The sequence below is a fragment of the Gallinula chloropus genome, assembly GCF_964237585.1.
Source record: "Gallinula chloropus genome assembly, chromosome: 9".
Classification (NCBI taxonomy): domain Eukaryota; kingdom Metazoa; phylum Chordata; class Aves; order Gruiformes; family Rallidae; genus Gallinula; species Gallinula chloropus.
The window spans coordinates 6,324,118-6,467,236 of record NC_140094.1 but is presented as its reverse complement, the minus strand read 5'-3'; the positions used below and the strand labels follow the sequence as shown (position 1 = coordinate 6,467,236).

Sequence of the window (143,119 nt, the reverse complement as noted above, 5' to 3'; positions counted from 1 at the left end):
CAGAAGCCACCGCTGCAGCTCCCCTCCACCATGAAAATCTTACCACACAAATGCACAACGTGCATATAACCTAGGAGTCCATCCTGAGTTTGTGCAGTCCTTTCCTTTTGTAGAATATTGTTCTTACTGGCATTGTACTTCGTCCATTTTCCAGACCATTTAACAAGTTTTCTACTACTTATATTCCCTCTCAGTTTGAGATTGCTTGTGGGTCTAATAAGTGTACTCCTTAGTCTGTGACCAAGGTGATTAAAGAAAATAGTGAACAGAACAGGTATAGCATGCTGATGTTTGGACCCTTACTCAAACATACTTGTTTTGACATAGAACTGATGATGATTACTTTCTGGGGGTGGATATTCAACAGGTTTTTTAATTACTGAAGTTCTGTCACAGTTATGCTTCTCTTGTTTGCTTATGAGAACCCCATGGAGAGACTGCTAAAAGTCTTTACTGTAGTAACTTGTTACTCTGCTGCTTCTGTCCATAAGGCCTGTGGTCTGACATGAGAATAAATCAGATGTATATTATGTGCCTTGTCTTCACAGATCTGTGCTGGCTGCTAACACACCTCCTTACCGTCTAGGTACAAACTGGTAATTTGGTTGATGATTTTTTACCAAAGTTTTGAAGGATTTTAGGGGATTTTTGAGAGTGGCACATCTGACAATTCTACTCTTGAGATACCTCATTATCCTCCACGAGTTTTGAAAGGTAACTGTTTGCAGTTCTAAGACAAGATTTTTTGGAAAGAAGTCTAGACTCAGCAGTTCATAGAACCTCTGGCTCAGATAAACATGTTAACCTGTCAGCCATGTTTCAAGGCTGAAATCTTGCCATTTGTTGTTAACTGAGCTAGATGCCATTTTCTGTTCAAACTGAAGAGTTGCAAATGCTTCTGCCTTCTTGACATTAGCCACTTAGTAGTGTCCCCCCAGAACAGCAGACCCACGGTTTTTAAGGTTGCTATTTTCTTGCTAGTATGTCTGTCAGTAATTTTATCATTAGTCTTCATATCTCTGGCCTTTTTAATCTTTGTCTTTCTGTGCTTCTGCCATTCGTTTTTACTGATCATACCTGAGTCAAATTGCCTCCTCCAATTACATTTCTCTTTCTTTCTTTGCATTAAGGTAGTTTGTACTTGTGCCTTTAGTAAAGAAACTGATGTCTCGTTGTAACTCTTGTGCTGTTAAGATCTTACTTGGCATCTGCTTATTGATGTCTGCTTCTCAAAACCCATGGTTTGTTTTTCTGCTGTCTTACTTTCTTCCCAAAGATAGATTATGTGTGGCTACTGTCTGCCCACTTGGATGTACTTCTCATTTTGTTACAAACACAATCATTTAGTCTCCTCTCATCTCTCCCTCCCCACCCCCTGCCTGTTAATTCTTAACTGTATCTGTTTGTCCTGGTTTTGGTCAGGATGGAGTGAATTTCATTTGTAGCAGCGGATGGAATGCTGTGTTTGGGAGTTAAAATGGGAGTAGTGCTGATAACACCCTGATGTTTCTAGTTGCTGTCAGACAGTCAAGGACTTTCTCAGCTCTTCAGGAGAAAGGAGGGGCGAAGCCAGGACAGGTGGCCGAGCTGACCAAAGAGAGTATCCCACGCCAGTTACGTCCTGCCCAGGATATCGGGGGGGCTGACGGGAGGAAGGCCGAGGGCGGCTCCGGGACACGCGGTTCTTGGGGGACGGTCGGGTTCTGGGACGGCTCTGGGCGGCACGGACTGAGTTGTGTGGTTTGGTGAGAAACTGCATTGGGTATCAACAGCTTCATATATTTTTGCTTTGAAGTCCTGTTAGTATTGTTACATTGTATCTTTCTGTTATCTTAGTAAACTATCCTTATCCCAACCCACGGGCCTCTTAATTTCTTGATTTGGGGGTTATTTGCCCCTTCCTCTTCCTTTTTCCCTGCCCTTACTTCTCACCCCCCCACACACACACACTTCCCTTTAACCTGCTCTTTTCCTTTAAGGAGCAGGCAGCTGCGTGGATCTTGGCCCTCAGCCGGGGTGAAACCACGACACTGTTGTAGAAGCACTTCAGGTGGAAATCTGAAGTTTGAAGGACTTGGCTCAGGTAGGCTTTTAAAATGCATTAATTCTACAAGCAAAGCTGATAAAGAAGAGGGGCTGGCAGGATAGAAGTGTAAAAGAATGATGTGAAGAAAGATCCAGTCATTTAATGTTCTGTCAATAAGAAAAAGAGCTTATTCTTACAAGAAAAAGAGCTTATTCCTAGATACTAAAGGGGAAGACAATAGCAAGCTTGGAAACCCACTAGTAAATCCAACAATGATCAATTGAGGAGTAAGATAAACTTGCTCAAAACCCCAGGAACTTTATAGTTTAGTTTGAGACTAAGCAAAAAGCAAGCCCATTCGAAACGCTTTCATTCTGAGGGAGGCAGAATGCTGTTTGAAGGGAACTGCAAACTGCAAAAGCCCATTTGAAAACTTGTGAAACACTGGATCACAGACTGCCAACTGTCCCCTCGTGGTCCCAGTCTCCTTTTTCAGTTCCCTGGGATAAAATATTCTGTGAAGAGGAAACCTGGCTGCTTCAGAGGGCTAACAGAAGCCTGTGAACAGGCACTATCTGAAGTTGTGCATGTTTTTTATGCTGGTGTACCAGAACACCACAGCTTAACGTGCTGAAACAGCATCTTCTGGGATGCTGGAGACCAACCACCCTTCCCTGTAGGAACCATAAATATTGATAACCTGTGTAACGTTCTTAACGCGCACGTGAACCCGCGTTGCACAGGCCACAGGCGCTGACACAACCCGTGCTCACGGCGTTTACTGCCTACAGCCCTCAGCCTGCAGCGCAGCAGCGGGTTCTGCCGGCCCAAGCGCGGCCCGGCTCTGCGGGAGGTTTCTAGTGCAACGCGTCGAGCCCGCCTCGCCTACGGGCGCGGAGCCGGGACTGGCAGCGCGGGTCCTGGGGCGCTCCAGCGACCGCAGCCCGAGGCCTGGCGCCGGTACCGGTAGCGCCTGCGGTGCCCCGCGGCGGCCGCACCGCCCAGTCGGACGGATGTCGCTCCCCTGCCATAGGCACAGCCGCACCGGCTGCGGTGGCCGGGAAAGGCGGAGCTCTGTCCCGAGCCGGGCCTGCGCCCACCTCGGCCCGACGCCCCGCGGGCCGCCTCGCTGGCCGCCGCCCAGCCCCGTGGACAGGGCCCGTTTCCTCGGTCCCCGCGGAGCAGCCCGTAGGTCGCGACCGAGCGCGGCCCGGCTCGTTCCCGCTCCTTGGGCCGCGAGTCCCGCCAGGCGGCGCCCGGGCCGGCGTCTCCTTGGTAACGGCGCGCAGGGTGGGCCGGTCGCGCGCCGCCAATCGGCGCGCGGCAAGATGGCGGCCGCGGGAATCGCGGCTCGGCGTGGCGGCTCGGCAGGGCCGGGCTGCGGGCGGGGGGCCTAGGGCTGTGGCTGCGCTCTGCCGGGCGTTCCGCTGCATGGAGCGCAGCGGCAGCCAGCTGGACCCCGGCTTCTCGCAGCAGGGCACGCCCCGCCTGATCGTGGAGGACTCGCAGCCCGAGAGCGCGGAGCAGGAGGACGCGGAGCAGGCCTGCCTCGGCGTCCTGGCCCGCCGGCTGCCGGCCCGGCGGAGCCTGAGCCCTGTGCTGGTGAGAGCCGGGCGCGGGGCGGCCCAGCCCGGCCTGGCCTGGCCCGGCTCTGACGCGGCCCGTGTGTGTGTCTTGCAGGAGGTCGTCCGCAGTCTTGCCGGCAGCCGGGCACCCGCGGGTGGCCGGACGGCCCGGGTGCGACTCACAGGTAAGAGAGCTCGGAGCGGCGCCGCGGGGTGCCCGGGGGGCCGCAGCCGCACTAATGGCGCCGTGCTTACAGAGCCGATGGAGAGCCCTGCTCGCTCGGATGCTGCCGGCGCGCAGGACGGCGTTGCTGATGAGGTGCCACCGCCCGGCGAGGAGAGCAGGTGCGTGCGCTGGGCCCGGCCGCGGAGGCCGCCATCCCCTGGCGCGGCGCGCCGACCTGGGCCGCCGCCTCCCGGGCCTCGCTCGCCCCGAAGAGCGCTGGCGTGCGCGGGGGACGGGCTGGCAGCAGCGCCCGGGACTGGCTGCGACCGTGCCCGTCCCGTCGCAACGCACTCCCCCCCCCCCCCCCCCCCCCCCCCGCACCCCGCACCCGCCTTCGGGGCGCCGGAGCCCGGCCTGGTCCCGCCTCGCGTTGGAGGCCCGGCTGGCGCCAGGGCGCGGGCTTTGGGGGGCTCGGGGCGGTAGGTCGGGCGGAACATCCGCGGAACATCAGTGGGCTGTGTGAAGGGGTTGGGGGAGACGCCGAAGCGATGTCAGTTTTTCTGTTGCAGTGCCCTTGGAAAGGCTGGAGGAGGTGAAGGTGATGTTGAGGACTGTGCTGCTTCGCAATACGTAGAAGGTAACTTCTCCGTTCCTGGTCACTTCTTGGGGTTGTGAACCTGATAGGCCATCTGCGAGGCTTTTGAATTTGGCTGCCTCTCTCATCTCCCTAGGGGCAGTTGTTCTGGTAATAATAGGTCAGAAATCAGTGTCTTTGTTCTGGAACCTGTGTACTACAGTGCTTGGAGAAGGGATAGGTAGTGAGGATCTTGGAGACAGGAAAAGCAACAGAGGCATAGATGCCTTGTTACTGTTAGGAGATGGAACCTTTTACAGCGCAGTTTCTTTGACATACTGGTTGTTGTCATCAAAGGGCTTTCAGGCAAAGGCAGTGTATTGTCAGGGTTATTTTCTCATCACGGAATCCAAAGCTGCTGCAGCACCTGAGGGTGTTATGTAAGACCATGATGATTAACAGTGGTTTCTGATTTAATGGTGACTGTCCCTGTTCTGTTACCACTGTGTCTTTAATTAGTACAACTGGGATTAGAATTACAGTGGTAGCCTAAATGCTTTTGTTAGATGATGTATCTTTTGTCCTTGTAAAGTGATAGGTGACTCTCTGATTTATTTTTTAAAAATACGTATTATTTGTGGATGTTTGGTGTTTGTTAGATACAGGCATGTCACAGCTGCAGTTTGGAGCTCTAGAGCTTTCACAGAGCCAGGATTTTGAGAGTGACTTTGTGCCTGGTGAAGGAGATGCGAGGCATCAGTTTTGCCTTGGAGCTGCTGCGCCTTCTTCCAGACCTGTGAAGGGTAATACTGAAGAGGGTATGTGAAAATGATTTTAGATGCCCTTTTGTTGTTCTGTCAAGTACCTCTGCTCTCTTTAACTTAAAGACATTGTATTTCTTTGACAGGAGCTACAGTATTAGCAATTTTCAAAAAGGAGTTCACAGCTGTTTGGTAGTTGAAAAGAATTTTGTCTTCTCTTTCCTTTGGGCTAGTTTATCGGTTTTCTTGTAGCTCTGTCATTTATTATTGTACCTCTTTTTCCTCATTTGTTGCCAGAATATCCAGACAATCTGCTATTGAATTTCCACACTGGTTTAAAAAAAAAAATCACACCAAAAAATAAAACCACCACCACCAAACAAAAAACCCCACCCCAAAACCCCCAAACCAAAGCAAAAACCAGCAAAACTCATCCTGTCTTTTTGGTGGTGGTTGTTGTTGCTGTCATTGATAGTTCAAGACTATTTTTTGTTTTCTTAATGTAAAGCTTGTCTTGATATTTGTGTCACTTACCAAACTGCACTTTGATCTCTTTGCATATTAATCCACATGACCCAAGTTACAATTACTTTTTCTGTTTCTAGAGCTGTGTGAGGACAGCATGGAAACCGTCATCAGCACAGAAACACATTCTGCTTTGGAGGGCCAACCGGAGGAGTCTGAAAGGTAAAACAGCCCATGTTCTTTGTAGGTCTCTTGCTGACATTCTGGAAGTTAATTTGTGTCTTTTTAACTGGATTTTTGTATATAAGGGGGTTCAGGCTTCAAGGCAATATACACAAAATCATACCTGTTATGTGTGATGATAAATTTTCTTCATAGTTTGAATTTCTCAGGTGAGTGTCTGTGCCTTGCTTTTCCAGAACTCTGCACAAAACTGAAGAACATACCAGTAAACAGGTGCCTGTCTGTGACCCCACTGAGACCCAGAAATCCCTTGATTCTGATCCCGAGGAGATGGATATCGTGTCAACTCAGGAAGAGATGTTTCCTGAGAATAATGCAACAGGTAACAATGGAAAAGTAGAGCCAAAATGTCCATTCCAGAGATCACCGTAATAGTCATCATCCCTTCTTGATCTTTCCAGGCACACAGTGTGTTAGAGTGCAGAGTGCTTTGAGTCTTTTTCCACATAGTTCCTGCTGAAACTGAGAGCACTTTAAAAAACAAGGACCATGACCTACTTTGCTATACTATGGAGCAGTGGCTAAATGTCACTCTGTGTTGCGCTGCCTCATTAAATACATCTGAATTCCTTTTTACTGTGCTCCTTGAAGAACAAAAGTAAATAAAACCCTTTTACCCTCTCCTGAAACTGGCAATAATAATTCTCACCCTTTGTAGTGACATACCATCTAAAGTGTGGATCAGTAATGTCAGTAAATACTGTAGACTTTCTTATGCTGGGTAACTTTGGCAAAACATTCTACCTTAATCCACTGAACTGGCCCTCCTGTTTGGGAGAGGGCAGAATTTCTGCAATCAAAACCTTCGTACCACAATTTTGTTCAGTCTTATTTGTCACAGGAAAGGAACGTTAATCTAGCTAAAAGAAGAGATTACATGAAATAGGATTTGGAGAGAGAGGTCATCTCTGTATGTCTTGCTAGGAGGATGTCTCCCTCTGGTTTTTGTGTCCACAACTGAGAGGCTAATAAAGAAATAGTGAAGTTCTTAACAGTCTTAACAGTGAAAGGCATAGAAAATGAAAGGCAGCTTTATCACAGTTTATAAAACATAAGCTAAATGAAGTTTCACTTTATGCTTTTTGTTTAGTTTTAATTTGTACACGACTGTGTCTATAGCACTGTGATCTTGTGCATCAACACTGTTTCCAAAAGATTCAGTAGCAACTTCCTACTCACACTGAGTCAGTGGTCAATGCAAAACGTGTCTTTTCTTGTAAGAACCTTGCCTGCAATTCTGTTCTAGTACTGGGTCAGATGTACTGATTATTGAGACATTGGGGATTTTTCTTTTCAAATTCCCAAGTAGGATGACTTTTACAGTCTTGCCTAATAAAATTCTATTCTGTAGGTACAAGCTTATCTTCTTCATCTTAACTGTATTATGCTCACTTTTCACATATTGAACTTTGACATGCAGTCCTTCTCCAACTCTCTGTGAAAATCAACTTGTCCTTAACTACCTGAGAAGTAGCTGTGCCATAGTGTGAATATCAGTCCTCAGTCCTGATCAGCTTGGTTATCAGCCAGATTTCTAATCTTGCTTTTGTTCAAAACTGCTGCAGGGAGTGGCTGTCCAATAACCAGGGAGGAAGAGAGAAGTACTCTGGCATGCACCCCTGCCCGCAGTCTGCAACTCCTGCAGCTTTCTGGTCAGGGATCCCTGGTACAGGAGAGTCATTCCACGTAAGCAAAAAAACAACCCCACCCCAAACTGTTGCAGTAGCTTAATTGCCACAGTGCATTCCCACCACTGTTCAGGGACGTGTGCTTGATTTGAAGCAGTCGATGTTTTCATTTCGCACTGTGGGAGGAGCATGACTGTCTTGTGATGCCTGTGTGTTCAAGGCTGTTTCTTAAGTCTCTTGCTAGTGAACACTTGACACTGCTTTTATGAGAAGATTCTTGTTGTGGCAAGGTAGAGCTACATTTGAGAAGTTAACGTGTTTTCTAGTGATGTATGGTCATCTTTTCCATGTGCCCTTTTCTTGGTCTGCAGTGTCTCTTCAGGCTTAGTTATTCCTCCTCCTGTTGCCTTTGGATCCAGTGGTCTTGTCCCCAGCAGTCCTACTGACCACGACCAAGCAAAAGGTAAAATTTTCTGGATCCAAGTCAGAGGTTGTGTCTCTGTGCTTTGTGGTTTAGCCTGAGCATGCAGCCTTTTCAAAACCTGCTAAAATTGTATTTAAAAAGTAAAGCAGGATTGAGGACATTGAAAGGGACACATGGGGGTCTGTGTTTGTGATTCGGGTGGCAGTGTGCTGTTGGTATTTCCAGCACAGCTATGATAATAACATTAGTATGGTCAGCTAACTCCCCTTCACTTAAAAGTTGGAAAATACTTTGTGTAGCATACAGATCTCTGCTTGCCGTTGCCATCCATTCTTAGGGACAAGGCATTCTTGCTACAGACAGGTATCTGTATTAAGTATGTACTGTTAGGGCAGTAGAAAGGAGAGAGGAACACTGCATCGTTACCAGTTACTTTACCTTGACTCACATGACTTGCACAATATTTTAAAAAGCTTTTGTATGTTACATGGGGGTATTCTAGAAGGATTGTTCCCCATGAGACCTTGGTTCTTTTAACACTTTAGCTAAGCATCCGTTCACGGTCAGGGATAAGGTATCTGTCCACTCAGACTTTTTTGGTATGATCCAGAATCACCACTCCTTCCCATGAGGTTCTTGTCACACACTGTGAATAGATACTTTTTTAGCTGGGGTCTGAATTTGGTTGCATTCTATAAGTATAGCAAAAGGGGGAAAAAAAACCCCTTAGAGTCTCAGAGAAATGCTTTTTATGAATTTCAGATAGCTGTTTCTAATTGTAGAAGTTCTAGACCTGTAATAATACAGTTGCATGGATTCTAAACAAAACACTTTTCCCCCCACCTTAAATGTAAGGATATGGATGGTTTTGTTGATTTCTGCTTCTTCTCCCCCTCATAATTTACCTGGAGAAAAGGTTTTAGATTCACCCACTGATGTGTGAGAAAGTTGCCTATATTAGTGAAGATAAGTCTTTTGATAGAATGTTGGAAACTAGACATGAAACAAGAATTGGCTAGGAATGTATTTTTTTTCTCTCCCAAACCAGATGAACCAATGGATGTATCTATCCCTGCAGAAGAAAGAGAGCTGAAGCAGCAGCAGGGAGGAGACATGCTCGTGGAGACGACCATCCCATGTGTCCCACCAGAACCCCTTGCCCTGCCACAGGCTTCAACTCCAGTGTCCCAGAATGCTCCAACCTTCTCTCCTGGTTCTTTACCTATACCGTCACAGCCAGAGTTCTCTCACGTAAGGGTTTGTGTACATATCTTTGCTGAGGTTTTTATATGGCTGTTGCAGAAGGTGCATGCTGGAGTCAGCCTCTGTATCTGCTAAGCTGGTTTTACAAGCCTCCCCATTCTCACCAGTTGCAGTTATATATTTATCATACTGTGTGGCAGTTTATCCCACAGTGAAAATGCAGAACAGCATAAGAGGGCATAGTGAGTTACTGAACACAGAATGTGTTGTCTTCTAATCTATGTTAGAAACCTTATTTTTGGTGGGTTTTGGGTTGTATTTTTTTTTTCCTCTCTGAAGTGCTGCTGGTTTCTGATACTGAACTGGGCATCCTGCATCTTAAACTGTGTCACAAATTAGACTTTTATCAGGATAGACCTTAACATCATTTGTCACAGAGAAAGTGAAGCTGTTTTGTAAGAAAGCGTTTCTGTTCTCCTACAAGGCTAGAATTTATTTACTACATTTTTTCATTATTATTATTACTATGTTTCCTTTGTGCTTCTTTATTCTGGAATTTAATACTGTTCAAATGTTTTTAACAGATGGTGACTTTATAGCTTAATATTACGAATTCAATCAATTTAAGGCAGAAAATAAAGGTTGTACTAGGAACCTTAGTAGTCGAAGCAGGGCTTCTTAGCTGAAAGCAGCTTTCATGCTAACAGAACAGATTCCTCCAGTTTTTCAAGAACCCTTGGTTGTTTGATGAAGAATAGCTACTAATTTGCCACACTTGATCTGTGCTTCATGACTTGGCAGTGAGAGGGGTGTACCAGGCATCATGTCTGACTTTGATACAGAGATCCTAGAAAGTAACGAGTGGTGATCATTTTTCTCAGTAAGAATGGGGCGATTATGACTCTTAAAATTGTGTAGATTTTTTTTTAAATCTGTAGTTTTGCACTGAGCTTGCTCTGCTCTGTAACCCAGTGTTATGTTATAGGAATAACAGATGTTCCTACTCAGGATGCCCTCATGCTTGATGGCCCACTTTTTTCATTTTAGGATATCTTTGTTCCAACTCCGAGCCTAGAGAAGCAGCATGAAGAAGGAGAAGCAAAAGTTGCTGCTTCAACTCATTTACGTTTACCAGGGGACCTCTCTGGACCCACAGATGCTTCATTAAAGATGTCTACAGGTGGCTCTGTGTCACAGCCTTCTGAGTCCTGTAAGCTTATGCTTTCCACAAGTGAGTGTAGCCAGCCTACAAATACAGTGGTCAGTTCAGGCTCTCCAGAGATGGGCCAAGATAGTGAAACCACTCAGGTAGAGACAATTTCTGAATGCAAGGCCTCAGACTTGAGACTCTGTTCTGTGGAGAATGACAGCATAAAGCTGAGGCTGGATGGGGGTGATCGAGCCCTCTCTGAAAACTGTGAAAAAGCAAAAAAGGAAGATTCCCAAACGGAAGGAAAGCCTTTAATGCAGTCAGTTAGTGCAGATGCAGCAGGAGATGGGTTGTTACCCCTTACAGCTTCTCAGGATATCAAGTGTATTTCTGGAAGTCAGTCTGGTGTGACTGAGGTTGTGTCACATACTCAGGGCAGAGAAGCACAGCCTAAGCATTATCCATTGGAAGAGACTTCTGAACCTGAGGCAGTTCCTGAGACTCAATGTGAAGAACAAGAAGAAAAACTGCACTTAAAAGAGGAGGAAATAAATGAAGATGAGTCCCTTGGTAATACAACACTTTCTCAGAGGTTTATTCTTGAAAGGGAAGTACAGAGTTGTGAAGGTAGGGAAGTGGAATTTCCTGATGGTTCGTGTGAAAATAGCAAAAAATTGTCTGATCAGTCCCAAGAACTAGAAGAAATTAGACCAGAAAGCTGGGAAAAAGAAACTTCAAAAGGTTGTACTTCTGGCACCGGAGAGGTGAAGAACATGGATAGGCTGTCCTTAAAGTCCGCTTCAGAAAATGTGCCAAAGCTCAGTAAAGTTTTCCCTAAGCCTTCTACAGGGGAGTTACTGGAACAGCACAGCAGTTTGTCCCCGAAGGTGAAGAGTGAGGATCCATCAGAAGTGGAGCTGCATGCCAAAAATCATCCAGGTAGTTCAGAATTAGGACACAGAACAGGGAATCGGCCACCACTTGAAGAGAGTGGGGTTGACATGCTGGTGACTCAGCAGGAGAACCAGGTGCCAGAGGACACGGGGGAAACTGTTACCACAAGGGAGCTGGAGCAAGAAGAGCAGAGGCAGCCACAGGAGAAGGCAACTGCTAAATCCCCCAGTCCTTCCAGCGGTAAGTGGATTGAGGTTGGTAGTTCACAGGTTTTGAATCACAGTGTCAAGGACAGCTGCACACTGTCCTCAGCGTTCTGAGGGACCACTGCCCTTGGACACATGTTGAACAGTGTCTCAAGCACTACAAGTGATGCTGTTAACAGGCATAACATACTTCCATTTCCCCACCCCCCGTTGTCACACTTGGAGGCAAGAATATAAGGTACTTCTTGTTCCTAACACTCTTGTGCTGTTCTGTGGCAGAAGCGTAGAGCCACTTGGAAAACTCAGGATGCTGTGACTTTGGCAGTGCTCAGGGATTTTTATTACTCCACCCCATCTCCACTCTTACCCTCAAAGGAAATGCATACATGGTAGTCTCTCATCTGTCTGTGCTTTCCCTCTTGTACATCTCCTTGTTATTTTTTTCTTTCTTTTTTCATTCTTAGCAGAGAATTTTCTTTGTGGGGGTGTATAGGGCTGCTTTGAGATTAAAATAATCTCAAGATAAAATTGCTGTATTAATTTCTAAGTAGAATGGCTTTTCACTTGCACATAAGATGTGGCTTGGCAGGTATTGTCAAAATGCATTGAAATCCCTTTGACACACTGTTGTGTACTTGTGTAGGAGATGTGGGATGCTGTACCAGGGTTTTGTGGAGCTTTTGCCTCTTGGTTGACTTAATTTTAAACATAGAGTTCTGTACTCATCAAATGAGAAAGTAATAGAAAGCAAAGGTTTACTAGAGATTTGTCTTGATTGTAGACATTTTTGAGATGTAAGTAATCTTTCATTAAACTGCAGGGTCAGGGAGTAAGGGACTTTTCCTTGTCTTAGATTGACAGAAGGTGACTTCCAGCCTCTTGAAAGTTGGTGATTATGAAAGCTGAGGGTCTGAAAATGTTAGTTGTCGATAGGTGATGGCTGTCTTTACATCTTCTGAACAGAGCAGTATCTTGGTAGGGGGTTTTCCTTGTAGCTAATGCTCTGTGAGTAATCAGAGTCTGTTAGAGTGCAATGGAAGATGAATCTGCTGGCCTTCTGTGGTGGCATGACTGGATGGGCAGATGAGGGGACAGCCGGGGATGTTGTCTACCTTGACTTCAGTGAGGCTTTTGATAAGGGGCCTGGAGCATCTCTGGTGTGAGGTGAGGCTTAGAGAGCTGGGACTGCTTGGCCTGGAGGAGATTGAGAGGGGATCTCATGAATACCTAGAACTATCTGAAAAAGGGTGGGTGATGAGAGGAAGGGGCTAGGCTCTCTTTGAGTGGTGACCAGTGACAGGACAAGGGGCAACTGGCACAAACTGGGACACAGAAACTTCCATCTCAGTCTGAGGAAAAGCTCCTCCCCTTTGAGGGTGGCAGAGCACTGGGACTGGCTGCCCAGAGAGGTTGTGGAGCCGAGACTCTGGAGAGATTGGAACCCCACTGCAGCACAATCCACTGCAGCCTGCTTGAGGTGAACCTGCCTTTGGGAGGTTGGCCCAGATGACCTCCAGAGATCCCCTTCAAACCCCTACCAATCTGTGATTCTGTATTTCCTCATCTAAAATATACAGCAGCGTCTCAAGAATTGCCAGGCAGTTCCTGTCATGTACAAACTGGTTCTGAGCTCTCCTGTTACAGAATCCTGCCAATTTCTGTACAGTTCTCAAGGATTGCTGGCACGGTGTGTTTTGGTTTATGAGCTAATGAGCCTCATTCTCCACTAACAAGAAATCCAAATAATCAGTTTTGCTTCTCTGAAGGAAAATTTTGCCTCTGCACTTGGACCTTTTTATTTCTACATTCACTCTTGTCAAAAGTGGGCCAGAGACAGGCACAATATTTGATGCTGAAAAAGGGAATGTTCCAGGATGACAGTCCTAAGGACGTAAGAAAACTTTGTAGAGAGAATTAACCTTTGTAACCATTGTTACAAGAGTTGATGCAGTTCTGTGAAAGTGATTGAGCTTTCAGGCTGTCCTGGTTTTGGTCAGGATGGAGTTAACTTCTTTTGTAGCAGCGGCTGGAATGCTGTGTTTGAGAGTTAAAATGCAAGCAGTGCTGGTAACACCCTGATGGGTTTAGTTGCTGTCAGACAGTCAAGGACTTGCTCAGCTCTTCATACTTCCCTATTCATGAGAAAGGAGGGGTGAAGCCAGGACGGGTGACCCGGACTGGCCAAGGAGAGTATTCCATGCCAATTGCATCCTGCCCAGTACAACGGGGGGCTGATGGGAGGAGGAGCAGGGGGCGGCTCCGGGGCACATGGTTCTTGGGGGACGGTCGGGTTCCGGGACGGCTCTGGGTGGCACGGCCTGAGCTGTGGGTTTGGTGAGAAGCTGCATTGTCTAGCAACAGCTTCAGCTTTGCTCTAAAGTCCTGTTAGCATTGTTATATTTTATCTTCCTGTTATCTTAGTAAACTATCCTTATCCCAACCCACAGGTCTTTTAGTTTCTTGGTTTTGGGGTTATTTGCCTCTTCCTTTCCCCTTCCCTTGCCTCTCACCCCCCTTTCCCCCTTCCCCTGCTGTTTTCCTTTAAGGAGCAGACAGCTGCGTGGATCTCGGCTCTCAGCCAGGGTAAAACCACGACACAGGAATACGTGTTTTTTCTAGGTCTTGTGAGTCTGAAAGTTTTTCTCTAATGGTATCTGTTGGTTCATTAACATGCAGGCTGATCAGTTCGTAAATAGTTTTGGTTGGTGGTTGTTGGGCTGTCAAATGTGGGTTTGTAAGCTAGAAGGGCTTGTGGTAGATAAATCGGTGATAATTCAGTGGATTTCCTTTTCTAAATAAAACACCTTCTAAATGGAGATCTGCTATAGGTGATGATGTGAGAGGCATTCATAAACTGTTTGTGAGGAATGGTGTACCCACAGGTGTGAGTACCATTGCACTATGCAATACCTACCCACTGTGGAAATACACCAGTCTCCTTAGGTTGATCTCAGGGACGTTGCAGTTGCTGACCCATACCTTTAAAACTTGTGACAGCAGGGCAAGCAATGATTTCCAAAGTCTTCAAATGGACAGCAGATGGCTTTTCACTGTTGGGATTTTTTCTAGGAAGGGGTTATGTCTTTATCAGGTATCTATGGCTTCATTTGCCACAAGGTAGTTGTGTAAATTTTATGTTCTTGTGTAACTGCAGGATGAAGCACTGAATCTGGCTATAACTAAAAGCTGTGTCTGAGTATCTGGTGCTAGCTCTTGAATCTTAAGTAATATGAATTTGTATTCTTGTGGCCTTAACAGTTTATTGTTCCAATACTGTTTAGTTTTGGGTTTGTTTTGATTTTTTAAATACATGCTTCTTAGCATTCAGGAGCTATGTAACTTGTGACTTGTATTATTCAAGTAGTGTCTTGAATGAAATCCGAAGAAGAAATAAACTTTAGAAAAAGGAAGGATGGTGACAACGACTATGAAAACCTATTTTGACCTCAGTGTGGGGAAGAAATGGTTATTCAGTTAGTTTTGCTAAATACTTCTATGCAATTTGGGAAGAATGCATCCTGCAAATTACTGATAGATGGTGTTGAAGGTTTGTAAATAACTAGCAAAAGGAGGAAGTGATTTGCTAGTTGTTTATTTTCCCTGCTACATTCTGCAAGATCTGCACATGGTTCATTCCCTGAGGAGTGGGTTCCCTGGTGGGATAGGCTGCCTCAGCTGAGAGACCCTGCAGACCCCAGGGGAGTTCTAGGTGATTTCCGAGGTCACTTCCAGCCCAGACCACTCTGTGATTCTATGAAGTATTGCATAGGACAGGAGGTTGGGGCCAGCTCTTCTGGTGGCAGCCTGCAGCTAGTTATAAAACTGCAGTATCTGTTACTTCTCTTAAAGCTTCCTTTCCAGGCAAGCTTCTGGTGTCATCATCTAACCCTTAATTGTCTGTTACTAATTGTTTGGGCTCATAGGTGGCTATCTGAAGCCTGTCTGCTGACCTTTCATCCCAAGGCTGTTTGATGATAAAGCATCATTCTGTGTAAGTTTCAGGTCATTAACTCAGACAACGCATAGCTCTGTCAATTCACTTCTGTCCTAACCTTCATTTCTGTTTCTGGCCTAATTTCTCTTTTCTGTGGAAAATCCTGAGCATTTCTGAAGCAAAACTGTGTAAAAAGCTGTTCATGTCAGGGTATTTACTCTTACTTTTCCCTAGCACCTGGGGACAGCTGCATCAAGCTGGCCAGGTTTTCACAGAAAGCGTGAGGAGGTTAGAGCAGCTGTCCTGAAGCCAGTAACTCTTCAGGGAGGCTTCATCATTCATAGAGGACAGTGCTGGGGTTATACTTTTCCCCATTTCCACAGCACAGTGAACCTGTGCTGTTGGGTTTTGAACCCAAGTACCCCCCTCAAATTGCTTACCCTGGTGCGCTGTCTTCTAGGAACCCCGTTTGATTTCACCTTGCCGAAGGAGGGTGACATTCAGCCCTTGACCAGCATAACACCACCTCTGATTGGCCAGCTTAAAATGGGACCCAGAAGACACAGCACACCAATTGGTAAGTTTGACCTGAATGGTTCTGTTCTGCAGTGAAAGCCTGCTTGGAAGCTTTTGGTCCTTGATGCAGGATCCGATGGGATAGCTCAAACCTACCCAGCTGTTCTATGAGGAAGGCTTATCACTTCTTCACCCTTCCCTTGTTACGTTCTCTAGTGAAGATGTTTTCTCCCTGAGCATGGGGTGGTATGGAACATGTCTTGCCTACACTCATTGTGTTCCTGCATAGAACTACTTTAAAGCATTCGAAAGACCCTTCTGAGTAGTGAGAGAGCTGAACTAATAGAAAATTGTTCCCGGTATCCATCATCTTCTAGCAGAACCTCCTCTGCTAGGTTCACAATACTACACCATGCATTTGCTGGTTGAAAGGAAGTGTGTATTTCTGCTTGTGTAATAGTAAAGTATTCCCTTGCAAGCTAAGGATGATACCTGTGCTACAGAACTTTCATGCTTCAGAACTCTAGATAGAAATTTCCACTATTGTGTAGTTGCTAATAACACGTGCAGTGAAGCATCTTCAAAATGGAGTTGGGACTGGAAGCCTGGCACTGTGAAGGACAGGAGCTACTGCTTGCTTTACTTTTTGTTTTGTTTTTGTATTTTCAGTGGATGATAGTTGCCCAGACAGCACTATAACAACTAGTGATGTTACAGCAGAGGGCACGATGGAGACCAACAATGTCACTGTGGAGAGTGCAGTGGTTTCAGCAGACATGTCACAAGTGTCTGAGAAAGGAGATTCTGGTGTGGTTCCTGAGGCTGATGCAAAACTCTCTCTGCGAATGAACCTTGTTACCCCGGTGAATGACGGGAGCCAGGAGTCCCTGCCATTCAGCTTGGAAAGTAAGGCAATGAAACCTCAAAACATACAGGTCCTACTGGGTCTTAGCCCTAACTCAGAAACTCCTTGTGGCATTTCCTGAGACAGTCTCTGTAATTTTAAAATTTTTCTTTTTGGGCAGCATCACTAAAGTTTGTTTCTCTGTTTCTGCAAGGCTTTAAGAAAGGATGGAGTGAGACGAGAGGTCTCTGTTGTGAGGAAAGCTATTTCCAGCAGACTAAAAATTGTGATGTATAGTGGCAACATCACAGAACAGGAGCTGGAGTTTGGTTATATTGGGAGGGAAGAGACTTTAAAAGTATAATCTGGACAAAAAAGTTCTGACACCATTTTAATCTGAACAGTGACATTCATTCTAATTGTCAAAACCTCATAGAAACTCCAGTCTGTGATAGATGAGTTGGGCAGGATGGCCTGAGCACCCTCTGTCCAGCCTTACTCATCCCTTTGCTGAGTGGCAGGGGCTGGGAAGGGACAGGAGAGTCTGTTCAAGTGACACCAAAATCATCCTTCCCTTCTTTCTTGTTTCAGAGCCTATAGCCAGTGACAGGAAAGATGGATCTTCTGCTGGTGCCGGGGCTGCTGCCAGGTAACTGAGCTTGTTGCTGCACAGAGTGAATAACAAGGTCTGGGTAGTTCCTTTTCGCCACTCCTTACCAGCAGCAGGGAAAAAAGAAATTAAAATGAGACACAGAAGAAGGGAACACTTTTAGCAGTAGCCATGACATTAAAACCTGCTGCAAGACCTAAAGAGTTAAGTGCATAGGCAAGGTGGGTGTCCCACCTATTCATTCACTACAAGGTTTGTGCTTCCTTCTAATGTCAGCATTTCGCCAGCATCTGACTGTAGTCAAAGCAGAAGTTCATGTCTTGTGCAGCCTGGAATGTAATTCTGCCCTATAAACCTTCTAAATTTCAAATACATGTTTATCAGCTTTATTTCCTTGTGGTACAACTTTCTGCAAAGAATCTCTTGAGTTCTGAAAGAGCACTGTCTTCTTGATGTGAAGCTGATAGAAACATAACCAGGTTGCTGATGTACTGAAATCCTGGTTTAACATGTTGACCAAAACTTAAGTTATTTCCTTGGTCCTTTGATTTGTGTTTATCTGTTTTACCTCTTATCTAATGCCCGGCATTGCTTGATTTTGGCTTTTGTGGAGTATGGTTTGTAAGTACTATTAAGAATCTGAGTCAGAAGAGAGTGACCTGTGATCATCTGAGTGAAGTATAATGGTTTGAAGAGAGAGAAACTCAGTCTCTCTTGTCACAGGACTGCATGCTGGCTGTAATCATGCCTTAGGGCTGAGTGTGAGCAGCAGTCATTCCACTCCTGCAGAGCATGGGTTGCCTTTGCAGGTATATCTGCTTGACCTTTCAGGATCTGCTTTATGACTCTCATTACCTGTATTTTTGTGTTGTCATGAAAATGACGGTGGTAAGCCTTAAATGGTCTGTCACCTGGTGGGTGCCAGGGGTGTATGGTGAAGCTCCTGATGGTGCAGCAGTTTCTGTACTGCCTTTTCTGGAATCTTTACGCTGCTCTCTGCTGTTAAGTTGTCTGCAGAAATGACAGAATGCTTGTGCAGTTGGAGCTTGTTTCTTGACTTTTGAGACTGATGATATCTCACTCGTTCTGTGGCTGTATAGGTCAGCAAGCTTAGTACTAAGTGTTGCTTTCCCAAGGGGCTAGAGAACTCTTGTTGCTGTGTAAGAGATTTTCTCACTCCCTGATACTTTTTTGTTTGTTTGTTTGTTTCAAATCTGCACTGCTAGCTCCCAGAAAGCATCATCTGTGTTTAGTCGTGTCTGTGAAGTTCGTCGAGAGGATGAGGCCAGAGGTCATGGTCTTTCCACTTCTCCATTTAGGTAACTCCTCACAGTCTTTGCCTGCCAGTCCTGGTTGGATTTATATGCACATGTGCATTTTCTACATCACAGAAATTGCACAAAGTCATTGTCTTTGGGTGACTTAGAAGGTTGGGGACGACAGGGTAAGTATAATAAGTACTGTATGTTTGTAGCTCACATGGTAATCAGACTTACCTTTTGACTGAGCAGTGATGTGATTCCAGCTGCCTAATACACTCTGGTAAAACCTGGGACTTGAAAGAACTGAGATCATACTTGTGGGTATTTAGATACCTTCTCTTCTGTTCCAAGATCTTCTGACCTATAGTGTTTGTTACTGTTCCTCCTATTGTCTCCTTTCCAAGTCCATCAATTGTTGCTGTCTGTGGTTGCTTTGAAAAAGACTACAGCTGCATATCTTACGGTGATAAGGTTGCTGGCTGGAGGACCAGAGGTAGAAATCTGCTTCTTCAGTGCTTTCTGTTCTGTCTTTTGATAGGGAAGTAAGCTCTTGGTCTACAGAGAAAGAGTAACCTGTATTTCAAGAGCATTTTACTAAAGACTATAATGAACAGGGCATTCCAGTGCTGGGCCACGTACAGACAGTGTGGAAGTCAGTCACTCCTCAAAGTCCTCAAGGACATGAGGGAAGCCAAATGTATACTTAGAGTAAGGCTCAGTATACAGTCCCATATACCACCTGTAACACACTTGACAGGGCAGACAAATTCTAACGAAAACATGAGGCAGCATTTGTGTTTATGCTGCTGCCTCTTCTTGCCAGGGGTGACTGCCTGTTTCAAGCCCATGAAGTGCTGAAGCAGCCTGCAGCAGCTTAAAGGTCGCAAGACTTCCAGGGGCATGTTGCACAGTTGGTGCCTGACGTGTGGGGTGCAGGTTGCTTTGTTAGTGTTTGGAAGAGCAGCTAGTGCTCTACAGGGGTCAGCCATTCTTCTTGCTACCACGTGAATCACTTGGGAGATGTTGAAAGGTTGTTTGATAATTTGAGAGTCACTGAGTTCCCTGCCATCTTAAGAAGCAATTTAATGACTGCCAGGGTTTTTGTGTGTGTGTTTTTTTTAATAGTGAGTGCTTTCACTTAAGTGGCAACATACTGGTTGTCCTTTTTAATCAGTAATTTTGATCTGTATATAACTGGTTTGCAGGGAAGATCTGTTCAGTTTTCCTGGCGCACAAGAAGATGCTGAATTACATAAAAATCCCGGTGGTGGACAGATCCTAATTCCTCAGAGGATGCAGCAGGACTGCCATCAAGAACCTTCAGATGCACAGGATGGGGCACCAGTGGATGGGGCATCAGTGGAGGCTGGTATTGTAAGCACTCAGGCAGAAGAAGGGAGAAGCATACAGAAGAAACGAAGTAAGGCTGGTAAAATTGATGAAAGCCAAGAAAGGTGGCCAAACACCAAGAATAAAGGGATTCAAACTACAGCAGACTGTCTTGGTACCCCAACAACCGTTACAACAGCAACACAAACGTCAGAAGAAATCTGTAGCCGGGTGGAAGTGGGAACTAGTACATCAGGGCAAAGACCTGGGCGACAGGATGCCAGCGTCCAGACCGAGGAGAGTGGGGAAAAGCTTGTGAATGCCACTGGAGAGCACATGGACGGTCTGCACAGTCAGGTGGGATGAAGGCTGCCTGTATTTAATTTTACTGCTTTAGAACAGTGAAGTATCCCCTCAGCCAGTAGATTCTCAAAGCCAAAATACCACTTTAAAACATCAATGGCACAAGCCTTCCTGTATCAACTGTACACAACTGCTGCAGTAGCAGTACTCTCTGGGCAGGCAGCACATATCCTGGGTGCTTATTTTCTGGTAAAATATGACAAGTTTTGCCTGGTTGGTTTTGTGTGTCCAGATGTAGTTAACACTGTAAGAAAAATTCTGTGATTGTGGGGTGAAGATGGGAGTTGCATGAAATTTTGCATGAAGGATGTGATGTCTTCTGTTTTGTACCAACTGACTTCTGTCAGCCGCTTCTGCCGTTTCATTCGGTGCCAGTGGATAGACAGGTGAGGGGAGAGCTCCTCCAGAGAAACATTCTAACAGGATGAGTAACTTGGAGTTAGTATTTCAGAAAGCATTGTGGACTCAAGAACAATCACTGCTTTGTGGTTGCTGCTTGTTTATTTTGTTGTGAACACAAAGACTAGAAAATATTTTTTTCTGAACATGCCTTAAGAATGATGAGTCGTCTGGGAAATGGGAGATTGTTGGGGCCATAGATACGCTGGGTAACACTGATGTGGTATGTCTCAGAGTGCACTGAAGGAAGGAGTATCAGAAGCCATGCTAAGCAAGTTTGCTGTTGGACTGCTTCGATTTCCCTTCCTCTACCCATCAGCAAGTCAGCAAAATGTGTTCAGTTCTCCTTTCTCTGGGTCCTTTGTGGGGTTGCATCTCATTTGTAACAAGAAGCTGAAAGGTTCCCTATCCCAGAACTTTAATGCGGTACGAAGAGACTGTAGTACAGAGAGAGCTCTCCCCAGAAATCATTTGCTTTTCATTGTGGTCTGTTCTAGTTCTAATTTGTCCTGTTTATTCCAGGGAGAGGAAGAGTTTAACCTCCTTCACCCACCCAAAGGCCGAGCTCAGCACCGCCACGTGCGGACGGTTCGGGAGGTGCGCACGGTAGTCACGCGGGTCACAACAGATGTGTACTATGTAAATGGTGCAGAGGTGGAACGAAAGGTGGTTGAGGTGAGTTCTTGTTTTCAGGACTAAATGTAATGATGTGTTGGCTGAAAAATGAAATGAGAACGTGTTGTGGCTGCAGAACGTGAGCTGTGTGAACAAGTCAGCATGCTGTGGTGGCAAACTTCTCGTCATGAGAAGATGCAGAGCATTTAGCAGTGCATGGGGAAAGCTCTGTGTTTCCGGCTAGGGTATTTCACACCCATTACTGTGTTTTGAAGACATGGTTTTTTTCCTTCTTAAAAAGCTGAGCAAAAGACTTTACTGTGTGTGTCCAACTGTTGTAAAATTATTAGGGATTTGTCAGAGTAGAGGTATTTCAGAATAGGCAGAAATTCTGTTACCAAGAAAAAAATCACTTCTGCTTGTAAAATTGCATTATGTAAGGTAGAACAGCCAGTTTTACACTGTCACTTTTAACTGCACTCTTCTGAGTCATGTGGACCTGATTCTATAAGAATACAGAATTCTGTAAGATTAAAGCCTATTGTTAGTACATTTGTGTTGACTGGAAAATCTTTAGGGAAACTCAAAACATAGCTGACAAATGCTGATTAAATGTGCACAGTAATCATGTAAACCTGCAGGTTACTGCTGTGAATGTACAGAAGAGCCTTGTGCTGTGTTGTTACAATGAGTAATGATGCAAAAGCGTTAATGAGTTCAGTGCAAAGTTTATACTTTACACCTGAGGCTACACACAAAATTGCTTATTGTAACATTATTATAGAGAATTAAGTTTCCTAAAGTGTACTTAATTAGGTTGTGTAATCACAGTCATATAACCACTACTAGTTTACCTACCAACATTTAATACCAGTTTCATAACTAGAGTTTTTTATATCCATTAAACTTTAATGGTTCCAAATGACCGGCTGTCTGAAACTGTAACCAAATTAGTAACCAAAGGCTGCTAGTGTCTCATGTATTCCTTGCACTCTTGTGCTCTTGAAGGGAGGGAATTGGAATTACTCAAATACTAATTTGATACCAACTAAGCTCTGTCCTGTTGACTGATTTCTTAATGTGGCTTCTTTATATAGAGCATCCACAGGTGTGTAGTGAGAGATGATTCCCTGTTGACTGTTTGTCAGCCCGGGCTCAAATCTGCATGGCTATCATCAGCCTCAGGAATGTGGTCTCAACTTGTCTGTGCTTTTAGCCTGGAGATTGTAGAGCTCCCATCTAGCCAGTGCGTTACCTTTGACAACCCTTTTTCTTTCTTTTTACTTATTTTTTTATTTTCCCCTCTTAAGGAAAATGAGGAGCCTGTAGTGGAGTGCCAGGAGTGTGAGACCGACACATCCTCCTCTAGAACTGCAGTGGGCTCATCGCTGACCTCAGGGGACCTTGGTGATGTCAGCTCCTTCTCATCTAAGGCCTCAAGCCTCCACCGTACATCCAGTGGAGCCATCAGTGGTCACTCTGCCACGCACAGCAGCAGCAGCAGCTCAGGGCGAGGAACTGGAGCTGTTAAAGGAAAAGAAGCCGCAGACTTTGCTTTACCAGTTGGCAGAGGTGTCTTAGGAAAATTAAGGTACATGCAGAGCCTTGGGAAAGGGAGAACAGATATTTTGTGGAGGTGAACAGCTTGCTTGGGTGGAGTGTGAAGCAGGGTAGACTGTAAAGCAGGAACTTCATGGGAAGGATGTGGCTTGAACAGAAACGAGGAGGGAGTCTTTGCTTTCACTTCTGTTCTTCCTCAAGGAGTAGTTTCTTTCCTTGTGAGGCATTGGTTTCCCTAAGTTCTTGCCAGTTTAGAAGCAATGAGGCAAACTCCTTGAGTAGTTGTACCACAGAGAAAATGAGGGGCGAGGAGAATCCTAATGAGCTGGTTTCTCTTTTCAAAACAGTTAACTCATAAATTTTCTAGCCCTAGGAAAGGAGCTGGTCAGCCAGCATCTCCACTCAGACTTAGCCAGACAGGAGCACTGCCTTGTGAGGAAGAGGAGGACTCTGTGCCAGGCACTCGTCAGGGTGGCCGAGCTCCTGTGACACCTCGTGGGCGAGGAAGAAGAGGCCGTCCACCATCTCGAACAGCAGGAACAAGGTACCCTGGAAGAAGGAGACTAACTTAAATGTATTGCCAAGGAAGAGAGTGGGGAGCTGCTGTCTTATGTGATAGAGAAAAAGGAGCACTGAATGTTTCAGGAGCTAGATTTTGGTGGTAGCATGTAGCAGCTGCAAGCATCTTGCCCCCCAAGTATTCTTTGCTTAGTAACTGGTTTTCCTGATCCTTCTGGGACTGGTTTTCTCTTTACTACAGAGATTCAGCTGGACTGCCGGGGGTGGAAGATCTCTCAACTACAGCATCACCTGAGGAGAAATCGTTTACTCATTCAGTTCACCTGCCAGATGGAGGGGAGAAATCTGATACTTCTCGCTTCTGTGGATTGCGTCGAAGCGATTCTCCAGAGATCCCATTACAAGTGGTGACTGGTCCTTCAGACTGTGTAGACTCATCCTCTGGGAGCAGCTTTGTGGGCCTCAGAGTTGTAGCAAAGTGGTCCTCAAATGGGTACTTCTATTCTGGGATGATTACCCAAGATGTTGGGGCAGGAAAGTACAAGCTGCTCTTTGATGATGGATATGAATGTGATGTGCTAGGAAAAGATATTTTACTCTGTGATCCTATCCCACTGGAGACTGAGGTGACTGCACTCTCAGAGGATGAGTACTTTAGTGCAGGTAAGAGCAGTGCTTGATTGAGCTCCATCCATGGGTTTTCAGAGTTGCTGATTGCAATAGGAGATGATGCTTGTGCAGAAAGATGAGAAGCCTGGGTATGGTGGGTTAACGGTGTTATTTGATGTCTTGTCAGGTGTAGTGAAGGGACACCGGAAGGAGTCTGGAGAGCTGTACTATTGCATTGAAAAGGAAGGCCAGAGGAAGTGGTACAAACGAATGGCCGTTATCCTGTCTATGGAACAAGGAAATAAGCTTCGGGAGCAGTTTGGGCTGGGGCCTTATGAACCTGTCACCCCTCTGACCAAAGCAGCTGACATCAGTCTTGGTAAGAGGATGTACTCCTGAGCTGTTGGCCACACTGTTCTGTCTCTTGTGCCTTTGAGATCCTTCTGGCTCCTGTTCTGAATTACCCATGTTTAAATCTTTCTGGGTATTCAACAATGCTTTTGGTACTTTATTTATCAAACCAACACAGTCCCCTCCCATCTCCCTGGGTGCCCCCCCCCCCCAACCCCGCCACCTCATTAGCAGCGCAGTATAAACAACTGAAAAGTCCTTGACTTCTTGGCAACAACTAAAAACATCTGTGTGTTATCAGCGTTGGTCTCATCCCAACTCCCAAACACAGCACTGCACCGCCTGCCAGAAATGAAGTCAACTCTATCCTAGCTGAAACCAGGACATGGAGTTAGGTGACAGCCAGTGACTGAGCTCTGCACCTGGAAAGGGGCAACCCTGGCTAGATGTCCAGAGCAGGGGATCAGGTGCTGGAAGCCAGCCGTGCTGAGAGGGATTTGGGGGTCTTGGTGAACAGCACATGAGCGGGCAATGTGCCCAGGCAGCCAGGAGGGCTGACTGTATCCTGGGGTGTCCTGCTTTACACTGCACTGGGGCGGCCTTGCCTCAAGTACTGGGTGCAGTTTGGGGTGTCACAGAACAAGAGGGACATAAAAATACTGGAGAGTGTCCAGAGGAGGGTAACAAGGATGGGGAAAGATCTGAAGGGGATGTCTTAGGAGGAGATGCTGAAGTCCCTTGGTTTGTTTAGCCTGGAGGAGTCTGACGGGAGATCTCATCGTGGTCTGAGGCTTCCTGATGAGGGGGAACAAAGGGGAGGCACCGATCTCTTTTTGGTGACCAGGGATAGGACCCGAGGGAGCAGTATGAATCTGCAATGTGGGAGGTTTAGGCTGGATGTTAGGAAGAGGTTCTGTACTGAGGGAGAGGGGGGGCTCTGGAAATAGATTCCATGGGAAGTAGTGACAGCACCGAGCACTCAGTCCCTTGCTCTGACCTGTCTGGAGCCAGGAACTGCACTAGGTGATCCTTGTAGGCCCCTTCCAACTCAGGGTATTCTATGATTCTATTTCATAGATAATCTTGTAGAGGGAAAGCGGAGGCGACGTGGTAACCTTGGTTCTCCTAGCACTTCCAGCAGCAGCACAACTCCCACTCGTAAAGGGCAGGAGAGTCCCCGTGTGCCTGCAGGCACGCTGTCTGGGAAGAGGAAACTCATTGCTTCTGAAGATGAGAGATCCCCAGCTAAACGTGGCCGCAAATCCACAACGATAAAGCCTGGTGAGAACCTTACTATCTGCTCTTGACCTTTCATTTGGCTATTATTTTTTTTCCCTCCCTGGGATTCTGTAATTGATCTTTCCACTTCCCATAAGCAAAAAGTAGATGAGTTTTCTGGCTTGCCATGCAGGATTTGAGAGTTACTCTCCCTGGATGCATTCAACAGCCAGAGATATTTTTAGTGTAGTCGGAGTACTTAACTGCCATCTTTTCTCCATTCTAGAAATGTTCTGACCTTAATGTCATGATTTGCCTTTCTCCTTTCTTCTGTCTGTCTTCATACCTGTTTAGTCAGTCCTGAAATGCCTAGCTGTTGACAGTAAGTGTTGTTCTGGGTATTGATAGACCAGGGAATATTGTCCCATGAGTCATTCAGATTCTAATATGCAGATTCTTTGCAACCAGAAGGGTAGAAAAATCCCCACTTATCTTACTGTAGTCCTAACCCTGTCCTGCCTCCTCCTGTCTCTCTCAGTAGAACAACTGAAGTTGAACATATCCCAGATCTTGCTCAGGGTCTATGTGCTGAACATGACTTTTGAGACTCATGGTCCTTCTGTCTCTCTGCAGGGGCTGTGAGAGCCGGGGAGTTTGCAAGCGTCTGTGAAGGTGTAGATGCTGTAGATCCCCCAGTACTGGAGGACCATCACAGTCCCTTGCCCTACAATAAGACCCTCTTCTTGGGCTATGCCTTTCTGCTCACCATGGCAACACCCAGTGACAAATCTATCAATCACCAGAAGCCATCAGATGGTCCCACAGGAAGTAGCGAGGAGGAAGAAGGTGAGGCAGATCTTACCCCCTGCATTTCCAAGTGGAGTGCTATGGCTGTAGGATAAACATGGGGTGCTGCCTGATCAGGCATTTGTGAATGCTTGTTTTACCCTGTTGCTCTTCAATCCTTTCCAGAAAGCACCTAAGTGTCTAAGGAGAATTTGTAACCTGAAATGTGGCAAGCATCAATGGTGATCATAGGGCTGTTCAGCAGGTTAAGAAAGGTGGGAAAATTAGTGAGATCAGCAGTCTCAGAATAGTATAATATAAAAAAGAAGGTTTCAAGAGGTAAGACATAGTGCTAGGAAAAACAGGACTTGAACGTGTGAGTGTGTTGCTCCAGTTTCCCTTTCCTAGGGTCATGTTTCATGCAGTGAAATAAGTGAAAAGGTGCTCAAACTGACCAGCTTGGCCAGTGCTGTGCTTCTCCTTCTGCTACACACACCCCCTTCCTTTTTGTTTTCTTTTTTGACTCTTCCAAGGGTTTTCTTTAGATATTGTTGGGAGAAAGGCTGGCATCCTTTACTGGAGTGGATGAGGGCTCTGTACAGCAAGGAGCACATGACTGTAAGCAGATGTAGCTAAAAATGGAACTTTCTGTTTCTGCTGTAGAATTTTTAGAGATGACTCCATATGACAAACATTACATCGCGCAGCAGCTGCGAGCAGGAGCTGGCTATATCCTTGAAGACTTCAATGAAACCCAGGTAAGGGCTTGCTTACTAATCCAGAAGCATAGTCACAGAATAGTACAAACTGTAAGGAATTTCTGTAGCTCATCTTGTCCAACCCCCCTGCTGAAAGCAGGATAAAATAGAGTGGATTGTTTATGTTCTTGCCCAGTTGGGTTTTGAATATCTTTAAGGATGGAGACTTCACAGCCTCTTTAGGCAACTTTATGCTGTGTTTGACCACTCCCAATTTCTTAAAAAAGAAATTCCTGTATTTAAATTTCTAGTTGTTGCTTCTTGTCCTTTTAGTGGATAACACCAAGAGTCATGAATATGTATTGATGAGACTACCCAGGCGTTCCCTTCTTGAGCTTAAACAGACATCTCTCTCAGGTTTTGTTTTGTTGGGTTTGTTTTTAAAAATCTCAGATGCTCCAGTATCTAGATATCTTAGTGGCCTTTGGCTGGGCCTGCTCCAGAATGTCTTGTGGTTTTGTTGTACTGTGGAATGTGGGAATGGCTGCAGCACTCCAGATGTGGTCTCTCAGCTCTGTGCCTCTGACCACTTTGAGGTAGAGCTCTTCACTCTTGTTTATCAGATCTACTTGGAGAACTAATTTCACTTAGTGTCACTTAAATTTGGATTTTCAATAGAGAGTGTAAATTGTTCTGGGAGGATCTTGCTTGAGGATGCAGAGTCTTCTCTAGTGACTTAGTGAGTCTCAAACTAAAAGATGAAACTTTGGCTGAACAGAAGAGGTCGTTATGGCACACAAACTGCTAGGCAGAGTTTGTGCCTGTGAGCTGCAGAGGTTGGAATAGGTGGTTGTTGTAAGTACTCTTGATTCAAAACTCTGTTTATCTAATTCACCTTTCACATAATATGGTTGTGAAAATCAGGGCTTCAGTTGTTTTCTTCTTTAAAGTGTTTAGCAGCAGAGTAACTTCTGGGTGTTTTTGCAAGCATCATCCCCTGTTCATGTGTGTGTGTCTCTCCCCTGCAGTGTAACGCAGCGTATCAGTGTCTTCTGATCGCGGATCAGCATTGCCAGACTCGGAAGTACTTGCTGTGCCTTGCCAGAGGGATCCCTTGTGTGTCTCATATCTGGGTCCATGACAGCTGTCATGCTAACCAGCTTCAGAATTACCGGAATTACCTTTTGCCAGCTGGTTATAGCCTCCAGGAGCAAAAACTGCTGGAGTGGTAAGTGATAAATAACCATGATCTGAGTCCACAGCCTGAGGATTTAATCAGAGAATTGTTGGGAAGCTCTTGAATCCCACAGGTACTGAAGGTGTCCCTGGTACTGCTCCCCATGCTTTCCCTTCCATTTAGGAACAGCACTTCCATCTCTTTCCTTGGATTTACAGTGACCTCTAATGCCAAGGTACATTTGGGTGCCATATACACAAAAAAGTCTTCTGGGAAGTAAAAGATGTCAGTCTCCTCATGAGGAAGATGGAATTCAGGCAAGGCTTCCCACACACTTGGCTGACTTCTCTAATTGCTCATCAGTGGATAAAGGAGAGCAATACTACTACAGTTTCCTTTTCCTTTGGTACGTTTTGAAGCCAGCTTCTGATTTTCTATGGAGTCTAATCCAGTAGATCTGTTCCAAGAGAACAATTGTCAGGTCAGACTCCTCAGGCAAGGTGAGGGTCAGGCAAAAGCAGTTTGAAAACCTGTGTGGGCTTTTGGCCAGGAGACTGATGCTTGCTCAGCCCTATCAAAGCAGAGACATTCTGGATATGCACAGAAAAGGTGGTTCAGGATTAAGGAGTAGTTTAGCCTAATTTTGGATTTAAGCTGCTGTACACGTTGTCTGGCTCTGTTTTACTAACTATAAGCAGACAGTAACTGTTCCAAGTACTTCAGGAGGGCTGGTAAGAGAGCAGGTTGTTGTATGCAAGATATTCAGAGAACCAATGTGGAAGCAAATAAGGTGACTAGAAGTAGGTAACAGTCCTCAAAATCTGAGACTATTGTATGTTCTTAGCAGTCTGTCTCTCTTCTTTACTCTACAGGCACCCACGACAAAACCCCTTTCATAACCTCAAGGTTCTCCTGGTATCAGACCAGCAGCAGAACTTCCTGGATTTGTGGTCTGAAATCCTCATGACTGGGGGAGCAGCGTCTGTTAAACAGCATTACTCAAATGCTCACAACAAAGGTACGACTTGGCCAGTTTCCCAGGCCCAGTGGGAATCCAGTGCCACTGTGATCTCTCTAGTATGGTTTAAAACTATTTAGGATGGCTCCTGACGTGGTCTGTAAGCATAAAGGAAGGCGAAGTGCAGACATTAGCTCTCTCCTCAAATGCAAATCTAGAAGATTACACCTGTAAGACCCACCTTCCAGAGGAGATGTTGCAGAAATTCAGAGGAAAGGTTCCAGCCTGTGTTGAAAAGGGGAAATAGGCAGGAGTTGCTCCTTGTGTAGGCCACTAAAATTGTGCAGCTTCCTCCTTCTCAACTCCCTCTCCATACTGGACAAAAGACAAAGGCCCTAGGACTCACAGCCTGAGGTCAGGACTTGGGGCTATCTAGTTGTGCCTGTTGGGTACTGTTTTTCTGTTCATTTCTGTCTCAGCTACTTGCAAGGCACAGTATTGTTGTAGAGCATTACAAAGAGAATTCACTGGCTAGTAATGAGAGGACATGGAAGAGAGATTCATAGTGGTAAAACACACCAATCTTCTGCTGCAGAGAAGGAAGGTGCTTTTTCGTTTTTCAAACTGACAGCTGCCTGTCTTTCTTCCTGTGCAGATATTCCTTTGGGTGTTTATGATGTGGTGGTGACTGATTGCTCCTGCCCAGCCGGTATCTTGAAGTGCGCAGAAGCTTTACGGCTGCCTGTTGTCTCACAGGAGTGGGTGATCCAGAGCCTTATTGCTGGGGAAAGAGTAGGCTACAAGCAGCATCCGAAATACAAACATGACTATGTCCCTCACTGAAACTTTGTCCTGCTGTCCCACTATTGTTCAGACTGTGTTTTAATCAGGTTTTAAATGTTTGTGTAATTGGACAGTGTGCATGGATTACTGTATATAGTTTTATCTGCTGGACTTTTATGATGAAATAAATGTTCAATCTCTTGTGGTAGCTGCTGGGACTCCTCACTTAGCCCAAGGCCATCCCTCCGAAGAAGGAAGGCAGAGAACTTAAAGATTTCTCTGAGCTGAATAGCACTAATTTCTATTTCAGTAAAGGCTGACATCAACATGGAGTCAATAATAAAGGAAGGGAAAAGTGTTCTGGAGCAGTAGCCTGTATTTCCAGAAGTGAATACCCCAGGACCAAGTTCAGGGCAGCAGCAGTAGCACTTGAGCATGTTGTGTACTCCTCCAGCTTGCTGTTGTTATCTACTATTAATTTCATCTAGAAGTTGCTGATGCGACTGGTAAGAATTTCGAAGACAAAGTGCCATTTGGTTCTGGCTGGTGGGTTGTTTTTCCTCCCTGTTGTGACTATATGGGTATTGACCTGTCTCAGTCTGCCTGTCTGCACTCCCTCAGTGGAGAGGGAGACACAAGGACTTAGGCCAAGATTCTGGGTTCTCTTCAGACTGAACAAACTGAACTACTGGGAGGTGCAAAGAGCATCCAAGTGCTGTGTATCTTTGTATAAATGGTAATGGGTAAATCATCTGCTCTTGAGCTCCTGCATTCACAGCCAGGCACTTTTATCTGCACACTGAACTGAACTGTGAACACTGTGTAGTGCATTGAAGCTGCCAGGCCTTAGACTTGATGTCTGATGTCACTGTGTCTTTCTGAGTGAGAAGACAGGATTCCTTCATCCCTCAGCATCCCCTGCCATGTCTTGAGAAGCAAAGCTTCAGCTAGTGTGAGCATACCACCCTGTGAAGGGGAAAGCTGGTTGCCTGACAGCATTTGTGTTCAAACAGGAAAACCTGATGCTGCACACTAGTCATGGACGCAGAGGGCTCTCTCCTGCCACTCATTCAAATGGACTAAGGCAAGATAAACATGTTATCCCCAGGGTAGGCAGCCTCAGGTTGCAGTATGATGCTGTGCCACCATTTGGGTGCAGACACTGACAACCTAGTACATAATTGCATGACAAGATGGTTTTTATTTTGGTTCAAGAGAATAGTTATTTCTACCATTCTAAATAGTCTTGAATGAAAACAGTACATTTAGAGCTGGCATCCTACTTAAGTGTCTTCTGAGGTTTAGCTGTAGCACACTTCTCTACCAGCAGAGGAAGCTTTACACTTGCACTAGGGCAAAGCTTCTACCTGTCTTAACGTGCATAACTTCAGCACACAAAATGTATGAAGCTTTATTGAGAGAGCATGTGACATCACTAGTGGCTCTTTTACCTATACAAACACGCTAGAACAGTGCCCAGTATATGAGATTCTTAAAATCCATTCCTTCCTCCCTCCTGCTTCACCTCAAACGGCTCTTGCAGTTGTTTCATTTCCCTGGAGATACGTATTTGATTAGCTGACACTCTGCACAGTAAAGCAGTTCACTGCACAAGTGGAAATCCTGAACACAGCCGAAACTACATTCATATGCAAGAACGTAGACTACCTCCTCCGTACTCCAACTTGCAAGGATCATAGTCCAGCCAAAGAGTCAGGACACTGTAGTTCTTGTTGCTTTTTCAGTTTCTGAAGAGGGGCAGGCTGCCTCCCCAGAAGCATTTATAGATACACACGGGGCTGCAGGAAGCATGCTTCACTGGGTCAGAAGAAAATGGAGCATCTTTCTGCAGTCACTAGGCAGCCTCACATCAGCAGCACTTCCTGCCCCTTCCTTCTGAAACAGCAGTTCACCAGGCAACAGCCAAATTCAGTTGAGTGCAAACTCCTGAGACCACCACTCTCCCCTGGTTCCACGGGTCACAGCATGAAGAGAAGGTCTTGGTTCTTAAACCCCAAAACTGCAAGAGAAGGGTACACTGTTAACTATGTGTTGACAGGAACTGCCTTTATTGACCCACATCAGCATTTTTCAGCTCACATGAACTAGCAACTGGTTTCACTTCACACTAAAACAGACTTGGAGGAGAGAAGGCAACTCATGCTCGTTAGTTACTTTCCTGTTACAGCACTAGCAACACTTTGCCTCTAATTATTTTGGCTTACATAATAAAAATACTTATCTTTTAGGTAACTTTATGCTTCAAGCACCTCAGGTTATATAACGCTACAAGCAACCCTGAAGATATTCCTACCTGCCCAAGGTTCCTCCAGCCTGGGTGTAGTATTTGTTATAGTCCAAGCGTAACAGCAGCTGAGCCAAGTCAGAGTTTATCTGGTGGTTGCGAACACTAGAGAGAATCTTGAAGAGAAGTGATGACTGACGACTGAATCCCTGCAAATCAGAAGTTGGTCAGTTCTGTGCATGACAGGAAGGAAGGGAACAAAGGAAGAAAGGCAAAGCAGAAAGGCTTTCACCTCTGTTTCTGCCTAAACAATCAACTTTAACAGCCTAAAGAATCTGCAAGAGAAGTGAGGCTTATGGTCCAGTATAAATAAGTTGTCAGCAGCAAGAATTATTAGGTATCCAAAAGGAGGAGTAGAGGCACAGGCTGATATCCACCTCCTTTCACTTCCAATAGGAATCTCTGCATATCTGCCCCCATTCCTCCTCTCTGCACACAGAATTTTTGACTTGCAAACTCTGATTAATTAGAATCACTGCAAGCACTCACACAGAAAGTCTCAGCTTAAGTTCACTCCTGTTGTGCAGCTGTTAAAGCCAGGGTGACTGCTTAGGCACATGTTTGCAAGAGAGAAGAGCAGATCCACACAAACACAGATTCACCTTCACCAAAATGCTGAGTTGCGCAGCTCCCCGTTCATCTAATGGGCCCAGGTTCTGACTGACCAGAGAACAGAAACTATGACAAAGATCCAGAATTTCATTTAAGCAGTGGAAAACCTGCATAGAATAAAGTACAAGATATACACAGAGTTCACACCCAGAGAAAGTTGTTCTTAGTATCTCAAGTTTGCAGCATTCACAATCAAGGTGTTGCTGATAACGTTTTTCAATCAGTGAGGGAGATGTTGAACCTCTTGTTGCATTTTTGTAAGGTTTCCTACAGAAACTGCAATGTTATGCTGTTTTTCTATCCCCACCCCAGCCTTTGCAGACATTACTGGGAAAACAGAGATTGGCATGATCCATCCAGAGGCACAGAAGGTACCACTGACTTCCCTCTTCAAACGGGGGCATCACTGTGCCTTCAGGATTGAGAAGGAAGGATGAAGAACAGTAAGAGCTGTGGTTCAAAGCCTTGAGGTATCACTGTTTCATTGACACTAACCTCTGGGAGTAAGGCTACATATTTTATAGAAATACTGGCACCACTGTCACCTATTTTTTTATGTAACAATAAAATAGACCCTTAAAGTCCACTCAGGAAGGCCTCACCTATTTTTATTCTCTAAAGTATGAGAGAGGGACTTGTTCCTAATCTAATGCGTTTCAGAATGAGTCTCTCATGAATACAGTTCCCAGCACTATGTTAATTAGTGCTTCTTTAATAACACTTAAAAAATAAGCCTTAGTAACTGAAATTTTGTTGCCCAACTGAATACTGGAATAATCTTGATTTAAAATAGCCAGGAATGCAGCATCCACACTCCCCAACTGTAAATTTAACTGATCTTATTTAAATTATCTGTTCTGGTTTATACCTGCTACCATTCTCCCTAGAATGGCAGTCTGTGCTCTGGAGGAGATTATCACTGATCTGTTTTAAAAGAGATAGTTTGTCATATCTGTTCACAAGATGCCTTTCTTAGGGCACTGGAGAATTTTAGAAAAAGATGAAAACTACCTACTTACAGGTTTTAGGAGAATGAAAGACTGAGCCAACAGGTTACTTAGGAAATGATCATGAGCCAAACGTATACTCTCAAAGTCTCGCGTGGCATTGATCTGTTGCAGAAGCTGAGAGAACTGAGACTCCAGCACATCCACCTGAGGGGTATGTAAAGACATCTCGTTAGTATCTTGAGGAATGGGAGTACTTCAGACCAGCCAGAAGTTGTGTGTAAGAAACTTATTTTCCTTATTGCTACTCTAGCCTTAGAGGCTGAAGGAGTACATCATCTCTGCTTCCTGAATGGGGGGGATCATACACAACAGTAGTACATAGCTGGGGGGAACGATTTTTGATGCTTAAGTTTTATCTCAGAAAGGGAAATGGACACTTTCTCTAAAACCAACCACTGAAAATGTAGCTAGTGTATAAACAAAGATGTTTGGTTATAGTTATCTCTGAAATTTACACTGGGAAATACTACCTGGAATCTCAGAGTAAAGGCTACGATGCAAAAGATCAGCCAGATCTCTTGAGAATCTGGAAAGCCAGAGTCCCTCAGTTCAGCTGTTATGGCTGTTAACAGGAGGGCCTGTAATGCTCACAAAATCAGCCTACTAGTAGATGGTGTTTACACTTGAAAAGTCTCTTTTTACTTGAAATGGTCAGAATATGGCTTATTTCAATTCTTAAATCCAAACAAAGACAAACAAACAAACCCCAAACCAACTTGTCACAAACTAGAGTTCACTTAAAGGGGCAAGGGAAGAAGCCAGGATGATATTTTAATGCTGCTTCTCACAAACACCTGATAGCACTACAGAGGCAAAACTGCATTTCCAGTAGCACTCACTGATTCACAGGTCCAAAAACTTTGTAATTGTAGCACCAAGTCTGGGAACTCAGAGAAAGTTCTAGACTTGTTCCAGAGGAAATCCCAAATTCCTTACAGTACAAAGAATCTGAACCCTGGAAGACAGGACTTCAGTGTTCCTCTCCAATAATTTCTGCCAGTTCTTGATTAACTGGTAAGAGTTTACCTTTCTCTGTAATCCTGACCTGCAGATAATACTGAAGGTTGTCCACAAGAAAAGCCATGTGATCCCTGAGACGCCACTTGATGGCATCAGTTCTGTTAGATTTCAGGTGTTTGCGCTGCATCTGGAGAGCCCAGCAGTGCTGTAGCTCAGCCTGGACTCGTCGCACGCTCAGCAGGTATTTGAACACAACATTGTACCTAGTGTCAAAAAATACAAAATCATTTAAGGTCAAAGCCCTCCCTGGGTGCAGGTTCTGGAGAACACAACAACACAAGACTGGAAAAGGAACCAGAAGTTGGGGGGAGCATCTCAGGATAACAGATTTCTGCTTGAACTGGTTACTGACCTAAAAGTTACAAGGTTAATCTCATGTAAGAAGGGAAGAGCTGACAGTGTTTGGTCAAAGTAGCCCTGTAGGTAAAAACAGAGCAAACAGAGTCATACAGTGGTTTGGGTTGGAAGGGACCTTGAAGGTCACTGTTGTGGTTGGGTCCCAGCCAGCAGCTGAGCACCACACAGCTGCTCTTCTCCAGGTGCGTGGGGGAAGAAAACCAAAAGCAAACCGTGAGGGCTGTGATAAGGATAGTTTACTGGGACAGCAGAGAAACAATATATACACAATAGGGCTTTATAGCAAAATATAGAGAACTGGTGACACACAATGCAGTTTCTCACCAAACCACACAACTCAGGCCATACAGCTCAGAGCCATCCCAAAACCCTCCACTAGACCAGGGTGCCCAGAGCCCCATCCAGCTTGGCCTCAAAGACTTCCAGGGAGGGGGCATCCACAACTTCTCTGGACAACCTGTTCCAGTGCCTCATCACCCTCATAGGAGTAATTTTTTCTCTCATTAATCTAAATCTAACTTCCTTCAGCTTAAACCCATTACCCCATGTGCTATCACTGCACTCCCTGATAAAAGAGTCCCTCTCCATCTTTCCTGTAGCCCCTCTGGGTACAGAAAGGCTACTCTAAGGTCTCCCTGGAGCCTTCTCTTCCCCAGGCTGAACAAGCCCACCTCTCTCAGCCTTCCTAGGAGACGTGTTCCAGCCCCCAATCATCTCTGCAGATCTTACTTTCATTACCAGTACTCTCAATATAAGTAAGTGGAAGGAGTCATTCTAAGGTTTAAGGAGCAAGATTAAGTATTTCTACCTTTCTCTCCCCAGAAGGAAAAAAACCCCAACACATTAGAAAGTGCCTGTGATCAAGGAACCTATAGATGAACATAGAAAGACCATACCTAGTACTTACTTCTCCAGAACAGCAGGAGTAAAGAGAATGTGCAGTGGCCACTGAACTTTGTAAGAAAGGCCCAGAGCTGCCCATCCAGATGTGGGGGCTTCACGTGGAGATAGCTCCCGGGAAGGCCCTTCACGAGCCTGAGAAGTATCTGAAAACGAACGAGGTGCCAAATTAAATCATCTTCTCAGACAAGACAACCATGGAAAGGAATTAAAAAAGGGAGAGAACAGACTAAGAAGAGCCAAAGCAGGCTAGGTCATCACATTAGACCTGAAAAAGGAATCAACTTAATATTTCTTTACCTTCTGAGAAGGGTAAGTAATAGGACTTGAAAACAAGGTCATCATTGCCCCTCTTAACACACAAGTAGGTATACCTTTATGTTCTTTTCCATGATACTCAATGGTTAAGTGAAGCAGAGGAAGAAGGTTGTCGTCATCCAAGAGTACCTTATGGGCAGACTGCTGAAATGCAACATTGACATCTGACAAGGAGAGAGCAGATATCAGCACCAGATGCATCACTGCTTGTTAATTTTGCACCCATGATTATTTATGCTCAGCCATAAAGACAACACTGACACACTATTTCCACTATTTTCATTTAATACCAGCCTCAAATATGGAGAGAAACCTGTCACCTGAAAGTTTCCAAGATACTATTTTCACCCACTCTGTGAGACATTCTAATTCACAAGTGCTGTTCTTTCAAAACTAACAACATCTAGAGGATAAGGTAGAGTTCTGCTGTGCTGGATGTGGCTGAGCCTTTCCTGCTACATGACAGGGAGGGCAGTTTGGCAAGTGAACAAGCAGCACTCACCATGTTCAGTTACAGCTGTAGGTGGTGTTTTTAACATGTGCTGTGCAGTGTCAATGAAGGCCTGAAACAGTTCACCTCTTCCCAAAAGGTAAAAGTCTTTTATAATCTGTGGAGATAAGTATTTTGTATATAAGCATATCAAAAACTGAGCAATTTTAACCATCCTAGCTGACAGCATCCATTTTTATTACTGCTTGGACAACTTCTGCTGTTTCAAAACACAGCTGGAGAGTTGTGAATTTCATCCAGTGACCAGAAAGTCTACGCTGCCTTTGCTTCAAGATGAAAAGCACAAAACCACATACACATACCCCTCTAACTCTGTCTCTGACCAAGTTCTATCACTCTGTGCTCACTCTTGAGACCTGGAAAATGAAAACAGCTTTACCTAAAAGGAGAAAGTGGAGAATCTAAGACAGTAAAGTATTTAATGAGAAAGAATCATAAAAAGACAGAAAGACTGAAAGAATAAATTAAGCTGCTCTAGCAAAAACGAGCAGTTATATTTACCTTCAGTTGTCCTAGTAAATCTGATTCCTCCACCATCAGTTTCCAAAGATGCTAGTGAGGAAAAATAACAAAAAGAAAAACTTCCCTCAGGTTTGTCTAAACACGTTCAGTGAGAACAGTAGCTGTCTCAGAACACTCGTGATGCAACCAAAAAAAGCACCTCCATAAAATGCTATATAAAGCACAGGAGAACACACAAAGAATCCTGAATGTAGGCAGCTCGTGCTACTGTGTAGAACACTATTCTAATACACCAGCAAGAAACTCTGCCCAAGAAACAGGAAGACTCATGACAAAAAAAAAAATAAGCAAATTCTTAGGAAATGAGTTCCACCTTAGCTTGCTTCTCAATTCTTTAACCTCCCTTTCTCCTCAGGTTTGTTCCCCTCCCCAACCTCAACTGAAAAAAATACTAAAAGTTGCCAAAGCAAAGGATTTGTCCAGTGAGACACCATCTATTTTGCTGAAAGTGTGATGAAAAGTTGTGAAGTCACTGCAAGTGAAATTAAAAAATCAAAAAATTAAATATCCCTTCTTTCCCCCCTGAAAAGTGAATAGTATTTGTTAATGTCATTTTATCATTGGAAGTTGGGGTAACACGAAGCTCTGAGCAACCCCCTGCCCAAAAAAAAGCTATCTGCAGCATTCATACCCTTGTTCAATCCCTGGTTCTGAAGAGCCCCCTTGTACTCCCAGCAACAGAAAGCTGAAAGGCTCCTCAGCCTGTATCACAGTCACCTTTCCTAGGATCCTCACCTCAGCAACGGTGCTCCGTATCCAGTCGACCACCGACTCGAAGTCCACCAAACTGAAGAGCGGTTGCTGCTTGAGGCGATGCAGCTCTGCTGCAAACGTGTCCTCCTGGTTTTTTAGGATGGAACCTGCAAAGAGAAAAGTGTTTTGGACTACAAAAAAGGGAATACAATTTGGAGAATTGCAGACCCCTTCCAGCAGAGTGGGGCAGAAGGACGGTCCAGGCTTAGGGATATGGTTTATCAGAGGACAGGTACAGTTGGGCTTGATCATCTCAAAGGTCTTTTCCAACCCGATGATTCTGTGATCTCAGGTCTGGTGAGGAATGTGAAGTTGAGGAGGCCTCAAGGTACAAATACCAAAGAACAAGATGACTATTGCAAGTACAGTTGCAGTATAGACACTTGACCTGGCAGGGCTGGGACATCAGTAAAAACCCAATATATTTTCTATGTAAATGATTACCACCAACAGCCCTTTTCCTAGGACTAAGCTTGATCTTTGAATCCACAACTTTTCTGACACATTAACCTGTTGGTTTGGTTCCCTACCTACCCTTGCCTGTTTCAGATTTACTCTACTGCTTGAGCTTGGGAATTTATTTATTCTTAACCAACTAAGCTGGAAGACCTCTTTCTTTTCACCTCGTTCCTCCTAAGGGAAGAAAACAGTCCAATTTAACTGTTCCTTTCTTCTCTGCAGTGTCACTTGAGTCATTTGAATACTTTTCTACAGACAGGCTCTAGAGCTTACACAGAAGTCCTCCCCATTTGGTGTAGGAATGCATTTCCAAAACTATCTCCAATGTAAACTTAGCAGGCTCTCAGATAGAACCTGGAATTGTCCCTTTCTTGCTCTCTTAAATGCTCCATCTTATTCATCTTCCACAGCAATTTTTGGGACCACCCTGTAATGAATTTCTTATGTTTGTGAGTGCATTTTAATCCTAAGACACTGTGCAGCAACATACACATTCACAGTAGGATGTGCCCTTGTGTCTTGTCTGCACCTTTGACAGACACGTGCAAACTGAAAACATGACCTTTGCAATCACTTTATTTATGCAAATCCCATGGTGACTCGTTGCTGGAAACTTGGAGACTACATTTGGAAAATGTTATTATTTACTCATCCTGTTCTTGAGTTGTGTCAGGGCTGGAAGGGCTGGGGCGGCCTAATCCTAAACCCTGAGTTCAAGCCCCGAGTTGGGCACTGGGACAAGGACTGTTGTCCTGGAGCTGCACCCAGTCACCTTGCCAACCAGCCCCTTTTATGGGGAAATGATGTCAGGTGGTGTGGAAACAGCCCAGCTTAACTCAGTGCGTCTGTGCTGGCTGCTTGGGGCAGTTGGCTCTGGCCTGGCCAGAACCAGGACAGTGTGGCAAGGTTCTGGTGTATCACTGCCTTGGAATCAATGAGAAGCAGGAGACTGGGAACACTGCTCTGTCCTGGCACAAGCATCCACGTGTTCTGAAGAGTATCAGCCAATACTAAGTGACTACTGAGGAATTTGTTAATACGGCATTTTGGTAGTCAGTCACACAAAACTGGGCAAAGGCAGCAAGAAAGATGTTCCTTACCTTTTCTGGTCAGGTTCACATTTTGATTCTCAAACATCTGTACAGATTCTCCCACAAAGAGGATTTTCTCAGCAACCCGCACAGGGATGTAAGAAGGCAGCATTTCTACTCGTAGAGAAAACTGTTTCAGAGAGGGAGCTAACATGTTCTCCTCCTCAATCAAGCGCTGTCAGGGACAAAAAAGAAACCAAGCAAAAAAAAAAAGTGAGAAAACGAGACACAAACAGTGTAAAAAGGGAGGTTGTGTGTGCAAGAAGGCAAATCTAAGTACACTGGAATGAAGCAAAAAGGCAGCAAACCTCATCTGCATCGTTAAAGTAAGTCTGCAAACTTTTTATACTTCTGGTATGGTAGCAGATCTCCCTAGAGAAGATGTTGTTTTCATCAGAGAGGGAACAGAGCATGAAAAGATCCTAAACCTTTGTGGAATAGCAGCAAATTGGCTTTTTCAAGTGTAAATGATACATCAGCAAAGGGAATTTTTGTTGCAACTGCATTACTTTAGTTTCTTTGCAGCTGTAATGTTAATTAGCATTGCAAAAAAATCCTCCCTTACCCCCATTCCTCTATGTTTTAACACACCTGAAGACTTGGGGTACAGGCAAAGCATAAGCACCTCCACTAGTGAGCAAGCAGGTTAGAGATCTATAGGTCTGCTAGCATAAATTGAGCCATTTTCTCAGCTCCTGAGAAAGGTGTTTACAACAGTGCAGTAAGTTATTAACTTTCTTCTGAATGTAGAAATAAAAAGGTCCAAGTACAGAGGCAAGATTTTCCTTCAGAGTGCAAATAAAGTCAGTGCCCAAGCTCCCCACAGCCTTTCACACTACCACCAATGCCAGTGTTGAGCAGATCACAGTGTTGACCGTAAGGAACCAGGTGAGAGTCAAGAGCAGCCCAGATACAGCAGTTCCAATTACTCCAACATTTCTTCTTTCCTTCCCTAAGGACCAGAGGATGACAAGCTATGACTTACAGTCTTACCAGGTCCTGCAGTTCTCGTAGCTGTTTTCCTGTAAGTCCCCCAATTCCCAGGTCATCATCATCTTCCTCAGGTTGGCTGGGGACATTCCCAGAAGAGGGGCCCTGTTTGATAAAGAACTCTTCATGTTGGTCTAGTAACAATCCATGCAGCATCCAGGCAGAGAGCTGCTTGTACATGACTCCATGACACACAGCCAGAATCCTGAGGTCAAGAGAAGCAGAATGTGGGGCTTTGTAAACAGTAATCAAAACCTCACTGCACATCATCCTGGCAAGTTCAGTCAACCAGGCAACACAGCAAGTGCTAAATGGCTAATGTGGAATTTAGTTAGTTATTTTAAACAGAGAAAGGTGGACCAGTCACTTGCAAAACTAAACTAAGATATCCTTTGAATATGTGGCTTCTCCACTGCTCGTATCTAGAAGTGTAAGTAAGCTTTCAGTGCTTTCCCAGTCCTGCTTTTTCTACTAAATTACCATTTAATCATGAACACAGATTATCTTTTAGTAGTAAAACTTTATCCCCAAGGACACACAAACCTAGCAACTCACCCAATCAGAGTTATCCTTTTGAAGGATCAAAAAACACTTAATGGGTCTACCATATGCAAAACAGTTCATGCAGACCTCAGAAGAAGAAAGGAGCATAGAGAGTCTGAACTTTTCTCAGCCCAAAGTATGGAGAAAACCATAATTCCTGTCACAAACCTGCTTTAGATAAATAATGGGAACTGTGATGGTTTTCCTTGCATGTTACTTCTACTTCTATATCCTGCAAACCTGTTTCACACATACTCCTTTCACAAGATGAACACTTTGACACTAACTCCAGTTACTACAGAAGAATGAAATAATAGCTTTGCTGTATCTACATACTTTTCAAGAGCACTGCGAACAGGAGGTAACCCCCCACAGCTATGCTTGTGCACTGTCTCCAATATCTGACATCCATGAATCTGCAGAAAGAAAACATGGTTAGTTTAGCTCTGCTGTTTGGATACATACTCACCTTTTCAGACATTTAAACACTACACTTTTGACTAATGAGAAAATGCCCTATCCAGCTGCACAAGTCTTACAGAAAGAAAGATGTTAACATATTCCAGCAGCGAAGACAGAGACCTTCTATATGTGGCCCTACACTCAAGCTTCTCAAAAACTGTACAAAGGTTAGCTTCTGCCTTTTTTTTTTTAGCTAACAGTGGGAGAAAACAGACTCAGAAAAGAAGAAATTCCAAACAGCAGCATCTTGTACTGTGAAATGTATTGTTATTATCAAATGCAAGTCATCAAAGATTGTACTGGAAAGGGAAATGGCAAATACAGCGTAAATGAACTGGCAAACCAGTACCTGCAGAGGCATTAGGAACAGTGCACCCATTACTGAAACCACACTCATTGACTGGGGGCAGAAAGAATTTTATCAGCTGAAGAAGAAACTTTTTAAGATAAACTGGCTACATTTTTACTGTACCTTCTGAGTCTTGATCTGCTCCACCATGACCATCACAGAGGGGAAGAGTAACTGAAACTGAAGAACCAGGAGTAAAATACTGAATTAGGCTCTACACATTTAGAGAGAAGCTATATACTTCAGTGTGGACAGCAGGTGACTGCAATAATTTAATGCTTTTCCCACAAATTAGAAACAAGACTCAAAAATCTCTAGGAATAATGCCCTCCCTCCACTAGACCAAGATGCATGAAGTTACCATGTTCCAGCCAGAGTGCAGGCTAAACACAGGCAGTGAGGAATACACGAGGGTCAAGGTGGAGGACCCAAGCTTTGCATCAAAATGCAAGTGATCCTCTGAACGTGATTAAGGGACTTCAAATGCAAAGGTATCAAAAAGAAATGGAACAACATGACAGACTAACCCTTACACCATCCACTTTCTTATTAGTCTCAAAAATTGATAAGAGTAACCAAAGAGCACTCTTGTCTTTATTAACAGGACATACCTGGTCTAAGGAGTAATTAACATGTGAGATGGAAAGATGTGGGTCAGCCAGAAACTGTAAGATCAACAAAGCAATTAATGAAAATTAAAATAAGCTGTGGACAAAGGAAAAACAATGGCTCTACATACCAAAACTTTAGTTCCCACAGCTTTCCCCCCTCCACAGTTTTTGGGCTGTGTCCCATTTTAAGCTATAACAATCACTGGATGGTGACAGTACCCAATGTATGACAACTGCTAATCTAGCAAAGATTAATCAAAACCTTTACAACTGAAAAGTCATGATAATCTGAGACAGCCCTGAGGCAGATGAGGCACTTACTGAATTGAAGGTAGAAAGGGAGTTAGTATTTATTAGAATGAAGAGTCATTTTCAACGTCACTTCACAGCATAATCTGAAAGACATCCCTGACCCAGAAAGGAAAATACCTTGTCTCCTCTTTAGCTACTTCTACTTATCACATAGATTGTATAAATGACAGCTTCCCACCACCTGTCAGCAGCAGACAGACTTGTTTCAAGTGTCTCCTTTACCTCTTGTTCTAGGTCAAGCAGTGCCTGTCGATAAGGCTGCAGCACTGAATCCAGGCCTGTGCAGAAGGCTCGCAAGTAAATGCCATGTAACCCACCCTGGTTTTGCTGACATGGATGATGATCCTGAAACCAAACAATGAAATCTGCATCAGCTCCCCAGTGCAGGTGTAAGGGATACTGGAGTTTCTGTGCAGCGCCAGCAGCCAGTGGCCCAAACATGCTGCGATGTACCTTAGCCCATGGCAAAGTACCCAGGAACACAAAACAAAGCAGAAGTTTGTCACAAGGACAATTTCTTGTAGCTCTTCTGTAGACATCTGCAAGTGCTGGGAAGCGCTTTAACTTCAGTGCTTCTTTGTACTTATGCAGGGCTGTTGGACCTCAAAGCTCTTCACAAACCGTGCCCAGGGCTCGCTGCCACATGAGGATGCGCATCCCGCACCCTTCAGAACCCCCGGCTGCTCTGCAGCCACGGGAAATCACCACAGAACGCTCCCCCAGGGAGGAAGTTTTCCGTTTGTTCTGCCCGTCACAGCCCCGCACTCTCCCCCACCCGCACCGCGCGGCTCTCCGGAGCTCCGCCCGGGAAGGCGCCTTCGCGCCCTGCACAGCACCCCTGCCCCGGGCAGCGCGGCCGGACAGGCCGAGGCAAGGCAGCGGGGCTGCGGCGGGGCCCCACCTGCTGCTGTACGTGTCCCGTGTACTGCTCCACGAACTCGGCGAAGCGGATGTAGTCGGTGCCGAGGCGGCAGAGCCGGTTCAGGACGCTGGTCTCGCTGGGGTGCAGGAACGGCAGCTCCTGAGACACCTGAGGGAGGAAAGGGCGGTGAGGGCGGGGGGCGGGGCCGGGCGGCTGGCTCGTACCGCGGGCCGGCCGTACCTGCAGCCCGCCGCGCTTGCTCCAAGTGAAGGCGGCCCCCGGGTACCCGCTCAGCGCCAGCAGCAGCTCGTGGATCATCCTGCCGCGCGGCGCTGCGGGAAGGCGCGCGCGAGCCGCCGGGAAAGCTGGGACCGCGCGGCGGCTTCCGTGAGGCCCGGGCGCGGCAGCTCCCCCTGGAGGAGCGGCGGTCGCGGTGGCCGGGGAGGGGCTGGCGGGTCGGGCTGCTGGGAGAGCGGCTGGGAGGGCCCGGAGCGGACTGCGAGTGGCGGCCGGGCCCCCGCCCGGGCCCCCGCCCAGGCCCCGTGCCGTTTGCTGCCGGCAGCCCGAGTAAGCTACGTGGCTGTGCCGGCCCAGGCGCTGCCAGCAGCCCTCGGGGCTGGCTCTTGGTCTGGGTGCTCCTTGCCAGGTTTCGTTACCAGTTTCTCGTTTGTCAGTCGCTTACCAAGGCCAGTTCTACCTTTCTCCAAGTGCTACGCGCTTTCCCTTCACTTTCACTTGCAACCGCCGGCTTTCAACGTCCTTATCGAATAAACTGCATCTCAGCTGTCTCCGTTTCATTCTCCTCGCTGCTTTTGGCAGTGTTCTTCTACTCTTTATTTGCCAGAAGCTTGTGTTCAGCACCATGTACCACGCCTGTTACACGTCCATTGCAGCGTGTGTTTGGCTCATGTCACAATGAGGCCTGAAATGTAGGAAGAAAACTTCTGTTACCTTCCTACAGCGACGAGTTGGTACATTGCATCGTTTGCTAAAGACTCTCTGACGTGTGCATTTGCTTTCTACAGCCATCCTTACACGCAACTTGAGAGCCCCAGCAGCATCTTTCTATCCTGTATCAACACAACAAAAACTATCCTCTTTATATTGACAAAGCTTCTACTGCCTGAAAAACGACTGAGGAATTTGACATGGGCCTGTTGGATTGAGCCCGGAGAGGCCATGAAGATGCTCAGTAATGTTAACCTAATGCTTTTATTAGCAGAAATACCTGCTACATAGTTGACATACTAGGGGAGTCTTGAACTTAAGCTCAGTCATCTTCTGCAGCCCAGAAACTGAGCTTACTGCAGCAGCCCTTCACAGAAAGTGGGAAATGCCAGGAGCCTTCCTTGAGAACAGGGTGCACATTTATCATGCAACTTCCCTTTATCAAAGGTGGGGGCCGTGGGGGGAGCTAATTTTTGTGAAAGGCAGTGAACTGTTGGAAGTGAATCTTACCAGGGATAGGATTATAATTAACCACAAAGCAATTTAAATGCAGATGCAGTGGGGTTTTTTCATCACCATCATAGTCCTTCTTTGATGGTGAAAATGATGGGTTTGGTGCAGAGTGTTTGGTATGTGGCCAGTGTTGCAGGATGTGTCAGACTAGCTGTCTTACTGTGTCTTGGCTTTACAATCTAAATCTGGCTCATCCCCAGTCACTTGCTTCCAGCTAAATATTGTGGTCTGCTCCAGACTTAAATTACTTTATTGGTTCCACGAGTGTCTTTTTAGGTAGCCTACATGAGATCAAATAGAGAGGAAACAAAACAGCATTACAAAGTGGATAAAAAGACACAGGGCTTGTGCCACAGAGAAAACTAATAAATAAATTTTCCTTTTTATTTATTTTTTTTTTTTTTCCTGTCCTGTATTTCCAGGTATCTGTAGGGCTTCCTTCAACAGAAACTGTTCAGGTGTGGGGACAAGTGCACAGTTCCCCAGTTCAAGAAGCCTTTTTGCCAGTAGAGAGCTTGCCTATGTTGCACTGTCATGAGGGAGGAAGGAGAGGATTTTATCATGGGCACTGAGTGGGGATATCACTAACTTGCCTTCAGAGAGTAATGATTCCTCTGCTATTCCAGTGGCCTGTAGCTGTGTCCTAGCATCATGTCATGACCATCAGCAGACCTCGGCAGGATTTGGGCTCGGTGCTTTTCTGTCACTTGCTTTCAGACTTCCACAGGGAGTCTGGTACATAGTGTTTGTACAGGGCTGAATCCCAGGCAGCTGCTGGGCCATCTGAAGTGAGGTCAGAATGCAAAAGCAGAGTCTGGAAGTAAAGGGGATTGGAGAGACCCATTTTGAAAGCCAGTCTTCCCTTTTCCTTCTTGGCTTGTCCGGTGTGCAGCTGCTTTCCTTGCAGTTTCTCCAGAGCTTCATGCAAAGTTCTCTGCTGCAAACAGAGGTGGATCAGGGCTGTGGGAGTTATCTGGGCTAGCACTGAGAGTGCAGTTGTGAACTGGAACAGGGGGTTGTGTGTGTGATGTTTGTAGGTATATCTGTGCCCGTGTCTGTTTCTTTCTTTTAAGACCAGGTCAGTAACTTGTCACATTTGGCCACTATGATTTTGATCTCATACTGGGAGCCAAAAAGCAACTTTTTCTGTTGGTAATCCATACCCTCCACATATACAAAAGAATATCATCAAATATATGGGTTAGGACTACATAAAACACACATGCACACACATTTATATATATATATGTAAAGTATATATACTTTATTGAGGCAGCTCCATCTGTATTCTCACAGGGCATTCTGACCCTGTAGGTACAGAACATGTAGCTAAAATGTGTAATTAGAGATGAGAGTGAAAATGAATAGTGATCTAAGCCTTATTACAGACATAGAGAATAAAAGTTAAACCTTTCTGAGATAAATGAGGTCAAAAGGGAAAGGTCATGATTGGCCACACACGATTAAAGTACAAAAATAAGAAAAAAACCTATTAATGAGGATGAGGTGGAGTGTCAAATTGAAGGATGCTGAGATATAGAGTGGCAATAGACAAATGTTCCAACTGTCTGAGAGTTTTGTGTATGCTTTGAAAAGAATTAGCAACAGCTTGGAATTCTTAATGCTAAATGGTATCTAGAGCAGATCCTACTCCATCTTCATGCTTTATTTTGCCAGAAATGAGGATACACATGAACAGTTATTCAGTGGAAGGTTGTTTGAATATGCTGTTAATTTACAATCTTGTTTTGGACCAGAAGACCATACCAAAAGAAATGCCTGAAAAGGCAGGTGTAGTAACTGTTTATCCTATCCTGTTTGAAGGAGGACTTGAAGAGATTAGAGACTGCTTATGTTTCAGTGGTAGCCTGTGGTTAGGTTATCTTTAAGTTGCTATAGAATCAGCTTCAGAGTTTTCAGGTGTTCTAAACATATTTTTTTCAGCCCCATTCACAGAAATAACCTTTCTCATAAAGGAAGTGACCAGCAAATAGCTGCAAAAGAAAAGGTAACAGTAGTTTAAACAATGGACTGGATTTTTGATCTCCTGTTTCCCCTAGGAAGCCTAGTGATGAGACATTAAGGCCAAATACTTTTTTTTTTTAATGGAATTGATCACTTAAGTTTTGAAACTAAAGAAAAAGAGATCCCTCTGTAATGCTCCTTGTAATGCTCTCTGAGTAGTGCCTACTCAACATTGAAAAAAAAAAAAAGACAAGACAAGAAACAGGAGCAGCAATAAATTACACACATAATACACAAACCCTAACAAACAAGTTAGCAGAGACAGTAATACAGACCAGGAATTGTAAATCAGAGCAGCTATTACAGGAACCACTGAAATATAACCTTGAAAAGGTTCAGCCAGATTCTTTGGCGGTGTGTAATTATTGGGGTTTATTTTTCTTATCAGAATGGTTCCTATAGGAAAGTAAGTTTATGAGGGTTTTTTTTGAGGAAGGATTGTGGGACTGTGCAAGAAATATTACAGGATTTTTAGGGGGGACAAAATGAGTTCACTGAACAATCTACATATAAACATTATTTTAAATGTCCTCCCATTGCTAACTGCAAAGTGGCCACATGTCAAGCAATGCAAATAAATGTTAATAATTAGAACTAGAACTGTTCATTATAAAATTGTTCTGTGATTTATATCATAGCATTCACCTAGGTAGTTACTTCCATAACTGTTGAACTGTGACGTGTAACCCTCATAATCAACAAAACCAACTTTCACTTAGTCTCCCATTCATACACACCCTTTAAGAAACTTACCTAACTATACTTTTTCATGGACTTGCAGAATCATTGAGGTTGGAAGGGACCTCTGCACATCTCTAGTCCAACCTTGCTTCCTCAGCGTAGGGTCAACTAGAGTGTCTATGACTGTGGCCACTTAGGTTTGAAGGATCTTCAAGGAGGGAGACTTCCTAACCTGTCTGCACAACTTGTTCTAGTGTTTGACCACCCTCAGAGTAAAAATGTTTCTTCTTACGCTTAACTGGACTTTTATGAATTTCGTGGCGTTTCCAGTTGCATCTTGTCCTGTCCTCTCTCAGCCTCTCCTCATATGTCCAGTGTTTCAAGCCCTTAGCCAACTGCTCAGTGTGTCACTGAACATGTTCCATTATGTCCATTTTTTCCTTGTACTGGGGAAGCCAGAACTGCACCAGATGTGTTTTCACCAGGACTGGTAAAAGAGGAAGATCACCACCTTTACCTGTTGATGATGCCCTTCCTGACAGATGCTATTTGTGTTCTGAATGACTTAATTTGTGCTTAAGTAGTAAGCTTATGCCTAAGTTAAATGGACACATAGCAGCATCTTCAGTATCCTGGCTCTTGAGGGATAGCTAGATAAAGCAACACATGAGCTTAACACGTACTGAGGGGAAGGGAACTTTCAGGGCATGACTATCCCTGTGGCAGTGCTGCTGACCGTGTCCTGTTGCCACATGCTGACATTTTGGGCCACCCTGCTTCTTTTCCTGTGAGTTACCGAGGTGCGGTCACCAGAGCTGTTTAGGTAGAAGGGCACAACTATGCCCAGCAAAGCCTGATTTGACTATGCAGGAGCGGCTGGGGAGCCTGGCCTAGCCAGGTACCTGGAAGGGTGTCCGACTGTCAAGGCAGATCTGATCTGGCTGCACTGTACACACAGGTACTGTCATGGTTGGGGCTGTGTGTGTGTAAGGAGGATGGGAGGGTGTATGTAGGGTCGTGACTGGGTTGACCTGGGCTGTGTCACGCGTGGCAGGGCTCAGGTCAGGGCTCAGCTGGCTGCTATGGACGGGGCTGACAGGAAAGCTCAGGGCTTCGGGCAGAAAGGGGCCTGGCCGGGGCCCTGTGAGGGGCTCCCCGGGGAGGGACACAGGGACCTGTACGGGGCAGGCCGGCGGGGCGAAGGGTTGTGCAACGGAGACGAGCTAAGCCGGGCACCGAGCACGGTCGGCGCCGCCGCGCTGTCCTGGACGAAGGTGGCGGGGGCGCTCAGGGCGCGGCCGAGGCGGGGAGAGGGAGCGAGCGCGGAGCACCGGCTCCTCCCCCGCCACTCCCGGTGCAGCAGGAAGAGGAACAGCCGCGCCCGTGCTCAGCTCCTGGCCGGTCCCGGCCCAGCGGAGCGCCATGGCGGCGGAGGAGGTGGACGGGTTGGCAATGTCCCGGCCCCACTATGGCTGTGAGTACTGGGGCGCTCGGGGACCCGCGCGGCCTTCGAGCAACGACCTGCCCGGCCCGCGCTGTCCGCCCCCAGGGGCTGATGGAGGAGCGGAGGCTGGGGCGCCGCGGGCGTGGGGGAAGGCGCAGGGCCTCGGTTCTGGGACTGGCCCGCGGGCGCGGTGGATCCCCGCCTGCTCCCCGCGAAGATTCCGGGGCGCGGCGCGGCCCGCCGTGCCTCCCGCGGGGCGGGCGCCGTGCGGGGCGGGAGCTCGCCCGACCTCGGCGGCCGCGCCCAGGCACTGGGAGAAGGGAGTGGACGGGCAGCGCAGGGGCATCCTCTGCCTCTCCCGCCGTCGCCTCCCGCGGGCGGGCGCCCTGCCTCGCCCAAGATGTCCGCCGCGGGCGGGGCGGGGGCGCCCCTAGTGGGAGGGGGCGCGGCGGCCGCCCGCTAGAGGGGCCGCCTCGGCGGGACACAGGCGCGGGTCGCGGGTCGCCGCGGTGGCGGCGGTTCCAGCCATCTTCCTTCCCGCGTTGCAGCGGCGACGCTCGGTTCACGCGCCGTCTGATCCGCTCCCCCCGCTTCCCTGTCGTGCGTTCGCGGCGCGGAGGGCGGCTCTAGTTCGGGGCGGCCGGGACAGCCGCGCGTTTGTGCCGCGCACACGGCAAAAATGAGCGAAGCCGGGAGAAGCCGCGGCGCTGCGGGCGGGAGGGAGGTGTCGCAAGCCCCGGTCGGTCGGGACGTGCGGTGCCGCCCGGGGCCGGCGCGGGGGCAGCGGGTGGAGCGCTGGCAGGAAGGTTCGGCTCCCTAGGGAGGGAAGGAGTGAGCTGGGGAGGCGAGGTGGGAGAGGGTTTTCCCTGCTGACAGGCGTTACCCTGCCGTTTGGGACCGTTTTCAGTCTTGCCAGTGTGGGCGGGGTTGGTGCAGCCCGAGGGATGCTTTTGCGGTACATCCAGGCGAGCTTCTGAGAGACCCTGTGCGGGCTGGGCCGAGGCCCCGATCCGGAGTGCTGTGGCTGGTACCTCATGTGTCCCTTGAAGGCGTTTGAGATGTAGCCTGACCTGTGATTAGTGATGGTACGAGGCATTTCCCATTGTTCAGCCTGGGACATAAAACTGAAGTAATGGGGATTTTGTGGGTTTTTTTCTGTGGCTTGTGTGACGTGACAGCATGGATGGGGTATGTGCCTGTGAGAGCTGAAAGGTAGGCTCTGTCACACAGCATCGGCAAGGTGCAAGCATGTACCCCTCTCCTCAGCTCGGTCGGAAGGTGACACACGGGTTGTGGAGCTGAATGGTTTTCGTCCAGGCAGGGGCTGGTTGTAGCATTTCCACCTTTTGAAGAGGTGGGCTGTAACGGTGCGGAATGGATTACATGATGGGAATGTATATTGGTGTTCTTCCCTAATCTTTGACTACCAAAATCAGAGGATGGGTGGGGGGACATGTGGTTGCTGATGTGCTTTGAGGAAGAGAAAGGCAAAGTTAGAAGAAAATAAGAAAATGAAGGACCATTTGTAAGAAATTGGAAGATGGAAAACGTTTGATCACAGTCAAGTTGAGAAATCAGAGAGCGGGAAGGTGGCAAGTTTATGTGACAAGGAAGGATAAGAAAACAGGGTCTGTTCTGTTGCTTATAAAGAATTTGAACCTTCGTTTTTCTGAACCAAATAAAACCTGTGATGAGTTTCTGTGGGAAAAGTTGGATCTGATTTTTGGTGTGCTTGTTCAGTTACATCAAATCTTAATTCTCCCTTGAATGTGTTTTCACTCTTTGCAGCTGTCTTGGATAATGAGAGATTGACAGCAGAGGAAATGGATGAAAGACGACGCCAGAATGTAGCCTATGAATACCTTTGTCACCTGGAGGAAGCAAAGAGGTAAGAATAAATGGCTTTTAAACCAATGGTGCTTTAAAAGAAGTACTGATACATGGTAAGGGAAGTCATTTGGATGTAGCTTATCTTTTTTTTCTGTGTTTCTTAGTGGGTATAAAGATTTATTTAAAAAAACAAATAAAAACCAAGCAACAATAAAACTGACCCCTGATGTGCTGATCTAACATGTTCTTAAAGACTTCTGGTGGGAAGGACTCTGTAGATCCAGTGCTGCAGTATTCCTGTCACTGGATGGCTTCTCCCTGTTATCTAACTTGTATACGTCTTGTTGCAGTTTTACCTTGCTTTTTATCAGTGGACATGAAGAACAGGCTATTCTCTTCCTCCTACACCACTGCAACTTAGATTTGTAAAATGTTTAGTTATTTCCCTTGAGCTTCTTGCTGATGATACAAAGCTGGGAGGAGTGGCTGACACGCAGGACACTGCGCTGCCATCCAGGGAGACCAGGACAGGCTGGAGAGCTGGGCAGGGAGAAACCTGATGGGGTTTAATAAAAGCAAGTGTAGAGTCTTGCACCTGGGAAGGAATAACTGCTGGAATCAGTACAGGCTGGGGGTGACCTGCTGGAGAGGAGCTCTATGGAGAAGGACCTGGGGGTCCCGGTGAATGACAGGGTGGCCATGAGCCAGCAGCGTGCCCTGGGGGCTGAGAGAGGCAATGTGATCCTGGGGGGCATCAGAAGGAACGTTGCCAGCAGGTCAAATGGGGAGGATCCCCTCCTTTGACCTGATGTAGCCAATGTGCATGCCACAGAAAAGAATTTGTAGAGCAGTAGAAAAGTATGGAGCACACATGAAAACACGTTCTGAATAGTCAGTAGCATGTTTTGTCGTGGCTCACTGCGTACTTGAGCTTGTCTTTGCCCTTCAAAAGATGACATGGATCAAGAGCCAGAAACTTTTTTCTTTCATTTGCTGGGTGATGAATCTTGAGTTAAATCTGTGTCTTCCCCAGCAAGACAGATACCTTCTGCTGTAGGGATTTTACTGGGGAGGAAATTCTGACTTTGTACAGGTTCAGCACTGGCAGAGTGTAAAGGACAAAAGACTTTATTCTAGAATTTTAATAGTTTACACTGCCTTACCAAGAATGTATAGTATATTTTTGAAGGGGTGTGGAGCACTCAGTTTATGCTGTAGTCTTTTAGGTGCTTCACAGCAATTGTCAGTACTGTAGAGTCATGGAGACTGTTTAGTTACTATCTGATAGTCATTTTCTGAGGTTTGAAGTAATTAGAAAGATAGGCTGTTTGTCAAAATAACTCCTACCCTTTCAATCCAAAATCTTTAGGATCAAATACTGGGCAACAGGGAGAGCTGAGTTGTACTGTAGTCACTGTCTGTGCTTGAAGGAGCCCTGGATCCATCACTTTTGGACTGTTTGTCACTGGCCTGAGAGTAAACCCTTTCTGAGGTTCTGGTTGCTGTATTGATTACAGTGCTTCCATGGGTATGGATAGGAGGGTTTGTAATCTTTCCTCATCAGAAATTTTCTTTCTGTTCGAAGAAGAGGACAGTATCTCATGCTGTGTTACTCTCAGAAGCTGAAAAGGTGAATGTTGTAAAGCTGATAGTGTCTGAGGCAGGGTAGGAGGTGGCTGAAGAACAATTCTTGGTGTGCCCCTCCTCCCCCCCCTGGTCTCCAGTAATAGTATTATCATGTTACATTTAATATTGCATTCAGACACAAGGTTATATTCAGTTTTTCTGCTTTTCAGAGGCTTTCTGTCCCTTTCACTGAGAAACAAATACAGAATTTAGGAATAGAAGTGGTTTTTTTTTAATTGATAAAATAAGATCATAAAATGAAAATTTGTTAACACCTAATTTCATACTGAAATGAAAAATCTAGAGAAATCTGGATTTCTGAATTGTCTAGTGTAACTACACATGTGCAGTAGCTTTGAGTATTTAATGAAGTTTCTTGGAATACGTGTCTGCTAAGGAGCATGCATCAGAGGCACATTATGAGAGAAGTATTCATAACTTGTGCTTCTTTAATGGTGTATCCAGCCTGTTGTGTTTTTTCTTGAGCTGTCACTGTTGCACTGTTGTTCAGTTGCTATTTAGCAGTTTTTGAGTTCAGCTACTAATGTGCAACAGTCTTGTGAAACAGGCATTACTCTTGCTAGTTGGAGAAAGAGAGGAAGACTGTGCAACTGAGTTGCTCAAGATTGTGAAAGACATTGAATTGAAAATTTGAGCTAAAATGGAGATTGTGAAGAGGGATTCCTGTACTAGGCTTTTCCCAGATACTTCTTTTTTGAATAAAAATGGCTTTATGAATAAGCATTGTCTAATACTTCATGTTTGGTGGTTTATGTTGTTGGGGTTTTTTTGTGTGATGGCTTTTTTCCTATCTCCAAATCATATTAGTCTGGACAGTAAAGCTGTGGCAGTGCAGATAAAACTGTCATAAATACTCTGTTCTGTTGTGACATGGCAGCTTGTGCTCATGGAAGGGTAAGCATATTCATATCTGGAATAGAGGCAACCTGAGAGAACTTCTTTTTGTGGTTGTTATCTAGAATTGTGCAGTATAATAGTCTTTATCTGCGTTGTGATAGCCTTTTTTCCTACATGGGTTACTTGTTGGGGTATTGTGGCATTTCCCTGGTGAAATTGACAGTTTGGCAAAGGCTTTTTCAAGCTTTGTCTTTAACTGTGGAATATTTTATGACCTCCAAGTTGGAAACTGTAATGTTGTTGGTTCTCATTTCCTTACCTGGCTTGCTGGGTGATGGTACCAAGCGTTTCTGCTGGATATTTTCATTCTGGGTTAATGCCTTAGCATGGTGTAAACATTTTAGTGCCCAGATTATGTGGCTTCCAATAACTATATAACTTCACTATTTCTGAGCAGTGTTTCTTCTGTGCATCAGAATAGAATTTGACCATGTGTATTTTTTCCTCTTTTTGGGGTTTCTTGTAGAAGATGTTCATTATTAAGCAAGAAAAGGATGCTGCTTGCTCTTTATTGCTGATTTAGTCTGCTCAGGATTGAAGTATAGTGCCTGTGATTTTGTGGTAATCCCCTTTCTGACAATTTGGTAGATGGCTTAATATAAATTGATGATACTTTGAGATAAATGAACCTTTCCTGCCTGGTAGTTTGAAGTGTCGTTCCCCGTGATTGCTTTTCTGTAAGAATTACTCTCTCCTCTCCCTCCTGGATGTGTGGGTGCATTCTCTCTCTCTCTTCAAAGTGAAGAGCCTTTTTTTTTTTCACTGGCATGTGTTGTAGCTTTGCATGGCTGGGTTCTGGTGGAGAAGGGGGGGCTGCAGGGATGGCTTCTGCAAGAAGCAGCCAGAAGCTCTCTGCAGCCCTGAGAGGGAGTCAGCACCATCCGACTCCAGGCTGGAGCCCTCGTTGACCAAGGCTGAGCCCATCAGTGATGGTCACAGCGCCTCTGGGAATCACATTTAGGAGAAAAAACCTCGGAAGCAGGTGGTTTTTGCCACCAGAGGAGGGAGTGAGAAGTTGTAAGAAACTCTGCAGGCACCGAGGCCACGGAAGAGAGGAGAAGGAGGTGCCCCAGGAGCCAGAGAGAAAGATGTCCCTGCAGCCCCTGGAGAAGCCCATGGTGGAGCGGGTGTCTCCCCAAAGACCTAGACCCCACCTGCAGCCCATGGAGAGGCCCAATGCTGGAGCAGGGAGAGACAGACAGGAGATACTGTGACCCATGTTGGAGCAAAGCCTCTGACAGTGCTGGCAGCCCATGGAGAGAGACAGACACAGAGATGAGCGGGGGAGAGATTCGTGCTGGAGCAGGTTTGCTGGGGGGAGGCTGGTGACCCTGTGGAGGACTGGGACTGAGAGACACTGTGATTTATGACTGTACCCCATAGCAGTGACCCATGCTGGGGCAACTGGGAAGAGCTGAAGCCCTGTGGGAAAGGACTCACGCTGGAGAGGGTCCTGGAGGACTGTCTGCCGTGGGTGGGACCCCCTGGTGCAGCAGGAGAAGGGGGTGAGGCATGTCCCCCCAGCTAAGGAGGAGAACATCTTGTGAGGAAATGACCAAAGCCCCCATTTCCCCATTCCCTGCCCCTCCCTATGCCACACTGTGGGGAAGAAGGGAGCAAAATCTTGACTGAAGGGAAGTCTGCTAAGAAGGGGAGGGGTGGGGGGGAAGGTGCTTTAAGATCTGGTTGCACTTCTCATTATCTGACTCCGGTGTCACCGGGGGTGCAGTGTAATAAATGAGATAGTTTTCTTTCCTTTATTCCCTGTTGAGTCTGTTTTGCCCATGACTGATAGTGGAATGATCTCTCCCTGTCCTTATCTCAATTCCTAAGCCTCTCAGTATCTATTTTTTCCTCTGTCCAGCTGAAAAGGGGAGTGATAGAGCAACTTTGGTGAGTGTCTGTCCTCCAGCCAGGGCCAAACCACCACAGATGACTTCTTTGTGTCTTTAAGTAAAAAAGCTAAGCCTGGATTGTTTGCCAGGTGACTCAGTTAAATATTGTTTCCTAGGAAAAATCTAATGCTTAAATAAAACAATCTGGTCTTCATCTTCTTGAGTTTCCCACTTTTAGTTTTGAAACTGTTTGGGTGAATATCATCTCTTGGAGTTTGGTGTAGTCATCCAAGATCTGCTTGATCAGGTTTATTTATCTTCAGAGGTGTAGGGTGCCCATATGAATGAAGAGGAAGATTTATAGGGGACACCACTTTCTGGGCAGTTCGGACACATGTGGAGTTAGTGCTATATGGGAAGCTCTATAAACTCTGTGAGTAACTTTGTAAAGCTGGTTCTTCAGTGTCTGTGAAGGTGTCAGTAGCAGTTGTTGAAGGAGCTCTTGTTTGAACATAATTTTTAAAATTGTACACTATAACTTCAATGTGTTTGGAAAGAAAATGTGGTAGCTGCTCTTCTGCACAGAATTAATCTCAAGAGGATTCTTCTTTCCAAAACATAGATCCTTCAGAAAGGCAATAAATTGCATTGGTCCCATTCTTTTCTAACTTGAACTTGGAAAACCTGAAGTAGTGCAGTTAAAGTATGTATCCTGTGAGCCTCTGTTAAGAATGGGGCTGCTGTGATACCAGTAAGGTAGGTTGAGAAAGGAGGGATTTGGGCTTTCTCAGTTTGTACAGTTCTCTGTGTGCCTCAGATAAGATGTTCTGCACATGACTTGCTTATTTAAATCCTCCTTAAATTAATCAGCAAATTATATACAGACCAGTTTCCTGTGCTTTTTGAAGCTGTAGAGTTAGCACAGTACCTCTTGGAGAGTTCTGAGGACGAAGTGTTAATAGCAGGCTGTGGAGTACAGCCTGGAGTGCCATGGCTCTTCTCAGGTGAGGCAGAGTGGCAGCTGAGGAATTAGTTTTTGTTGTTGTTTTGTACCTCTCAAGACAGCAAGAGTTGTAACTCTGGGGTCCCTCAAGTAAAAATAAAGGTTTGGTTTGGGTCTGTCTCTGAGCTCATTCTTTTTCCCTTTTCCCTTTTCCCTTTTCCCTTTTCCCTTTTCCCTTTTCCCTTTTCCCTTTTCCCTTTTCCCTTTTCCCTTTTCCCTTTTCCCTTTTCCCTTTTCCCTTTTCCCTTTTCCCTTTTCCCTTTTCCCTTTTCCCTTTTCCCTTTTCCCTTTTACCTTTCCCTTTTTTTTTTCCTTTGGTTTTTCCTTTTTTTTTCCCCTCCAGACATGTAGGATGGGGTTTCTTTTAGCTTTTAAAGATATTTCTATTTTGTGTTCTTATTCTGTTGTCCAGAGTGTATGCAGCCAACCACAGTTTAGTATCCTTTAGTGACTTGGAGCAACTAATTATATTACCTCAGAGGCACAGGGCGTTATTGCAACCTTGCTAATAACAGAAGAGAAGGTAACACAGTGGATCTTCCACTGTTCACGGACTAGATACCACAACTACAAAATATGTTTTCTATGTGAAAGCTATTTTGCCTTATGCAGGTCAGCCTACATCTGTAGTTAATCCATCGGATGATGTTGTTCCCCTCTTTAATAATTGCTGGTCAGGATTGCATGCTGGAAAGGATCAGAAGACGGAACTGGCTACGTTTACAAAAGGTCTGCAGTAATTTAGTCAGTAGCCTGTAGTGTAGGACTTAAGAAAGTGTTCCTCTTTTTGATGAGGTCTTCAGACTTAGGTGGGAGGCAATCTGAGCCTTCTGAATGATGTCTGTCTGGTTTGTCCACGTTTTATTTCAAATGCATCACTCCATTTTGGAGATACTTTGTTTTTATTTTCTAACTTTAGAATGAGGTTTGGGTTTTTTTTAAGTAATATTGAAGTATGATTGGATTTTTACAGTTGCAGAGTCAGGAGAAATAAGGTCAATCAATGTGGTTTTAGATATGGAGTCATAGAATATACTGAGTTGGATGGGACCCATAAAGAACATCGAGTCCAACTCCTGGCTTCACGCAGGACCAGCCATGTCAGTGCATATATATTTATATGTGAGGAGTCCTGATGTCTTCATGTATATAATGCAAGTCACAAGACTACAGGAACTGGCATTTGGCTGAAAGTGACTTAGATAATGCCCACCAAAAGGGACTCTCTAGATCAGGTGAGGGGGTCAGCTAATTGTCACCACAGAACTTAGGTGGCATAAATAGGGTTTCTCTTTTATTCCAGGCTAATCAAGACTATTTTCTTTATTTTCTTCTATTTCCATTTTAGTTCCACTTTTAAATTAGGTCAGGTACTGCTTTTTGTGTTGGTGTTTGGGGTTTTCTCTGTGTATAGTGTTGTGGGGGCTTTTTATATTCCGTTTTCTGCTGTCAGATATGATGCAAGTCATGTGTTAGATTGTAACCACGGGTATTCATAGATAATATTCTGTTACCAACACTTGTAAGTTGAAGTAACTTCTGCTTAGCTCGCACCACTTCATCTGGGGCTTCTTGTAAGCTCCTGTTTGGACTTGAAGCATTTTTGTACAGTTCCTGTACTGTTTCATTGATGACCTCATGCAGCTGCCAGGGTGGGGCTGTGTCTGGACTAGCAGTGTCTTGGAATGCATGTTCAGAACTATATTTTTCTGCAAAGTGGGTGGAGAGAGGTGGGGGGGAAGACAGTGGTGGTGTACCACCATATATGCCTCACTCTGAGTGCTTTTTTAATGAGTCACTGGAAATAGTAATAAAAGGCTGGCCAGGAGGAGAAAAACCAGCTGTTTGCACAGAATCTGATTTGCAGACCAGGTTTTTGCTGTTTGGATGGTGGTTTCTGATGGAATATTGAGTGTAATGCAAGAAGAGGGCAGCCCAAAATAGTCAAAGTGAGCAGTTGTCACACAGACATTCTCAACTACAGGGTACTGTGGAGTGCTGCTTTCACCCCTTACAAAAAATCAGCTTAGTTTTGAGGTGTGATAACTTTAGTTATGCTATACTTTCCAAGCATTTAAACATATTTAAATCCTAATTTTAAGTGAACAAGGCGATTAGTTTTGGCAGTAGAATGAATGTATCTTGAAAAAGGTTTATGCATATGTGATAACTGAGTTCTTCATGACCACGTGTGTGGTGCTCATCTCCAAGCTCTTCAGGACTCATCTTTTTGGCAAACGTGGCAAAAGTGATAGGATCCCCATCAGCAAGAGCAGCTAAGGTAAGTTTTACTCCTTGTTGGCAGTGTTTGCAGTGGAACAAAGAGGAACATGTTTGGGGAAAGGGAGGAGCATTTAAATGCCAGAATATTAATATGGTCTTTGGTTCAGCCTCATGTTGCCAAGAAGGATGCATCAACCATTGAGAAAAATGTGATCTATGTTACTCACTAATACTTTGCATTTTGGGGTCTTTGAACTGAAAATATCCCTATGGGTACCAAGAATATTCTGGGGCCTTTTAGGTGTGGGGAACACTTTTTTTTTTCCTGGATCTTTGTTTGAGAGGCTGTGTCTTTTCCTGCACAAACTGTACAGAAACATGTCTGGAGTTCCGCTGGCTTATCTAGAAGAGGGCACTCCTGGTGTGATAAACTCCTTTTACTTTGTTGTTGTTTACTCTCTCAGAGATCTTTTGTGTTCTGGGTGATTCTTTGATTTATTCAGAGTTGGTACACTGAGGTGTTTCAGAAAGCAATCTTTGGTTTGGTTTTTTGCCTGATGCCCTGGCTCAGGGGAACTGGATGAAGAGCTGAGGCTGTCTGCAGATTTTGTCCTCTGAAGCTCTGTGAGAATGTGTGCCATGTCTGTGACTGTAACTGAACTAAAAATGATTGAGATTCATATACAGAGGCAGTAATCTGCTAGAATTTGAGAGCCCTCTTCTTTCAGTAAAATGAATAGTAGGATTTATCCAAAACCAATGCCTTACCCGTGGTGTTTGCAATAATGAGCGGTGTAAAAGCCTTTAAGCTGTAGCTTGGTATGTCCTTTCAGACAGCTTATGCAGATGCTGTTGGGGGGCATGTGGGGTGAGGGCTGCCCTTTTTGCTCCAGCCACATTTTCCTGTGTCGTGATGCGGTTGTGATCATGTGTGTCTTCCTTGGCACACCTGTGGGGAACTGCAATAGAAAGGCTAAATGGAACTGTAGCATCTATGTCTGGAGGCACCATGTGCACCAGGGGAACGGCTGTTGGAATGACCTGTGTTTAAAAATGCCTGGATTAGCAGTTAGTCATCAGGAGCCCAGCATGTCTGTGTTCAGTTTCATGACATGCCTTTTCGAGGTGGAGCACAAGGAGTGAATCCTGATGAGCTGTGGAGGTGGCACAGGACAGAGACAGTCTTCAGTCAGCTCAAAGAAGACCTGTCTGTAACGTGGAAAATCTGCACGTAGTTACCTACTGAGAACGAGCCCAGGAGATGTGAGGAGAACTTGACAATTGGTGTCCACTGCCCTCCATGTCAGGGCAACAGATCCTGGACCTCCTAATGCCTGATGGGCCAGGTATAATGGCCTGCTGCTGGGTGCACTAGTTCCCTGATCAATGGACGAACTTCTCGGGTACTAAATGGTTTCTGGTGCTTGTGATTGAGCAAAACCTGTTTTGTTTACCATTTTTATGTCAAATACTATCAGCTCCCCCTTTCTGGAAGGGTCTGGTGTATTTTGCTGTGTTGCTGGTACAAAGGTGTAACTATTTCAGAGACTCACAGAATGATCAGGGTTGGTAGGGACCTCTGGAGATCAGCCAGTCCAACCCCCTGCCAGAGCAAGATCACCTTGAGCAGCACAGCATCCAGGCAGGTTCTGAATATCTCTAGAGATGGACACTCCCCAACTACTCTGGGCAGCCTTTCCCAGGGTTCTGCCACCCTCTCAGTAAAGAAACTCCTCCTCATGGTTAGGTGGAGCTTCCTATATTCCAGTTTATGCCCATTGTCTCCTGTTACTGGGCTTCACTGAACAAATACTGACCCCATCCTCCTGTCCTCCAGCCCTCAAGTATTTATCAGCAGTGATGCGTTCTCCCACCTCAGTTTTCCCTTCTCTAGGCTGAAAAGTCCCAAGTTCTAGTCCTCTCAGCATCTCTGTAGCACTCAGCATCTCGGTAGCTCACTGTCCTCCTTGATCCAGGGATTCCAGAACTGCACACAATATTCCAGTTTTCCTACTTGTCTGCCACCTTGCAGGTTCATCAGGCACTGGCTTTAGAGCAAAGTTGAATACAAATGTTTTTTCTTTTCTGGGGTAGGTGACAAAGATTTAAGTTTATATTTCAGCTTGTTAGATTTCTCAAAACGATGTGAGTTGAAATTAAGAATGCTGCTTTTGATAGAGAACTGGAGAAGATAGTTATAAACCAACAGGCAGTAAAAATCTGCTTGATGAAAAAGATCTTGTTCAGTAGAATATTTCAAATTACAATTCTGATCGTTTTGTGGTAATTATTGGTGTAACTTTAATAGTTGTCAAAGTATCCAACTTAACATATCATAGGGATTTGAGCAAAGTGTTTAGAGGTTTGATTTCGGATTTACCTGCTTTGGAAGACTTTAAGGGACTGATCTTGAACACTGCATCTCTTGATTATGATCTTGTTTCCCAGGATGCCAACATCACTGTGGAAGCCAGCTTGCCCACCCCTTCCTCCGAGCATTTGAGTATGTTCTTTGAAGGGTGGAATTCTCATGATAAATATTGTTGATGCCTTGCTTTAGCTTGGACACCTGCTGTCTGGAACGCGCCCCTGTCCCTTAGTCTGCTTCTGGAAACCTTGTTTCTGTAGGATGAGTTGACAGGGAGAGATTCTGTGAGTCTGGGCAGGGTACTGGATGCCGTGTGGGAAAGCCATGGAGGTGTTGTGCAGACATTGACCCTGCGGGTGAGCCTGTACTGGGCATTGGTGAGGCTGCACCTCCAATGCTGGGTCCAGTTCTGGGCTCCCCACCATAAAAAGGACATTGAGGTCCTGGAGCGAGTGCAGAGAAGGGCAACCAGGCTGGGGAAGGGGCTGGAGGGCAAATCCTGTGAGGAACGGCTGAGGGAGCTGGGGATGTTCAGCCTGGAGATGAGGAGGCTGAGGGGAGACCTTCTCCCCACCTACAACTGCCTGAAGGGAGGTTGTAGAGACGTGGGCGATGGTCTCTTCAGCCAGGGGACAGGAGATGGAACAAGGGGCAACGGCCTCAAGCTGCCCCAGGGCAGGTTTAGATTGGATATTAGAAAAAAATTTTTTACTGAAAGAGTTGTCAGGGCCTGGAACAGGCTGCCCAGGGAGAGGGGGCTGAGTCACCTTCCCTGGATGTGTTTAAAAAAAGGGTTGATGAGGTACTTAGGGATCTGGTTTAGCATAGGATGGGAATGGTTGGACTTGATGATCTTCAAAGGTCTCTTCCAACCTTGTGATTCTGTGATTTGAAACCTGGTGGGCAGTTAGGGAAGGGGAGACAGGGTTTTTTTGTTGAGGTTTTGTTCTGAGTGGAATGCTTGTTATTGCACAAGTCTGTGTGATGTAATTTGTCGCTGTGTAGTATGAATTGAATGGCTGGTTATCCTTGATCACCTGCTCATTTGCAGCTTTTAATTGGCTGTGATCACTGAAACTCAGTTTGACAGTGGGTTCTGCCCTTTTCTTCTTGCAGTCTTTCTACTTGCCAAGTTTTCCTGTTATAGCAGCCACGTGAATAAGATGCTATTGCATTGGCAGATGCTACCTAAAAATACAAAGACAGAAGTAAGCATAGAGGGGTTGCCATGGGGAATCACAGGTGATCCTACAGCTATCTGGGAGGCTTGATCTTTCTACAGGTATTTGTCCCCATTCCTTCCTAGCATTAGCTTGATTTGCTTTCACCTCTATTTCGTAACTTCAGTGGTGCACTTGGGAATGTGGTGTGACTGGGGGAGAAATAAGGAGGTATTTCCCTGCCAGCTCCAAACTTCTTCATGAGCAGGAAAATGTTAAGCTGTAGTAAGTGCTTGGGTATGTCACCTGACTGCCTTGCTAGTTTGTCAGGGTGAGAAGAGCAGGGAGCCAAACAGTGAAGTCTTACTTGTTACATGGTGGTAGCTGTACTGTTTGGATGAAGTTAAACTTTAGTAATCTTTACTAGCTAACTTGGAGGTGTAAGCAATAAACTCTAGCAGGAACCTTTTCCTTTAAGAGTAGGAAGCAAAAAGATTTCTTATTCTGATAAAGTGGGAGAATGCAGTGCTGTAGGTCTAATGCAGAGCTTGGAATTACAGGGGGTTATTTTAAGACATGATGTACTGTAATAGTTTATAGAATCCTAGAATGGTTTAGGTTGGAAGGGACCTCAAAGATCATCTAGTTCCAACCCCTCTGCCATGGGCAGGGACACCCTCTGCTAGCCATGTTGCCCAGAGCCCCCTCCAGCCTGGCCTTGAAGACTTCGAGGGATGGGGCATCCATAACTTCCCTGGGCAACTTGTGCCAGTGCTTCACTGCCCTCATAGTGAAGATTTTTTTTTCTAATGTCTAGTCTAAGTCTACCCTTAGATTACCCATTACCCTGTGTGCTATCACTGCTCTACCTCACAAAGAGCCCCACTCCATCTTTCCTGTAGGCCCCTTTAGGTACCGCAAGGCTGCTGTAAGGTCTCCCATGAGCCTTCTCTTCTCCAGGCTGAACAAGCCCAAATCTCTCAGCCTGTCTTTGTAGGAGTGGTATTCCAGCCTTCTGATCATCTTTGTGGCCCTCCTCTGGATTTGCTCCCTATTTGAGGGATGGATTTCCCATTCTGTAGATGACTCTGTTTAAAGAACTGTGCTAGTCCCCTGTTAGGTAACAGTATCCCCAGCGAGCTCAGTTTTGTTCTGGGATTAGCTGACTTAACCCCATCACTTGAAGGCCTGCTCTTGCAAGAGCTCCTGTAGAATCCCACTGTGCAGCATTAGGTGAAAGGATCCAAGTGTTTGTGTATCACAGTTCCATGTCTGTCCTGGTGACTTGCCTCTGCAAGATGGTTATTGCCCTAGGAAACGTGTTGGGCAGTCCCTTAGCTGAGGGGACAGATGATACAACGTAAGGCTCATGGGCCTAAATAAGGGCAGGGAGAGATCACTCACCAATTACTATCTAGGGCAAAATGACTAAACTTGGGAAAACTTCACTTCATTTATTACTAATCAAATCAGAGTAATGAGAAATAAACCCAAATCTTGAAAGCACCTTCTTCCTGGTATCCAGGTACCTCTCAGAGATCCCTTTGTAGGCTGAACAATGCTGCTGGGAGTTTCCTGTGTTTTAAATGTTGGGGGGTGTACATTCAGAAGGGGAATCAAATGGATTTGTTCACAGTATTTTCAGTGCATCCATTAATATGGAACCTTTTCCATTTAATTTTGGATGTTGTGAGATTGAAGAAACTGAGAGCGTAAGATGCGCTTTTTGTCTGTATATAGCAACAGGCAGTGGGCGAATGTCCCATTGATGCGCTGGCAATGGGATTACATTGACAATGCAAAAAGACAACCTCATTTCAAGAATTTGTGCCAACTGTGTGACTGTGCACACAGCAAATCAAATTTTGAAGACATGCTTAAGAACTCCATTTTGGGCAAATAGCCTGCCTGTTTCATGGTTACAAGAAGGAGATACGTAAGACAGTGTAACTGTGTTTAGTAGAGCACAGGTTTAGGCAGGCTTATTTTGCTAATTAAAATATGTTGGTATAAGATTACACACAGTGTTACAAAGACTGGAGGATATCATATGTGCCCAGAAAGAGAATCAAGCTCTGTCCCTCTCCAGTCCACCTCTAGACCTTCTTCAGGAGGAAATAAGACATACTCAGCCTTCCTGAAGGAGGAGGCAACACCCTTCTGAAAAGTCTGAGGTAGGGGATCACTGGAAGCAGGCAGAGTGTGCTATGGCACTGCCATACTAACAAAGAGAAGACTCCTGTTGTTCTGACCCCTGATCAAGAACTGTGTGGCCAGTGCTTACAGATGGGAGGCTCAGAAGTTTGCCTTTTTCCTGCTAATGAAATCAGTGAGGTGTGCAGTGAGCAGAATGTGATGTGATCCTGTGGACAACTGAACTGCAGCCAACACTTGGCATTGATACCAGGCTCTGATACGAGTGGTACTGTTTATCCTTTAGCATGACGTGCTAGTGCTACATGCTCTATCATCTTACAGTGTTTAATGACTGTGAGTACTGAAGTGATGCTCGTGAGGCCAGCACCAGCTGCAGCCCCAGACAGGGTGTTGGGCCGCAGTCCGGTCTCAGGGTTGAAAAGCATCACTGGCAAGGTCTGTGTACGAAGGAAAAGCTATTGTCTTCAAATGAAGTCTGGAAAAAGTTATTCTGACCTCTGTAAATAATGACTTTTACCTTGAAATTACTGGTCCTTAGTGATGGCCAAGAAGTGAGCTTTCCTGATTGGTTGATAAAAATCACGTTTTTGGATTGTTAATGCTTTCTGTGTTTTATGAGCTATATTCTCTTCTCTTCTTCTGCTGGAACATAACATTGTCCTATAACATAGTCCTGTCATGAAATGACATGTGTTCCTTACTGATTTTGTCTGCTTTGTGGTGTTTTGTTTGTTAATAATGTCTGCCCTACTGATTTTTTTATTCAATGGGATATTTTGGCAGCAATTTCTGGAGAGATGGGTTGCTAGATTGCTAGTTCTTCTCAGGCTTATCTGTAATCAGTCCAAGAGGAAAAGAGTGACTTTTCTGTCACCTTCATCTGTCTGATGGAGGGAGGGGGGGTGGCATAGTGGAAACTGCTGAAGTAGCAAAAAAAAAAATATTCTGTGGAGAGCTTACTGGAAGCACATTCTCATGCAGAAAGTGGGTAGAGGTTCCTGTCCATCAGTGCTTCCCCCTGCCTTCCTCCCATGTGCTGTGAGACCTGAGAAATGCTTTCTTCTTGTTCATGCTTATTTCTGCCTTTTAAGGAAGGTAGGTCTTAAATTTGTGCATGTAAGCTTTTAAATATGCAATATACTGTGCAATGCTTTCTGCATTCACTTTGTCCTCTAGCCTAACAAATGGTTAAGCAATGCTGCACCAAGTGAAGTATTATTGTATGCAAATTGCCCTAGTTTTGTAGTTACATTAACACCCACTTAGGAGCCTGTTGAAACAGGTATGAGTACATTGAGATAGCTTGTGTTCTAATTATGGGCTATTTATCTTTAAACAGAACTCACTGCCCAGTACCAGGTCCCTTCTGCTTTCATTTTAGGTGGTAGACTGAACATAGTGGGTGGGGTTTTTTTTACTGCCTCAGTAGAGGTTTTGGGGGAGGATACTATGAAGAGTCTTGCTCGCATTTTCGCACTTCCAAGTGTTTGAGTAACTCTGCACTCTCCGCAGAGTCTTTGGTTATAGTGATCTACTACATGCAAGTGAGAGAAAGCTCTTGCCCCACTCAGGAGGAATGAAGAGGAGGGGCAGGGAAGAGTTGCACTAGATCTTAAGAGATCCCTTCCAGCCTCAGAGATTCTGTGAAGGTTGGGTTGAAGCAGCATGTGGAATAGGGGAAGAGCAATAATGTTTGATGTGTTTCACAGCATCTTTTGGATAAGGAACGGTGCAGAATTTTTAAACTTGTAATGTTTTATCTGTTACTCATTCAGTTGCTATCTGCATTTTTCTAGAACTTCAACCAGAAACGCGTTTTTTGAAAGGAAAGCAGCAAACCCCAGGCAAATAGTAGCTTGCAGAAGAACGAGTTTCTTTTTGTAGCCCATGTACAGAAGTTGGCCAGCTGTTTCCAGAAACCTTTTTTTTCCTGGTAAACACTACTCTCTGTTGTTTTCCATGCTCCCCATCCTGCTTTGGGTTGCAAGCTCCCCTTTTCTTGGGCTCATACTGCATTCCACTTGTCTTATTTGGGATTTAAAGTACTCTCCAAGTTTAATTTTCTATAATACACAAGTTTTCAATTGCAGTAGAGGGTTCTTTGCGTCCTGCTCAAGAAGCTGTAGCAACCAGCTTGATTTTTAATCCCTTTAGGAGAGTGTTTGCATTCCTATTTATAAAATTAACCTGAGGAAATATGACTCTCTAAGTCACAAAGCACTATATTTATGTTGCATTATGAAGGAAAATGTGGTACTACGTCTATTACTATTAAGTTGAGAAGCTTTCAGGAAACCTAGTGCCTTCCAGGCTAAGCTTGGCTCAAATTAGCAACTTCCTATATATACTTTTTCCACTTCAAAAATGGTACTTACTGTTTAAATTCACTATATCTGAGGCTCTTAATATAGGGCCCTGAGGTTATTAATACTGTCTTCACTTGACTAGAGGGACTGAGCATCCTTTGGCTTATGGAAGCTAATACAGGGTGTTTTGATTTCTAGTTTACTTGGAACCCTGCAGTCTGTGACTTGTCTGTGTCCTGAGTTGTTGGCTTCTGTACTCCCATCCCTTTGCTGCATAAAATTTGTAAGCTATTCACATTGAATACTGAACTCCTGTCAAAACTTGTTGAACAGGTTTGCTCTCTGTAACTTGTACTTTGACTCAGCTCCTTACTCCCATAACATGTCCTTCGGGTTGTATTTGTTTTCTGTACCTTACAGGCTTTGCATAAACAGTCTTCCAATTGTATTTCTGACTTAGATGGCAAGGAGCTCCAAGACAAGATGGGAGAGAACATGGCTGCACATCATCTGGTGTTTAGTGGCGAACTGGTGACTTTCTCATGTGTGAATAGAGTGTGCAAAGCAGGGCCATGATGATGATTAAACTGCTGAAGAACCTGCCCTGTGAGGAAACACTGTGAGGGAGTCAGGTCTTTTGACCTTGCAGAAGAGAAGGCTTATCATGGTTTTCCAGTTGCAGAGAGGATGTAGGCTTTCTCTTTGTAAGGAGCCATACAGAGGGGACGAGGGGCAATAGGTGCAAGTTGCACTAGGAGAGGTTTGTTCTTGATACTCTTTTTTTTTGCAGTGAGAACAAACAACCACTGAAACAGCATTCCCAGGGATGTGATAAAGTCCCATCACTAGAGGTTTTCAAGATGTGACTGGACAGGGTGCTAGATAATCTCATCTAGGCCCCCTTTCCCAAGGGGAGGGTTGGAGCAGATGATCTTTTGAAGTCAGTGCCAACTTGGGTGATTCTGTGAATAAACCAGGCTGTGAGACTAATTAACAGGTACTATCAAAGGGCATATAAATCATCCCTGACTTCTCACAGCTTTTCAGGAGGGCAAGGACAACCAAGAAAGAGTGACACCTGAGGCTTGGAAATGTCATTTTTATATACCTTTCCAACAGTTTCAGGTGCTTCTCCAGAATATGAAAGGATACTTGCAAATTTCCACGGAGTATGCACTCTTTTGAGATGAGGGACAGGTTCTTCTCCCTCTACCCTCCTACCACCATTTCCCAATGCCATGTTGCAGTATCCTGTTTCAAGTAATGCTTTCTTCAGCAGTGCTTGGCCCCAGTCATGTGTAAAGCATGTCTCAGCCATTCCAAACAGCTGAACTTTTAAGTCAGCATCCAGGCATTTGTGGATTGAAAGTTTCTGCACATGGAGCCTTTAGAATCTTGCTGTTCAGAGCAGCGATTACAATTGTTGACTTGGGCATTTCATTAAGAGTTTTGCAATACTTTTACTAGGAAATTTATTTTAGTTTTCTGGGCTGGGAAGGACAAGAAGAGAGGGAGACAGCTGCAGAAGGTGGAAGAATCTGGTGTGTCCAGTTTCCTCCAGAAAACCACTCCCTTTTGTGGGAGGGCTGTGAGGAGGAACAGAACTGTTTCTTGCTGTTGTTTTTGAGAGTGATAGCTCCTCAGAAATGTGTAGTTTCCTTTCTCTATAGCTCCTCTTTCCAGGCTCTCCAGAAATCTCTGCAGCTGTGTCTGTTGGAGACATTTGGTTGCTAACCTGTTTTTCTGATAGGTTACAGTGGCAGCCTCACTGAAAAGCTTAATGGTACCTTTTTCTTGCTTGTGTTAGCTTTTCAGAGGTGTCACCTCTGCTTGGAGCTGTAAGGAAGCCAGGTGTGAGGAGCAGGCTTTCCAGGGCAAAAGGACTTAGAATGGAGTAGTTGTTTGCATTCAGGAGAAAGAGTTGGTAGAACTGCGGTTTGGTGCCTGTAGTAGTGGCTGATAGTAGGTCCTGTGTGATGAGCAGCTGTGGAATGTTGTTGAGGTTTGTTTTTTTTTTTTTCTTTTGAAATAACTTCACATTTTTCTATGTCATCTGGGGAGGAATGAATAACCAAAGAAGCAGTGGTGAAATCAAGCTGTTTGTAAAACCTCTATTGATTCTCGAGTATTTTTTTGACAATCAGGCTTTAAGCATAACTGCTACAGAACCTACAGCATCAGGGATTAGATCTTTAAAAAAATCCCTCAAGCAGAATTGCGAGGCATGAATTAAAAAATGGAGGACTTCATACAGCATTTGCTTTACAGTCAGTTGTTAGATGCACTTGGGTGTAGGTATCTGAGTTCCTTGTGTGACTAGAAAAGGCTGTCTGGTGATTAGTGGCAGCAGAACTAAATATACCTGCTTGAGTTGTACATTTAAGCAAATACAGAATGAGAGCAAAGAACAGAGCACTAGTGTTAAACCTTTTTTGTTGCTGTTTTGTTTATCTTAGAAGGCATATGGCTACTTAATGTACTATGAGACTGCATGGCATGCTAACTTGTCAAGTGGAGAGAGATGGAGAAGTAATAGATTGAGACCTAAGAACTTGACTGGCATTCCTCTTGAATTTGAGTAGTGAAGATGTATGTTTTAGTTGGCATTCTGTTCATGCTAACAGGCATGAAAATGGAGGAATTGTAGAGTAACAGACTATCTCCTGTTGTGGCTTAAAAAAATACAGGCCAGAATAAGAAGTTTTCCAAGACTGCATATCTGCACACCTCAAGGTATCTTTCCTTTCACTGTTAAAGTATTGCAGCCTGTGAGATACTTAATTTTCGCTAACACCTACCTGTCTTCTATAATTAGAAATGCAGTTTGCTGCCTTCCCAGTAAAGATGAAAAACTGACTGTGGTGAATTTGAATGCATCTCATCTCTGTCATGTACTGCTACAGTGTTCTGTGTTTGAGATCAAGAGTAAACTGTGCAAAAATACTGCTAAAATGAAAATCAAATTTGATGTTTATAATGCTGCTTTAATAAATTACTACAAAGAAATCATGCATTTTCTGTTTAAGGTCAGAATGTTAAGTTACTTTATTCTGTCATCTTCTCAGATACTGCAGGTTAAATAATGTTTAGCTCTTTCCAGTGAGCCTTGCATGCTGGGCTGAAAACTGGTGTTTCAGGGGTTGATTTATGTCTTGTTCATGTGCTGCTACCTTAGATTTGGTGCTGTTTATTAGAAAAGGTGGAGCAGGCTCATGTCAGTGATTGTAGTTTCAGTCATCTGATCTCAGCCTTCTACCAAAAGACTGTCAAGAGCACCAAGCCACCTTTCAGTCTTTACTTCACCAAACAAAATGCACTGTGTTGTTCAGGCTTCTTGCTCTGAAGTATTATTTTAGGCAATAACAGAGATTGTCTGTCTTCTTCCTGCTTCTCAGCTTGAAAATCTGCAAACTACAGTGGCAAGGTTACTCACAGGTGTTGTGTAAAAAAGAACAGTGTAGTGCCTGACTTCACTGCTCCCTGTTGGATACACCCCACGGTAACATTAGGTCTTGGAGCACTAAACTTCAAATTCATGATGTCTACTGTACTGTTGTCTTTTAGGATGTAATCTCCAGTTCTGTAGATACTCCAGATCAGTGAGCTAATACTTAACTGCATCTTAAGCTTAGGTTATTTGAACGGTCCAGTTCTTGCTCAAGCTGTGACCACCTGTGTGCTAATTATAGGTTACAGTTATGCTAGTAGTGATGTTTGTCCTCTAATTCTCTAATTTTGTCAGCCTCAATTTTTGTGTTTGCAAGCAGGACAGCATGCATCTATGGCAAAATGCATTAGAAACTGCACCCTTCAGTGAATCCCCGTGAAAACACAGCTTGGAGATGTCTGCTAGCTCTTGCTATAGAAGAGCTATTTTTGTATATATGTACAATCTGTATATATGTACAATTGGAACATTAATAGGCATGAAGCCTTGTACCTCACAGATGTGAAATGTCTGCAGGTTTAGTTGGTTACAGGGTCACGTAGGTGGTTTTACAGGACTGATATCTGAGAGTATTAAAGCTCTTGGAGTATTAGAATTTCTGTTCAAGCAGGATTTTCGACTTGACTGTCTTTAAGATCAGACCCAGTAGTGTGGACTCCTCATCCTTGTGTGCCAAATTGTTAACCTTGCTTACCTTATGCTGTCAGCTCTGTTTTATAATATGAGCCACTGTTGTCTTGAAAGTCACTTTTCTGTGATCTTTTTTGATTGAAAGCTCGTCTGTCCTGGAAGAGCCTTAGAGTTTTGCTGCAAGTGATTCAGTAAGGAAAACACTTTGCCTGTGGGCCACCAAAGTGGCCAATGGTGCTCCAGCTCCCTTTTCAGAGGGAAAAAAGAACAGCCAGGGATCATGTTGTCTTCGGAAGAAACTGAGCTTGGTGTATATGACCGCTGGTAGCTCTGTGGAGAAGAAATAGCAGGGTGTATCTCTGTTTTGAGAGAAGTGACTTTATATCACCACCTACAACTACCTGACAGGAGGGTGCAGAGAGGTGGGCGATGGTCTCTTCAGCAGGGTGACAGGAGACAGGACAAGGGGAAATGGCACTAGGCTGTGCCAGGGCAGGGTCAGATCAGATGTTAGGGAAAATTTTTTTTACTGAAAGACTTGTTGGGGCCTGGAACAGGCTGCCCAGGGAGGGGGTTGCGTCACCTTCCCTGGATGTGTTTAAAAAAAGGGTTGATTTGGTACTTAGGGATATGGTTTAGCATAGGATGGGAATGGTTGGACTTGATGATCTTAAAGGTCTCTTCCAACCTTGTGATTCTGTGATTTGCTGTTGTTATCTTTGTTTTTGTCATGAGATGGAAGGAAACAAGATGAGTTGTTAGAAGGGGTACCTGTTCCAGTTTTTGCCCTCTGTGTTTGAAATGTATGGCAGGGTGGGAGAAAATATATAGGTCAGGCAGGTAGGCTTGATGACAACGTTGTAGGGTCTCTCTCTGTGATCACCTAGAGGAACTTGGTAAAAGTCATGAACTACTCTAGTCTCTCTGAGTGTTTACTAGTTAAGAAATGCTCATGAGATAAGCCTGTACGCAAGAGGAAGATTTACGTCAGTTAAAAGGACAGGTTGACCACTACGTCTATGCCAGTACTGGCTAAATCATGGGCTGAAGGAGAAACATGGTAGTGAATTGGTATCTTAGTTACTTAATGAAACCCTTCCTAATGGGCTGTAGGTAATATTTTGTCTGAAGTGTTAATGACTACCATTTTAATGACAGATTCTGTGTTAGTGCTGTACACATTTTCAACCACTAATTGTAAGTGAATAGTGTGATAGAGCAAGACAGCAGCATGAAACTTATTCAGGGTTGCATTCACAAATTGGAAATACAGTCGTCTGACCAACTCTGTTCTTGCATTTCCAGATGGATGGAGGCGTGTCTGAATGAGGAGCTGCCTCCCACAACAGAGCTGGAAGAAGGATTGAGAAATGGAGTCTACCTGGCCAAACTTGGAAACTTCTTCTCCCCTAAAGTGGTTTCTGTGAAGAAAATCTATGACAGGGAACAGACTAGATACAAGGTGAGAGCTGTTGGCTATAGATACTGCTTTAGGTAGACATCTAACATAGGAAAATGTGCCTGTGGAGATACTGTGAGCAAAAAAGCAGAAAGCCAGTTAATGTTAGCATTACCTGAGAAACTCCACCGTCACTCTAAAACACTAGTTAAGTGAGGGTGGATAGATTCTTAGCTTTACAGAATCAGAGAGTTATATAATGGTTTGGGATGGAAGGGACCTCGAAGATCATCTAGTTCCAGCAGGGGTACCTGTCACGAGACCAGATTGCCAAAATCCCCATCCAGCGTGGCCTTGAACACTGCCAGGAATAAGCATACATATCTGAGCTTGCACTCACATGAAATAACTTGTAATAAACAGCCAATATAATGCTATATACAAGAACTCTGACTCCTTTTCTGAAGAATTGTTTTCACGATCTGTCTTAATGAACCTCCCTGCTGTTCTTGGCAGATCTATTTTGTTTCTTACTGCCCTCCCCCTTGTTCCTGCCTATTTTTATTTCAGGCAACTGGTCTCCACTTCCGGCACACAGATAACGTGATCCAGTGGCTGAATGCTATGGCTGAGATTGGTCTCCCCAAGGTAATGTCTATGTTGTACATGCAGATAAATAAGTGGTCTCAGAAAAGCTTTACATTCTGTGGAAGCATTTACTGTTGTGCAAAAATCAGTAGACTTAATTTAGTTAATTCTTCATTTTCTGGATTTGCATCTCTCTAGAAATTCTCTCCTAAAACTTGCTGAAAGATTTCATTCTGTTACATGTGTGAGAGTGACTTGGAGCGAATTCCTCCTGTACCATATCCTTAATATCACTAATTTTGCATAACATCTGCATTACATTGTTCTTGCCCTGAAATCTTTTGAGCAATATCTGAGTTCCAGTTTGACTCTGGGAGGTTTGGTTTTGTATTTTGGGTTGTTTTTTTTCTAGAAATCTATGCTAAAAGCTGCAACTCCACATGAAATACTATGCTCACCATTTCCCTACAAAATTTTTACATCGAGATAAAATATACCTAGTGTAGCTTAATCACATATAAATTATTGGCTTCTGTAGGGGAATGGCCAGATAAACTCCTCTGAGCCAATAAACAGTGTTGTCTGAATATACGTGGAACTGTGGTAGTGTTGTGCTGATAGTCAAGCTGTACACATGAATATTAAGTCACTTTTTTTTAATGTGGTTTTACTTTTTCTTGTAAGCCATGTTATGCTTAGTCTCACTAAAACTGGTGTTGTGTGCTTTAGTCTGATGTATGTTTTCTTTGCATCCATGCTTGCAAATCAAACACCTTATTTTTGGCAAAATTTTTCAAATGACTTGTTGAGATGTACTAGCTGAGTGCTGCTGGTATTTATCATGGTCTTACAGTACCAGATCTGAGACTGGGAAATAATGAAATGTGCTCTTAAGGTTGTTAGGTGAAAATACATGAGTAAGGAGCTGGACAGAGAGAATTTAAGTGCCAGGTATGAGGCAAGATACTCAGATTAAATGAGTTTTGGGCGGAAATAAATGTGAGGAGTTGTTAAAGAAACTGGACTGGGGCCTAGTATGTGAACAAAGAGTTAGTGGTGCTTTAAGTATTTTCCCATGCAGAAGAGGCAGTAAACTGATGTTGTGGAATTGAGGGTCCTTCAGTAGCCCTTGCATTTACAGAAAGAGCAGTGCTTTCTGGTGCTCATAGGCAACAGCAAGGAACCTTACAAGAACTAGAAATGTACCTTTGTCAGCACTTCTCAGTGAATTGACACTCCCAGTATTAGCCCCTTGTGTTAAACTCTGAAGAGCTTTGCATTTCAGACTGTGTGAAAGCTTTTGAGTCCAGCAAACTCAGTGTAGCATGCAGAGCACTTCAGTGCTGGTCTCTGTTTCCCTTTGTCACTGCATCTTCTCTTGTTTCTCAGCCTCACGTAGTCCAAACAAAACCCTTTTTTCTCTCTTCTGTTGTATTTATTTAATCTCTTGACTTTCACCAAAGTTCTTGCTAATACCTGGTGACTCCTGTACCTTGGTAGCACACAAAAGAAAGGGTGTGCTCATCCATGGAAAAGGGGAGCCCTGGTTTTGGGTGGTAGAAACAAAAGGAAGGATCGGTGCTTCAGGTAATAGAAAAGTTGGGCCAGGGCAGAGAAGCTTGAAGAGATTTGTTTCATGGGCTATTTCATTAGTATACTGCAGAAGAATAGGGCTTACTGCAGTTACACAGTTTATCTATACAGAGTGAGTATAACTCAGACTTCTAACTTTGTTTTATTTTTAGATATTCTACCCAGAAACTACAGATATCTATGATCGCAAGAACATGCCACGCTGTATCTACTGTATTCATGCACTCAGGTAAAGCATGCTGGGCAGAAAGCTAATTGCTTCTGAAATCTTTATGCGAAGCTGAAAGGCAAGAGGGGAGAGAACTGAACCACAGCCTGGATGGGATGAATTTTCTAGCAGAACAATCTTACTAGGTCAGAGCAAAGATGCATGGAGCCAGTATTTTGCTTTTGGTCAGTGGCCAAATCAGATGCTGAAGGAAAAAGATCCAGTCGAGTATATTGTGATTACTACCTTCCTGTCTCAGTTCTTGCCTTCCCCCTCTACTGTCTGAGACAGAGCTAAACATTTTGGGGCTTATAGGAAAGTTTGAAGTCCTAAAAGGTGTTTGAGAAAGGTTTGAGAAAGTACTACTACTAGATCAGTCAGATCAGTGTGGTCACAGGCCTGTACTGCAGTATGTGTATCTTGATGACCACGGTAAGTGATCAGGCTGGAACTGTTGTTGAAAGGCCTCTTAAATTTTAAAATCTCACAATGACTAAGTAGGATAGTTCCAGTTCTTGAGAAAACTGGGAGAATTAATTTGTTGATGCTTTGCTCTTCAGTTTGACAGGATGGCACATTGCATGCATTTTTTTTATTTGGGGGTGTGGTCTTTGTGTAATCTGAATTGTGGACAGTTACCAAGCTTCCCAAGAATATTAAGTTTGCTGTTGCTCTACACTCTCTAGGTGATATCAGGAAAATAAAATTAATTTGAGGAGAAAAATGAATATATGTAAACAGTCCCAGTAGTTAAGGCTGTGGAAGTTCTAATATTACCTTTTTCATATTACTTATTTTCTCTGCAAAAGCAGCATCCTCAAGATTTTATCATTGAAACAATTTTGTTTATCAAGGAAAGAAGAGTAATTCTGGCATGTAAATATAAATATGGAAACGGATGCATTTATGAATACTTGTTTATTTTTCAGACTTAGTGCTGAAGTATATGCCAGCTAAGAAAAAAAGATCTAGAATGCAGTTTTGTTGGCAATCCATAGGTTAGAAATATTCCTGCCTGGTGTTTCTGGGTTGTGCGTCTCTTGTTATTGTTTTTCATAGAATCATAGGATACTTTGAGTTGGAAGGGACCTCAAAGATAATCTAGTACCAACCCCTTTCTGTGGGCAGGGACACCTTCACTAGACCAGGTTGCCCAAAGCCTCCTCCACCCTGGCCTTAGACACTTCTGGCGAGGGGGCTTTAGGCAACCTGATCCTAGTGGAGGGTGTCCCTGCTCATGGCAGAGGGGTTGGAACTAGGTGATCTTCAAGGTCCTTTCCAACCCAAAACATTATGTGATTCTGTGAGATACTCAGAAACCGTCTGGTCATGATCCTGGGGAACAGGGTCCTGCATGACTTTGAGGAGGGAATTTGAACAGGACAAACTTCAGAGCACCGCTCTTCACAGAATTACAGAGTGGTGGAACAGTTGTGTGTGGCTGAGGGGAAAAGAGGCATGAGCTCATCCTCTTGGCGTTTGTGAGATGTTACATTGGTTTCCTTGAGTGGGTCCTTGAATCTGTAGCTCCTAAAAGTATCTGTATCATTGTCAGAGCCTTAAGGAAAAATGACTAGTTGTAATTATTTGCTTATTTTGTTTTCCAGCCTGTACCTGTTCAAACTGGGTCTTGCCCCCCAGATTCAGGATTTATATGGGAAGGTGGACTTCACAGGTAAAAAAACCAAAACCAAACAAAAGCTTAAAAAAAACCCCAAATAACAAATGACCAACCTCCTTCTGCTGTCCCCCAACAAACCCAACAAAAAAGTGCTGATGTGTGCTGCCTTTATCTCATACTCTACTAGACATTGTATAGATCAGGTAAGGGATTGCTACTGTTGATAGCCTAAATGCAGATTAAATTCATAATTAATTACTGTAATGAGTACTAGTAATTCAAGAAAAAGGTTTGATTTGGGTGCTTCTGAGACTGGCTGCTTTATAGCCACCTGTTCTTTAACTGTTACTTTCACAAATAACAGCCCCTTTACTTTTTGACACTGTGGTAAGATGCTTAAACCTTGTTTCCATCCCCTTGGGAGTGGTTTCAGTTTGGAATTCGGTAAATAGTTCTGAAATTCCTTGTCAGTTTCAAGTAGTGATGCCATCAGCCGTGGAAGAACTTGACAACTAGTCTGCTGTAGAAGGTTCCAGAACAAAGTCTGATGTCTACATGCCTCCTTAAGGTTTCAGTGCCTGGGTTTCTGCAAAAGCATAAAATTCTGTGTACTGCATTAGTGAGGTTCCTACCTGAGGGTACACATCATATTTAAAAGATGTATAAACTTTATTTTCTTGCAAAAGAGTTGTTGATTATGCCTATAAAATGCTAAATTATCAACTCTTTTTGAGGTGTATGATATTTAGCAACAGCATGTCTCAATATCCTCCATTCACTTTTCTCAGCGTAGACTCTTAGCTGGGGGGAGGCAGAAGAATGCTAAAATGCCTGTGCATTTTCCTGACTTGTTGGCAACCATAGTCAAAGCACTTCAGAACAGTGGAGTTTGTTTCCAGCTCCTCATGAGAATTGTATGTTATTTTTCTAGTGAGAAAGACTACAAAATATTCTCCTGGGAGTTTCTAAGAGAATTGTAGATTTTAGAGAAGTGTGCAAAATGTCTATCAATTTGTATTGTTTCACTTACTACATTATATTCAAAGTATTATTTAAATGTTTTTATTTTATGTAGCAGCAGTTGGTATAGCAGTGCTGAGTCCTAGTGTGTTTAAGCCTGAATAACAACATGTTTATGGGGTTTTTTTCAGAGGAGGAAATCAGTAATATGAGGCTTGAACTGGAGAAGTATGGTATTCAGATGCCTGCCTTCAGCAAGATTGGAGGAATTCTTGCAAATGAACTTTCTGTGGATGAAGCAGCATGTAAGGAAAAATAGAGTTTTGTTTTATGTGATTATTCAAATTGGCAGATAAGATTATTTTTTGTTCATGTGTTGGTTTTAATGCCCCCTGTTTTAAGACAGTGCAATCCCTTTGGTAGGCCTTTTGGAAGCTGGGAAGAGAATTTTCTTTCCCTTTTGCATTTTTATTTTATTTCCTGGAACATGATGATTTGGCTAGCTAGAGTATTGTACTAGGAAGCAGGCTGCCATTCTTTGTGAAGAACACAAAGCTGTGATGGAATGAGAGGTACTTCGATAATCCTTTTGCTGTCCAATTAACTTCCAGATAATTCCCCTGCTTTTTCCAGTTGAGTTCTCAATGTTTAGTAGAGCTGTTGTGTTTGGGACTAACTGTCAGTCTGTGACTTGTTTTTCAGTACATGCTGCTGTCATTGCCATTAATGAAGCAATCGACCATCAGGTTCCAGCTGACACACTTACGGCGATGAAGAACCCTAATGCTATGCTAGTAAATCTTGATGATCAGCTGGAATCCACTTACCAAGACACACTCTACAGAGCAAAGCAAGACAAGATGGAGAATGCTAAAAATAGGGTAGATCGATTCTTCCAAACCATCTGTTTGTGTGCATTGCAATTCTGTATTGCAGAGTAAACTGTGGGGGATTTGCAGAGTGTGTGTTGCTTTCCTGTATGTATGGTGGTAGGTGGATTTGCTCCTCATGGTGTTACCCTTTCTTCCTGTGACAGAAGACAGACAGCAGTTAGCTGTATTGCTCTGTTGAGCTATCTGACATGTGGCCTGGATATAGAATTCACATCAGCCTTTATATATTGGGAGTGCTGTCCGTCTGTTGTCATACTATATAGATACTAGTTCCATACAGTGAAATGAACAAAGCTGATTGATGCTGTCAGAAGGGGTCAACATTGTTTTAGAAAGGTGTATATCAAATGCATAGCTGTGTGTACTGCTTTCTGTGTCCTGGAGCTTTACTGTATGTTGTAGAGCTGTTACATAGAGCTGTTAGAGGCAGCCTAGGAACAACTTATTTCAATGTATCAGTGTATAGGTACAGTTACTTTACTTCTAGGGCTTCATTTTGCATGTGTGAAGGTGGCCTATCTATGACCTGTCACAGCTATATATACAGTTATCCTCCCTCAACTTTTCAATGAGACACAGATCTGCGAGGGTGAAGGAAACTGTAGAAACACTGATTAGTTTTTATTTTGTGTTCAGATTGCCTCAGAAAATTCAGAGAGAGAGAGAGATGTGTATGAAGAACTTCTGACTCAAGCTGAGATTCAGGGAAACATCAATAAAGTGAACAGTAGGTATCATGCTAAAATGGTTAATGGGTTAATTAAAAGACTTCTTAAAAAAAGATACCTCCTTGCTTTCTGTTAATGTTAACAAGTGGAACGCAGCTCCCCTGTTTTTGTGGATCTTTTTTGGTGCTCTGGGATTTGAGGGATTTTGTTTTTGTTTGTGTGTGGGTTTCTTGTTTTGTTCTGTTTTACCTATTATTAGTACATAGATATACAATTAATTTTGACTTCTGTTACCCTTCGTTTATGAAGTGGATTGTCCATGTTTCTGGCCCCCTCAATTCTTCATCCTGAGTAATGCATGTTACTTACAACCTTCAGCCCCCTTTTCAAGTACTACTTTGTGGTTCACTTTGGAAGTCGTCTATTTGGATTGCTCACCTAGCTTGCTTTCCGTCATGTCCAAGGGTATTTGTGAGCAGTAGGTTGTATAAACCAGGGCACTTCCCCATTTAATGTTTCTCTCAAAACTCTGCTTTACTGTTGCTAGCACATGCAGCCATATCAAAGATTGACTCAGCTTTGGAACGAGGCGATGCACTAGCAGTGTATGAAGCTTTGGCAACACCAGCCCTGGGACTCCGAGGATTGCTACGAGAAAACTGTGACTGGTACTTCAAGCAGCTTTTGGGTGACAGACAACGGAAACAGGAGGTATGGAAAAATCTAGATTACTCCAACTTGTGTGGATTCCCCCCACCCTCCCTTTCACCATGCCACTGTTTACTCATCACTTGCTGTACACCTGCATTACGGTTCAGTTTTGGTTTGAAAAAGAAACACACAGTAAGCGTATTTATCATTTAGTTTTCATCTCTGCATGTGAAAGGTGAGTATAATGCTTGTATGTATAATTAAAGCAGTGTCACCAGATCTTAAAGTACTAATGTGTGTTTAGAACCATTACAATACAGGTACATTGTTTCTCTCATTTTACTGCTGTCAGTGCCTAAATATTGTGGATATTTGTGTTTTATAAATACCCAGCAGTTAAGCGTATGCTGCTTTCACTGTAGACAATCCCACTGTATGTCATCTATAGGTGTGGCATTTAGGGTCATGGTTGAGTGGTGGGCTTGGCAGTGCTGAATTTTTTGTTGAACTTGATCTTAAGGATCTCTTCCAACTTAAATGATCCTATAGTTCAACTTGGCGTTCACCCTCGGGTACTTTTCTGCAGCAGTGCCGGACAACCTATGCTAGAGCAGGGGTTTGGACTAGACTGTTTCCAGAGATTTCTTTTACCATTGACTATTCTGTGATTCTAAGCAGCCTCACTTAGAACTTAAACCTTTCTGGGGCTGAAGAAACTCTCAGCCTTACAGTTTCTGGGACTTGGTTGCAGTACCTTACTAGGGGGCAGCTTTCAAACAGGATCCTTATCCTTTTGTTGTTAGACCTTAGTGCAACTCATTCAGCTACTCTAAATTTTCTGTTATGGAGCAGAACTGAATGCAGTTCCAAAGGGAGCTGCCTGGCTCTGCATCAATACATGTTGAGATAGATAGATAGATAGATAGATAAAGGTGTATGATACCTTTCTTTTGTAGACTGTTATAGCTTTTTCTGCTGAAGTGCATTTTTTGTGTTTTTGGAAGGACCCCTCAATCTGAAAGGCACACAGCAGTAATTCAAAACCACTCTTGATTGTTAGTTTGTTGATATTTTTTTTTACATTTTGGTGGTGGTGTTTTTTGTGTGATGCAAGATTGTTTGGTCAACAGCTCAATGATGTTCCTTAGTGAATAATTCCTTACGGTGAATATGCTGGTTTGGGATACTCTTTCCATCAGCCAGTGTGCTGTTACATTTTGACAGTGTTCCTTGCCTGGGATTATGCATGAATGGTGGAGCTGAAGGATGTGTGTATTGCTGTTACACCCTTCTGTTGGGAGCATGAGGACTTCCACTGCACAGACACCACAGATGTTGCTATTCAGAAAACTTGTCACTTACCTTCAGAAAGTCCCACCAAGTTTTCTTGTGGCAGAAGCTCTCTGTACTTGTCCAGGGAAGTCTGTAGGTGTGAAATAGGACTGGAAAGATTTTAACATAATTTTTTAGTAGCTGCAAAAAATGAGTTCAACTGTTTTCTAAACTGCTGAGTCAGAATGGCTGTCCTTCCAGAATGCAATTGAAAGTCTTGTTATGTAAATGTGGTCTGTTAGTGCTTTTAGAAAATTACCATTTTTACTGTGTGAATACAAAGGGTTGTGACCTGTATGGCTACTACCATTGCAGCCCTATTGCTCACCAGTCACTCATCTTCTTTTCTGTGTGTGTTCATGCAGTACCATATAGTCCAAGAAACATTCATGTTGTCCTTTTTTAATGTTCTGCCATATCTTTCGTTGCTCAGATGTAAAATGGAACATTAATTAATAGAATCATAGACTGGTCTGGGTTGGAAGGGACCCCAAGGATCATAGAGCTCCAACCCCCTGCCACAGACATGGCCACCAACCTCCAGGCCTGGAGCTACACAAGGTTGCCCAGGGCCCATCCAACCTGGCCTTGAACACCCCCAGTGATGGGGCACCCACCACCTCTCTGGGCAGTCTGTTCCAGCACCTCACCACTCTCTCTGTAAAAAACTTTCCCCTAATATCCAATTTAAACTTTACTTCCTTTAGCTTTAATCCATTCCCTCTTGTCCTGCCATTGTCTACCCTTTTAAATTGCCCTCCTGTTTCTCTGCTCCCTTCATGTACAGGAAGGCTGCAATGAGGTCCCCCCACAGCCTTCTCTTCTCCAGGCTGAACAAACCCAGCTCCTTCAGCCTCCCTTCATAGGGGAGGTGCTCCAGCCCTCTGATCATCTTAATTTCACACAGAATCATCTCTTTTGTCTTAAGTGTTGTATAACTTTGGAAGTGTGGTGTTGTCTTTAATTGCTGTGTTCACGGGCCTGCACTTCTAATACTGTGAAAGAGATCAGGTTGTACACGTATGGGTCTTTCAACATAGGACCTGAGAATCTAGTGAGTAATTTCTGTCTTTCTCATGTGTGTGGCATTGTTTGCAGAAGCTGTGTGGCATCAGAGTGTTTTAAAGAAAAGGTCATCTTCTCTTTTTTTTTTTTTTTTTCCTTAGCTATTTGAAGTGAATAACTCAACATCTCAACATTGTTTTGCTCTTCTGGTTTCTTATTTTTGGTTTGTTTTGGTTTTTTTGTCAGGCTGGCCTTACAGGTCCTCTGCAGAAGGAAGAGTTGCAGTTGGGAGTGGATGACGCTAACAGGGCAGCACAACAGTATCAGCAAAGTAAGCATCAGCAGAAATTAGTGATCTTTTAAAAGGATGAGAGAGCACAGTGTTTGGGTCTATGTGGGGATATGCAAGGTCTCCCTCAAACAGTTATGAGTACTTCATGGGTGCTAAGAACATTAGAAAGTCAGTCCCTCTGATTATTTGTAGTGTCTTTATCCAGCTCTTACAATACTGCTGCAGATAACAGCATACAATTTGAAAAATTACCAAATGTGAAAATTTTGCATCCACCTTACATAACCTCTTTTTCTAGAATGCTCATGTGAGTTTTTGTGCTATGGATCTGTAAAAGAAACTTTAGTTTCTCTGTGGTGTGTGAAAGCTAGGTTACTTGCTCACCGTTGACATAAATCTTACTTGGTTTGAGATACAGAACTTTTAGCTATTTCTAAATACCAGGTAGCAAATCAAAAGCAGATTCTGATGGCTGATTGGTTTTTGATTGATTCTTTTCATGCTGGGTAGAGCTATTTTTCTAGAGGAGAATGTCTAGTTCTGGCTGTGCAGGAACAATTAATTCAACTTGTAATGGGTAGAAAGGGAGGCTGCTAGAGGTATTGTGGAGGGAGGGTTTAGAATACAAGAGGAGAATAGTGTGATGCCTAGTAACTAGGAGGATGTCTTACTACATGGAGCTTGGTGTTTGTTTACCTATTTGTACTATTTTGGGGTTAGCCAATGTGTACCCACCCTAGAGTGACTGATACTGCTTTGAGCATTACATATGCAGGATAGACATAGACAGGAAGAAAAAAGTTACTGCTACTTATCCATCAAAAAAAAAGCAATTACGGTGCCTTTTACTATCAGAAGGCTGGTGAAACACTCACTTGATAACCAGGCAAAAAGGTGAATTGGTTTTAAATGTAAGATTTATTTTAAAGAAGATATTATGTATTTTAGTTATCTGGAGTAAAACTAACTAGGGAAGTATGGATCAGAAAGATTTGCTCATTAGACTTCTTAGGTATCTGATTGAGTAGAATAGAAGTCCTGTTATTGCTGTAGATTCAACTGTCATTCTTTATGATGCCTCTTTGAACTTCTAGAGCTGGCAGCAGTAGCCAGAATCAATTCTGCAATTCGAATGGGTGACGCTGAGAAGACTGTGGCAGAAATGATGAATCCAGAGGCCCAGTTACCAGAGGTTTATGCGTATGCTGCAGATCTTTACCAAAGGGAGCTGGCCACCTTGCAGCAACAGAGCCCTGAAGTAAGAACTACCTTATCTCTTATTGCAGTAGAAGTTAGTATGGCTCACTGGGTCTACCTTGTCTGTTTTGGTAAATGCATTCTCCGGAGCAAACCTGTCTTTAGTCTTCCTAGAACTGATTTGGTGTTCAGGCTTCTGGTGTGAAGACTGAATCTTGAGCTACTTGGCTCAAGTGAGATTCTACTTTAATCTCTTATTTGGCATTCTGGCTTTGTTTACAATAGTGATATTTCTGCTTTTGTGCCATAAAGGGTGTCTCTTTGCTTTATTATGTTTACTCTGATAACTGCTCTATTCATTATTCTGTGTGCAGCACAGTTTGTAGAGAGAGAGTGGAATTACTTTGTTGTCCTCTTTGTATGCAGGGTAACCTCACCCATCCAGAATTATCTGTAGCTGTAGAGATGCTGTCTTCTGTGGCCCTGATTAATAGGGCTTTGGATTCAGGGGATGTGAATTCAGTATGGAAACAACTGAGCAGTCCTGTTACAGGGCTTACAAACATCGAGGATGAGAACTCTCAGAGGTGGGTATTTATTTCAAGGAGTCATGTCTGTCCTTTAATGTTGCTTAGATTCTTTGACTTTCTGAAATAAAGAAGAAAAGTTTTTGCCCTCTTAAACTTTATGTTCTTTGGTGTTTATTATGGTATTGATTTAGTCTCTGTTGGCTCTTGCGTCTTGTTTTCATAATTACTGTTTCTTACTGGTCTGATTTCTGTGCTGTCTCTCAGTGCTTTCTAAGGGATTTCACATTAAAGCACAAAGTATTGTACTATTGGGTTGTCACTGATACTAGACCAGCTCAACTACCCTGGACTGTCATTCAGTGTTTTAGTGCCTTTGTCGATTATTTCACTGTTGGGCTGACTGTCTGGCATGCAGCCTTTCCTCTTTGTCTTCCCCTTTTCATATTTGTTCCACTTTCAACCCTCTTTGTGTACAACTCTCATGATGTGACCTGGATGATGTGACCTGGCCAGCTTGTTGAGATTCATTGTTAGTTGATTTTGGGTTTTGTTCTTTGACAGATATATTGATGATTTGATGAAGCTGAAAGCTCAAGCACGTGCAGAAGGAAATGAATTTATCACGTGGAATGATATCCAGTCATGTGTTGATCGTGTGAACATAGTTGTGCATGAAGAACATGAAAGTAAGTTTGGTTTTTTTCTTCTCTGTTCATGCAAGACTGATCCTAGCTCACAAGAGGTGCTAAAATCAGTTGCATGCCAATACAAAAAGCTATTGATCGACTTGTAGTTGTGTCTAACATTTGATATCTGGGGTTATCTTAGTTGCAAGCAAGGCTTCTTGGCCTGTAATGTAAAAGACTTGATAGGATTGTTGATGGAGAGCTTGGACAGTCGAAAGAGTTTGTGGTGTTGAAATCAATATCTCCAGTTTGTTAATCTTTCCATTACAAATTTCAACCCTTTCTGGGTAATAAAATGTGTTGTCTGTAGTCAGAATGTATGAATAATCTAGAATATTTGCTAATTTTGCTTCAATCCCTCAAACTTTATGAAAGCTAGTATTACCAAAATCTCTTCAGTTAATTGTAGCTCAGTCCTGGAGGACTCTGTCCTCCTTCCTAATTTGCTGTGTTCAGGGGTTGTTGCTTTTCTCTCTTTGACTGCAATCTCTGCTCTGTTCAGGTTTTCCTCTTCTCAGTTTTAGCTCTCCTTTTTAATGCATTTCGGCCTTTTTGCCTTTTGAGTATTTAGTGGAAATTCCACAGACTCAGTGCAGGATCCACCCTCACCTCTTCAATTGTGAGTAATCAGACCTACAAACGCAAGATAAGCTACCCACCTGTGTGTTGATGACTCTCAGACTTAACGATCTGTCAAATGCATTTCTAAGGTGGGTGAGGAGCTTGAAGGAGCAACAGAGAGAAGAGTTTGTTTCCAGGTCTTATTCTCAGTCCTTTAACTCCTGGCTATATTAACAGTACTTCCCAATTACAGCTTTCTTGAAGGTCAGTAAAGCATCAAAGAAACAGGCTTTTGCAGTTAGTTTGACTCAGTGATAAACTGACATGCCCAAAAAAGTTCATTCTGAGGTGCTGTGTGTTCAGCAGTTATGCATTCAAACCTTTTAGCTTAAAATGTCTGATGGAGATTTTTGCTTTTCAAAGAACAGTTCATTAGCCTTTATCTTAGTAGGTGACTTTTAGCTGTGATAAAGACTGGGATTGAGCATAATGATGAAAATTTCAGCGAAACAGAGAACAGGAGTAATTCTTCTTTCTCCAAGACTGGTGACTTAAAATCTGGAGTGGAGACAGAGAAGTCCTTGAAAATAGCACAATTAAGCAAACTTACTCTTAGGTATATCCTTGTGAGGTTCTGTATCAGGAGATTTAATTTCCTAATAGTTCCTTTCAGTTTCATTAAGGGACAGTACCTTTTGGTTATGACTAGTACTTGAAAACCTCCTATGTGTGCAAGTAGTATGACACTTAATTCCAAGCCATCTTTGTGGCATTTAGCTGAAAGCTTTGCATTGTAAGATGGGAGAGGACTGTCTCAAATGTGGAGGTGGTGATAAAGTTTGTATTGTAGACTGTGATGAACAGTTGTCTTCTGCCAGTTTTTGTTGTGTTGTTGGTGAGTAGTGAGTAGCCTTGAAAAGACTTCATGCTTTAGAGAGGGTTAAGCTTTACTTTTAAGAACCTGCTATCTTGATTAACTCGTTTCCTGGATCTCCAAATAGACACTGGGTTTCCTGTTTGGGTCACGTGAACAGATTTGTGGAAACTGTACAAATAGACCCACAGTAGAGCACTCACACACACACACCCCTCAAGATGCTGGCTTCATAGTCACTCTCCTATGTAAGAGGACACAAGTAGAAGTCTAAAAAAAGTTTGTGTAGTGCCAACAGCTGGTTTCTTATAATGCTCCTTAACCTGTAAAACAAGGTGCAGAAATTTCTATTACGAGTTAAGCTATTCTCACAGGGATTCTCTTACTTTTTTGATATGCTTCATATATGCCCTATGCAAAGACACTTTTTCTCCTGCCTACAAATAAGTTAAATTAGACTGAGAAGGTCCTTAAGGCATACAAGTATGTATTTTTTTTTCATTTTTACTATCCTGGTAAATAGTTGCAAATTAAAAAATGCTCTCTAATGAGGAGCTGTAACATGCCCATATAAGCAAAAAAAGTAGTAAAAATCAGAAATAATTACTACTTGTATTCTGTGCCCCTTTCTAAGTCTTAACAGTTGCCATATCTACTTTTCAACAGAAACCATACCATCATTTTAGTGATACTGGCTCTTGCAGTGTCCTCAACATATATTTTTCTCTAACCTGTACTCCATTCGAATATCACCTCTTCCCTAAGGTGTTCTCTTTCTCGTACAAACTTTTGTTTTCTGATTCTTTTTCCTGCCTAAAACAAAGTCACAATCTTAGGCTACCTTACCCAAAGGTGAAAATTCCCACTCTGAGCTCCTTACTTTCTTTTGTCTAAAAGATCTTTCTATTCTGCACTGATCAAACCATGATTTGAATTAATCCTTCATGAAACAGGGAGTTGAATTGGATGATGTCAGCCTAAGTTGTTTTGTGATGCTTGGGAGATGGTTGCTGCAGGTAGGTAGGATGTGTATGATGTAGACTGTCTTCATGTTTAGCTAGCTATAAGCCATTTATTTTTGTTTATTTAGCTGAATTGTAAATGTTACTGTACTTCAAGAGCATCCACATCTCTGCTAATACAGCTAGTACGACATATGTTACTGTAAGTTCAAATGGTATTCCATGAAAATCTTTAGCTTCATGTAAAGATTTTTTTTTTTTTTCTAGAGAAACCAGAACTTTTGAAAACAGTAACCTATGAACTCTGGCCATATGGACTTTAAACATTTTCTTCTAGCAGCTCTGAGCTGGATGTCTGAGGATTCAGTTCTGCCCCTGCCTGCCATCTTCCTGAATGACTTTTTTTTAAAAATTAATCTCAAAGCCCAGGCATTGTGACTACTTTTAAGGTCTTGCTGTCTTTACTAGTAAATAATGGTTCTGTTTAAAAATATTACAGTTCTCAGATGATACCTGGTTTAGGATGGACAGACTGTTCTTCTGAAGCAATGCTTTTGCATGATGGCAGAGTGTTTTATTTTGCTCACACTTATGACCAAAATTTGAACTTTGTGTTTCTCCCCACTACGTCTTCCCTCCCTAGGGATTTTGGCAATTGGTCTCATCAATGAAGCTCTGGATGAAGGGGACGCCAAAAAGACTATTCAAGCCTTACAGATTCCTGCAGCAAAATTGGAGGGTGTAGCCCCAAAGGTAGCCCAGCATTACCAGGATACACTACTTCGAGCCAAGAGAGAGAAAGCACAGGTGAGTGCAATGAAATATACTTCTCAAAAACCCCTTTACATCTTTGTAATGGGCGTATTACTGGTTCTGAAAGCCAGGAGTTTAAACTGGAAGAGGAGTGCTGGGCATTCTGCATACCATGTACTTACCTTACCAGGTCAGTTTGGATTTTTTATACTGGAGAAAGAGATTTGCAACCAGGCTGAAGGAATCTTCATGAACTACAGATATAGGTATAAGGATAGCAACTGCATGAGATGGCTTACTATGGATAATCCTGGGTCCAGAATGAGATATGTAACTTGTTTGCAGAGTAATAATATACCTCATCTGTGTTTGCAAGGAGACCATGTTCATTCTAGGAGTCCTGAATCTCTGAATCCAAGCTTCCTGCAAGCTTAAGTGTTTATGGGTGTTTTGGGGTTGTTTTTTGGTTGGGTATTTTTTGGGTTCATTGTTAAGTGTAGTCATAGGTACAGACATAGCTATATATGGCAAAAAGAAAGTTTCTGGAAGTGGAAAAATCTGTAAAGTGGTAAATTAGCAAAAAGGCAATAAAGCAAAATGCATGCTATTAGCAAAATGTATATTGATGCCTGGTGACTGATGTACTGCTAATGATATTTTGAGTGGTAGTTGTCTGGTTTACTAATCAAGGACTTCAATCTGCTTGTACATAGTTGTTACTTTCAGAAAGTGACTAAATGTGAAGGTGGGGAGAAGGAAGAGCAAGTCACATCTTATGGGTGTAGGAAAGGATGAGAGAATGCAACTGGTTTTTGAATAGTGTGGATGGGATACTGATGATTATTTTTTCCCTCATCTGTGTACAAAGAAGTATCAGCTGTCTCCACTTTCAGTGACTTGATAATGTTTAGTTTTGTTTTTCTGCTGGGAGCTCATTGCTCTAGTACCAATGCAGATCTTTGCATAGAAACTAAAATCTAGATTGTGTTGGACACTTACTTTTTTCTTCTTCACCAAAGGTAAACCTGCATGATGCAAATAGCTGAAAAGTGTAGGCATTTCTGATGAAGATCATTAAGCAGCTTCCTCAAGGGCCCTGAAAGGGTTAATGTTCCTCAGGAACCCATTTTGTGCTGAAGCATTTCCTCCCACTGAGTCAGAATGAAATAATGAACTCTTTTTAGTTTGCGCTTAAGCTTGTGCCAAGCTGTGCTGGTAACTTCTCAATTGGTTTGAAATTACCTTATTTAGGCATATGTTTGGTTTAGGGCTTCTCCCAACACTGTGGCAGTAATTTTAGAAATTGAAAGATCATATTATAAAGTAATATTGTGGGGAAAATGGTCAGCGTCTGTAGTCAGCTGTTAATTCCTAACTAGTGATTTCTATACCTCGGGGTGGGGTAGAGGGATTGTAGTTTACCACAAGACATCGTTCAGCTGCTCTGTGAATGGGGAGTGCTGTAATATGTGTGTTTCTCAGTGGGATGAAGGGAAGGAGTGAGTGAAGAACAGTAGACCTCATAGTGTTTTACACTCTGTGCACCTTCCGGAAGGCCTGTGACAGTAAATCCGTAGAAAAGCATGGGCTGATTCCAGTAGTCTCTGCGTCATCTTCTGCTAGTGGCAATTACAGTAGAAGTACTTGTTTCTTTGATTATTCTCCTGCACTCCCTGGTAGGAATTTAGCAGTTGGTGGTACTCTGGAGGGGGACTGTCTGGGCCTTCAGATGAAATCTGCCTGTGAAAAGCATGTTGGTCACATGCATGAAGCATCATTAAACATGTCAGTTTCAGACCTGAGAAGACTGTGGGGAAAATGTGAAGGGCATGTAAGGAATGTTCAATTTCAGCCTGGCCCTTAAGCTCTTGAACTCTGTCAGTAGTGGCCTTTTTGTGTGGTGTGATTATTATTCCTTACCAGAAATAAATATTTCCTGTGCTCTGTTTGTATGGTGAGAGTTGTCAAAGGGGTTACGTCTTAGCATGTCTTTTTGTAGTTACCTACAGGAAGCAACAGCGGGTGGGGAGAAGCTGTGCTTGGCAACTGCTGGATCATTGTTCTGTATGTGTATTTTGGGTCTTGCTAAACAGTTGTCTCTTTCCTCTTCTCAAATTTCTGTATTTAACATTAGTCAATTGGTTATCCTCAAATGCCACCCAAAATACAGGATTCTGTGTGATCGCTGCTCCTCGAAGAGCAGTCTCTTAAACTAAGGACTTAAAATATCACTGGGACTATTATGCATGCACCCAGCTGTAATATGTGCAATCCTTTTTGGCTTGCAGGTTTGTACAGGTTTGTGAACTTTTGTGGACAGGGACAAGAACAGCCTGATGTGGAATTAATAACCCGAGAGCTTTTAGCTTCTGCACACAGACATGGATCAGAGCTTTTTGTTCTAAAAGTCTTTGTAGCTGTAGTCTGTCAAAGGACTAATTTGTGTCTCTGCTGATCACAAAGGCACTTGATTTCCTTGTGTAGGAGTCAATTAGAAAGGCTGAGATGCTGCTTCTTCCCCCTGGTATTGAAATCCACTATATGGGCTACTGTTGAGTACAGGTTATTTTACTTTGCAGAAATAGCAATCCTATTTTCCTCACGTGCATATTTTTCTCATTGTATTCTCTTCAGGACACACAGGATGAAACAGCTGTACTTTGGCTAGATGAAATTCAGGATGGGATTCATAGGGCTAACAAGGACACAGAGGAGTCAGAAAGATGTAAGTATTGTCACATAATATTGCAGTTAATCCCTGTTATCAACCAAATACTGATTACTTAAGGAAAGCTTGGGCTAGAAACTGAAACAGTTTGTCCAAAGACACTGTGGAATTTCCGTCATTTGAGATTTCCCAAACTTGGTCAGACAAGGCTCTGAAGTTAGCCCAGCTTTGGGAACAGGATTGGACTAGAGTGCTATCCAACATGGGTTCTTAATGACTCCGTGTATCAGATATGTAGAGTTTCTGGTGTGGTCAGTTCCTCTTGCTAGCTCTTTTGCTGCAGAGCTTGGTTTTATGCTTGTGCCTTGTCCAATTGTTTTCTTTATTTGTAGATGTTTTAGAAGAGAGAAAAATCAACAGGTTCACAAAAAGCTTTCTAATGAAAGACACAATGAGTTTGTCCAACTTCATGGCCTAGTTAATATTTTGTAATAACATTATTTGGTCGGTGAATTCCCCTGCCAACTGCCTTTTTTAAAAAAAGTGGGGTAGGGATGGACAGCAAAGAAAGCAGGAGTAGGACAAAGGTTTACCCGTTCAACTTATTGCTTGTTCCCAGCAGTACCAGTGCAATTTTTTCACCATTTTCTCACCCACCGAGCACTTTGGTAAGGCAGCATCTTGAATTGTCATGTCAAGGAACATTAGGTCAAAAGTACAATTAGAAGTTTGTGGCCTGAAGCTTAAAGATGATCTTCAGATACCCTTCTCTATCCATGTATGAACTGGTATTTTTGCACTTACCTAGTGCTGAAAATGACTGTATTTCATTTTTGCTGTGTCATTGCAATTCCTATGCTCTTGTACATATGTCTGTATTTGAGTTGTACTTCTGGAGTTAGCCACAGAGGGTGTGTTGCTATTTTTCTCTTCCTCTGCCCCATTTTTCCTGATAAGGCTTTTGACTTGCTGACAAACTATTCCATACGTCACTAAAAACGTATGGTCCTAGCTGTTGAAAAGGCTCTTCTAGAGCTGTGACTGGCTCTGCCAGAAAAAATATGCCTTAACTAAAACAGATCACAGGACAGCTAAAACCTTATATGTTGCTGAGAAATGCTGGTGGTAAATCAGATCTGTACTGGTACTTGGGGCAGACAAATCATGTGCTGTCAGGTCAGTACCCCGTACACTTGGACATTCTACTGAAGAGGCCTCTATAATGCCCCCCCGCCCCCCAAAATCTAAGTGTGTGTTCATGTGCCTAGTGCTCTGTGCTCTGGTTCTGTGTTTGCTGTTAGCCACTGAGCCCCTGAATGCCAAGATAACCTGCTTCCTTGTGTTACCAAAGTCTCCTTAGGAATTCTGGCCATTAACGAAGCAGTAGACCGTGGCGATGTTAACCAGACCTTGAGTGCCTTGCGTTCACCAGATGTTGGGCTGTATGGAGTCACTCCAGAGTGTGCAGAGACATACCAACGAGAGCTGTCAGAAGTCAAGCAAAAAAAAGCAGCAGCAGGTGAACCTCAAGTAGCTAACTCTTAGTGAAATAAATTCAAGATTATTGCATGTGGAATCAGAACCCGAGGTGACAAGTCTCTGTCGTGCTGCAGGTGGCAATTGTGGATGCTCTGTGAACTAAGGGTTTTAAAAAAACAAAAAGGGAATAGTGTAATGTTCTCTGCTTATGAAATGTGTTCTGTTTAGGTAGATCTATAAAGATCTATATATGTAGATTTCCTAGTTGTAATATTTGTATCTGGGAAAGATAAGACACTTGCCTCATTTTGAGACTTACACTGCAGTTTCTGCTCTTAGGAGGCAATGGCAGCGAATGGGTGAAACACTGGGTGAGAGGAGGCTACCATTATTATCATAACCTGCAGACCAGAGAGGGAGGATGGGATGAACCAGCGGAATTTTTACAAAATGACACACAGCTGTCACGGGAGGAGATACAGGTAGGATAGATTACACCTGCTTTTTCTCTGAGAAGTTGATGTTCTTACCATTCCCATTCTTAATCCAGCTCTAAGAGAGAATGCTTCAATCTGTAGTCACATTAACAAGCTTAGTAACTTGTTTATTTCACTGCGTATTGCCAGATTGTGCATCTCAAAACTCCTTGTCCCATTTTAGAAGAGTTTGTGGGTAAAAGCATGCATGACTGATGTTGCTGTCTGTTGAAAGACAGCTCTGAAGTTTCTGGTGAGCACAACATGAATAGCTGACATCCTGCTTCTTGTATCCCCTTTCTGTTTTTCTGGCCCTTCTTCCTACCATAACGTTAATCCAGAGCACTATATCCGGAGTCACTGCAGCGTACAACCGAGAGCAGTTGTGGCTGGCCAATGAGAGCCTGATTACCAAACTTCAGGCTTGCTGTCGAGGATATCTAGTTCGTCAGGAATTCAACTCAAGAATGAATTTTTTGAAGAAACAAGTCCCAGCAATCACTTGCATTCAGGTAATGATATTCTTTAATTAACATTTGAAGCCTGTACTCTGTAAATGTTTTCTATATGCAAGCTTATTGACAGTTTTTGTTCAGTTCAAACAGTTCCAGCATACAGTTGTCTTCACCTCATTTTGCAAATTATCTAAAGGCATTTCCTTCTCCCAGACAGTATGGGTATCTTACTTTTCCACATCATACACACTCAAGTAAGTCTTCTCAGGCAGAAGTGGAGAAAAACTTACTTAGTGAATCTTTTACTATCACTTGATAATAAAGTCCAGTGTTTTGGGAATAGAGCAGTATTGAGAATGTCATACGTTGTCTTCATGGTGATAATACCATGTGATGAACAGCTATTGTGATTCCTTGTGAATGGAAGATGGTTTAAATGTTCCTGAGTAAGATTCTTCTTCACTTCAAATTTGACCAGGGTTTTGAAGGATCGAGGACCTGAAAGAGATGGTGGGATAATTCAGCACGAGGTTGGGCGCGTTTACAGGAGAACAATGAAAATATTTTTCTCTCGTGTTTTGTGACTGAAAAGTGTGCAAATGAATTACATGCTTTGCACCCTATTACCATTTTATTATTTGGGCATTTACTTATTTTAGGTATGTGTGCTTCTGCTTAGGTAATGTGCGCTCTGCGTGTGTACATATAAAAAACCCCAAAACCACACCTCACAACAAAACTCCCAGCTCAATAAAATGACATGTTCTCCCTTTAAGTGTAGTTCGAGCTTGAGTTCCAAGTGTCAGTAGCAGTGAGTTTGCTCTGAGTGCTTATAGTGTTACATAGCCCCTCTCGCCAGCAGCATCTAACGCATGATCCTCATGTATAACAGCTTCTGTTGACTTGAAAGTTCAGCTATATCCTTGATCTCTAATTGTGCTTTAGAAGGCTCAGGCTCTCCATGGAGTAATTTAGTAATAAGTCTCTCATGATTACAGTTGGTGAAATAGGTAATGCTTCACACAGTATATCTTGATACAGTAAGGATGTCTCCCTCATGTTTTTCATAGCAAAAAGTGAAGTTGGAAGCTGAGGAGCAGAAAGCAGCTCAGATTTGTAATTGCTTCTGTTTAACTAGAAAAGTAAAGTTAGTGCACCTGTCTTCTGTTTCCAGTCCCAGTGGCGTGGCTACAAGCAGAGGAAGGCATATCAGATCCGTTTAGATTACCTGCGAGCACAAAAGGACCAAGTAGTGAAGGTAGGCAAGGCTCCCTGCTGACTTTTTTGGGTAAACCTTTTGGGTAGTGAACGTTGTAGGAAAGGTTTTTGTCTGAGTATTTTGCTTACCCTTCTGTAGATTCAGTCGATGGCCAGGATGTATCAAGCCAGAAGACGTTACAGAGATCGTCTGCAGTATTTCAGAGACCACGTAAGAGGCTATCTTGTTGAACAAACTCAGTGCTTGACTTTTGTACTCTTTTATAGAATGAGGTCAAGTGTGGTGTGTTTTTTGTTTTGTTTTTTTTTTTAAACTTAGATAAATGACGTTGTTAAAATTCAAGCCTTTATCCGAGCAAACAAAGCACGAGAAGACTACAAAACCCTCAGTAAGTATTGCCAATAGAACAAGAAATTCAAAATCTCAGAAGCTGTTTAGACATGATGGTGCTAATTTTACTCTGGCTGCTCCTTGATGTGTTGTTTAAACATATATAAAGCATATGTTTACCTCTGTTTGCTATCCATTGATGTTATCTTGCCTATTTTTAGTTAATGCTGAAAATCCACCTATGGGTGTGGTTCGGAAATTTGTCCACTTGCTCGATCAGAGTGACCAAGATTTTCAGGAGGAGCTTGAGCTAATGAAGCTACGTGAGGAAGTGGTAACCTTGATCCGATCCAATCAGCAACTGGAAAATGACCTCAATCTCATGGACATCAAAATTGGGCTGCTAGTGAAAAACAAAATTACACTGCAGGTAGGAAATCAACTACAGGTTGAACTGAGCCCAGTGGTAGTTAGCATGGAGAGGTCCTGGCCTGGGGTGTCAGTTGCACAGGCCCAGCAGAAAATACTGCCCCAGACTTGCAGATTTTACTGCCAGTATGTTTTCCTCCTGTAGGAGGTGAAGAAATGAGATTTGAAGCCAAGGCAAACACAAACCAGGCTATCTCAACCTAATGAATGCAACAGATTGTGTGTTTAAAAGCTTTGAGAATTCTGTTTTGTCACTCCTTTGCAGTTAAATGAGGGGCATGCCACAAACTTGCATTGAGAGGGGTGATTTTTGAGACAGGAGACATGCTCATTCCACTTACTGTTTGTTGGTTAAGGGAGGTCCCATCTATTGCTCATCTGACTCAATGAATTTCAACAGCAACAACAAAAAAGTTCTTGCTTCACCTTTTCTTTAAGTTGAAGTTCTGGTCAGCTTTGCATTTGGTGCTGGATGATGTGACAGTAGGCTCCTCCCAATGTAAATCTCAGTTGGCGTAGTGAAATTAATCTGCAGTTTTTGGGCTAGTGCCTGCAGTGTAGAGTATGTAGAGCTAGCTGAGTGTGAAACAGGATTTTTAGGTTTTAAGCCCAATTTAAAAAGGAAAATATTTCCAAGCATCTTCAGGATGCTAGCAGTTCTTACAGTAATTGCTGCCAAGAGCGACTAAACCTTCTAGGGTTTCAGACATATTCAGGAGGTTGGGAACAAAGCAGAACATGTATTTCCAGTCAGGGAAATTGCTGCCATAGCAAATAATTCTTCAGTAGCCCCAGGCATACCTTGACCCTGCCTTTCCATGTACAGGAGAAGCAGGCTCTCAGATGCATCCGTTTTCCTTATTGCGCATTATAAAATACTTAGAGTGGAATCTACCCCTTTGCTTTCTTTCCAGGATGTTGTTTCTCATAGCAAAAAACTTACTAAGAAGAACAAGGAACAGCTCTCTGACATGATGATGCTGAACAAACAAAGAGGAGGTTTAAAAGCTTTGAGTAAAGAGAAGAGAGAAAAGCTGGAAGCTTATCAGCATCTGTTCTACTTGCTTCAGGTAAGCAGCTTCTAACACTGTTTGGTAACCTCTTGTCATAGAGGCTGTCATGTTTTGGTACAGTCTTTGCTTACACACTGTAACACTGAGCCACCATAGCTCTTAAGTGACACTGGCCTGTTTGGACATGTACACTAAGTAATTTTTCTTGTTGTAGACTAACCCAACCTACTTGGCCAAGCTGATTTTTCAGATGCCTCAAAACAAATCCACAAAGTTCATGGATTCTGTCATCTTCACACTGTATAATTATGCATCCAATCAGAGAGAGGAATACCTGTTGCTGCGGCTTTTCCAAACAGCATTGCAGGAAGAAATCAAGTACGTGGTGGCATACAGCACGCTCTCGCCGTTGAGTCAGCTTTGGCAGTTTCTTCAGTTGAGGCTGATACGTCTCACGCTAATGATGTGCAGCTAACACTAAGCTTGTCCCTTCATTGTCCTCGTCCTGTTTCATATCTGTTCTTAACATAGACTGTAAAGGAAGAGTTGAGTATGTCTGTTGAGGATGAGGGGCTCTTCTGTCAAGATTTTGCCAATGAACATGGCAGCTGCTTATAATCTGGTGCAAAGTAATCCTAAAATTCAGTCCAATATCAATTTTCCAGTGTCTGGTTGTAAATACTTCCACAAACTGAAAACTCAGGCTTTACAAGCCAGGGAGACAGCTAACACTGGATTTCCAAAAGCTGATGAGCAGGCTGAAACAGAGAGGCTTTATTTGGCATTTCTATTTCCTTATCACTGTTAGGGACTCTGGCTTTCCTCAGGCATGATTTGTTTGATCCGTTGAGCCTTAGGAGCATGGTGTTACATGACTTTACAATGCAGAGCTTCCTCTGAAGAAGATAGTGCAATAATTTTCTTTGAGGAAAGTGCTCTTTAAGCACTCTTCAGAATCCTTATTTTTAAGTATGAAGATGCTCTATCCCCTGAAAAAATAACTTCTTTTAAAAGGGATTCCTCCTCCGCCCTTTAAATTCATGCTTGGAATAGTAGTCCAGGGAAATGTTGACACTTTGTTCACTGCTGCTGTATTTCACAAAGCAGTATACTAGGAGTGCCTTTTGTCATAATTTGCTTGGGTTTTTTATTTTAAATAATGGACGAAACATTCTCTTCTCTACATAAAACACGCTCTGTTTCCTTTGTATTTGTAAATACAAATCCATTGTACAGTTGGATTTGCATTAATTGTCATTGAAATGACTAGTGCCAAGTTGCGTTGGAATTCCCCAATGGAAGTCATAATGTTCTTGCCTAACCTGTCTTCAGAAGTGTTTCAGTGTTGCTCTTTATATAGTGTTGTAGCTTAATGCTGTATTGAGGTCTTAGTACAAATCCATCATCCGTTTTGTGAGGGTTACGCTCTTTAGCAGTTTGTTTTATGCTGAGATACATATCTAAAGCTGACAGAATTACGTGTACCTCATATTTCATATAGATTCTTTCTTCTTCAGATCAAAAGTAGACCAAATACAGGAAATTGTGACTGGGAATCCTACTGTTATTAAAATGGTGGTAAGTTTCAACCGTGGTGCCCGTGGTCAGAATGCCCTGAGACAGATCTTGGGACCAGTTGTGAAGGAAATCATCGATGACAAATCGCTGAATATCAAAACTGATCCAGTGGATATTTACAAGTCTTGGGTTAACCAGATGGAGTCTCAAACTGGTGAGGCCAGGTATGGAAACTGTCACTACTGTGTTGTTCTAAACACCTCTCAGCTGCTTTGCACTGCACTGTTAATCATTGCAGACCATCCTTGGCTTTGCTGCATCCACCTGTCCAACCAATACTGGGTTTTCCATCTCCTTGAGACTGCTTTCATCCAAGAGCTCTACAGATTGTGTTCTGGTGATGGAGCAGAGGGTCTGGAAAGGGAGTCTCACTAGGAGATGGAGGAAGAAATGCTTTTCTGTGTTGACTTGATAATTAGCTATGAGATGCCCTCTTAACCTAAAAGAAATCATGGTAAGAAAAAGTATTTGGGTGATTGTCAGTTTCTATTCATTTCATATATAGCTTGGGCAAACTTAGATACTATTTTGCTAGCCAAATAAATGTTCTCAGCTGGAGGAGGGTAATGACAGTGTGTTTCTTTAAGTCCTAACAAATTTTTATTTAGTATCACCCACTGATGACAATTGGAATGTGTTAGATGGTTTTGTGTCATTCTGTTGGACTGAGTCCAGAGGAGGCCATGAAGATGATCAAAGGTCTGTAGCACCTCTCCTATGGAGAGAGGCTGAGAGCTTGGGTGGTTCAGCCTGGAAAAGAGAAGATCCCAGAGAGACCTCAGAGCCTCTTCCAGTCCCTCACAGGGCTCCAGGAAAGCTGGAGAGGGGCTGGTGCCAACAGCAGGGAGGGTGAGGCCCAGGGGAATAGCCGCCAGCTGGAGGAGGGCAGATGGAGAGGAGCTGGGAGGCAGAAATCCTTCCCTGGGAGAGTGGGGAGGTCCTGGCATAGGGTGCCCAGAGAACCTGTGGCTGCCCTAGATGTCTGGCAGGGTTCCAGGCCAGGTTGGATTGGGCCTTGGGTGCACAGGGCCTAGTGGGGTGTGTCCATGCCCATGGCAGGGGGGTTGGACCTAGGTGTTCTTTGAGTATATTTAAAAAAAAAAACCCTAACAAAACACATAGATGAGTGAGGTTCCCTATTCAAGGTTTCTTGCTGTACTCTTGCTGTAAAATTCTGTATGTGTTAAAAATGAGAGAATGGTATGAAGGTGAGATGGGGGATGTTTAGGGTGGATATTAGAAAGAGGCTTTTTACTTCGAAGGTGGTTGGGTACTGGAACAGGCTCCCTGGGGAAGTGATCACAGCACTGAGCTTGACTGAGTTCAGCAAGCATCTGGACAATGCACTGACTCACATGCTCTGACTTGGCTGGCCCTGTGTGGAGCCAGGATTTGAACTTGATGATCCTTATGAGCCCTTTCTAACTCAGGATATTCTATGAAAATGCAGGTGAATATGTGCGTTCAGGTCCTCTTTACATGAGATTTAGGAGACGCTTTTACAAGTTACTGTTTCATCTGAAATACGATGCAGTAATGTCAGACAATGGAGAAAAACTACTCATTTGGCACTGCTTCCCACCAATAGCATGTTATATCAATTTTATGGATACTGTTCTAGCTTCTGGCTTGTGTCCAGGCTTTTCCCATCTTAATGTTCAAATGTGTAGCTGTTTTTTCACCGGTTTATTCATAGAATCATAGAATATACAGGGTTGGAAGGGACTCATCGAATCCAACTCCTATTGACAGCCTGAAGTACCACTGTGTGTCACAGATGGTACTTTTTTGCCTAGCGTGCCTGTGTGAGTGCTGCAAAAAAATCCAAGTATGAGTTAGCCAGGCCTTTTCTCAGGTTGGCCATTGCAAGGCAGCATAGAGCAAGTAAATGCATTAAGTCTTCTGCTTTTCTGGTGCCTAAGAAGTTATTTGAAGGCAATGCACAGCTCTTGGCAGCCATGTGAATATAAGCTTGTCTCTGTGTCGAGCTAGAAACTCTTGAAACACACTGTCTTGAGGAGTGCTCACCTTTGTGTATTCGACTTCTTCACACAGCAAACTGCCATACGATGTCACACCTGAACAAGCTTTAAATCATGAAGAAGTGAAGACGCGTCTGGATGCTTCAATCCGAAACATGAGGACAGTGACAGACAAGTTCCTGTCTGCCATTGTTAGTTCAGTGGACAAAATCCCGTGAGTCTGGTGTACCACAGTGTTAACCCTGAGAAGCTTTTGGTGGGTTTATGTTGGCAGCAGTTTTATTTGCCCTTCTATTTTTCTCTTCAAGTTATGGAATGCGTTTCATTGCCAAGGTACTAAAAGACTCACTCCATGAGAAGTTTCCCGATGCTGGTGAGGATGAGCTTCTGAAGGTGAGAATCTGAACATCTTTGTGAGCAAGTTAGCCAAATTAGCTGTGGCAAGCACATTTCATTCTTCTTTTGTTGGGTGTATGTGTGGAGAGGAGTCCATGTAAACCTATATAAAGCTTGCTTATTTACTTCTACGGATAGAAAATGTTTCACATTGGGCTTTTGGTTGTTGGCTTCATATGCATCACCTGAGACATAATACATTGTTCAGATGGAGGTATCCTGTTGCTTCTGCTTTTCTTTTAACATCTTGGGCATTTGGTCCTTTAGTTCTCTTGACTTGGGGTACTCTTGCTCCTAGAAAGTAAACCTTGGGTTTGCTGGAATGATCACAGCCAGTTGCTCCCTTCTTAAAGAGACAATGTCAAGTTAAAAAAAGTCTGTGTGCAAAATTCTGATATTCCCAGTTCCCCTATCTGTAATGCTCTAGGCTTTTTTGACAGCAATATGTAAAGTGTCGTTTTCCATAATGTCTAGTCAGTTTTATATTCTGCATTTCAGGAGAGCTAAAAGGATCCTAATGGTAGGCACTCTCAGATGAGTGTAGCTGTGGGGTTTTTGTTGAAATTTCTTGGGATTTTTATGGCTTTTGGTAACTGTGAAGGCCTTTATGTCCATGAATGCTTCACTTGTTAATAAAACAAAGTTTGGATCTTAGAATACTTGACAACATCTCTTTAAACTTCTCTGCCTCTGCTTCATTACAAAATAATTACCAATCTGAATGCTGTTTTCTTCTCTCTTCTAGTTCTGTGCTTTCCCATTCTGAGACATCGATTCTTTCTATGCAGGTGAATTAATTTCTTCCATCTGTAAATTTAGGTGGAAAACTGCGGTTTCTGTTAATTCTGGTGGAAACAATGTAACTGTCCACATGAAAATCAAAACTGCAGTTGTGTGCAACAATGACTTGTACATCTTTTTAAAATTTTTCTTTAGCCACCAAAGCTATCCAATACTGATCTCCTCTCCCCACAGATTTTGAAGTTATTAATACAGCTTCTTTCACAGATGTATTTTTTTAGTACTGGTAGTAAACAGCTCTGACTGTTGTCTATCTGTGAGAGGGTGGCAGAGGCTTGCATAAAACAGGTGTCAAAAACATGACCTTGCTGAAAACAGTTAATAATTGCTGAGTCTGCTCAGCAATGGCTAGATGTTTTCTCTCTGTTTTCAGCTGTTCAGAACCTGATCTCTTCCATGCATTTGAGGCCTGTGGCAAGCAGGCTAAGCCAAGATTCAGTGACCTGGTGCTCTGTAAATATCTGTGAACCACCAGAAAACAATAGAGTGTGTGGTGGGAGAGCTGTCACTTTACATCAGCATGTTGGGTTAATCCTTTTTCATTGCTGGAATTACTTTTGGCAAAATATCAAATATGGGCTAGAAGCATGTTTGTGAGCATATGGATAATGCAACAGCTTTACTTTTGGTTTGAAGTTTATTGCTGCTCGCATTTGAATAGGTAAATTGGATTTTGAAGAGTCAAATGCCATGTGTCTTCTGTACTTCTCATTTTCTTACCTCTGGAGTAAATGGTTTCTTGGTTACTCTTGCTAACTTTTTTAACTGGGGGTCTGTGCTGGCATATCGAAGAATTATTCTGAAAGAGAAAAGGCTGTTGGAGAAGGAACGGGAAGTAGTTTCTTCAGTCTAGCTCCTTAGTGTTGAGCGTGCCTTGCTTCCTCACCATTTTTGCTCTGTCAGAGAAGGCAGATGATTCTGCATACTTCTCTAAAATTAGCTCTCATTCCACATGGAAACTACATTACCGGGTTTCTCTATACCATGATCCTTCTGCCCTCTGTGAGACTAACTCAGCTGTATCTAATTCTCCTGATAGATTGTCTCGTGTTCATATGAGTAGTCTGTTGGTAACTTGTAATACCTCCTGCCCATATGTTTTGTAAGTTAAAGTTTTAAATCTTTATGCATAGGAGTAACTGCTGATGTATTGTCCTGTGACTAGTAGTGCTCAGTCTTCCTTCTTTGTTGTTGACCATCCTATTGTGTATTAATGCTTTGGGGTTTTTTGGTTTGGGGTTGGTTGTTTTGTTTGGTTTTATTTTTGGGGTTGGTTGTTTGGGTTTTTTTACGCCATAGATTCTTTAGACTAGTGTGTGCTTATATACAGCAGCACAGCAGAACCTTTATCTCTGAAAGGGCCTCTGGCTTAGAAGAAAATAACTTAGCAAAGCACAGTCAGAGTAGTTTCGATAAATCCAGTTGGGTCCAATACCATTGTTTCTTGATGCGTTTCTTCTCTAATCACCTTTTCCCAGATCGTTGGCAACTTACTCTATTATCGCTACATGAATCCAGCCATTGTCGCACCAGATGCGTTTGACATCATTGATCTTTCAGCTGGAGGTCAGCTGACCACAGATCAACGCAGAAACCTCGGTTCCATTGCAAAGATGTTGCAGCATGCTGCCTCCAATAAGATGTTCATGGGAGACAATGCACACCTAAGCATCATTAATGAATACTTATCGCAGTCATACCAGAAGTTCAGGTAGAAGACCTTAGCTAATCAACTTGGGAAGTTTTGCAGCTGATAACATTGCAAGTAAAAAGGGAAAAAAAAAACCCAACATTTTAAACATGATAAATTCTACCTCTGTCAAATCAGCAGTCTGTTGAAAATAAGAGACTGTACTCCAGACTGACATAAGCATCCGTGACAGTGGCACCTGGAATTTCTGAATGATAAATTGCATGTAAAAGAGATTGTGAAGTCCAGTATTTTGACTTAAGAGCTTCCAGAATAAGCATTGCTTTTGCACGTGCTGTTATACCTTGGATGTGGAGACCTGGAATGGACATACATTCTTCTGTCCCATGTGAACCCTGGCTCCACATGAAAACCCAGAGGTACTTGGGAATAAAGCAGATTGGCAATTAGTTGTTCATATAGTCAAAAGTAAGCTTTTGTTTGAGAACACCTTATACCTCTGGTGTTTTGGAAGAAAGAAATCCAGAGGTTGCTGGGAGCAAGGCATATTACTGCAGCAGAGAGGAGGATGTGTGAACAGGGTCACTGGAACCATAGACTAGTCCTGTGAGTGCTGAAAATGAGGCAATGTCAGCATGGCAAATACCAATAATTGCATTTAAGTAACTTCTGATGTGTTAAACTAACTGATGTGTTCAGCCAACAAACTGTAGTATGGTGTAAGGTACCATAGTTTAAATAAGAGACGGTGCTGGGGATGTTGTGAGAACTTGATGCTCTCAATATGTCACGTGACCGATTCTTCTTCTTTCTCCTCCTTTTTTTCTGAAGACGTTTTTTCCAGGCTGCCTGTGAGGTTCCTGAATCTCAAGATAAATTTAATATTGATGAATATTCTGACTTGGTGACACTCACTAAACCAGTTATTTATATTTCTATTGGTGAAATCATCAATACACACACTGTAAGTATACATCAATCACAGTTGCTCCTTATAAGCACTGCTTATAAAGATGATGATGTTCCTGGCTGAAATGCAATGTTATCAAATACAGGGCTGAAAGTTGTCATTTGATAGCAGTGTGTGAGGGCTTGTCTGTTTATAGAACTCACCTGTGCTTCTCTAAGTTTCTTTTGAAAGTATTTTATTGTGTGATAATGGCACAACTTTGAATGTTGAAATTGCTTCTTTGGAGTTCAGTGAAATTAGATGTTTTTCTAAAAGATACCAGCTCAAAGTAATGTAATTTTACTGTCCAGAAGAGGATGTACAATTAACAACATAAAAGTTCTTTCTGTTCATCTAGTTGCTCTTAGACCATCAAGATGCGATTGCTCCTGAGCACAATGATCCAATTCATGAGCTGCTGGACGATCTCGGAGAGGTTCCTACAATTGAGTCCTTAATAGGTGGTCTAGTTTATTGTAACTAAGAAATACATGATGTTACCTTAAATGACTAGGAGTGCAGTAAAAATACTAAGGAAATGTAGTCATTTTAAGCATGAAATCTAGGGGTTGGAAGGGGAGTCGGGGTCTGTGAACAGGTAGTTTTTTGAGAGGATGCTTCAACAGCAAAACACTTGTCTTGAAGTTGCTTCATGAGAAAGGTTGGAACTCTCAAATGAACAATTGCTAGCATGCTTTCATCTGAGCACTGGCAAAGTATGGAAGGCACCAAGTGTTATTGAGTGAACCTACACCTTGAGTATAACTAGAACTTACCTACTTCCCCATTTCATTTCTCCCATGTACATTTTGTCAGTGTGGTTAATATGTCAGAGTTTAATCTTTCTCCAGCCCTTTTATAGAAAAGGGGGTGGGAGGAGAAGCGTCCTAACAGCTGTTCTGATGAAAGTTCAGACAAAACCTAGGGCAAGAAAATGTCCTTCTGATGGGATAGCTCACTTTAATAGAAGATTGAACAGGTTAGAGATATGGTCATAATTTTATTTATGAAGTATTTTTGGCAGGCCAGCTGCTCTTCTCAGTAGAGAGTGAGCTGCTGAGATACAGTGTAGAATACACATACATCTTTTAAGGTACATGAACTAGTGATTTTGTGGTGGCCTTTCTGGCCAGTGCGTTCTCTCAGTTTTGTGAAGAAAAAGTCTGTCATGTTGGAGGTTATGAGTTTAAAAGCTGGTTTTGGCTCTCAAGGTGTCCTTTTGACACTTTTTGACAGCGTAGCTTTTCTGTGGTCTGTTACACAGGGAGAAGTTACAAGGCTGTAGTAGCCACGAACATTAACAATACGGTTTTATCTATAAACTCTTTCTGCTTGGCAGGGGAAGGGTCTGGCAATCTTAACGACCCCAGCAAGGAAATGCTAGCAAAGACTGAGGTTTCTCTCACACTCACTAACAAATTCGATGTTCCTGGTGATGAGAATGCAGAGATGGATGCGAGGACGATTCTGCTGAAGTGAGTGAGGGGTAACTACCTGGTTTGTTTCCCAAGAGAACGAGGAATCTGAATTTTCAGTTAATCTGCACGTGAAAATAAGAGAATCAAAGTGTAATTTAAACAAATAAGAGACTATTTTTCAAGATACACTGAACTTGTAGGCATGTCCTTTTGATGCTGTGGCTGTTAAATGTGGTGTTAGTTCTTTGTCACTGTTGAATTTCTCATTCTTTAAAAGTCGATCTTGGACGGTTCTGGAGGGAAAAGCTACCAGAAAAGAGAACTTTCTAGATGTGTGATGGCAGCAGTTGGATTTGCCTGCATGTCAGTAGTTTGTAAAGATCAATATGAATCCGTAGTACTCATCACAATTGAATTTTAACTCTGATAATATAAAACTTGGAAGAGTTGCCATTTGTGTTGCATATATAATGTCCTGTGCAAACGTTTTCATTAGAATATGTGTGAAGTCTGGAAAATGAAGGGTAGCTAAACATTGAGTATATGTGAATAATAATCTTGCTAAGTGTGCCAGTTTCTGCAGAGTTAGCTGCTTCACACAGCCTCTGAACAGACTGTGTCTGTACCCTGTTAGCGAAGCAGGAGAAGATGGGAAGACTCCTTAGGATAGATACATTCTCCCTGTAACTTCCCCCATCTGTGGGAAATACCACCCTAGGACTTTTTTTGATGATTTTTGATGTCGCTGCTCTCCTCAATTGGTTTATGATGCTGTCCCCTTCTCTCTGTGCTTGTTGTCCCCCAAACCTGACTCTTCATGCATGAAGACTGATAGCCTTTTTGGGAAACGGAAGTGTTACTAGCCTAAAGGAAAGAAAGCAATGGACCATTAGGGAATTTCATTATTGCCAGGCTCCTCATTCCAGAGGACTTAACAACTGCTTTTGGCCAGATTTAAGCAACTCCCTGTTGTTGATATCTATAGAGCAGCTACCTCACATTCAAACGCACCTTTACCCGCTCTGATGCATTCCTGCTCAGATGCTAGATAGCTCCACTGAGAATTCTTCTGGTCAGCTTACATTTGGCCTATAAATTAACAAGGCTTCTCAAAGGATGGTTCAGTACTTCCCTACCTTCCAGAAGGCAACATTGATGTCAAAATTAAAGATTTCACAGATACGCTGGTAGTCATTTAAGTTGTGGATGATGAGGAAGGAGTGTGTGTGATGTCAGAAATCATCCCAACCTGACTGCCAAGTACTGAAGGTGCTACTTGGTTTCATTGTGTGGCTCAGGGACAGAAGTGCCTCAGAACGGGCACTGGCTCTGATTTAAATCATGGTTGGGATCAAGGAACGACCCCGTCCATTGCCAGGTTGGAGTCTGGGATCCACTTTGGCTCAGTTACCGTAGACACAGGAAAATAGTTCTGTGGAGTTTTTTGATACCTGTTACAAAGCACTGAGGTGTGCATTGTGGATGGATAATATGGACTTTTTCTGGCTGCACAGATTTGCTGCTGGTGCTACATGGCTTACCTTTCACCTTGGAATTGCAGCTTCTGTGGTCCACGTGGCAGGGGTTGTTGTGGAATATATGGGGTAACATCCTTGCCATTTGAGGGGTTACTGAGGAGCAAATCCTACATACTATATAGATGGATGTTTCAAGGAACTAGTTTCTGATCAAACATTTTCAGAAGAGTTAAGTGCTTCTCAGGGGTCTGGTCTAGCCTGTGATACATAAGCACACATCCAGTGGTGATCTGTCTTGAGGCCAAATTAGTAACATTGCTACTATTGCAAAATAGAACAGTACTGAAGGTCTTTCAGCTTAAAGTTTTTCTCAATTTCTTTGCAGCACAAAACGTTTAATTGTTGATGTGATCCGCTTCCAACCAGGGGAGACGCTGACTGAAATCCTGGAAACTCCAGCTACCTCAGAGCAAGTATGAAGTTGTTTACCTGCCTTCTTTTTAGGCTAGGAAATTGTAATCTGTCTGGATATATGTGTGTATACTTGAGTATCTGCACTTCTGTATTGCCCTCAAGCTGTCTCCGCTGATGTTGGAGCAGTGTGTAACAATAATGAGAAGGAAATATAATGGAAGTTAATTGTATGTGTAAATTTTATTCCTCTGGTAGTTGCTGGAGACCTTTTATTTAAATGGCAGGTAGGCTATTGGTGATTGCCATAAATAGAATGTGTTCATCAAATGTAGATTCACTGGAGTCAGCACGGGAATGACCAAGCAAAACTCTATTGTATGTTTACGCCAGAGGTCAGACAATCTGTGGTTCTGTCACCTGAAAATTGATCTGCTGATGAACTGGTACTTCTTGTTTCTTTTTCCAGGAAGCAGAGCATCAGAGAGCTATGCAGAAACGTGCTATTCGTGATGCTAAAACGCCTGATAAAATGAAGAAATCTGTGTCCGTAAAGGAAGATGGCAATTTAAATCTACAAGAAAAGAAAGATAAAATCAGGACAGGCCTGAAGAAGTTGACAGAACTGGGGACAGTGAATGCAAAAAATAAATACCAGGAACTAATCAATGACATCGCGAAGGTATGCCAAGGCGGTGGTCTCCTAGTAGCTGGAGTTTGCAGCCTTGTGAAATTGGCCTGAGTATTTGGGAGGAGTGCGGTTTGTAGCAGCTACCTTACAGACACAAAGCCTGCCATTTGCTGCAGCTTTTCCACCTCCTGGCATTTGGAAGTCCTTCATTTTTATAGGACACATGTGTTTTCCCAGGTGACTGGGGCCAGAATGTCGGGCGCTGTAAGGAAAAGCAGTACACCTTGGAGGGGAAGTCCTGATGTCTGAGTCTCTTTCTTTGTTTTTGTTTTCCTCCTTTTTTTCTGCCACTTTTCACTAGTGAAAGTAGTGCCTCTATAGACTTACTCACACAAGGTTTTGCTTGTAACTTTAAAGACATCCTTGCTGTTGTTTATTTTTTATTTAAATGTACACATTCAATAATACCTTAAAGGGGAGAGCAGAGAAAAATTTGCAAAAGCACCTACTGCTGGTGTATGTTGCTACAGTGGCAGTGTATTTTATATCACATGTTTACCAAAAAGCTATGTTTTGCAAATGTTAATGTCTGCAAAGTGAATACATAACTGCCTTTAGGGATCTGATTGGAATGAATTGTACTGTCATTAATGGGTATCAAAAATGGAAATAGAAGTCAACTTGAACATGCAATATTCAGGTGTGAAGATAACGTATGCATAAAGAAGGCTGACTAACAGAGAAAAAGAAAGCCTGTGCCTTCCTTTAGCTCATGTACTCTCAGTGCCTACTCTGGTCATTGCACTGAATTTGAGAGCAACAAAAGGTTCCAACGAACTTTGTGGATTTAGTTAGTTCCAAAAATAGTCAACGCAGACAAGAGGTGGTGATGCTTAAACTGAGGCAGGTGCAGCTGAGGGCTCCAGCTTGTAGTATGAAGAAAGACTTAAGCAAAATCAGTTGATGTATTTCGGAGGCTCTGGGCTTGAGCAACTGGACAGCTTGAATGCCTGTTAAGTTTTCTGTCTGCCTTTCTCTGTGGTGTAGGATATCAGAAATCAACGTAGATACCGTCAAAGAAGAAAGGCAGAGCTGGTGAAGCTGCAGCAGACATACAGTGCCTTGAACTCCAAAGCTACTTTTTATGGAGAACAAGTGGATTATTACAAAAGCTACATCAAAACCTGTTTGGATAACCTGGCCAGCAAGGGCAAGTAAGTATCTCAGAACCACGCTGTGGCCCTGAAGTGCTTTTTACAGAAACATGTGTGTAGGTTGTTGCTTAGAAGAATCATAATGCTGTCTGCTCAGAGCTCCTAGGCCAAGGCCTTTACCACAGCAATAGTTCTAGGAAAAGGGCCTTGGCAGCAGTAGGAAAACATGGGCAGTGCTCTGAATAGGGTCAACAAGACATACTTGATAGCATTTTGATCCCTCTTCGTGAGGGGTTGTATAGAGCCGAGTGGGAATGAAGCAGGTTGCCCAGATAATGTATGTGCTGCTCAGTCAATCTGTCCTGTCATCTTTGCTAGGAGCAGAGAATGAAAATAATATAGTTATCTACAAGGAAAGCATTGGTCCCAAATTTTCCTTTTTTTGTCCTGAATGGAGTCAGTTGTAGTGCAAGACAATTCAGATTTTCCAGTGGGGGGGTGAGGGGGTTGGGAGGTGTGGGGTGTGAGGGGAGTGTGTGTTGTGTGGAAGAGTAAGAGGGGTCTTCCTCGCCAGTGAGAGGTGGAAAGAGAAACTGCCGCTGACAGCTGAGGCAAGAAAGTTGCATGATCTGAACCTTCTCTATGTTAGTTGTCACCAGATCCTCTGGTGTCTAATGACAGATGGTACCCCTTTCTTCTCTATGAAGTGCTAAGTGGTTAGGTTTTGCTGGGCTGGGGGCGGGGGAAGAAGGGGGTTGTTGTTTTTCTTCTGAAGCATAACAGTTATTGATAAATAGTAGAAAATCAAAGATCTGCTCTGAGCTACAGGTGCTTTGTAAATAAACTTGCTAGTAGAAATATATCATCTATCAGCTGCATTAGTTACAGTTGATTAGCTATACTGGTTTGATGTCCTCATCCGCATAAGATGGTATTTGCTGTCTGGTATGCTGTATAGTTTGCTCATTACTGGTACGACTCTTGGGTTTTGGTTTGGATAGGGGGGTTTGTGTGTGTTTTTTATTGTGTGGGGTTTTTTTCCTCCCCCCTCCCCCAGAGTCTCCAAGAAACCTCGGGAGATGAAAGGCAAAAACAGTAAGAAGATTTCGCTAAAATACACAGCAGCTCGACTCCATGAGAAGGGAGTGCTGTTAGAGATTGAGGACCTGCAAGCTAACCAGTGAGTATCTAAATAACCTTTTCAGAGAAAGAGAACAGGTGTGTCAAATTCTCATCTCTTTCTTTGAGTTCGTCTAGGCACTGGCAACTGAGGAATGGAAACTCTGAGATTGGTTTGAAATTGCGACAGCTTGTCTTGTGGTTTTGATCGTGGAATTAAGTACTGTTGATAGACTTAGCTGTTAAAGCTGAAGAAATTGTTTAGGTGATCTAGACTGGCATAGTGAGGGACAGGAAACCTTGCCTAGTGATCACTTTCCAGTTTTAAATTTCTTTGGGGTTGGGGGGCGGAGGGTTTGGGTGAAGCAAAGTAGGTGTTTGAGAAATGTAACAGGATTTCAACATGGTATCTTCTGATGGTTGCCCCTTCCCTGTCATCCCCACAGTCATGGAAGTTCCTCAGGTGAACTGCTACTATGTTTAATAGCTCTCAGGGTTGAAAAATCAACTTAATGCTAGTTTGAGTTTGTCCACCTGCGGTTTGCTAGCCTTGAGAGCATGGTGTATCTTCTGTGCAATATAGAGAAGCTGCCTGTTACTAGAGTTTTTCTTCAACCCTGACTTTTGTGCTTTGTACACTAAATGAGGCACGAATGTGCAACACTCAGGTAGAGAGTTTAGACCACACAGGCTACATTACTTGTATTTCCCACCATGGTTGTGTAAAGGTGTGATCTACCAGATGTGGAATCTATTTGGCTTCCATCTATAGTTGTATTGAATTTGGTCAGCTTTTATGGTCTCGCTCCAAAAGGGGGTATAGAATAAGTTAAGAACAGAATTCTTGGAAATTTTGTATTCATCATTCATCTCATCTCGTTCTCTCCCCGTGTCATTAGGAATTACATGATCAGTAATGAACTGTTTTCGTTTCTCAAATTGTATAGGTTTAAAAACGTGATATTTGAGATCAGTCCAACAGAAGAAGTAGGAGATTTTGAAGTAAAAGCAAAATTCATGGGCGTACAGATGGAAACCTTTATGTTACATTATCAGGTAAAACCAGTCCTATTTAATAGCAGCACCTCCGTTACGCTTGCCAGACTCTTCTCAAAATACTGACAATGTTTTGTGCCTAAACAGTCTGAAAGAAGCTCTCAGAACCAAACCATTTGTTGCAGGTGAAACAGATGCAATGCAGATGAGGGATTCAGACTACTTTTCTTTGCTAATGAGAGCCAGGTGTCAGTCTGTGTAGTGTAAGTGTACGCACACAAAACGTGTTTTCAACAACTGCCTGATAAAGCAGTCCCAACTTGTGCATTGTCAGGTTTGTTAATAGTGGATGTGTTGGGAGTCTCAAAGCGGGTTATGTGCAGGAGCACCTTGCAACGTACAAAGTCCATGCCACCTAACTGGCTGATGGGACAGACTCTCGTGCTCCTGTGTTCTGAGGACTCCCCTAGTTTGTTCCAGACCTAATCTGTCAGAGCTGGCCATGAACTTCTTGGTTTGTGGGGCTACCTGAGGTCACTTGTTCCTCAGGCATGTGTGTTGCTATACCACTATGCCTTTGTAGCACAGCTTTGCAGATAAAGCAGATCATCTGAGAGGACAGGAACGAGGGAACTGCCGTTGGTAATCGCAGTATAGCATTGATAGTGGCATCAGACTTGTATTGTCATTGACAAAATTTTTACAGAAAGCAGCAGAAATAGCTTTGTGGTTGTTTACTGCAGCATCACCCAGGCTATACAGCTGCAGCAGCCAGACTGGGGTTTTGGAACACATGCACAGTTTCCCTGCAGTAGCACCATCTGAATATGTATTGGTTTGCCAAATATCGTTGCTGAGATAAACCAGTGCAGAGTCCTGTGGCTCTGTCAAGCGCAGCATTGACAAGGGCAAAGTGTAACTAGAAATGCTGCCTACGGAAATGCCCGAGAGGCTTAAATCAGCATTGTGTACGTGATGGTAACAGGTGCCTTTTCTTTCTCTGCCCTAGCTGGCCGTGCTCTAAACCACCTCACTGAGTCAACTGTGGCAACTGAGATTTTTAGAATACAGTAATGTTTCATGGGTGCATAACTTGGCACGTAGGAGACACTTTCTAAATGTTATGACTGCTTTATGGCTACTGTGCAAATGAAAAGCCTGGAGATGGTTACAACTGAGATTTGGCTTTCTTAAAAATGCCATCTATTTCTGCCCTCTCTTGTCCCTTTTTTTTCTTATTTTAAATTAAGATCTTAAATGCCTTAGAGTATTTTTCACACAGTATGAGCAGATGTTTAACAAGTGTCTCATTTTTATGTCTTAGGCCACATACTTTGTGATAGATACTTCTCAAAAATCTACTGTACCACAGGGTCATCTTACATATTCTATATAAACTCTCAGGATTCCTTGCTCATAAAGGTATTCTCTTTGGCAGGATCTTTTGCAGCTGCAGTACGAAGGTGTTGCGGTCATGAAGTTGTTTGACAGAGCAAAAGTGAACGTCAACCTTCTGATCTTTCTTCTGAATAAGAAATTTTATGGGAAGTAACCAACCTCTGCCAGCAAGGCTGTGAAAGGGGGGGGATGAATAGAAACCTGCACATACAACTTTTAATGACATAGCTATGTATCAGTCTGTGCTTGTGCTGTGCTAAAATATACACATGTATCATGAAGATGGACTAAGAACCTCTTGTGAATTGACAACTCTGATTGAGTCTGCAGGGAGTTAGTTTCTTGTTTATTTATCATCTTTATCTTCAACTTTGAAGGTCCCCTGAAAATCGGTTAATTTAGAATGTACTTTTACCTGGCACTGGGGATTAAATTAATATTAGAGTATACTTAGGACATCCAGATATTTTGGATTTATTTGCCTAGTTGTGTCTTTTGTGAGGCTTGAATTCTTGCTGCCTGCACAGAGAGGAAGCTGGCACTGCGTGGCGGTTGGTTTGCTGCTTCCTGAAAGCCAAAAAGAGCTGCAATTGTATTAGAATCGTAGAATTTTAGGGGTTGGAAGGGAGAGACCATCGGGTCCAACCCCCAGAGAGGGCTCCAGTAGTTCTCTAACAGCCATGACCAAAATAAAAATTGGTCAAGGTCCTGGTTGCCCATTTGTGTGCGAGCTGGTGGTGGTGGCGGCAGCTGATTCCCAGGAGAGAACTACTGTGGTCTGAGGAATAAGTAAGTGTCACAAAAGGTTGGTTAACTATTTGTGATTATGTACTATAGCCACACATAACAGCCTTTCTTGATTTGTTTTTATCACACTGTAATAATTTACAGATGACTCCTTAAATTGAGGGACCATGGAATGTATTTACTAGTGCTTATAGATGAAAAGAAGCCTTATAGGGAAGGGGAGGAGAAACGTACAATTCTGGAGATGTGTTAACTTTTAATGTTGCTTGCAAAATATTTGAAAGTTAAATAAATTTTCCTTCAGTTTAGAGCAATGTTCTATATATCTGTAGCTGATGGAATAAATGTTAGGCTTTACCTGCAGACTTATCGAACGAAGATGACTCCTAAATAGGTTGGCTTTTTAAAAGTTAGACTTTCCAGCTATACTCCAGTTCCCATTTCTTTTACTGTTTTGTTGGTTTGTTTTTTTTCACCGTGGTGGTGGTGCTGGCTGTTCTATATCAAATAAAAAGACAGAGACTTTTAAAGAAATAAATAAAAATCTGACCTTTAAATTTGTTGGTTACTTCAGCTCTCCCTCCAGTTTTATCTTCATATTTTATTTTTTTAAAAAGGGAACATAATCTTAATTTAAAATATCATTTTCCATATGTCACTTGTGTTGTTCATTTAGTGACTTTAATTGAACTGCTTTCTTGCTGATCTGTGCTGAGCTAGTTGTTTCAGTTTAGAGGGTTGGTTTTTTTCTCACTAAAGGCACTTGTTGGCCTTCCTGGCCACCCAGGCACACTGCTGGCTTGTTGAACCTAATCCCATTGGTCTCAGCACCATCTATCCAGCTTGTTTGGATCCCATTGAAGAGCCTCCCTACTCTTAGGCACTTCCTCCCAGCCTAATGTTGTCTGCAAATTTACTGAGAGAACATTCAATCCCTTCATCCAGGTTATTGATAAAGATAATAGAGTAACAGGACTGGACCCAGGACTGAGCCCTGGGGAACACCACTTGACCCATCTCCAGCTGGATTTAGTTCTGTTTACCACCACTCTTTGGGCCTGGCCAGCCAGCCAGTTTTTTACTCAGCAGAGGGTGCACCTGTCCAGACCCATGGTAACCAGTTTCTCAAGCAGAATGCTCTGAGAAGCTGTCAAAGGTCAGGGACAAGCTAATGAGGTGTTAGAGGCCAGTGTAGTACCCAAGAGGAAACCATCCTTACTCTGTGCTTTACAGTAATGCCCTTGAAAAAAAACGGGTTTGGGCAGAATTGAAGGGGTTTTTTTCCCTTCCCTGGGAGCGTGACAGAGCTGAGGTCTCCACTTGCCACGTCAGGCCAGAGGCTCTTTCTCCCAGAGCAGTAGGCGTCACAGGGCTGCCCTGTTTGGTCCCGCTGCTGCAGCAGCCATTGTTTCTCCAGTGTTGCGAGAAGCAGCCTGTGTTGGCAGCGATGGGTGGTGTGCGAGCCTCACTGGCAAACAGCCGAGGTGAGGCAGGCGCGGTTAATGACTGGGCGAGGGGAAGCGGTGTGGGCAGGCTCGGGGTTTGGCTGCCTCGCAAGCCGAAGCAGCCTTTTCCGCCCGTTCCTCACGCAAGCACGACAGGCCACCGGCCGGCGAGTCCGCCACCGGCGCGGCGCGGACCCACCGCTGGTGCTGCAGGCGGGGAGCCGCCCCCGCCCAGCGGCGCCCGCCGCCGCCGCGCTCGACCGGAAGGGCCGCCCCGCGGGTGGGCGCCGCGCTGCCGCCTGCCGGCAGTGCGAACCGCAGCGCGCGCGGGTGGCTGATGCCGCTGCCGCCTCACGGACGCGGCGCCGGTGCCGTCCCAGGGTGCCCATCGCTGAGGATGTTCAGCCTGGAGGAGTCTCTGGGGGCACCTGTCAGCGGCCTTACGGTACCCCAAGGGGCCTGCGGGAAGGCCGGGGCTGCCTACACGGGCGTGTGGCGGTAGGACGACGGGCGGTGGCTGTAAGCTGGGAGAGGGCAGATCCAGGCTGGGGGCAAGTAAGGCCTTTTTCACTGTGAGGGCGGTGAGGCGCTTGCAGTGGTGGCTGCCCGCTCCCTGTAAGTGGTCAAGGCCTTCAGGAGCCTGGTCTGGTGGGCGGGTTGGAACGAGGTGACCATCCCTGACCATTCTGTGATACTGTGATCTTATCCTGCTGGATGTTAGAGGAGGAAGGGAGTGAGTGAAAGAGGCGTCCAAACTGTCGAATTCTCCCGGCAGATCCCAGAGCAGGGGCTGTGGTGAGTGCTGGATCCCTGGGGCTGTGTGGCCCATCATCCTAGTCCCTCCCTGCCCCACACTTACCTTTCTCTTACTGCTGTCACTCTTTTTTCTTCCATGCATCTTTCCTCCTCTCCAAGTTCCCCTCTTTCTGCCATTCTAACTCTCAGGGGTTTTTCTTGCTGTGCTTCTGGCCTGTTACCTATCTGTTTTTTTCCCTCTGAGTCTGTCCTGCAGCCCATCACTACTTTTGTGTTTTTGCATCTGTCTTTCTATCCCATTTTAAAAAAAAGTCCCACCTTCACAATTCCTCCTCCCCCTCATTTCTCTGGCTCTGTGTCCCTATTCTTTTAATTCCTCTGTCTTTGACCTATATTCTCGATACACTTTTTTTTAATACATTCTCTCATTTCAGGTCCTTGTGTTTTCATTCCTTCCCTCCTCCTGCAGTGCATTTTTCTCTTACTGTTCTCTCTCTGGCTCCCTGTGCCTTAATTCCTGTCTTTCCCCTTTAGCTCAATGAGGCTTTTTTTGACAGTTCTTAGTCTCTCTCTGTCCACTTCACTGTTTGCTTTTTAAAATTCCTCCTCTCTGGCTTGCAGCCCTTCCTTCGCTGCTTGGTTTTGGTTTTCCTCTGTGTCTCCCTTTCCCTGTTTTTCAGTGTACCCTCTCTACCCTGTAGCTGATCACTGTCATACCGGGTTTGTGTGGGATGGTTCTGTTAGCTGGCATGTGGGTGGACAGAGGCTGCAGGAGTGAGTTCTGTGAGATGCCAGTTCAAGCTCTGAGATGGATCTGCTGCCGATCAAAGCTGACTGCACCAGCAGCACTGGTAGCACCTCTGTGATGGTATATTTAACATGGGTTAAAAAACGCTGTGATAGAGAAAATGTGAGTGTGGCACAGCCTTGCTGACACCAAGTTCAGTGACGACGGAGGGGGAGGAGGTGCTTCAGGCACGGGAGCAGAGATTCCTCTGCAGCCAGTGGAGGACCCCATGCCAGAGCAGGCAGGTGTGCCCAAAGGAAGCTGTGATTCCATGGAGAGCCCGTGCTGGAATGGCCTTCTGACAGTACCTGTGTCCCCATGGGAGGAGCCCACACTGGAGCAGTTTTGCAGTGTGAGGAGGAAGGAGCAGCAGACGTGTGATGTAGTGACGACAGCCCCTCTTTCCTGTGATGACGTGACCGCAGCCCTTGTTCCCTGTCTCCCTGCATTGCTCTGGGGAGGATGTGGAGAAGTTGAGAGTGAAAAAAGGGAGGGGTAGAAGAAAGGTGGGGTTTAGATTTGTTATTTTTCATTATCCTACTCTGATTTTGATGGGCAATAAATAAATTTCCCCAAGTCAAGTCTGTTTTGATCAGTAATAGGTGAGTGATCTCTTTGTCCTTTTTATATTCTCCCCACCCCACCCCCCCCAGCTTGTTGAGGGGGAGGGATAGAGCAGCTTGGTGGGCACCCAGCAGCCAGCCAGCCAAGGTTAACCCACCATAACTTGCCTTTTGTCAGGGTCTTTGTTCCTATTTTTAATTCTTGCCTATGTTTCTGTCCTGGGGTTGGCTAGAACAGAGCACAGCTCCAGGACATGGTCTGGCTTCGGGATGGCTCTGAGCTGTATGGTCTGGGTTGAACAGTTCAGAGACAAACTGCATTGTGCAGCACCAGGTTTGTATGTTTTGCTGTAAAGTCCTGTTATGGTTATTTCTCCCTCCCTTTGCTGTTCCAGTAAACTGTCCTTATCCCAGTCCATGAGGTTAGATTTTGTCTTTTAAGTCCCCCATCTCCTTTTGTCCATCTCCCTTTCCCTACATTTTATTTTCTTTCTTTTGTATACCCTGTCACTTTGTAAATTTTCTTCCAAAATTTTCTTCTTTTTGACATTTTATTCCTACATCTCTGTATTTTCCTCCCTATTGTTACTCCTCTCCTTTGGGGCTTACCCAGTTCTGTTACGGGAGTCAAGCAGTACATTACTTGGCAACCAGAGCTATTTTTGTGAGTGGAATCTTTTCCTGCTTTGTCATTCGGCCTTATCCATAACGTAGTTCAGGTAGAAGTTAGGCAGTATGTGTGGGCTTACTATAAATGGTGCATAAAACCATAGAAATTTGGGCCTTTAATAGGAAACCAAAGGATGTAACTTTCATAGAATCCCAGACTGGTTTGGGTTCGGAGGAACCTCAAAGCCCATCCACTTCCAAACCCCCTGCTTTATTTTGATGTCAATTTTTTAATCTGGATTTGGTGCTTATTTTCTAGTCCTGTTTGTCTCTTTCAGTTTGTGTTTGAGAATCTCTGTGTCTGCCTTCAAGTCTGTCTGGTTTTGCATTTGTTGTTCATCTGTGTGTCTGGACGTACAGATTCTGTTGTTACCTGTTAAAATAAAAAGCCGCAGCAGGGAATCGGGTATCCCCTGGGAGTATTAACAACAATTGTTTAAAGTTTAAATTGAATTTCTACTGCTGCCCTAGAATTCAGAGATAAAAATGAAGATGAATACTTTTAATGAATACTTTTAATGAATGATACACAGTACACACAGGCTGCCCCGAGAGGGGGTGGGTGCCCCGTCCCTGGAGGTGTTCAGGGCCAGGTTGGATGGGGCCCTGGGCAGCCTTGTGTAGCTCCAGGCCCGGAGGTTGGTGTCCCTGCCTGTGGCAGGGGGTTGCAACTCTGTGACCCTTGGGGTCCCTTCCAACCCAGACCATCCTATGATTCTGTGATTCTCCCACTGTAATAACTGCACAGGCAAAGCTGCCTGTGTTGGGCAAATAAGAACATCAGCAGAGTATCCACACCAACAGCCACACAACAAAAAATACCAGAAACCCCCAAAACTAGTGAATTCCAACCCTTTCAGGACCTAGAAGAACACGAACAACCAAAACCCGCCCAACTGCCAGGCAATAAAAAGGCACCCGTACTGCAACTACAAACAAGCCCTCGGAAGGCTCCTGTTAAAAACGCGCCGTGGCCTATTCGCTGCCTCTGCGGCCGCAAGTCCTCCGGCGGCCATTTTACCGCCAAAAACCATAGAAACCGGCAGCTCCGTGCGCGGAAGTCACCCGGCGGCCATTTTACCGCCGGAACGTCATAGGCAGCCCGGTCTCCAGGCGGTGGTGCCCCTGTTCCTCACGGAGACTGTCTCAGACACTGAGTTCGTCCCGGTGTATGCCAGCGTCCCGCGCTTTGGGGGCAAACATGACCAGACCCCCCCCTCCCCCCCCGCCGGTGAGGGTCCCGCTGCCCTGGCTCCATCCCCAACCTCTGCCCACCCAGCCTCAGTCCCTCCCCGTGCGGCGCATGCGCAGCAGAGCGCACGGGATCCGCTCGGTGCTGCCGCCTTGCGGACACGCTGCGGTGCTGCGGCCGGGTGGCGCAGCGCACGAAACCCGCTGCGTGCTGCCTCCCTGCGGACTCGCCGCGGTACTGCGACGGCGCGCGGAAACCGCCCCGCGTGCTGCCGCCTCGCGGACACAGCGCGGCACCGCGGCAAGAGCAGCCGCGCGCTTTAAAGCTGCGCGCGGTCGCGCCGCAGGACCGAGGAGCATGTGCAGTAGGGCGCAACGAAGCTGCCCGGAGTACCCTGCGCATGCGCTGTGGGGCGATGGGGAGCCCAGCGGAATGCTGAGACGTGTGCTCGGCGCAGGCGCAGTAGCGCTCGCACATGTCCCGGCACCCGCCGTGGAGCGCATAAAATTCGCCTCGTTTCTCGCTGCCGGTTCCTGCTGCGTAGACGCCGCGCTGTGTGCTGCGTGCCGTGTGCTACGTGCAGCGTACCGTGTGCTACAGGCTGCGTGCCGTGTGCTGGCTCCGCGCTCCCTCCAGGTGAGGCGCTGCCTCCGCGCTCCCTCCAGGTGAGGCGCTGCCTCCGCCGCCCCGCGCAGGGTCGGCCGGGGCCGGGCGGTCGGCGGTTCGCGGCGCGAGGGGTCGGTGCGGGGCCCAGGGGCGGTGAGGCGCCGCGCGTTCTCCCACCGCCCGCGACGGGTGTCCTTCCGGCGCCGGTCCTTGCCGGGACGTTTCTCCGCGGCTTCCAGCAGGTTCCCTGGGCCGGGGCGGGGGCTGGGGGAGGTGGTGGGGGGTGTAGGGCTCTGCAGTTCGCGGGCTTTGCGTGCGGCGTGTCGCGGCGGGGGCTCGGGGGTGCGGCCAGGCCAGAGCTCGCCTTGCCCAAGCAGCCGGCACGGGTGAGGCGAGTCAGGCCGGGCTGGTTCCTCGCGGCCTGGCATCGTTCCCCCATCGAAGGGGCCGGTGGGGCGCTCCTGGGTGCTTCCCAGGCATTCTGAGCGTGTCCAGGGCGTGGGGCCAGGGCTGGCGTTGGGAAGTGCTCAGCAGCTGTTTGGGTTTGGTGCTCGGCAGAGGCCGTTGCAGGGCTCTTCTTCAGGCTTGTGGTTTGTGCTGGGTTCTGAGGGCGTTGTGGTTTTGTGCAGCTTTGTGTTGGGCCTGGGCTTAGTGGGGTCGGTGTGGGTTGTGGGGCTGTTTTAGCTGGATGGGGAAGTTTGTTGGGGCTTGCAGGGTTTTGGCGATTTCGGGGGGAGGGGTGGGGTGGGGTTTGCCCGCGGGGTTTGTGTCTTTTTATAAATGCAGCATGTGGGTTTTCTGGCTCCTGGGGTTGTTTTGGCAGAGCCGGGCTTGGGGCGTCTGCTGTGGTTGGTCTGTTTGTGGCGTTTAGTGCTTGTTTTGGTTTGGGGTTTTGTTGTGTTTGTTGGTTGGGGTTTGTTTGTTTTGAAATTGGAAGCAGAATGCAGCCGGTTTGTTCTTGTTGAGGACACCTGTCAGCGGCTGATGGGGGATACCTGCCCTCAGAAACCAAAGGCCGGACTGCACGGCCGTCGCAAGCCCAGGGCTTTGGCTTTTCCTACAAGCGTGTGAACAGTGATCCGTGCGGGGGATCCCCAGACAGGCAGTAAGGCAACATGAGGAGGGGGATCTGAACGGGTCTCACCCCCCGCCTCGCAGTCTCTCCCCCGCCCGCCCCCCGGGGGGTCTCCCTTCCCCCGGTTCCTCTCCCCGTGTCTCCCCTCACGGGGGTCTCACCTCCCCCCGCCCCGGTCCCTCCCAGCCGCTGCCCCGTCCCTCCCCCTCCATTGTCTCCATCTCGCCCGCGGCGCCGGTCGCTACGGGAACGGTCGGGGCGGGGGGGCGGCAGCTTGGGAGGGGAGGCTCTGTGGGTAGCCGTGCTCCCCAGCCATCCCTCTTCCTGGACTGAGGCTGTCCACATGCATACACGAGACACATGCACGTTACACATGCATACAGGTAGCTGCTGTTCTCTGAGGTTATTTTGTGCATAGGTACTGTTATAAACAGCAGTGACAAATTTGTAAGTTTCCAAACATAATTTATTTAAGCAAGATGCGAGCAGGCAAGGCAGCGCTGGGCGTCTGGAGGAGACCCTTGCTCCTGCAAACGGCACGCGTCTCACCCTTCTGGAGTCCCCTTTTTATAGTCCCGTAGTTCCGGGTACACGTGGCATATTCCGGTGTTTTTCTGTAGCTGTGTAAGCTGGTAGTGGGGGTTGTCCTGGTCCCCCGTAGTCCTCCTCTACGTTGTGTTCAGTGTCTTATTTGGTTAACTCATTTAATCCTATCAGGATGTTGCTAGTGATAAAACAATGGTTCCCCTTTTGACCTGGTTACCTATTCACAGCCATAGTCTACCACAGGCACCAACTCAGCAAGATCTGAAGTTCTTTCAGGGTGTTACTAGTGATGGAACAATGGTTCCCCTTTGCCCTAGTTGCTTATTTACAGTCATAGAAGGTTTGAGAACAATCCCTAGTTAGTCTACTTATTACAATCCCCCCTTTCAATTTTGACCAATTTGTTTCTCAAACCGACTAACAGCTTTTTGAGATAATAGCATCGATGCCTCTTCTTTTTCTAAATCGGTTTTGGGTCATCATTCAAGAAACATTAACGTGATTACCTTCGTTACATGGGTACTTGGCAGCATCTATGTATATACAATAGCTGGTATTCAAAGAATCCATTAATTCCAGTTCCTGTGGTTCTGGACCAATTGGGACTCTATCATCCCAAGAATCATACCTTGTCATGCCCTCACTGGCATTATAAATATAAGGACATCTTGCTATTTTACTCATTGCAACCTCAAAAACTTTCCAGGTGGAACTATTCAGTGGCACTCCTCCCAAGCACGTGATAAATGGAGTACTTGGTGTGGCAAGACTAGCACAAAAAGTAGTAGCATTCAAAGCTTGGGATAATGTAACCCAATACGTTTTGCCTTGGATCTAATGCAGTCCCAGTCCCCAAATAACAAAATACAAAATTAAAATAAATCTATAAAAATACAATTATTAGCCCCCCTTTATTTAAGGCAATTGGTGGGTTCATAATAACTATGATATATATATCATAGTTATTATGAACATAATAACTATTTATCCCTTTTGTATATATCCTCCACCACTCTTCAGACCCTTGGATAATCTCTCTGATTTTTACTGCTAATTTAAGGGTTAATTCAGTTAGTTTTCTTTCTGCCCAATAACATTTTTCACAAATGTCTGGGGTATATTCTCCTTCTCTATAATGTACCCACCAGTTGTCTTTACACACTCGACACTCAAAACAAAAGAAAGTATAACATACATCCAACATTTGAACAAAATAAATTGTCATTCATAGACAGTTTTACTCGCTGGTTCTTTGAAAGGTGACCTTTAGGTTGTCAGGATCGTTTGTAGTTTCCCACCGAGATTCTCGAACCGGTCTTTATTCTGCTCGTGTGCGTCCAACATCTTTCGGCCGTTCAAACCGCAGTATCTGTGGTAAGCAACACAAGAAAGGGTCCCTCGGCCGCCCCCCCCCCCCCCCCCCACCCCCCCCCCGGTATCTTTTTTTCTGAGTTGTTGTTTATTGACCTTCTGGCATGTCAGCCACTTTCCCACCATCTTTTTGGCGATTTTATAAATTCCAATACACATATACTTGGTTCCAAAGTGGTCCACTAGTGCCTGTACTACCCAGTGGGTAAATAAACGGAGACCTGTTGGCGAGGGTATGTCCCTCAAGTCAGGTCACACTTTAGTGTGATATTCTGTTATGTCTAAGCAGTTATGCTCAAGTTCTTGGTTATTAGTCTCCCCTTTTGATAAAAAGGTGGCAGGATTGAGGCATGATTCAGCAGTTATAACTAAGTCATCTTTTTCCATTAAAATTGCCTCATACTTCAAAATCCTAGAATCAGTGAGACCTCTTCCTGCCTTTTGAGTCAGAATTGTCCTTACTTGATGTGGAGTGCTTACTATAAGTGCTCTTCCAAAAGTTAGCTTTCTGCTTTCTACCACCAAGAGGGCTGTGGCTGCTACTGCCTGTACACATTCAGGTCACCCTCGGGATATTGGGTCCAGCAGTTTAGATAAATAGGCAATCAGCTGTCGTTTGCCTCCCCACTTTTGAGTAACCTCCCCCCCCCGCAGGGCTGTTTCCTTATCTATGGTAGCAAACAAGTGGAATGGTTTGTTAAGGGAGGGCAGTGCCAACACAGGAGTAGTGATCAAGTTTTGGTTTAATCCTTGTATTAATTCTTTTTCTTCATTACTCCATACCAAGTCATTAGGCTCTTCTAACAATTTAAAATATAATCCCTTTGTTTTTAGTACATATGATTCAATCCATAGGCGACAATAGTCTGCCAATCCCAAAAATTTTCACAGCTCTTTCTTAGTTTTCGGGAGAAGTAACTCAACTACTCCTCTTATCTTCTCCGGGTTTATTTTCTGTCTCCCTTCACTGATTAGATGTCCTAAATATTTAACTTTCTTTTCCATGTACTGCAGTTTGGTTTTTTGATACTTTTAGTCCCCGTTTCCCTAGGAAATTTAGCAAAGCATTTGTTGTTTCCTTTACGATTCTCTTATTTTTCCCTGAGATTAAAAGATCATCTACATATTGTAGAAGGGTGACTTCAGTTGGGACTTTAAACTTTTCTAATACTTGTTCCAATGCTTGTCCAAATAAATTTGGTGATTCAGTGAATCCCTGAGGTAAAACTGTCCATCTAAAATTGTTGCTTTTGTCCTGTGAAAGGATCTTCCCATTCAAAAGCAAACATGTCTCTACTATCAGGGTCCAGTGGACAGGTCCAGAAAGCATCCTTTAAATCAATCACACTAAACCATCTGTGGTCATCTGGTATTTTACTCAATAGAGTGTAAGGTTTAGGAACTACTGGGTGACGCACTTGAACTATTTGGTTTAACTTTCTTAAATCCTGTACCAAACGATATGACCCATCGGGTTTTTTGTTTCTTTGGTTGGTTGGGTTTTTTTTACTGATAAGATTGGGGTATTAAAAGGAGACATACATGGTTTCAGAAGCTTATCCTTAATTAAACTCTCTATAAATGGTTGGAGACTTTTACAGCCTTCCAATGAAATAGCATACTGGTTTTGGCAAATAATTTCATTGTCCCTTTTAAGTTTAATCTTTAAAGTGGTAATGTTTAATCCACCTCAATTACCCTCTCGCACCCACACTATTGGATCAATTTGGTTTTCATCTTCCTCTGTTAGTAAAGCCATGGATACCACAATTTGGTCATCCTGGGTTTTCAATTCCAATCCTAATTGTATTATCGAATCTCTTCCCAATAAATTAGTTCCAGAATCAGGGATATATAAATTGCCCACAAATTTTCTCATCACCTAATCTTAAACTGGTATTTTCAAACGTGGTGACTGGGAATCCTTTCCCTTTTACCCCGATACAGTTATACTTTGGTCTGATAGCTTCAGTCCTTGAGGTATAAAATTTAAGGAAGTCCTAGAAGCTCAACCAGGGAGACAACGTCCTCCTCCTGGGGTCCCACCTTCAATTTTATCAAGGGTTCTTGGTAGGACCTTAAATTAATAAACCCCTGACTTCCCTATTCATGTTCAAAGGACATGAATGGCATTACCCTTTCTTCTTTTCTTAGCTCAGGACATTCTCGCTTAAGATGTCCCTGTTTGCTACACCCATAACATCCTGCTGAGAGAAAACCAGCCCATAGGGATTGCCAAAGTTTTCCCTACCTCGGCCAATTCCTCCTTCATTCATGTTTCTCACACCCCTCCCACTTCCTTTTGTCCAGCTTTTCCCTCTACCTCTCGGTGAGACTGGCTCTGTTCTTTTCTTTACTACCTCATCAACAGCAGATACCATCATTTTTGCTTTCTGCTTCTGCTTTTCTTACTCTTTTCACTAACACTTTCTGAGCCTCTCAGTAAATCTTCCAAAGATCTTTCGCTCCAACCATCTATCTTCTGTACCTTTCACCTAATATCAGGTCATGCTTTAGTCACAAAAACTTTCAGAAGACCTTGTGCTACAGGATCTTCAGGATTCATACCCAAATATTTTCTCATTTGATCTCTCAGTTGCTGTAAAAACACTGAGGGTGTCTCATCTTTTTCCTGCTCAATCTCAAAGGCTTTAGTAAAGTTTTGAGACTTAGGCGCAGCCTCCTTTATACCTTCTATGATTCGGTTTCTTAAATCTCCCATGTTAAAACAGGCTGTTTCTGCTAGTTGGGGTAGCAAGTATTGTGATCAATTGCTCGCAGAATCTTTTCCTTTAGGCTTTGCACATAGATTTTCAAGCTATCAGGGAGACCCCTAATCAGTGGTTTAAGGTGGACCGGATATACCGGAGTGGCAAGGGGAATGCCCTGCCCCCATGGCTCATACATGCTTGAATACACACAGCCTTTTTGCACTGATTCTGCCAGCCCAGATAATTTAATGGAGCCAGCAGTTTTTCACCCAATCCTGTCCCTGGGGTAAGGGACAAGATCAGTGCATCTCAAGATTGCAAAACTTATCTATCCCCCAGGCCAGGGAAGAAGCATCATTAGAGATACTGACTGCCTTAGAGGCAGCCATCCTATAATTACATACAAACTTCACAGGGGCAATACATCCTGAGAGGGCCACACTGTAGTATCCAAATTTCCCCTATTCACTCTCAGGAGGTCACACTGTAGTTAGACAGTTTGTTACCCATATCTGCCAAGGGCCCTTGAGCATGCTGTGCATCCCAAATTCGCATCCCTGCTTTCCTAATCATATTTCGCTCCTCAGCTGTAAACAGAATATTCAATATGGATTGTAATTCTTCCCAAGTATAAATGCTAGGTCCCAGAAATTGATCTAATTTTTCCAAGACTCCTAGTGGGTCTTCTAAAAGGTTCCCCATCTCCTTCTTAAATTCCCATACATCCCCCCGAGCTTAGAGGAACTGATACAAATCCTATAATTGGATTTGGGCCCTGGCCACCAATGGGCAATTCTTGGAGTGGGTATAAATTTTGTTGTCGGGCCTGTCTTTGAGTCATGGGCCCCTGGGTGTCATTCACTAATTCAGGGTGGCCTTCTACTGGGGGTGGTGCATTAGGGAGTGGATTGTCTTGAGGTGATACGTATGGCGGTGGAATTAATGGGATTTCTTCCTCTTCCCTATTTCTCCCTCTTTTTTCCTTCAGAGGAAATAATAATGTATCAGTACCTGGTCTAGTTACCCATACGCTAGCATACTCACTCTCCTCTTGGCTCAAAGGGGTCTTACTGTTTACCCACAGATTTAATTTCTGCCCAACCCAATCCTCCAGTGACCCAAACATTGCCCAAAAAACACTTTGGGAAATCTCCTTCCCTCCCCGTATTACTACACAATAATAGATCATCCTAGCCTTTTTCTTATCCCCTGTGGTGGGATAAAGTTCCCAATTGTCACATAAAGCCCAGTGGACTATCCCTGGGTACCGGTGGAAATTTTATGGGATTTGGGGGCTTGCTTTTCCCTTGTCCCATCGTCTGGAGCGCACTCAGTCAACAATATATTCACTCGCTTCCCCTGGTTCGTGGCTCACGCCCTCGCGGGCAATGAGAACCGTACTACTGAGGGTCCGCACTCGCTTGGGGAATCCGAGCTGCCGGTCCCCCTCTGCACACACACACTCGCCGCGCTTCCAGGATCCCCGACCCAGACCGAATGGATTTTCCCCACAGATACTCACGCGTCCTGCGTCTTCGTCCGGACCTTTGTGCACAAAGTTTATAGGGTCTGCCGGCCTCCTTTGCCTAATATCTTGGAATTTGGGTTCGTCGGTGCAATCGAGATGGGAAATGGGCTACGAAGGCCGCCAAACAACAGGCGGGGCGCCTCCCTGATAAGACCAAGAGTCCCATCTCGTGAGTTGCATCCGAGTCACGGCACCAAATTGTTATAAATTTGAGACATGCTCCAGTTGATAAAGCCAAACAACAATTTATTAATTAAGCAAGCCCGCAAGATATAGGCAAATATCAGCGCTGGGCGTGCCGTTTGCAGGAGCAAGGGTCTCCTCCGGATGCCCAGCGCTGATATTTGCCTATATCTTGCGGGCTTGCTTAATTAATAAATTGTTGTTTGGCTTTATCAACTGGAGCATGTCTCAAATTTATAACAGGTACTTTTGTCTTACTGTGCCTCAGAAGATGTTTGATCTTTGCAGTATCAGCTTAACATTTATCCCAGTGACACCATTTTTTATCCTGTTGTGGTCAGAATCCAATATCAGTGTGGATGAATCACACTATGGAAATATTTATGCGTAATCAAAAAATCTACAACTTCCTATAGAACTGTTGAGTTCTCAGTTTCTGTGTGTTCTGCTGGTCTGGGTGTTACTCCTACTTGCAGGCAGTATGAAGTCAGTGGTACCTGCTTCAGCTCACTTGTTACAGATTCTGAAAAAAACATGAAGTACCCTGTTACATGGACAGAAGATAGCTTTGCTGGCTGAGCTTGAGGGGAAAACTGGGTACAATTATATATTCTTTTAATTATTCATGACTCGGGTCTGAAGTGAATGTGTATACGTTTTTCACTTATTCACTTTATAAAATTCAAAACTAAGCCCAGAAGCAGTTTTATTCTTGGCAGCATGACAAGTTTCCTTTCCTCAACAAACCAGTCAAAGGAATTGTTCCTCAGAGAGTTTGTCATCCTCATGTATCCCAGAGAGTTGGGAGGGGAGTTGGCATTCATTACACTTCCCGTCACACATAAGCGTGCACAGTCCCTCCCTCCCTCTCTGACTGTGACAACAAGCCTCTCTGAGGACTGTGTAGCGAGCCTGTGGTTTCATTTGTGTAGCTGATTTGCAGTTCATTAATCTAGAAAACATTGCCTGGTTCTAGTAAGGACAGTGTATCCATCCTTGTTCTGCTTATTCTGCCTCCTGTCCCAGATGCAACACATAGTTTGGAGAGAGGGAATTTACTCTGGTGAACAACTAGAGCAGAAGCAGCTTAGGAGCCAAAGCTGATGTAAACATACATTAGGAAATTGTTTTGATCTGGCCTATCAGGCTGCTGGCAATGCACTGTGGCTCCTTGGGAGACATGCAAATTTATGAGACACAACTTGACATGATTAAGGCAATGCATACAGAAGATAATTGCCCTTCAGGAGAATGATGTCAAGAACCAGTGATTCTTTATGGTCTTGGCAGTGCAGGTAGGATCATGAAATGGAGAGTCCTTGTGTGGATTCGTTATAATTTAGGTGTGGGGTTGGCTATTTTTTAAACTGTTGTTCCAGCTTTTATGTTTGTAGTACAGTTAGTTGTTTGTCTTGCAGGGAAACCTAAGGACAACAGTCAATTTGTAGCTTTCAAAAATCTAAACTTGTGTCTGCTAATATTGTGGTATCTTGTTGAGCAAACAAACAAACAAACAAAAACCAAAGATCCCACCAAAAAAAAAAAGTTAAAAATGCCCCCAGGAGGGATCAACTTCTGTTACTCACTCAGAGCAGTGGGGTTCTTCACTTTGAAATACAATTATCAGAGATACTGATGCTTCTTGTTGACAGACACATGCTCAAAACTCATCCACATGCCTGAGTGGAGTCAGGTTCATTTTGTGCCAGGGTTAACGAGAAATTACTGGTTGCTACCTGGGAATTTGGGGGTAAGAACAGCTGAACTTAAGGTGACAGACTGCTCCCCTGAGTCAGCCTAGCAAATACCTAGCTGTGATACCTTAATTAGCCACGTGTTAGAACCAACCTTTTTCTCCTTTGCAAGCTGTACGCACTGCTGATTACATTAGGTGGGCACACAGAAGCACAAGGGAAGCCGGCATTACTGCTGGGGTGGGGCAGTTGGGTTTCCCACTGTACTGTATAGCAGAGCAAGTCTGGTGACACTGAGGTGGTGTTATTGAAATGGCACTCTAATGCAGACAGGGATAAGGGAAATCATACTCTTTGTGTGCTGGAAAACATTACCCTTCCCACCTCCTGGACAAAAGAGGCTGTCGGCATTCTTTTTCCCTCTGGGCTTGGCAAAGAGAGAAACAAGTAGCAAGAAGATGAAGTGTGTAGCTCTGGAAGCTGTCACCTCTCACAGGCCTACTGTACAGAGAGCTCCCAACACACATTCTGCTGCTTGGAATGCTCATGAGCCCAAGTATCAATATAGCCTTGCTGTGCTGAGTGCTTGGTGAGAGGAATGAGGAAGGGTGTTTGGAGCATGTTGTATTCTGGCTGTGCACAGCTGGCACACGATTCATCAGGGACTTGTACCATCTGGTACAGATGACAGTCTAGCATGTTACACAGCATCTTTATCAGAAATGGGGCCTTGGAAGAACATCACAAAGCAATGATTAGTTTGCTGGTGCAAATTTAACTGCAAACCTCACATGGAGAGGCTGACCACTTCTAACAATCACATTCTCCAGTTGGTCCACTGCATAGTTGATAAATACTTTAATTTTCTATGGTTTGAGTTGATAATATCTTGTGGGTTTTCAGATCTAACAAAATACTGTCCCAGAGTCCTTTTTAGCGCTAAAATGCTTCAAATTTGTTTTTTCCATCCCTTTCCATCAGCACACAATTTCTTAGATGTTTCCTCCGCTGGTACCTTTCGCATTCTTCTTTAAATTCTTCCTTTGTTCTCTGTTGCTTTATGTATTAAACGCAATTTTTAAAGGTAAAAAGCTTTTTCTGCCATCCCCTGACCATTCATCTCTCAGCTTTTCTTCAGTTAAATTCTTTGATTTTATCCTAGCCATTCATTTTAATTTTCAAATAGTATTTTTGTGAAGATTAGCTAAATTACATCATTTTTGCAATTAGTGTCAAATTAATCCATAATGGAAGGTAGGTTACCAGCAGTGATGGAGTCTCTTACATTTTGACAGATACCCTCATTGGGTTTAATGTTTTGTAAAATATCTCCTTAAGCAAGCGAAGAGTTCCCCTTGGTGACTTCCTTCCCTCACCTAGAGTGCTGGCCATGTAGAAGTAGTTTCTTTGATTATGAGGAAAACTAACTTTATATATATGTGTGTGTGTATATATATATATCTTTATGAATTCTGAGAGGAAGTGTCGTTAACTCTGATTAAAACACTTTTTTTTTTTTGCCATTTTCAAGCCTTATTTTTGGCACTTAAAAGATGAAGGTTGCTAAACCTCTATGGATTGTACCAAAGTCTACCACAAAGAAAAAAAAATCAACAAAAACCCCTCAACTTTGATTTCTTAGGTGAAAAAGAAGCCAAACTATCTGTTTACCTAATGGAAATCAAGGAATAGTAATCTCCACTAGGCGGACAGTCTGTCTTATCAGCACAGGTTGAAAGCTGTGGCAATTTAAACTAAATTATTATTAGGTTAATGAGTAAAAGCTGTCTTTGCTGGCTGTCCCATAGAAGCAGTAACAGAACAAGTAGTCTGCTGAATTGGAGACAATGAATCAAAAACCTTTTGGATGCCTTTGAAATTAAGACTGACATACAGAAAATCTGTGTGTAATTTTTAGTTCTGCTCTTTTCATAACCTCAGCCAAGGAAGATCACAACCTAAGGTGTGTTCCTTATTACTCCAGTTCCTAAACAAACTGTGCAGACTAAATAATTCTGAGCAGAGATGGTGTTAGGCTGTTAGTTAGTGAGACCTTGGCTTTATCTGGTGCTACTTAATGTTACTATAGTAGAAATCAACAACAGTAAACTATTGATTTAGGGATCATTTAAATTCAGTGTTAATGGTATTTGTTCAGCTGTAGTCCATGTAGAACCTCACAAATGAGGAATAATCCCAAGTCATTGATACTTTTTCTGTGAATATCCTCTGTAATATTTAAACATTTCGGTTTACTTAATGATGAGCTGAATGTGTGAGTTCTGCAATGATTAATGAGATCCGTGATAATGGGGATGTCTCCCTCAAATACCTTAAAAAGGTTGCCCCTAAATGCTTCCGGAGACCTAATTATGATCTGTGGGTTATCAGTCTGTTCCCATAGACATACTGTGGCTCTCAAGTTCAGAGGGAATAGGGGAGGTAAGGAACAGAGATACAAGCACAGCATCTTGCAGCCAAGCGGTCACATAGGAAATTAAATCAGTCCTATTTTTTGGCAGGAATACCGGGAAGGAGGAGATTTATCCTGAAAGCAGAACTGAAAATCCTTTGCATTACTGCTGTTGACTCTAGGTAAGCAAAAATAGGAGACATGGCCAAATAAAAGGTGAAAAGCATGGTCACACATAACAATGCTGGGGTGTTGTAGGCATCACCAAAAAGTTAAAAGGCAGTAAGACACACATCTGTCATGTCCCACTGTCTTCAATTTATCCCCCAAGCATGCAAAAAGAACTGAGTGAAACAGAAAGAACCTTCTGCAGTGGAGCATTCTAGAATACTGCCCTCAATTTCCAGTGCATTTGCAAACTGCTGGTACTAAATATGACTCATCACGATTAAAAAAGAAAAACAATTTAGTCAGAGCTGTTGTCAAGTCACTATTTAATGTTACTTTGTGTATTTGCTGTGATAAGCACTAAAATTTGCACACTCCTTGATAAATCATTGTTTAGCGATGTCTAGAGGGTCCAGTAAATGGTTTCAAATTGCCATGGTGTAATAAATGGTTATTTGATAATGAATGAAATTGTTTGAAAATACTGTTAAAATGTCAAGTTTTAACATCTAGAACATTAGTCAAAAGGAGCACAAACATGGAAACCCCAGTGACACTATAAATATACTGCAACAAATGCATTTATTTGTACAGGGCAAATAGTAGGTGCTGTATACAAACCAGTATAAATTGATATATGAAGTTAATTTCCATCTGTAAAAGTAATTGCATTGGTTTAACTTATTTAACTCTCCTTACAATAATATTTATAGCAGAGCGAGAAAGTAAAGAAATAAATGATGATAAATAGATAAAATACTTCGGAAATGGGAATTGTTTTCCAGTTTAATTACACTGTCACATAAAATTATCACAGAAATACACTATGCTGACAAGAAGAATACATTAAAATCCCATTATGCTGTGCAGAGTTAGCTAGCTTTTGTTACTGTTTGCTCCATAAATAGCTCTTCATCTTTTTAACTATCATGGAAAGTTAAACTTTGTTAAAAAATATATACTTGTGCAAAAATGAGATTATAGGCTGTGCCAGCTGACAGCCTGTAGCATAAAGCCAGGAAAGGAGAATGTCACACCTTTCTCTCCACAAATAAATCCAACTGCACAGTGAAATTTGAAGGACAAAATGCCCTCTGAGAGTAAGTAATTTTCATTCCTCTTTTTCCTGGACACAGCCCTAACTGGAGAGTTTTTACATGGCTGTAGTATATGTAACATGCTCACATAGTGTGGTGATGGGACACTATTGTAACTACAGCAAGAGCAGGACTAAGGAGCAGGCATAACATTATCATAAGAGTGCATTTGTTGTTTTCATCCAAGCCAGATATTTGTGGTTTCAAACTGAAGTTCACCCTATTGTTTCTGTTCATGAACAGCATTAACATGTGTGGTATTTTTCATCCACCAGTTCTGGGCTGACTCCAAACTCGCCAGAGGCAGGATGCTGCATGTATTCCTCTGCAGGGGACTTGATTTTTCTTCTTCTGTATTTTTTTCAGAACAGTTGAAGTTTTGTTGTCTGCTTAAAATACAGGTAAAGAACACTATAATGCTGCAGTCAGTGCTAATAATACAGCTGCGCTGTTCTGACCTCACAGGTATATCATAAATCTTGCTGTGTTTTTATATTTGCAACTTCCAAAGCTGTGTGATTAGGTAAGAGTTGGTGTTTTACTTAATTTTAAAAAATTTAATAGTGCTCTTTATGCTTCCAGTCAAAATCTGGAAAATATTATTCTTCAGAGACTTCAAATTCAGGGGGAAAATTTTAAATCGGACTTAATTAATTTTTAAAATCTAATAATTTTTAAACCCACTTTATAAATCTTTAGCATCTGATTGATTAAATTTGATCAATGAGGATAAGCAATAGTCTGAGTAGAAAGAAAATCTCTAGAATGTGAGATACCTGTGAAAAGAACACTGTGTGTGCAAACTGAAATTCCAAAAGGTAAGGCAGCTTCGTGTGTAAGATGAGAGTTAGGTCATCAAAGATATTCCTAGTGCTTGCAACACTTGAATGAAATGAATGGACTTGCTCCAAAACTTTATTCCAGCTCTTGAAAATTACATGTGAGAGTGATTTTTTTTTTTTGGAAGCTGTCTATTGCTGTAAAAGAACAGCTATAACTAAAGTAAGGTATCATTAGACTTTGGAAGGGATCATTTATTATACTCCAAAATTGTCTGTTATTTACAGTTCTTATAAAAAATTGAATGTGGAACGCATTTGAAGTTCACCAAAGATGCAGTACTGTTAACTTGCCTTCTAACAGTAGCAAATGATATTTTGGCTCACAAGAATGATTTATAGCCTTTATACTACCACATGAGCATTTCAAAAGGATAGAAATTGAAAACATCATCTGACTGTTTATGCAAATCAGACAAGCATCTTCCTTCATTCTTCTCCTTACTTTCTGATCTTAACCCATAGCATCTTTGTGACACATGTACAGTTATGTGCTTTTCTTAGTAGTTGTTTTTTTTAAAGGAGCTTCTGATTTAAGCAGTCCAAAATTTAAACAAAGCCTAAATTTTATATTTACATATATATATATATAATCTAAACTATACTTCAAGCTCGGGCTTATCTTCAGCAGCTTCAGATATCCATCTATATTTTCAGAACTGGAGACACAAACCATGACAACCATAATTCTCATTATAGATCTTCAGGATCAACTCTTACACTTCTTGGGAGTTTAGACACTGTTGTTATGAAGACACATAGATAGATATGTAAAATAAATCCACCTACTCCTAACTAACATTTCTTTTAGGTTTTAGCTACTATAATTTTTGCTTGCAGACTTGGGTTTAACAAATTCAGAATGAAACTTTACCAGAATCAAATCTAATCTGTTTTCAGCAAGAACCATGAACTTGGCTTTGATGGCTTTGCTTTGGCGTTTCTCTGTGAGATTCACGTTGCTGCAAACATTAAATGCAACAGTAAAGGTAAGATCCATTTAAGGGGTTTAAAAAAAAGGCCACGTGATACTGAGTTACAAAACCCAGAACTGAGTGGTCATGAATTGCTGTCTTCATCCTGTTAGTCGAAGTTACTTAAAAATCTTTGAAATCCTTTATATGGAAGGAGGAGGAAATTCCAAATCTTTGAATGAGTGCTTTCAGGCTGAAGACTGATGCATACTTTCACCCACCTTTTCAAGATGGAGTACTGTTCAAGCTAATAATACTAATTAATATTAGAAGTGTCGCAGTAATAAGCAAGTAACAGTGTTTGTACTGGTACGCACACACACATGGAGGTAAAAAGAGACCTAATTACATCCATCAGATTGAGTTATTTGCAGGACAATGTTATGTGCTCTTTATTTTTGCTGGTATAGACTTAATTTTCTTCTTAGTAGCTGGTGTGGTGCTTGTGATAGATGAGCTGTTGTTCAGGAAACCGCATGTACCTTGAAACGGGCCGTAACATTCTGATTCTGTAAGAATGGTTATGGAAAGTATATTGTTAGTTGCTAACGAAGCACAGAATTGACTTATAGGTCACTTAGAAGTGGAAACCATAGAAATCAAGTAGCCAATAAACAAGCTTGCTGTTACAGATGACCAAATACGGGAGAGGGGTCAACTAAGGGACTAGTGAGGAAGACAAGCGACTTCATCCCATCGACCATCAGGAGGTAGAAGATGACCCCCAAACAACAACTGGCGCAGGAAACTAAACGTAAGTCTCGGTGGGACATTGGAGATCCGGAACTAGAAGACTATAAAAACCTTAACTGGGATGGTGACTGCACGTGCCGTTGGTAGAGCTGAGCCTCTCCAGCCGCCCAGCGCTGCTCTGCTAATTTGCCACCTGCTCAATTAATAAAAACAAGTTTGTAACTGAATTAACTGGTTTCCAACTGGTGATTGGGAAACCCACAGTTACAGTGCTGTCCTGGATTTAGGATGAAAATACAGTTGGTAGCCCACTACCAACTGGGTTCTGTTTGGTTTGAAAAATCAGAAAACTCTACGTGACAGGTATCACTGTAACAACAACAAAAGTATGGTCTTCGGAAGTCAGATACAGATATTTTTAAGCTGAGGAATTTCTTGTTCCTGGAACAATCCCTCCACACTATCATTGAAGCAGAACATGGAATTCCCATATATTTTTCCAGCATGTACCAGAAGTTGTACTTGAATAATCAAGATGGTCTGTCCTGGACTTGAAGTGTTTTTACCAAACTTAGGAGAAAGCAGAAAGAGCCACGAGACTCAGAATGTATGCCAGTTAGTGTGTTGTACAACTGAGCAAGTTTTACCACTGTTGCCTACTATAATTTGGGACATCTTTTTGGTAAACAGGAGCCCAAATGGTCCCTTAACAAAAGGCCTCAACTCAGGGTAATATGTAAGTAATACAGTCAGAGGCAGAAGGGCCATTGCTGTGCTGTGCTTCAGTATCACTGGCTGTCAGTACCTTGCTGAATCAAGGTCAACGCAGGGACTTGAATTTACATGTGACGGTGGTGTGACACCTGCACAGGTTATGCCACCTGTGCTATGGCTGAGCACTTCCAGTCTTTCTGTTCTGTAAAGTCTGTGGCTTCCTTTGCCACAAGCTGGCAAGGCACATCATGTCTATAATACTGTCTTCTGATTTGTCAGCTCTGCATTGATCAAGGTAGAAACAAACCACATGCTGGTGAGCTAAGCTGTTAAATGGATTTTTGGGGAAGTTCAGCTGCAAGGAATTTTACAAGTGCCAGCTCAGATTTTCCTTTGAACTGCATTAGCCATAAATATGGATTATTCCTGTAGGTCCTCTATATGGAGAATTTGATCTGCTTTAAAGGTTCAGCAGCAAAATAGGAACATAATTATTTCCCAGCTAGATGAATGAGTCACTTCAGTGGAAACATTTTTATCATATTACTTAGTCAAAGTGCAGAAAAAATTAAGTATTTCCATCCCTTTCTGCTTGAAACTTTTACCATCAAATATATACAAACATGTACATTTACATAACATACACATTAAAAATATTGCAAAATTTGACAGCTTCACTAGATCACTTTGTTTCAAGAGCAAAGCAGCAAACAGGTTCCTAACCAAAAGGATAATCCAATTTCACTGCTAAAATCTAATTTAGTGCTTCACCCTATTTGTGACAATATTACTTTTTTAATATTGTTGAGCAGGTGACCATTCACTGCTTAATAGGAACTAGCAATTAGTGTATGTAAATCAAGTAAGACAGAGGTATCTCCATCACTTTTATGCATAGAGAAATAGTTAATTTTTAGGAAAACATGCTTCCAGCCCAGATTTGGAAAAGTCACGTTTTCCACCACCAAAAACCTCAATATCTATAATACTTGTTGTGCATTTTATGATTATTCTTAATGCCCTTGCAAACACATGTAATAAAATGCTAACAAACCATCATCCATTACTTAATTATGTTTATCTAAATGGATAAAGTTGGGATGGGGAGAGCTTGTGGTATAAAATATTGTTTACCATTTGGCAAACACAGACTAAATTTACAGCTTAATTATTCCTCTTAGTGCTGTAGAGAAATTTTCCTGTTAATCACATTCAGGTCCAGAGTTGATTTTTACAAAAAGTTATTCCTTTTTTTGTTCAAGTGAGGTTTAAAAAGTATGTTGACTCCCATTTAAATCAACTTCCCATCCGGTAGGGATTTGAATATTTGAGAGGCTTCATTGGGAACTACACAGGGAGCTTTTCTGACAGTGATGAAACACCTTCTGTAAGGCAAGACAAATATCTCTGAAAATATGGTTGCCTTCAGAAACTTTGCCTATGGAAAATCTCTTAATTAACAAAAATATTTCTATGTTTCAGCAACCAAATAATAAAAATAGAGGTCAGTTCCAGGAACCTTTATTCATGAGCATATTCCCGCTAAATTCCAAAAGATTTTTTGTGTGCACAATGCTGTCCATGTGATTAAAGACTGCAGTTTGTCTCCAGATGTGTTTTTCAATGATCCATCAGATCTTTTTAATTGGAAATCTTTAAATGGGGTGTTTTTTCAAAGCCAAATCTGTGCCAATCCACACAGGAGCAGCAGATATTAAATGCCAAATCAGAAATTGCAGCTTGTAACACACTTAACTCTTCTAGTCTTTTGCCTTGCAATGATCCTAGGAAATAGTGTCTGAATTCTGGATATGCATTAATGAAGTGCTTTTCCTGATTTTTTTTTTCCTGACATTTTCATATTTTTTCCTGGTAGGAGAATTCCCTGTATTAGTGGTTCTTGAAGGCATGTTTCTGTTGGAACAGATTATACTTTGAGAAAAACAGCTGGGAAAAGTTTTTGTTTTCTTTGAAAATAATCTGTAAGAAACAAAGCTAATGTTTATTTCCATTAACAGCACAGAAGTAATAATCAACAGTCACACCAACATAGAGAAAAAGATGAGACTTGGTTTTTTTATGATCTTGCCAGCAAAAATTTGGGGCTATGTGAAAATACAGGGCTTTAGAAGGTCTTTTTAAAGATTTTAAAAAAGCTTGTGTTTCCTTCATTGGAATAAACTGGATCAGTGTAAAAAAAAAACCCATGCTGATCCCTATCCACATTATAGAAACTTTTTGTACTTTTGATTAAATCATTACAAAGCAGCAGAAGCTTTTAAATATTTTTTTAAAGCTAGAAATGTGCCCTAAGTGGGACCCACTTCTTACTTGAGAATTGTTTCAATGCATTTCCTTTATATATGCAGAAAAAAATAGGGTTTTTTTTTCCTTAAAAAGGAGCTTTTGGGATAATTGCTTATAATGCTGCATAATTGCCTACCTATAATTAGCAAAAGGTTAAAAAAAAAGATAAGGAAACAATGACATGAGGGATGCCATGGATGGACTTAGAGCTTTTGAAACTCAACACAAGATACACTTCTGCAAAACACAGAAACAATTTCATAGCCTTAAAAGCATTGCTAAAAGCCAACTTTCAGCAAGACAAAAAAAAATCAAAGTCATTACTGATCATACGTTCCCTTCAGCCGAAAGCCTTTCCAGACACTGATCAAATATTAAACAGAAGAACAGTCAGAATTGGCCAACAGGAAAATCTGTAATAGGAAATTCAGAGACCTGTAACTTCTTAGTGCTTTTTAAACTGACTAGGAGGGAAAGAGGCCTTAAAACCCAGCAGTTTTTGACAAACTGTGCAAAAACAGTTTAAAATGTTTCTTCCTTCTCTGAAGGCATGTAATAGATTACATGAGGAAAATACAAAGCTTTAATATGTTAATCTGAAAAACTGAATCTTTGTTCTCTAAGTTAAGTAGGTGTGCAGACACAGCCAACCTTATTTAAGTCATGATAGAATGATAATTAAGGTGGCTTTTCAGGAAAGCTCTTAATCACATACCTAGAGAAGTGGATAGCATGAAATACCTGTTTAAGCTCTTCCCTGAAACAGGCCTTACTAGGTGAAAGTTAACATATGATGATCACATGGAAACTATGAATAATTTCATGCTTATCTATAGTCCAGACAAACATGAACTCTAATTTCTTCCTCAGCTTTCACATAGAAAGGCTTTCATTTAACTGCAGGGTTCCTGCTAAGAGTGGGAATTTTTCAGCTGGTAACATTTGTATCAAGAAGCTTATGAAGTGTCCTCCACTGTATGTGACATCTTAGAAAGACTGTTTTAAAATTGCTGTGCAAGCCTAGAATATGAGAGCATGTTCTCTGAATCAAATCTAGCTATTTGGAAAAAGTGGAAAATCCTCTTGTAGTCAATATAGACTCGTTATTACCACACAAGATTGAAAAAAAAACCCCAAACAAACAACTTCAACATTTCCTAGTCTCATTAAAACTCTCATGGCAGATTTAAAAGGTAAAATTTGTTATGCTTATATTGATGACAATAATTTTCTCTTAGGGCCTGGATCAGCATTTAGAGAATGTAACAGCTGTATTATAAATATTACAGTCTCTGAGCTTTACTCTGAATCTTAAAAATGAAAATTCTGTAGAATATAGATTAAATAATCTATACTATATTTGTCAGAAACAAATTGGCTGTAGACCAGGTATTTTGGTTTTGTTTGCATGTTTCCCAATGCCTTGAATTATGAAGCAAATCCAGCAGTCTTAGTTTTACAAATTGGTATCATCCACATACTCTAGTTTTCTACCTTTGAAGAGCCTCTTAATAACATTGTGGGGCAGAGAGAGAAAAATATCAGACAGACGGATGAGCACAGAACACTTGTAAAACCTCTTTAAAACTGCCCCATTAGTAATCTTGTGACTAAGGCCTGCTTGTTGAGTGCCTACTTGTATAGCTGTTACCTAAAGGCAGATTTATCAGACCTGTGAGAATTTTGTTTAGATATCCTGATATTTTAGAAAACATTTTTTTCCCCATACTGAACTGGTAACACAACAGAATACAGTAATACCCTAAATAATTTCTGGTAGAAAAGGTGGTCATGCATTTATAGAATCAAACCACTGTTTTACAAATTATTTTAATAACTAGCAAACCCCCAAGCAAAGGAATTTCCTTTAATAAAAGTATCAGAGCCCATAATTGCACAAGTAGTTTTTTGTTTGCAAAACCTGTTAGTGTTACCATAATCATCTTCCTTTTCTGTCCTATTAAACTCTCTGTATCTCAACCCATGAGTTTTACCTTTTTTCTTACAATTCTCTCCTCTATCCCACTGGGGCAGGGGGGTGAGGGGGAAGGGGAGGCAGGGATGATAAGGTGAGCAAACACCTGTGTGCTTGTTTTAGCTGCCTGAAAGGTTAAACCACAACACTGAGGAAAGTAAATGTTTGATATTGTGGATCTGATGGTGGAGTGCATGCTTTTATGCATAGACATTATTTGCATAGACCCAAAGATTCATCAGGTACCTACCTGAGTAAACCTCCTGTCCTCAAGGATGGTCTTCCATAAGACATTTGGTGAGACAGCTGAAGCTGCAGTCACTGGCTGTATGGTGTAAGTCACCTGTAGGAATTTATTGTGCAAGTGCCTTTCAGCCACTATGAAAATATGACTTGCACTCAGTTCCTGAAGAAATTCAGGATTCTTGAAGAAGTGTCTTCAAGAACTGAAGTCCTTCACATTCAAAGGTACAACTTTGCTATTTCAAATGCTGTACTGGAAAAGAGCCATCTGTAAGTGGAAAGCAGCAGGGAGTAAGGACAGTCCCTTTCTCCTTTACTCTCTATATTATCTCGTTAAGATAACAGAGGAAACAGATTAAAACAAAACTAGAAAACCCACCCCACAATCCCATGGTGGTGTGAGGAATGGAAACTTGGCAGCAACAACACAGGCCACTGCTGCTCCTCCCTTATCCCACCAGAAGTTAGTCAGATAACAGATTCATGATGTGTTTGAAACATGTTACATGAAGAGCAATTAATCCAGTTCCAGGCATCACAGAAGAAGAAAAAAAAAAAAAAATCACAAAAACATTTTGTTTCTTAGTTACTCACCCTACTGGAATCCCTCTAAGAAAAAGGCAGGCTGAAGTCCTCCCTGAGCTGACAGCCACGGTGCCAAGGAACCTGTGATTCCTGGAATCTAATAATAACTGCCCTTCCATACCCAGAGCAAGACTGGGTGATAAATTCTGCACCTTCTGCAATGAGGAAGCAGAAATAAAACTGAGTAGCAGATGTAGGAACTTCTAAAATTTGTCCGTAGTAAAACATGAAATTAAGAATGAATGGAGAGATACAGGCACACTTTTAGTGTGGCAGGCTTTAAACACCCATGATACAAGATTTGGGAACTACAGTATGTGTTTCAGGCGGCAGCTGGGGTCAGACTGTTATTTAATCTGTTCAATTTGTATGCTAATATAAATACAACACAATAGAAATACCTGTTCCATAGCCATATTGCCAGTTATCAAAAGAACAAATTTGTAAATAAAATTGAGTACATAATAGTAAAACATTATACACCAACTTGAAATACATTTTTAATTTAAAAAGTCATTAGGGAAGAAATATGTCTTTTCATACTACTCTGAATGAGTTTTTGCCCCTCTCCCATAAAGGTCAGGATTTCCAAGGGGAAAAAATGCAAAACTGCTACTTGGTACTAATACGAGTGCTCTGGGGACAAAAGGCATCTCCTCCGTTAGCACTCGGTAATCATGACATAGCATGGATCAAAGTGTAATGTCCATTTACTGTACCTAAAAATAAATTACAGACAGAAATTTGTCTTTGTACATCCAGTAAAGAATACTACCTGTCAAGCATGTTTAATTTGTGAAACTGTGAAATTTGTTTCTTAAAGATACAGGCAATGGACAACCACTTTTCATCTTTCAGTAGTGCTACTTGTGATAGAATACAAATAGTATGTTTCAGGGACTGTTAGCTGCATTTTTATCTAAGATGTAGATGTATTTCCCTTAAAGATTAATTTTAAAACTCTTAATACAATCCAGGATTTTTTTATAACTCATATTATTTGGAATTTGAAACTTACCACTACGGAAGCAGGGAAGCCTGTCTTTAGGAAGCCAACATACTGATCACATACATTCTAAATACAGCTGCATAGTTGTGATGACTTTTTAGTGGTTATTTTCAAAGACATGACAAGGTAGTAAGAAGTAATCTAAGGAGCTGCAAATGCACCAAATAATTAAACACTGTGACCAGAATATGCATGCTTATAATCAGATGTCCAGATGCATTATGAAGTCTAAATTCAGCATCACTTATATATTCAATTCACACCATCTTCCTAAATTTGCATCAGTCTTAAGCATACAAACAATGCCTGTGCAATGCTCTCACTAGTAATGAACTTGGGCTTACCTGGATCTCTGCAGGGGTTTAGTTTTTTTCAGTGTGAAAGAACTGTTCTTGGGGAACACTCATCCAGCCGTATGTGCAGCAGGATCACTGCCTTTGTGGATTCCAGCCAGCCAAGATGAGGGAAATAGTTGCTGTCAGGACCTCTGCTCAGCCACCCAGAGCCCATCTCCAAACATGCTCTTGTTAACACTGAAAGGAAGAGTTAGGTGATGCTTCATATTAGATCAGCTTTCAGCATTGAAAGTAAGGGCTACACCTGTAGACTGAGAAAGTTATTTCTCCAGTTTAAGTGGGTCTACAACTGGAGGCATTTTATTAAAATACAAGCAAGTCGCGTGCTTTGCTGCTGCTGCTGCCATCTCTTTTCCTTGGAGCTCATATTAATTCACAGCTAAGTAGGTGGCTTCTTCCTCCCTTCCTCTTCCTGTATCACTTCTGGGGTTGTTCATAGTATAGATACCATCTACTGACCAGGTGCAGTGGGTCAGTCCCAGCCCCAGCTGAGCACCACCTCCCACTGGCTCATCCTTCTCCAGCGAGATGGGAAGTAGAAACAGGCAAAGGGAAACAACAAACAACAGGATTTAGGACAGAACACACTAATAGTGATAACACAGGGCACTTCACCAACCTGATAACCAACCAGATGCTCAGTCTGCACTCAAACCATCCCAAAGCCACATTGTACCACCCCTCTCTGCCTGGCACACTTTTATGGGGAACATGATGTCACAGGGTATGGAAAACACCCATGGCCAGCTCGGCTCACCTGTGCTGGCTCCTTGTGAAAATCAACTCTATCCTAGGACACCCAGGCTTCCACATCTGAAAGTCAAGTTATTTGTTTTCCAGCTGAGCATGGAGTTTGCAGTTACTTCCCGAGTTACTTTTTATTCTTGATCAAGTAAGCACTCTTAGTAATAATCTGAAATCTTATTTTTTTTTCAAATTAGCATAGACTAAAGACTTTGATAAAAGTTATACTCTGCTATACTGTAGACTACAATATATTTTAAAAATCCAGAAGCATCAACACAGCTTAACACTGAAAGCCTCATATACAATGAGCTTATAAACAATTTCTGCCTGCAATCCTAGACATTGTCTGTTGTTTTGCCACTCTCAGTGGCAACTTTGCACTCTCACTGAATTCAAAGGATATCTGACAGTCAAAAACAGAATAAAAATTCAGGATTAAGCCATTGCTCTGATTAGTGCTTTACTAACTTACAGCCACACTTTTGCTAAATTAAATTTGAATGCTACATTATGCACACAGACCCAAAGCAGGTTTAACTTATGGAATAAATACCACATAAGGCTTTATCAAGTTCTGGTGTAATTGTATTGGTATTACAGGAAATGCAAGTGGGCTGTGTTTCTACATATTCTATGGAATGTTAATACTGGATACTGGGAAGAGCAAAGGGACCTTTGCTTTGCGTAATGTATCTTATTAAAAAAGTTGAGTGGTGCATCTTACATCTCAAATGCTCTTAAGAGACTTAGCAGAATTTAATGACTAACATCAATCTACAGTAATGGGAGGTGTAATTCAGTATTTGCAAATAAATACAAACACCTTAAGTGGAAATTTGAATATCAGAAAAATATATGTTAAAAAAATTGCCTAAGTCTACAGTAAGATTTTAATGTAAGATTTTTAATTCATAGTGCTCTAAGTGTAAAATGTCTGGTTTGGTGTGATATTGTCTCAGTCTTTTGCTCCTGAGACAGAGTTCACACTATTGCACACAAGTGAAAGAGATGACGATTGGATTTTCCAGTACTTGGCAGAGCTTGGAATTCCGAGGTCTCCTTACCTTTGGATTTGATTCATACATTCCTGTGAGCAGGGCAGTGTTTACAAGATGGAATTTTGAATTTTGAACTTGCCAAGGCTCTACACTGAAGACTGAATGTAATTGGTCACTTCAAGTAGTAATAAATTTAGAAACAAGGCGGGGGGGAATCATCTGCCTTTGAGCGATTTGCACAAAACCGAACAGAGAAAAAATGTCCCATCACTGTCAATGGAATGAATATTCGATCAAAACTGCACTCACATCCTGTTCTATTGAGATTAACTTTACCTGCTGAATGTTGTGAAATTTATTTCAGTGGCCTATGACCACCATATATC

General features: G+C 43.4%; 3 protein-coding genes across 3 annotated transcripts; 2 read left to right on the top strand and 1 right to left on the bottom strand.

The window, feature by feature from the left end:
* Positions 1–3,457: 3,457 nt before the first annotated feature.
* TP53BP1 (tumor protein p53 binding protein 1) lies at positions 3,458–30,036 on the top strand (the record flags this gene model as incomplete). The annotated part of the gene is made up of 27 exons (XM_084268171.1): positions 3,458–3,628; positions 3,707–3,776; positions 3,849–3,936; positions 4,327–4,394; positions 4,991–5,149; positions 5,698–5,779; positions 5,977–6,122; positions 7,366–7,486; positions 7,800–7,891; positions 8,901–9,103; positions 10,103–11,339; positions 15,700–15,816; positions 16,425–16,661; positions 17,191–17,248; positions 18,436–18,528; positions 19,677–20,157; positions 21,085–21,237; positions 22,488–22,768; positions 23,105–23,281; positions 23,498–23,919; positions 24,053–24,244; positions 25,294–25,497; positions 26,068–26,280; positions 26,884–26,978; positions 27,947–28,146; positions 28,968–29,113; positions 29,685–30,036. The coding sequence occupies 27 exons, from the start codon at positions 3,458–3,460 to the stop codon at positions 29,894–29,896; spliced, it is 5,718 nt and encodes a 1,905-aa protein (XP_084124297.1). The 3' UTR covers positions 29,897–30,036.
* A 987-nt stretch (positions 30,037–31,023) lies between these two features.
* On the bottom strand, positions 31,024–44,141 carry TUBGCP4 (tubulin gamma complex component 4; the record flags this gene model as incomplete). Its single annotated transcript, XM_084268315.1, has 18 exons — positions 31,024–31,856; positions 32,151–32,290; positions 32,744–32,860; positions 33,773–33,907; positions 34,809–34,986; positions 36,048–36,186; positions 36,415–36,522; positions 36,861–36,966; positions 37,371–37,421; positions 38,127–38,251; positions 39,704–39,869; positions 40,688–40,889; positions 41,564–41,643; positions 42,162–42,218; positions 42,650–42,703; positions 43,184–43,306; positions 43,863–43,991; positions 44,064–44,141. 18 exons carry the CDS (start codon positions 44,139–44,141, stop codon positions 31,844–31,846), a joined length of 2,001 nt encoding a protein of 666 aa, XP_084124441.1. The 3' UTR covers positions 31,024–31,843.
* Positions 44,142–49,360: 5,219 nt separating this feature from the next.
* Positions 49,361–113,051, top strand: IQGAP1 (IQ motif containing GTPase activating protein 1). Its single transcript, XM_084268347.1, has 38 exons — positions 49,361–49,464; positions 51,223–51,322; positions 72,244–72,400; positions 72,908–72,985; positions 74,671–74,747; positions 76,334–76,401; positions 77,499–77,612; positions 78,010–78,188; positions 78,843–78,927; positions 79,416–79,579; positions 82,103–82,187; positions 83,243–83,406; positions 83,772–83,932; positions 84,437–84,561; positions 87,602–87,765; positions 90,346–90,436; positions 91,731–91,898; positions 92,198–92,340; positions 92,676–92,846; positions 93,964–94,047; positions 94,147–94,218; positions 94,327–94,396; positions 94,560–94,768; positions 95,682–95,837; positions 95,995–96,158; positions 97,298–97,522; positions 99,414–99,554; positions 99,649–99,733; positions 102,016–102,248; positions 103,020–103,152; positions 103,496–103,598; positions 104,477–104,612; positions 106,419–106,506; positions 106,914–107,126; positions 108,123–108,289; positions 109,287–109,409; positions 110,296–110,404; positions 111,783–113,051. The coding sequence occupies exons 1-38, from the start codon at positions 49,413–49,415 to the stop codon at positions 111,894–111,896; spliced, it is 4,971 nt and encodes a 1,656-aa protein (XP_084124473.1). The 5' UTR covers positions 49,361–49,412; the 3' UTR covers positions 111,897–113,051.
* Positions 113,052–143,119: the final 30,068 nt, after the last annotated feature.

Excerpts from the sequence above, each read along its gene's own strand:
- IQGAP1 (XM_084268347.1), top strand. The coding sequence starts at position 49,413 with ATGGCGGCGGAGGAGGTGGACGGGTTGGCAATGTCCCGGCCCCACTAT. Across the intron at positions 72,401-72,907 it reads GGGAACAGACTAGATACAAG|GCAACTGGTCTCCACTTCCG; the intron begins GTGAGAGCTGTT and ends TTTTTATTTCAG. Across the intron at positions 78,189-78,842 it reads TGGAGAATGCTAAAAATAGG|TCAGAAAATTCAGAGAGAGA; the intron begins GTAGATCGATTC and ends GTTCAGATTGCC.